Below are 127,135 nucleotides of genomic sequence, written 5' to 3'. Positions count from 1 at the left end.
AGTAGTAGAAATAATAAGAATAATAGACAAAATTAATATTCAAAGAAAATCAAAATTATAAAAAAGGGGGCGACATCTATACAGGACGTCTTGGGGGAATATATTGAAAAAAGATAGAACAAATGCTGTGCTCTGTGCTTTCATGTCAACCATGGAGGCGGAGCTTCGAACAATCTATAAAGTAAGAATGATGATTCAGCCAAACGGTGAGTCATAAAAGATGAAAGAGGGACACAAAAATGAGAGAGTGTACACTGTACAACCAAGCACAGTTCAAAAAAACAATTTTTCCACACAAGATTACTCGAGAAGAAGAGATTCAGAGACTTCGGCCAGCTGTTGTTCTTTCGGTGCAAGAGACTTGGCTGGCATGATTATGAGCAATCGCTGGAAATTCCATTACGGCAGGAAAATGTCTTTCTTCTCGGGGAGTTGATTCGCTTTTTCACTCACGTCATTTTGTGAGTGTAAAGTTCAAGAAAACGAGCAAGAGATGGAAGAAATGGGAGAGCACTATTTTCAAGATGAGATGTAATGAGCACTATTGAAGTATTTCTACATCTTAAAAAGTTTTAAAATTAGTAGTCTTTAGAGCATTTCAGATTCGTTTAAACAAAATGCAAACATAAACTTCAACAAAGTCACTGGTCAAAATGCGTGGGATCGTAGCGAGTCTATGAAAAAAGAAAAATGTTTTGAAAAATGGTTCAGTAGAATGTCTCCTACCTTCCCAGTGCAAAGTTATAATAAACTAAAAACAAAAAAAATTATCGACCGATACGATACATGACTGTGTCTTTTGGCTTCGAACTTTTAAGGAAATATATGTTCTGCACTTTGATTGAGTTTTCTGAAATTGAAAGCTTTTTCTCATTTCCAATATATGTTTTCCGTTTTGATTTTGGTTTTCTGTTGGTATTTTCTCATCTATCATCACGTCCTTCACACACCGGAATGAAGGACCAAATGTCAGTGTGGTATTTGGTTTACAACAATTATTCTGTATTCGGGAATGTTATCAAAAATCAAAGTCTGCGAATCCTTCAATACATCCGTTTTTTCTTCTTTCGAAACGGAGATCTCTGACAAAAACACAAGACGTTCCATTAGCGTATAGTTTTCTGAAAACGAAATTCTCAAAAACAATACTTCTAGACAGAACACCACTTTCCGCATTTTTACTCTGTATTTTAATTTCCCAGAAGACGAAAATAGTGATTTGGCAGCTATACAACCACATGACAATGGGCGGGGTTTACCAGGAAAGAAGATTCTCGAAAGTGGGCGGAGTGTCTGATAAGCACATATAAAAGCACAGCTTCAGCTTTTAATTTCAGTTTTATTTTTTTTCGATTTTTTAAAAATTTTATCGATTTACTTTTCTTTTCCTTCGTCCTTTTTCAGATGTCGTTTTTCTCTGACTTGCTGGTAACTACGACCACCTACAATGTCCACTCTGAATTCCTGTATTCAAAATTACTAGAATGTTGGGAAAATGTGAGTTATTACATATACAGAAGCCCAAAGTAGGCTATTTTTCAGAATGAGAACAAGATTTTCGATGTACATTAGTATGCACCACACTGGTTATTCTGGAACTCGAGGTCCTCAGTATTTCCGGGTTACCTTATTGTGCTCAATGCTTTTCCTGGTGCTATTTTATAACTACGGATTTATTTGTTGTTCTCAACTGCTAACTATATCATGCTCACATTATAACTACGGGTTATCAATTATCTTGCTCAATTTCAAACTGCTAAGTATTTTATTTTATTTTGCTCAATATATATATTTCCGGGTTCTTAACTGTGTTGCTCAATTTGGAATAGCGAGTGACTCCTATCTCGCTCGAAATATGACCACGGGATTTGAACTATGTCGTCTTGCTCAATTACTCCTTCTCCTCGTTTTGGTCCTTTTCGTAATCTTCTTTCAGCCTATCCGTTCCTGATATTGTTGCCGTCACAGTATTACAAAATATATATGATGCTATGTTTCGAAAATAATTAGCTTCTCATGTTCATTGTCTTGGTCGATATTATTGCTTGTTGTGGAGTATGATTTCACATTCATAAACTTCTATGACTTGAAAAGTGCTATATTATATTAATAAACATGAAAAATTTGAACCGTTGTCTATTTAATTCTTGAAAAATTAAATGAAAACCTCCAGGCAGCTGTTTTTCAGCAAAAAAAAAGAAAATTCGAAAAAAGCTACCGTTTGGATCTGTGTGACGTTGAGGCCTGTTTAAAAAATAAAAGACTTGTAGCATACTTGCAAAATATCGGTTCGGCCCAGCTCGGCCCGTCGGCCCGATAAAGAAAGTTGCCGGCCCGGCCCGGCCCGGTCGGCCCGGAGTCAAAAAATGAGCACTATTTTTTCACAAAATTTTTCGAAATTTTTTGAAATTTTCATCAAAAATAGTCAAAAATCCTATGTACACTTGATTTTTATCGATATGTAAAAACATAGTCGAAAATTCGACTTTTTTGCGAAAAAATCAAAAAAAAAATTTCAAAAAATTCAAATTTTCAAATTTTTGTACTGTGACCCGGCTCGTTGCAAGTATGACTTGTAGCACTTCAAAAAGTGTAAATGAAAAAAAGCAAATTCAAACAGTTTTGTTTATTGAATAACCATTTTATTATTAAAATTAATTAACAACAAGAATAACACGAAAAATCAACAATAAGAGATGATATACATGAAGTGAGTAAATAAAACTATGTCAATCTGAGCTAAGAAAATAATGCTAACATAAAAAAAAATTAAACTATATTAATTACTTCCAGGAAAATGATGCACACCTCCTGAAAACGAGTAACTGATTGACAAAGCAAGAAAGCAGATCGAAAACTCACTTTTCCTTCAATTCCAGCATCCTATTGTCCTTATATCCCTTTGCAACTTCCTGCTCTCTGAAAAAAGTTTTTAGTTATTCCTACATATCTTGATAGACCGAAATCAACCATGCATACTATTTTTATAGAACTCACTCCATCCTTTTCATATCCTTGGTTGGTGACTCCGTGTAGAGGAAAGAAGAAGAAGCAGAGTTTGCTTCCCGTCTGATCGGGATTTCTAAAAAACATGCCTATTTTTGAGACCTGTTACAGCTCAACATAAAAAAACTGATTGTCAGTTTTTAAAAGATTTTTAATGTCCACTCACCTTCTCCATTTTTTTTTAAATCCAAGGACTCCCGGAAGTTCCTTCTACCGATAATGGAACCGAAGATATAGAGGTGTTGAGTCCTGAAAATAAAATGAATGAGTTGTAGCTAATCCCAATATCATTATATTTAGTAAAATATTATTTACTGCTAAAACGTCTGAGAAAATATAATATAAGTTTTTTTTCATCAGTTACGACAAAAGTAAAGCTTGAAAGAAGTTATATCTCATGAAAATGAGCTCTTATGTGTATACTTTTTCATAATGTTCGTTGAATCAACTAACCCTCTAGACTTTTCTCGTTTTCAGCTTTCAGGGTTTTCGCAAACTCTTCCAGATGTCTTCTGCTGGGTGGAGTCTGTGAATCTAAAATTGTTATGAAATATGGGAATGATTAGAACCTGGGATATTTTGTCTAATGTTCTTGCATCTATGCATAAAACACAATGATTTCATCAGTGAAAATAGCTTCGACTTAGGACCAAACACAGAGAAAAACAGCGAATAACATGTATTTTGATGTTTTTGGTAGTTTATAAGTTTTTCATAATAAGGTTATTCATGAAATGTTTTTCCTTGTCATGAAAATGAGCAAAAATAAGTTTGAAAATTCATTTTTTGCCCATTTTTCTGTATTTCTCCTCCTTTTCAGACAGTTTTTCTACATAATCATGTCGATAATTGTAACGAAGGGAAAAAATGCTGATAGACCAACGCTAAGATGAGATTTCTAAAATCTAATTTATCGACGTTTGTGAATAATAAAAGATGTATCAAAATACACTTTCACATGCCGTAAATAACCCCATTAATATACAATAGTCATTATTCAAAACATACAGCCAGAATGACCTTATTTGCAAACTTTCAGACTTTACGACTGTCAAACAGAACTCACCTTTTTCCAAACTTTCAACAACGACAAATATACAAAAAATAATAGCAGAAACAATAATAAAAATAGATAAAATCAGTATTCAAAGAAAATCAAAATTATATACATGGGGGGGGGGGGGGCGACATCTATACAGGACGTCTTGGGGGAATAAAATGCAGACTGAAGTTCTCCAGTGGTCCGAACTCTCTAAACGAGAGAAAATTAGAGAAACAGAGAAACGTTGTGTAACAAACAAAAGGGATTTTCTCAAGAAAGTTTAATAGAAGAATACAGAGAAAAAAACATTGGGGGATGAGAGGTCCAGGCACTTCGACCAGATGTTGTTTCGCAGCGGCAGGGGACTTGGTTCGCTATCCCACACACTTCTCTATTGCTCTGCCGAAGAAAACAGAGAAAGGATTAAAGAGATGGAATAGCACTATCTTCAAAATAATGTGAAATAAACACTATTGAAGTTTTCTTTCTTAAAACAAGTTTTAAAATTAGTGGGGCTTAAAAAATTTCAGAATTATTCGAAAGTAATATATACGGTTTAGGTTAAAAATTGTTGAAACTTATGTTTATTTATTGAATGGGAATAAAACCATAAGTAAAGGAATCATGTATTAAATATTGGTAATTAACTATTAGGTTGAGTCATAAGTTTCTTTCTTTTTTTGGGGTTGAACTTTGACTTCCAGTTTCTAAGTACTATGATTGTTTATCGACCCAAACTTTTTTGCATAATAATGACTTTTTCAGTGGCTAACAAAAAATGTTTCAAGTTAGTGCACAGACTGTCCACTCGTGAAAACGACAGTTTTTTCTGTCTCTAATCAAATTCTTATTTTGAAAAGATTTTTGATTCTAGTCGGATTTATATCAAAATTCTGAAATTTTCATAAGGAAACGAGTGGTATTTATAAAGAAAGACTTTGTCTTGTTATAACAATTTAGTTTCGGATAAAACTCTCCAAGATAAAGATTTTATGATCAGACGACCGACAGGTATGAGAAAACAATGTTCTCCTGAGTTTAAGTCGATTACTAAAATTTTGGAGAGAGCATTTATGTCAAACTATTTGTAAAAGTTAGACAGTAACATAAGAAAGTTATGCAACAAAAACTGTATACCAAAGTCATTCGAATAAGTGATAAAACTTGGTTGATGTGATTGTTAAGATTTTCACATTTTTGAGAATATTAGTGAAGTAGACCTGAGTGAAGTCTGGATCTCTTTTCAACGATCACGAACAAGTCTGAAATATTCTGTTACAAGTAATCAACAGTAAATACATTACTCTAAAATTGTGCAAAAGATATAGTGGATTGATTCAAAAGTACGAGCAGAAGGCTTCATCAAACTCAAAAATCACGTGAATTTGATGATGTTAACTTTGGGCTTCTTGCGAAAAAAGACAAATGGTGTGAATATCCGAAACAAAGTAAATTTAAAAACATCAATGTCTACTCTATTCAATAATAAACATTTCCACTGATTTCCCTATCTAGCGTTAAAGAAAAATCGAAAATACTCGCACCTCTCTAAATTGCTTATGGTCACCTTTCTTTAAAGACCCGCATTAAACCATCGTTGTTTAGTTCAAATATCTTTATTAGTTTTTTATACATAGATGTTCTTGCTTGTTTTAATTCCGATTGACTCACACATTCTCGCCAAAATTTTATAGGAATAAAATGAAGTCGAAAAATTGTACCAAAAAAGGGTTCCTCAAGTGTTTTGACTTGTCTACGGCTGAGATTAAGCAGATGGCGGACGTCAAGTCACAGGTAGAATCACAATGAGTTATAAGTACTGAACAATTATATTTCTCATTATGTGAGTTATTAGCTTTCGAGAAATCGCGTGTCAAAAATCATCTCAAAAAATAAAGAAACTTATGACTCAGCCTAATATAACATCAAACAGTATTGAACCACTATCAAGAATGAGCAATAAGAAGAAACACCCAGAAAAAAACAACATAAAAGCAGTGAATATCACTCAGGGATTTGAGTTATGAACAAGGTGTTGGAAACAGAGTAAACCATACAGAACAGAGGTAGAGCTTCATTTTTGTAGTTGACAAAAAAGTTGTCAACTACAAAAATAAATCTCTACCTATATTCTGTATGGTTTACTTTTATTGTCCATTTGTCCTTGTTGACATCTTTCTTTTGCTTTCCGGCACATGTACTCCTCGCCTTTTCGAATACATGTGCCGTTTTTATCGGAGTGATCCTTCCAGGTATCCGGAATCCTTTTACAGACACCACAGTAGAGCTCAGCGAACTGAAAATAACAAGTTAAAAATATTGTCAAGAATTATGAGAAACTAACCATGCTTGCTTCCTCTTCGAAATGTAGTGCACACACTTTGTGCCACAAACTGCCACATTCCGGGCAATCCACCGTTTCTTCGAGGTATCTGGAATCCTCTTACAGACACCACAGGAGAGCTCGGCAATCTGAAAATAACAAGTTGAAAATATCGTCAAGAGCCACGAGAAACTAACCATGCTTGCTTCCTCTTTGAAATGTAGTGCACATACTTTGTGCCACGTGTCACCACATTCCGAGCAGTCCACCGTTTCATTTGCTACTCCTGTTCTCCGGATCTTTTTCCTTGTGCCAATGACGGAGCCAGTCTCGACGCAAGTTGTTGTTATGAGCAGCACACCATTCCCTTCTTGCCTCTGAAAATTTAACAATCTGGCTTTTGAGAAGTCAAACTTGACAACGCAACAAACATGGGAAAAAGCGCAGTCAAAGGGAATTCTTGGAAAAATCTGAGCAGAACTTTGGTTGTAATAAAAAACATTAATCAAATGAAATAAAAATCAAACATTTTCGAAAATCTTCATTAGAACAAGAAAAAACAGCGGTGAGAAATTCGTGGGCATTGGTAGCTCAACGACGCAACACAGCGACACATAGAGGTGGCTCTAGAAACTGAAATGAGAAAATTTGGCAAAGTAGAATGTGGTATTTTCTAATTAAGTTTATTTAGTAACATGTATTATACTGTAATTGAAAATTTCTTTTTAATACAAAATGCAATTCTGCAATTTCAGTTTTGGCTTTTATTTGAATATCCACTCAAATTATCCATCAATCGCAACCAACTCCCTCTGGTCCACTATAGGTCTCAAAGTTGCAACAAAAGTAGTTCGGTTATCAGTTATTGTTCTCATCCATAACATTTCTTTGACAGCATTTCGATAAGGGTGGTGAACCAATATCATAACAATTGTGTTGAATAATCCATTGCATCCAGCTGCTATCATCAATAAGTTGTTGTACACTGCAACAAAACAAGATAAATAAAAATTGATATGTTTGGTGTGTGCATGCCTTGATTGTAATAAAACAACCTCCATATCATATAATAACAAATAAGTGGGGCAAAAAAGAGAAGAGTTGGTATTGAAGCCTGCAATAACATGGCTACAAAAAACTTCTGCTGTATAGAACGAGTGTGTTTCGAAACGTTCTCCACTGCACTGAATAAGTGATAACTTGTATAAATAACAAAGTAAATCCCTTGTGTAAATATAACAAGAATCATTGTGCTTGATAGTGTTGGAATGATTGGAAGACGAGCATTCAAATGAATAAAAAATGGATTGTTGACTAAATGTGCTGGAATGCATGGCAGTGTCTGAAAAAAGTGAGTAACATTGTTAACTTAAAAGAGCCATACTTCGAAAATAACCTTTCTCCCTTCTTCAACGCTTGGCAAGCGCCAGAAAATGTAGGCCATGGTCAATTCGACGTAAACAACATTTGCTGCAAAATAAAGAATCCTGAATATATTCCGTTTGCAGGATCTCCCAATCTGGCCTATCACTATAACATCATAACGATTTTCGAAAAATGAGATGAATGACAATGCAACAGCTGAAAATTCGAAAAACTAATTAGGTTTCTTCTCCAAAAACAAGGAAGTACCTAGCATAGAGCTGAAAGCAAGAAATGTTTGACAAGTAGGGTTTATTCCTAGTGTTCTCATAAATCCTGTTGGATAACCACCTGGAGACGGCATAAATATATAGAAACTCAAAAGACTATTCATCATCAAATCCATGATCGAGCATAATATATGCAGTTGGAGAATGCTGTTTTTAGCAGATTTCATAGTTTTTGGTGTTTTGAATATGATAAGGTAAACACCAAACAAATGAATTGGAACTTCGATTGAAGTTAGTCCATGCAAAACGTAAGATAGGAATCTGTCGGATTCAAGAAATGTGTTTTCAAATACACAGGACATTTTGAATATGAATAACAAGTGAAAACTGCTAATGCTGTTTGCAATTTTCTAGCCAGGCAGATGTTTTTATGCAAAATCAGGAGAGAACGATTCTCAGAATTATATGTTCAGTTTATTATTTCTCTTAAATACTACAAATTACATTTTCATCAAGTTTTCACCATCATCAACAATTACGCTTCAGCCTTGCCATCTCCTTCTTTTCTTCATCCAAGTTCCTGTTCGACAAGTTATCCAAAACATGAATCGATGTAATCCGACAAAGTTTCAGGGATCTAGCTCTCGACAGCGCAGTGTAGGCATTCCGCTCTTCAAGTTCTCCAAAAATGACGACACCATCAACAGTGATTTCTTGACAATTATGGAAAGTGAATGCTTCTGCTAGTGCCAACGGGAACTGCTTCCAGCCATGTTGTAAGTGCAACCAGCCACATCTGGTCAGAGGGACGTGGCCAGTGGGGAATTTGACAGTGATAGTGTCATCTGTGAAACTAGTCACTTTTCCAACAGTTCCATAAGATAATGTTTTGTAGTTTGCTGTCAGCATTACTTGACATCCAATAGCTACTTCCAAATCTTTCTTATCATACTTCCCAATCAGATTATATGTAGAAGTTGAGCCACGCAAATTGCTCACACAGTCTTGGGCTTTGAACATTCTTCTGCTCCCAAGTTGACTGAGAATCTAAACAATTAAAACAATCAGAGAAAAAATTGTAATGAATTCTTCTTACCTTCTCATTGATTTTGTCAACATCGTTGTTTTTATTGGTAAGAACTGCAAAACTCTTGTCAGAATTGTTCAACTTCAAAGTTGTAACTTCTTGAATCACATCTTCCATAGTCTCTCCTTTCATTTCACACATAGACTTCAGTTTTTCAGACACAGCTTGAATAAGATACGGCGCCCCAACTCGTAAAACGTCCAGCATGTCCAAATCATCCTGATCCACCACTTTTTCATTCTTGGTCAGCTCTTCTAATTTCATCAGTCTCCATAATGAGTTAGCAGTGCTACCTGAGAATTTATAATATTCAGTAGGGAAGTTTTTAGAGATACGGCTTTCAAACAATCTACAAATCTGGTTTTAGGCAATTTCGACTACGTGGTGTCCATTTTTGCAGTCACAACCGGCTAAATGTCTCTGCGAGCAGAGCTATGAGCTCTCAAAAATTTTGTATGAATAATTTTTTCACATAGAATTTCAAATGGATTCCAAAGAATTCCAAACCGTTCAAGAAACACATATGGAACCGCTTGGTGCCGTATATGAAGCCGATTTGAAATTCCATGTGAAAAAGCTTACCCATATGAAAAGTTTGAGAGCTCATAACTTTGCTCGCTGAAAAATTTAGCCGGTTTTGATGGCAGAAATCAACTTCCCGTGGTCGATAGTACCTAGGGCCAAATTTATAAGTCGTTTGAAAACCGCGTCTCCGAAGGCTTCCATTGTAAGAGTCTAAATAGCTTGAGTTCAACTAACCTTTCCAGTTTGGGGATCCATTGATTGGTGTCATTTGATATAAGTCGCCAAACATTATGACAGACGCTCCACCAAATGGTTTTTGTCCGTTTAGAGCACTTCTCAGTTTTTGATCCATCGAATGAATTAGTGACGCATTGATAAAGTTGATACCGTCAACCAACACTATTTTAGCTTTTTTCAATTTGTTTTCGAAGCTTGAATTTTTCTGGGGAGATCCTATCCAATTATCATTTTTAGCATTCACCTGTAACAGGTATTATTTATTATTCTGAAGTCATTCAAAAAAGCTAACCGGAATTCTGAAAGTAGAATTAATAGTGGCTTCATCAATACTTCTAGCTCCTGTGAATGTGAATGCTGTTACAATGCAAGACTCTTCCTCCGAATGGAAGTGAGAGCGGGTAGCATCACGTAGAGCTTTCAGTAGCAGTGTTTTGCCTGCTCCTGAGGGTCCACTGACAAACATGTACACTGGATCTTGATCTTTCCTTAGATGGTTCATAACTTTGTTGAAAACTTTCAACTGTTCAGTGTTCAAAGAAAGCCCATCAACCTCAACAGATGTTTTATCATGGTTTCCAAATAACAGTGGTAAGTTGATAACGTCATTGGCATTTAGACCAGAGGCTTGACTGAAAATTACCGTAATGTTTCCAAAAATGTATCAATGGTCACTTACACAAACTTTTCAACAAAATCACTCAATGACATGCAACTTTCTCGAACTCTGAAAATAAAACTTGACAGACCTATGTACACATTTTAACAAACCTTATTATGTGGTCCCGTAGCGCCGCCACTGTAAGACCGTCCATAACTTGTTAATTGAACTCTGAACAGTAATCGATTAATTAAAAAGGAATACGAGTGGAGTTAAAGTGAATGAGTGAAAATGATAAGAGTTGAATGTGAAAATATTGTAAGAAAGTGGAAAAAGAGAGTTTTTTATCAGTGAATGTTTTTGGCTGTTTGACATTCGTCTTATTTGAACTAAATTAAAAAATGTATCAAAATGTAAATGTATCAAAATGAGGGATCAAAATAAACGGTGAAACTAAATACAAACAATCCCTCCGCTAAACTAGTAATGACGAAGGGTCAAGTAGATTATAAAACATGTACCAAGGACAGGACTATCATGGATTAAAAATAGTTTTTAAAAAAGAAGAGGTGCAAGGAAAAATAGGATGGTTTACAAACGGTTAATAAAATGAAATTAAAAATTTTGAAATGCAAGGAAATAAGCGAGATAAACTAAACATAAAACATATAGTAGGAGTTGGCGGCATAAAGTGAGAGAGATGTGTAAAATATAAACGTTCTAATTATTCAAACTGGTTATCTACAATATCAAAAATGTTATCAGTCGTCATGAGCAAAAAGTACTCATAGATGCTTGACCTCTTGTACATTATCAGAACAATATGCCTATCCACATTATCCATAGCCGCGCGTATTCTACTTTGTCCCTTGTGGCTAAAAAACTCTAATCTATGTTTGACGTAACAACAAAAATAAACTTACATAAGACTACCTTTGAACGCAGATTCAAAACAGCTCAGAGTTCCTGGAACGGTTGTAGAAAAATAAAATCTTCTACCAGTGCCAACATCGTTTTTGTTCCAATGAGTAGCAACTTTAGTGGCTGCATCTGACCGATTCAAGTAGTGTATAGTCCACTGTGTAGTAGATTTCAGCTGAAACAAGCTTTTTTTTAAATTAAGTCATGATTTTCTATATTTTTTTCTTACAGATGTGGTTTCCAGAATACTATCTAGTGCATCAGGTGATTTGTTATCTGCATTCATTTCAACTGATTCAATGAATATTGGGTCACAGAATCTGATGAATTCTACGCCCTGTTTGTAAACAGCATCACCAAAGTTAATACGTTTTATACGAAAAAGAATTGTAGGTTTCATATTAGCAAATAGTGTTGATGCGTAATCCGGAGTTCCTAGAATAATTTAAGTTGTTTTTTCGAAGAACTCATTGAAAATTTATACCTGATTTTCTATTTATCGAAAATTGATCAACTGCACCATTAGTAAGCACAAATAGCAGCATGGGAAGTGCAACTTTGAATAGAGTTTTCAAGTTGGTTGATTCAAAGACAACGACGTCTTTAGAACGTTTGTCCAGTATGACTGTTACACGAAATTGTCCATGGTCGGATTCAATTTCTAACTTGTCAACATTAAACCTCATTGATTCAACCAATGCTTTTTCAGTATGACTCGTGCTGCGGAGTCGGCACCTAAAACACATATTTAGTTTTTGCATTCACCTTTTTGGACAATATACTTCGATTTCAGATCCATATGGTTGATACAAATCATTTTGATTTCGTTTGGCAGGAGATTCCATTTCTCAAATTTTTGTTTTTGTCCGTTTTGGTTACTAGTAAAAGTTCTATAACTTGTAGGGTAAAATTAACGGTAATTGATCGAAAGCAACTCACGAAAACAACCGTTTTAAAGAAATCATGATGCGGTTAGAAAACTACTGACAGCTGGAAAAAAAAACTGAAAAAAAAAAATTGGCGGTGTTTACAATTAGATGACGTCATTTTTATTATCAATATGGCGTTTGAAGAAAAATACACTGATAGATGTCAAGTTGAAATATTAAACGTTTGAACTTTGATAATACCTGGCTAGTATAGCCATCGATTATTTGAAACTTTTTCTACTAAATAAAAACAACCAATTTATTACATTAAAACAATTCTGTTGTATACGGAGTAATTGTACAATTACCCAAGTCTTTAGCTTTTCCTAATGCCTTATTCATTGTTTTTGAATCATTAATCCCATCTGGCATCACAATGACTCCATCGAACATCAATCCCTCAACATCTTCCATCGTCAATGCAGCAGCTGGTTGAAGTGGGAACTGTTCCCAAATTGTTTGCAAGTTGTCCGCTGTCCAAAGTGCAGTCCTAACTTTGACAGATTTCTCAGAATGGAAACTGGAAACATATCTATTTTTTCATGAAGATTCTATGAGTCACTTACTCAACGGTAATGCTTCCATCGTGATTGTTAAAGGATGTCACTTTTCCTAGTTCTCCGAGTTTTACTTCTTTAAGATCGCAAGTAGAGATTACTGTAGATCCAACTCCGATTTCCAGACTGTCCACTACTTTTTTGACCTTTTGAACTTTGTCTTCACTTTTATTGGTAACCTGGTTGGAACGGAAAGTTTTCTTTTCATCTTTTAATTCGTTGAGCTCCTGAACAAAATTACTAATTAATTAATTAAGATAAATTACACTCACCATTTTATTGACCAATTCAATCAAATCTTTGTTATATGACAAAACTACTAGTTGAAGTTCCGGATTCTTCATTTTTCTTCTTTTCAGTTCATCAAAAGCACAAACTTCTGTCTTTTTTGTGTTGAAACTCTTTTTCTTATATAATCCCATATAATATTTTTCCAGTTTTGTTTCTTCATCCTCATCATTGTCTGGGGTAAGATTTGAAAGACTAATTACTTCGAAGTCTTTCAATATTTCTAAAAAAAACTGTTTCATTTTTATAATAAAATTTGACTGTGTAGACTGACCTGAAGTGAGTATTGAGTGACCAGCGATATCTCCAAAAGCGATAACTGATAGTCCTCCAAACGGTTGTTCTTTTTTGAAAATGATTCTCAAACGCTGGTCAATTCGCTTGAGAAAAATAGGGTTTATCAGATCGAACTTGTAAAATATAATAGTTTTGACTCCCAAAAGTAGTTTTCCCAGTTGTTTCTCAGTGTCGTTGTCCATCAGATTCATATTCTCATTGGAGAGATCCCCATCAAGCTGAAAACAAAAAACAATATAAAATTACCATTTTTTAAATAAAAATCCTACCTTCAACAAAAAAGTTGAGCATAAATGAGAACCATTTACATCGGCTGCATATGAATCGTTGGGCGCCGACACAGAACATGCTTCTTTTGATTTAAAATACTCTACAATAATTCCATTGAGCTTTTTGCACAACTCAGGCTGATTAGTGTCTTCAGATCCGAAGAGGTAGATGTAGAACGGTTTTTCCTGGAAATTCAAGGATATTCAAAAACTTTACTGTAAATAAATAACACAATAACCTACTTTAATTTTATGAAGCTTTTCTTTGATATACTCGCAAACTCCTTCTTGTTCTTCAACTGGTGTCCATAGGAATTGACGTCTGAAAATTTACAATGTTTTGTTTCGAAATGAATTTGCAACTAAAAAAACATACGTAAAGGTCACCGGGAGATTTTTGGCAGGTTCGTTGATTGCTTTGGATTTGGCGCCAAACATTATTGATTCTAGAATATGATAGTGCAATTAGTTTAAAAACTGACACAACTGATTGATGAATGAAAACTATAATAAATCAAACTGCTCTGTTTTTTATACCTATCCAAGTTGTGAAGACGTTACGTTTCGAAAAAGATTTCTTTCGCAAATCAAACAATGCTGATAAGAATCGCAGCGAGACACACTCACAAACATTGAGAGCAGAGACTGTTTTATGCAATGATTCATTCATATACTTGACGAAATGGTGACAAACTGAAGTTTCGCAGACGATTGGAAGAAAAAGTGGTTTCAAGATTTAAAATAATCAGAAAATCATCAAATAGAACTGATGAAAACGTGCATTGCTGTCTCTCGGAGTAGTTGACGGCTTTTTTGCTTGTTTGAGAAGAATGACTCATTGTTTTCGAAATTATTTGAAAATCATGTTATCACGGAAACAAGGGAATTGTGTTCTGAAAACGGTTTTATTATTCCTGAAACAGATTTTAGGGTCTTCTAACCATCTAAACTGAACACAAACCATATTTTCGCCCCAAGAAGTTATTCACAAACAAAAATAAACACGGATTGGTCGACAAAAGTTCTTCATTCTTTTTCAGAACATTGTGAAAATAGGGAAGTTGTTTTCTAGCAAAAGTTTAGTTTGACATTTCAATCCACATGTGTAAATGTGTACTATCGATAAGAGAACACGTTGACTTGTGTGCACACGGAATTCTTCATGGCAAATAGTGTATATAAACATTATTTTTATATGGAAAAGTCACTATGTATGAAATTGCTTGGAATTTTATTTCTTGTTCATTTTCATTTTTGATATGAGAAAAAATAACTTGTTCAAATTTAACAGGAAACAATGGATATGGAAATTGAGCCAATGGAAATAATAGATTGCAAAGTAGAAGTAGACGGGATCGAAATTGAGCTGAATTGTGAACAGGAGCAAGTTTTGGATTGCACGATGGAAAAAGTTAAATATATGGAGGTAAGGACAGTTAACATATTAATTTAGCTTGGAAAATTTCTCGCTTCCAGAACAACTCCTTTTTCTTATTGATTGGTGGTGCAGCGGGAACTGGCAAAAGTTTGCTTTTGAAAATTCTTCGTGATCAAATCTGTCAACTTCATGGTGAAAACAGTTGTCTTGTCACTGCTCCGACAGCAGCGTCAGCTGAAAAACTTAACGCCCGTACAATAGATTCTACATTTCTTTTTATGGTTAGAATACTCTTCTTATTTTTCTTTCAAATAGTCATTATAGAATTACGATCCATTTGAACCTTTGCCAAAAGAACAAAAAAAAGCTCTACACAGCATATGGAAAAAATGCAAAGTGCTCATGATTGATGATATCAATTATGTGAACTCGACGGTATTTGCTCGAATTGATCATCGTTCACAAGACGTTCTGAACACGAAACAACCATTCGGTGGTCTATCCGTAATAGTATTTGGAGATTTATTGCAACTGGGACCCGAAGAAAGAGCACCTGTTATATACAGAGGTAGTATCAGTTTTATTGTACTAGTTTTTTGTACGAGTTGTTTATTTTCAGACATCGAGAGATGTTATCGTGAACCACGCGATTTAACCACTCCGGATTCTCCAAAAATTCTTTGGAGTCTGTTTGAATTGTTCGAACTACAAGATAACATGAGAATGAGGTTTAATCCAGAAGAGGCTCAGATTCTTGAGAAAATTCGATCATCAGATAATGTTGCTTACGTTCAAAAAAAGTTGTTGGAAGTGTGCAAACTTGGAGAAGACTCTGAAATCGGTATAGGCGATGTTATGAAAGAATTGAAAACACTGCGAGAAGCTCATCCTCAGAAAAAGTTTGTGATACTGGTTCCAGATGAGCATATGGTGGAGCAAGTCAACCAGGTACATATTAGTTGTCACGAAATTCACTCAAAGTAGATTTGTTTCAGGTTCTCACTCAAGTTGGACCAGTTGGAGATTTCTCTCCACAAGAAGTCACAGTGAAACAAACGAATACCGTCTTAGTAGATGGTGCTGAGGAGGAAGATGACCTTAAAGTAACAAAAGGGTCTCAAGTTGTTTTGACCTGTAATATTGAAGAATATAATGTACATGCTGGAACGTTGGGCACGGTGATGGATTTTGAAAAGGATACGATAACAGTGGAGTGAGTATCATCTGAAAATATTTCAGTTCAAAATAAGACCATCCTGCCTCGAACGAAAAGATCTTATCCGCATACTTGTCAAAAATCGGGCCGGCCCGGCTCGGCCCGTCGGCCCGGGCTAAAATTTCTCTTGGCCCGGCCCGGCCCGGCGGCCCGGATTCAAAAATGGGTACCCATTTTTACCAATTTTTTTTGAACTTTTTCGAAAAAAAAACAGCAAAAATGCTTAAATTATCATACATATTCACATTTTGATTCAATTTTAAATGTTTATTCGAAAACTATACTTTTTGTCAAAAAATTTCAAAAAATTTCCAAAAATTTCCAAAAAAAGTTCAAAAACTCAAAATGTTTCAAAACGGGCCGAGCGGGCCGGGCCGGGCCACGGGCCGGCCCGTGACAAGTATGCTTATCCGTCTGCTTTACGACAGACCTGAAGTATTGAAAAAATGAATTATACATTTGAAAAATTAGGAGTGAGAATTACATTACTAGCCATCTGAATAAAAAACGCTCAAATTTCAATTGAAATTATATTTTTGATAGTGCGTCGCTCTGTTGACGAAAGTCCCATCTGAAAATTTTTATACATCGGTGTCCCATAAAAAGTTACAAGCCGAATGAGAAATTACTCACTTGAATAGACACCCGCTTGAATCGATGGCCCATAACCCATACCTATAATTCTCTGGGATTTCTCAATTAAAAAACAATTTAAACTACAAAACTCAACATTTTATTTTTTTATATATGAATTCCATTGAAAAAATATTTTGAGGGAATGTTAATGGCATCGGATCACACTGTTGCAAAATGTCATTTTATATTGAAACAGTGGAAGTACTGAACGTTTTGCTTTCATCTAATAATTTTTTCGTTCCAAACTATTAAAATCTGGAACATTCTAACAAAAATCATATATTTCAATGTTTCTTTAAAAAAACAAAAAATATTCTCCCCGGCCGGGAATTGAACCCGGGTCTCGCATGTGACAGACGCGGATACTCACCACTATACTACCGAGGACACATTGTGAAGAGGGCATGAGGAAGTTTATAACAGAGAGAAATGCGGCGGGAGAAGGAGAAAATAGAGATAGGAAAAGAGAGACTAGAGATAGTGGGAGGCGAAGGGGGTAGTGTTTGCGCTCGGCTAGTAAAAATAGGAATTCTGTTTTTCCAGTTTTGATGACGTTATTCTATGTAATTGCTTGCAGATTCCCATGTGGCACTGTAGATTTGGAACGTGTCTCTCTCGACCGAAGTAACTGGAAACAATTCCCAATTCGTCTTGCCGAAGTACTCACTATCCGAGAAAGTCAAGGAATGGAGTTTGACGGTGTTATCATAGTTGCTAAAGAGTCCTGGTTCACATGTGATATGACGATGTTAGAGCCAGGGCACATGTACACTGCACTATCTAGAGCGAAGTCCTTAGAACTGTGTCGTATCACACCACTCGACTGTTTTGGATGGAAAACGTCAAAAAGTGCTCTCACGGAATGGGAAAGATTGCAGAATAGAGAAGAGATGGATTCTAATAATGAGATGAATATAGTTCAGACTTATTTGTCTGAGAAAGTCGATAGAGAATATTGATTGAATGAAGATTGATACACTGTTGCAAATTATATGAAGATTTTTAGTTGTGACAAGAAAATGTCAAAATTTTATGTTTGCCATCAGTTTCAGGGTACTAGGAGCACATAATTTGCATTCTGTTGTGGTGTCCTGCTGGTTTTCATACTAATATAATAAAAAATGAAGCAAATTTCAAAAAAGTTGGACTACAAGAAGGTATCCGATAGACAATACTTCGATGAGGATGACAACTTCAAAACCTGAATATTTAAATTATTCTAGATACATTAAAATAGTTATGGTCGTGCCAACATTCTCCTTATTTTCTCATTTCCTTTCACCTCCACTTTTCACGGGGAGCTGGTTCTCATTATCACTAAACCTGTCAAAATTCGCGACGTAAATGCATTTATCAAATGGAATTACAGCTTTTGGCTAACTGATAAACGATGAAAAAAACTCTTTTCGGTTTCGAACAACCAGGACATTTTAATTGAAAGATAGTTTATAGACTTGCGTTTTGGTTTTTGGTATTAATTTTATTAGTATTTTTCTCATTTTCAGGATTACCGTTGCCAAAATGTCAGCCAACAAGGAGCCTGAATTTAAAAAAATGAACTGTGATCCACCCAACAAACCAGGGTAAGGGAGTTTTCTTTACAACTATAGCAAAATAATTAATACATTTAGAGTCGCGAATTCTTCGCCAGTAGTGCAAAACACTCTGGTTTCAAAAAGGAGAGAAGATTCCTCGAATGAATCGAATTCGAAGAAAAAGGTGAAATCCCAGATTGATGAGATTTTCACCGCACTCTTGTCAAAGGAAATTCTACCAGAAGCTCCTCTACTTCCGCCTACATCAAATGAGTTCCAAAGCATGTTCAAGTATTATTTCACCACCGATTTATCGAAAAACATGTTTCCCCCGCTGCCAAATATATTTGGATTAGGGAAATCCCGCGAGTCCCCACTCAACCCAAAGGACAAGAAGACCGAATGATTGATTTCCCTTTTTTTTACTAAATCGGCATGAATTTTCTTTCTATCCCTTCAAAATTTGTAACAGTGTTTTGTAATCAGATGTAAATGTTCGAATAAATCAAATTTAACCATACAGTAAATAGTGCTTCAGGTTTTATAGTTTCAAAATGAAAATAAGACGAGAATTTGTAGTCTACATTCGATGAAAAAACACATTTTATAATCAGAAATAGGCAGCACATCACTTTGACCACTGAACAGAATTGTCTCTCGACGGCAGACAGTGTAAAAAAATGGATAAGAAAAAACTACACTTATTTGTTTAGTATAATGCGGAACTAGTAGTATTCAAAATTCAGGAAAATTGCAGCAGGAAATCCTCCAAGATTTTCTTTCTCTTCCCAGATTACCCTTGACATCTAATTTTTACAAAAAAGTTTACACCTGTTTTCAATAAGCTTATTTTGTTCTTCTTTGTTTGCCTAATGCGTCATATGAAGCAAAAGACGATTACAAAAGGTGTAATTTTGTTGAAGAACTCGCGCTAACTCGTAATGGTGTCTTCTCAAAACAAAAACCGATTAGGCTTCTATAAACAAAAATCCATTATCTATGACACATGATTAGACCCTTTTCGAAAATAATCGAAACGACTCATTCATCCTCCGCCCCTTGGTTCCAATGTTCTTTCTTTTGTTAAGCGCCAATTGTCTCCATTTCTTATCTCCGTTTTTTTCATAAGCTAATTTTTGAATTTCAAATTTTTTTTCAAATGAAAATGTGCTCATTTTGAAACAAATAATGTTCTTCTGTTCTATTTTTGTACCAGAAACTATGTAGTCCCTGTTTTGTTCACCTTTTCTCATTATCCTTGTTTTATATTTTGCTTTTCTACTAGTTTTCTATATTACTCCTTCGCATTCTGTTCTTCTAGGTATACAATGCCATTGACTACACCTTCCGTACCTGTCATTGTTGACGGTCACAAGTTGTCTCCAGAACAATGCAAGATTTACTACTGGGTCATGAAAAAAATGGATAACAACAACGTGAGTTTCAAAAAATAGACAGAAACATTAAAAATACGATGAAGTCGGATTTGTGAATTCAAAATTGTTTCAGACCACTCCAATCTACACATTGGTTCATGGAGCCGCTGGATCTGGGAAATCTTTGCTTCTCAAAGCAATTCGAAATGGTCTTCAAGAGAAGTTGGGATTGGACAGCTGTATTTCGACAGCCCCAACTGCGATAGCGTCCCAACTGATCGGTTCCCGCACAATCCACTCTACATTTGTTTTGAAGGTGTGTAAATTTTCATCAGAGATGTGGTATTTTGATTTTAGCAAAGGCGATACTTTTATTCTGTTAAGCAGGGATAAAATGGGTTTTCGAAAATTCAAAGCTAACTTTCCATGTCCATTTTTTAAACGAAATGTTTTCTCTTCTAATGATTGCATTGATAAATTTTTGGAAAGTTTCCTGAGAAAAAACTGATTAAATTTGAAAATTTTATGCGTATAACCTTGCAAGTAAGAAACAGGCTCTATGATAGGACTCAGAGAACCACAATCTATTGAAGAAAATAAAACTTCTTCATTTTTCTATCAAACAAGGTTCTCAGCAACAAACATTCTTAAATAGAAAAATGAAAAAATAGTTAGAAATTAGTTCGTGTATGCAATAAAGAAAAACCTACAGTGGGGGAAACATCGACAGGGAGAGAACATCGACGTTGAAGATTTCCTGGACGAAATCCCAGACTACAAAATGAACATCCTCTCCCGGATGAGAAATTCTGAAGTTGTGTTAATCGATGTAATCAATTATGTTAGTAATGTTGACTTCGCGAGAATCGATCACTGCCTGCAGGAAGTTACCGGAGTTCGGAGACCATTCGGTGGTCTTTCAGTTATTGTCTTCGGAGATTTTCATCAATTACCTCCAAAAGGAGATTGGATATTCGAAGGTGACATAATTTGAATCATATATGTTACATCTGTTTTTGAACTTCCAGATCTTCCCGAGTCTTTCATCGAAAAGCAAATGAAAGTGATACCAAGCTCTTCGAAGTTGTGGAATCTTTTCAAAATTGTCGAGCTTCCAGAATTGAACTACCGGCTTACTGATGAAACTCAAAAAGACGTATCAATAGCTATGAGACATGGAGATAACCAGGAGGGATTGTACAACTATTTGAAAGATATCTGCTCCATTTGTTTGGACATACACCAAACAAAAGAAAAAATAGTAAAAGAATTCCAACTACTCAGCCTAAGAACAGGAAGCGAAAATATTGCAGTACTGGCGCCATCCAATGACATCGTAGACGACATCAATTTATCGGTTAGTTTTCTAAGCATCAATTATTCAAAAACACTATTAATTGTTATTACAGTTAGTATCGTCTGAACATAGCACAAGAAGATTTCCCCCTGTTTATTCGGCAGGCTTGGAAGACTGTAAAAACTGGAATTCTGCACAACAAGACGTATATGTGGCTCATGGTTCTCCGGTTGTGTGCACTGTGAACTATGACGAAAAAATCAAGAATGGAGCAATGGGGCATGTGGTGGATTTTAACGATGAAACCATTATTGTAACGTGAGTGTAATCAGATCAAATTTTAGAACTAGGAAGATTTTGAACTAACGGGAAAAAAACCCGGGCCGTGTTGGAGTACAGGTCAAGATATATATATATCACCTGAACGGAAATTTTGCGCTGAATTCAAATTGGTACAACGTAAACAATACAATCTATATTTGGAAATACACGTAGAACACAAAAAAATAGAAAAAATAATAAAAACATAAACTTTATGACCCTTGAAAATGCTCATTTTTGCACTGAAAATTCACAAAAACGGAAATAACTTTTTTCACGAGATCGTTTCGCAAAAACAGAATACAGATTTGAAATCAGCGCGAAATTTCCGCTCAAGTGAAAAAGGTGTCGACCTGTAACTAAAACTCGACCCGGAATCCTTCCCTAGTAATGCCAAATTAGAACTAAACCATTGCTGGAGTTTGAACTGGAATAAATTGAAAAAAATTCATATGATCCAGACTCAATTCAGCCATAAATGTAGACTTTACTATCGTTTTAATACTAGCGGTTTTGAAACGGGCTCAATTATAATTTATACGAGTTCTTATCCTAGCGGTGTAAAATTAGTTATCCCTTCATCAATATAAAATTTCCATATTTATAGATTCTCCACTGGTATCATTGATATCCATCGTCTTCCATTCAAAGAAGGAAACCAAATGTTCTTGCAATTTCCACTCCGATTGGGATACGCACATACCATCGAGAGAGCCCAAGGCGCCACTTTTGATGGAATCATTCTTGTTCGCAATGAGACTTGGGATCGAGAAGAAATCAACAGCTGGAGAGAACATCAAGACGGGTTTGGTGAGATCTACACGGCAATGTCAAGAGCTCGGGACTTCGAAAACTGTCGGATCACTCCGATGAGATTTTTGGGTTGGGATGTTTCTAAAAAAGTCGAGGAGGAAATTACCAGAATGAGGAGAGACTGCAGGGAACTTATGGACTGATTCAATATTTTTCTGAATTAATTTCTAATTATTTTAATTTGTTTTGTTTTCTATCACATTTCTATATTTTCAGGTTTTTGGTTTGTGTAGAACAGTTACTCGGATATCACTCATTTTTATTTACGATTGAAAAATAGTTCACAATGAATCAATCCTTTTCTCTTCCCAAACAATCTATTCCGATTTTCACTGATCGTTTGTTACAATAAGGACATTTTTGATCCTCTTCTCCTTTACCTTGAAAATGTCGAATAATGCACTGAAAACCATTTTTTTAGGTATATGAAAAACACATTTCATTGAAAGAAAACTCACTTTGTTGTGATAATTCTTTTTACAATTCTCCGTCAAGCACCTCGACAGAGGCAGCTGTTCGTAGCAAATGGAGCAGTCGTCTGGATCGTTTATACATTGAAGATGACTGTTTTCTTGTTGTAACTTTTGATTTCTTTCAGATGATTCTTTCAGCTGAGATTCAAGTTTGGTTATATGAGACTCCCAATTTGGTGAAGACGCTGGGAAATCCACTTTGTTTTTATAAAACATCATATCATCCCACAATCTGAAAACAATTATTCCTTCTTGAACTGAAACGTAAATTCAAAACTCACTGGTTTCTCTCAGTGCGGAAGTTTTTGAAAATTTCTTCTAACTTCATTGAATATTCTTCTTCATTTTTCCTGAAACAATAAAAAATTGGTTTATACACACGGTACTATAAGAATCTCAGTTACCTGGCAACATGCTTGTTCTCGTTTAACTGATCGGTAATATTCATCAGATTAGTGTTCAGTTCTTCATTTTTCTTTGTCAAATCTTCATTGTTATTCAACAGCAAGGCTTGTATTTGACGGGCACTGTTTAGAAATTTTAGATTGGTCGATTCGAAATATACTTTTGTAAACTCACTTCCCTAAATTGCCTTTCAAACGTTGAATTTCCGTCTCATAATAATCCACGTTATTCGCTGTATGTATTATATTCGATAGCTCGCTGTTTTTTACTTGAAGTTGTGATCTGAAAATTTTGAAAATGTTAAAAGAAGGAAATTGAGGATCTTGAAAACTTTGAGCCAAATTTACCTAGAAATTTCCAAATATTCTGTTAACTTATTGACTTCTCCCTGTTCCGCTTCCAATTTTTGTTCAGTTTCTTTCAAACAACTTTTAAGTGATCCGTAATCGTTTCTCATAGATTGGATGTTTTTCCCCAGCTGTATCTGTTGCTGCTGAGATCTGAGAAGTATTCAAAAATGAAATTCGAACCGAATATATCTGACACTCACTGCTCGAAGGCATATTTTAATTTTTGAATTTCAGATTGTTGGCTCTCCAAGTTGATTTCACAGCTTTTCTTTTCCTTCAGAAGTTGAGCATAGTCTACTTGACATTTCAATAGCTGTGATCTGGAGAACCGATACTAGTGTTAAAAAAATACTTTATGAAAAAAACGTACTTCAGCAGTCCGTCATCCTGTTTTTCCACCGCCATATTGCATATATACTTTTTATAATGATTCAGCTCTAACTCCATGTTTTGAACCATAAGTTTCAAACGAAAATAATAAAATTTTTGTTATATTGTATTACGTAAACGCACTTACCTGTCATTGTCGTCTGGAATATTAGTAAAATGCGAATTCATTTTGAAACAAGACAGCGAAAACGTGGAGAAATGAGATGTTTCACTTTTTTCACAACTATGAGCAAAATGAAACTAACAAAATGGTTTTTCTCATCTCTCTTTCTCTTTTTCTACCACAGTATTTTTGCAGTGTCAATTCTTATCAGTTGCCATGTTTTATTTACTCAAGAAAAACTTTCAGCGCGCATACTCGCTCATGCATTTAGGCTGACTCAAATTCACACGTTTGTTAACTCAATTAACCCGTCAAAAATAGCAGACTGTGTTGGTTTTTCCTTTTTTCAAAGTGCGTTTCACAATCAGATAGCAGCGATTACTGATCGACAAGTGCTTCAAAATGATGAAGAGAAAAAAAGTAAGAGCAAAATGGTGTCAGGAACAGGCTTCCGGTCAGAAGTTTCATTTGTGGGGAGGGGAAAAGAAGAAACTGAATTGGAATTGGAAAAAAGAGAAGAGGGAGAATGAAAATGGGAGAATCTATCAAGGTCAAGTTTTTTGGGTTCACTTTTCTTCTACTCTAAATTTGGCGAGCATGACGTGTTCTGAAGAGCTTTTTTTTCACGATATGAAATTAGATAATTTTACCATTTTTGCTCAAAACAGTTTCAATCATCATGATTAGGAATTCATATGAACTATGGAATAAGCACGAGTAAGGAAGTTTTACATTTTACCCTATTTTCACGTCATTGATAGGGAGAAACAGATCGAAGTGTTTGAGAAAATCAAAGTAATGTTAATAATTATGGTACCGTTCGCAATATTTCAGTTTTCGTGAATCGAGCTAGACTTTCGAACAAAAAATGAAATACCATCTGGAGATAAAATCAAATACCCATTATTAAAAAATTATTTAGAATATCTAATATCAAAGAGTGAAAATTTTTAAAGTCTATTTGTTCACCAAGATACAGTATAAAACATTTTGTTTCAAATTTCCTCTTGCTCTGGCAGTGTTTTATAGACACATGTGTGGAAATACCTTACCAAAATAAGATATACCTATCAGAATTCTCTAAATACCGCAATAACTAAACGACAAATCTACTTATCAGTTCCTCTCGTCCCTCAATATTTAACAACTAGTATCCCACAACAATTAGTATTTCCTACTATCAGTGGTCAATAATACATTTTTATGACTCGGACGTTCATTTGTTCCTCCACTATCTCTGATAATGTGCCGCATTCTTTGAGATAGTTTAATAATTGCACTCCTCCCTCATCCTCCTCCCTCTGAGCTAATGAACAAATCATTTGTCATTGTGTCGACTCGTTCTTCTTACAACGTTTTCTGCAACGTTCCGCCTAACAACTTGTATTATGAGTAGCAACTGTGAGATTTGGTTTTATGCTGGAAAAATGTGACTAATAGAGTTATCTTCTTATGAAGAAAACAAAACCAATCTAAGCTTTGTTTTTTTTTGCGAAAGTTGTAAAACGTGCCATTTTCTAATCAATCACTGAATCTTTTTTCGGTCTACGGCATCTTTTTTGGCCTCCTTGACAAGCGCGAGCGGGGAGGCAAATGGCCGCCCTCATTTTGCTTCTAAAGAGCAACGACAAGTTTTGTGAAAGTGGGGGAATAGAAATAACACCAAAAACCAATTGTCGCGCAGTTTTGTGTTAAAGCTCAGGAGAATAGAATGTTGAAGTGATATGTCCTTTGGAATAGATGGCTGAGTGTCCGAAATAGTTTCAAACTTTTGTTAGGAGAGGTTTTTGAAAGGGTAGGTTTTAGTTATTTTTTAAAAATTTTCTAATACATATTTTATATTTTGTCCCTTCTCGTTCATTTTTTTTCAAATCTACGGTTGATTTTTGTCCTCTATCATTTTCTTGAGAGCTTTTGAGAAGAACAAAGATTTTACGACCTGCATTCTGTTGTTTTGAGTGTGCCCTCTTACGCACTCGTCATTTCCATTCTCTATCCACTTTTCATTTAGGTAACCGTGATCAGTATTCTCAGAAACTGGTTTTTGCTCTTAAGTAGAACTCATTATTTAGATTGAGGGTCAGGACTACTGTAGAGGGATGGAATTAGATAGTAGGCTCAGTTTTTATTTCTCAGCGCTGATATTTCAGCAAAATTGTCACGGGCCGGCCCGGAATCGGAATTTTTTTGGGGCCTCTCGGAGTTTGAAATTCGAACATTGTTTGAACAAAAGTTGATTATTTATTTTAATTTTTCTGTTCCGAAATAGTCGAATTTTTTACTATTCTTGAGAATTCAATTAAAAGTTAGTTATGCATCAAGAAATTGGATTTTTTGGTGTAAAATAATTTAATTCAATTCAAAACATTTAGTCAAAAATAGGTCCCTTTTCTTGAAGCCGGACTGAAATTCGACAAGTTTGAATTTCAGGATTTTTTTTTTCATAATATTTCCGTATTAATTATGTTAATGAGTTGAATGTTCCAAAAGTCAAATTCTTATTCTTCCCGCAAATTTTTCTGTGGTGGTCAAGTGCATTTTCAAGTGATGCATTTTGATGGTGTAGATCAAAGTGTCAAGATAACAAAGACAAGTTCGTCGGGTCCGTCCATCCTGTTAGATATCCATGAAGAACGCGCAACAAGGCGTATGTCATTCGATTACGTCTTCCCTTCCAATTCTTCTAGATATCTGACGGCTTCATCTTAAAGGATAAGTCAAGAAGAGCCGGGAGACAAAAGAGTAACTTTTGGCATTTCTCCTATTCCTCACGACTTTTTTATGCATGTGTGTGTGTTTGATTTGCAAAAGGGGTGGGAGGAAGAGATTGGAAGAAAAAGGGGTGTATGTACTTGCTATCTGATTTTAGAAGTTTTGGATTAGAATAAGAAATCCAGAAGAAACTCCTGGGTTAAAATTTTAACGGTGTCTGCTTATAATTCTCTACAAATTCTGAGCTCTATGTGACCAATCTAACCACTCCAAACAGATCAAAATCTATTTCTGACCCAACTCTCATTTTTTCTGCAAAATTGGCTCTCTATGTTCCTTGCCCCCCGTTTTTTCCAATTGCATTTTATTCCGTGACAAATTACAAGTTTAATCATTCTTGCTGTCTAAAGAAAAAACCGCAAATGTCACTTTTTTGATGGCTACCCGTTGGTAGTAGTATTCGTGACATATGGAGATAGGTACTAGGTTTTAGAAGAGAAGTTTTTTGGATTTTGACCTTTTGACCTTTTTATTTTTAAATTTTTCTACGAACCCATTGTTTTTGCTCATCAGAATGCTAATTACTCGAGCATGTGGTCTCAAAATATTCGAATAGTTATTTTGGTTTTTACGACTTATTTGGCATCTTCCTCAGCATTCGTAACCTGAATTTTCTGAAAGTATTGAAATAAAAAAGTTTCAGATTTGTAATGAAATAATGCCATTTGGAGTCATGGGCAATCGTAAGAATTTGGTTCATCGGATTCTTACGCCAAGGTTATTAAGACGGAATGAAGAGAAGTACAGGGAAACTGAAGCTTTGGTCAAGAAGTATAAGCAGCAAAAAGAATGTGTGAGTTTGGTTTTTTACATGTGATTTGATTAGTTTGAAAATATCAAAACCACTGAATTCATGGTATTTTCAATATGGGCATTATGAATAATCACATAAATTAGAACTTAATTAATTATAATACGATTCTATCATAATAAAGTTCTTTAGCCTTATCAAACACATAAAGTGCTTAGACATGTTCAGTATCTAATTTACGAATATCACATTAATTTGTTCCGAGATTTTAGTTCGGTGCGAAAATTATAAACTAAAAGGTGTACACCGGCCACACAAAACGTCTCAGAATCCCAACAGCTTCATTTTTGTAGTTGACAACTTTTTATTACGGACACCCTCTTAGAAGTTATAAGTGATCGCAATGTTTTGAATTCAAATAGCGAAGACACTACTTTCACATACTGTAGCTATCTAGGAAGGGTTCTGACCAAAAACATGCCAACTAAGAAAATAAAGCTCTACATTTTATCTATCAGCATTACAAACGGCCAATATTATAGGAAACCCCGAAAGAGCGCAGTAAACCTTTGAATTTCGTAGATTACCATGTCCAGCGTAATGAGAATAGTGAATTACCCTTAAATAACTTCGACCCTCTCAACGGTAATTTATATCATTTGCTCTTGGAATTTATATCATTTGCTCAATATATTTTCTGCAAAATGTCATCTAATAATTCATTTTTTCTAATCTCAACATTTCCATTAATCTATCCCTAGGGACCCTTTTCCATCTTTTGTCTCATATCTCCCATTTTTTATTATTAATCTTTTTGTCTTATTTCAAAGACCTCCGCTTTTTTCTACGAGTGCATTCCTCCTCCCCGTCCAGCCATTCGTTTCCCGAGACCGAGTTGAAAAATGTTAGTCCCAAAAAAGATCGAAAAGGATATCTCTTTTGTTCTGATTTTTTCTGGGAAGTCGCTAGGGAAAAAAGTAGAAAAATGGAAAAACGGACAGTGGTGCGTTCAAAGTGCAATTCAGTTAGGTGCTGGTTGAATATAGGGTACGGCGGAATGGAAATGGACTAGACTGAATGGTCCCAAGGGGGTCAAAGTAGGAATGGGATATTCTGGAGTGAGGAAATGTTGAATTAAATTAGTTGACCAGTCGAACAGGGTTCCAAGTAGAAGGATAACAAATAATTTTAAAAATTACAACTCTCATGTTTTTTTTTTTCATTTGGTTTTATGTAACTTTTTGTTAGCAGAGTTACCTGACATTAAATATTCAAAATTTCTCAAAATTTCGTTATTTTATGTATTGATCAATATTCTGATAACGCTTCTTCCCCTAAGGAAAAGTATCTTTCACCACTTCATCTTCTTTTCGCAGTTCCATTCTTCAGGGAGACATTTTTCAAACACTTTTTTCACCCTCACTTTATTTTTAGGGTCGGTGAGTCGTTTTTTATAGCTCCTGACTGACTTCCGACGCTTTTTTGTGCAAGTTTCGCACGTCACTTTCATGATACGTGGGCGTTGGGTGATAAAGTTTTGGAGGTGATAATTAATGAGGAAACTGTTTTTGTCAGTAGTAAAAAAAGTGTTTTGCTTTTTTCGTTATCTTGCGAATAGGTCCTTACAGATTCAAATAAATTTTAGTATCTGTGGAATTCTGAAATAGTTTCTGAAGACTTTGTTTTATGTTACCATACTTAACCTACTTGAAATCCTCCAATAAAAAAATAATGACGTAAGAGCTATTTTTCCCTTGTCATCTTTCAAATCGCTTTCAATAGAAAAAAACACAATTTGATGAGTCAGATTGAAATACTTTCCTGCAGAAGATATTAGAAAAAAGAGCGCACAGTTGCAAGAGACTCCAACATTCTCCAGCAGAAAACGAAAACGAGTCCCTGGTGGGCAACAATTTTCATGGACCTTTCGACGCCTTCTCCCGTTTTTCTACCTAAAAGGGCTCCGGCGGCCAACACATTTATCCATGTCATTTCGGAAAGCACCACTGGGTGGTGGTGAAGATTCTGGATCTTTCGCCACTCGTCGCCACTCATTTTTGAGATATTGTTGCACTTTTTCTGGAGCTCTTGAGCTTCGGTTTTCTTCAGTTTTGAAAAGAAAAAAGTTTCTTGAATGCAAGAACTTTTATATGCGAAATGTTCTCGTGTGGTGCTCTGAAGCGGCGAATTTCAAGAACACCATACTCTATATTCAGTTTATCATCGGTATGTTTTTTGCCCCTAAATGGTTTGTAGGAGAATAGAAAGAAGCATGTTAAACTTACAAATTGCAGTAAAGTTTAGCAAGATTCAAAAAAATTTATACTGATATATTACGCAGTTTAAAAGAATACAACAGCATAGTTAAATTGAAAAGGTGTAAACTGACAACTTGTTCTCAGAATAAAACTAAATGATGTACTTCATGTTACCTCAAAAATTTAATCCTTCGAAAAAGTAGACAGTAATATTATGTTTGTGTAAATGACTCATTTCGAGAGTTTGTTACGGATAAACTAAGTTTAAAACTCTGTACTATATAGATAAAACCTAGGACTTCATTTTTGTAGTTGACAACATTTTTGTAAGGGTGATCTCCTCAAATTGCTAAAGTGGGACAAATGAAAAACGTTTTGAGTGTTATACATTGTTGGACAATGACTATCTGCACTGTATTCATATATAAAAATTTTCTACTACAAAAATGGAATTGTGCATTTATTTGACGACTTTTTCAAAAACTTCCAATATTAAAATTTGCGACACACTTTCAAATTTGAAGTTCTATAATTTTCATACAAATCTGTAACTGAACACAATTTTCGGAAAGTTTTTGAAGTTTAGGTCCTTGGAAAACTTTTAAAATCTGAATTGAGAAAGTATTTCACTAGGGAAATCCCACAAACGTGACATCAGCCGTTTCTAAAAAAACCCACACCAATCTCCTAATTGAACTCAAAAATTTCAGTGAAATCTCTGACCTGCTGGCGTGACCTAAGACCCACTTAAAGTCAGGCGCACTCCTATTTTTTTCATCTCTTCTTTTCTTGCCGCTTTCTTCCGTCACCCCTTTTTTCACTCCTTGAATTGATAGATTTGGTGAGAAGCCGTCGACAGACTGGCCCAAGACTCCGCCCACCCATCATCTGACACCAGGGGCCAAGAGAGTGTCTTTCCCTTTCTCTTTTTGAAAAAGAGTTTTTGTTTTTACGGAAAATCCGGAACACTTCATTTTTTGTGAACATTTGGAATTCCAAACTACTATTTTATAACTGTTTTTGTATTCTCTGCACTGAAATTTCGAAAACTATGCTCTAAATGGTATTGAGCATCAATCCCTCATGTGCTCCGCCAAACTACGAGCAAGCCCACAGTGCTCAAGACCTGCAATTACCAATTCCTGTGAAACGGAAAAGTTCCGTTTTGGCAGATGTGTCACGAACTTTTGCAAGAATGTCTAAGGTAAACTAATTCAGCAGAAAAATAAGAAAAGAAGGAAGGAAGAAGATGAAAAACTGAAACGTGTGAGAAATTGAGAAATTTTTGTGTGATGTGTTGTCTCTGGGGAGCTGTTAGTCAAAGCTCTTCTTTCATTCTTTCAACAAGTTCAAAATGGCAAAACTTTTTTTTTCATTTTCGGGTTCAGAACTTCTTCTGAAAAATTGTTTTTTGTTTGAAATGCACATAAACTCAAATATTTTCATTCTGAATCGAAAATCCGGGAATATATAGCAAATTTGATCTCTCACCCACTATTCGAATATTTATTTACAATGACCTGAATACTAAATGTGTCCATTTTTCTATTTTTCTTTGAACGCTTCTATTACTTTGTTTATAGAAAAATAGTATCTCAAAGATTTCGAGTACTGGTGACCCCAAGGGTGTTCGTAGAATAAAAAGAAACAGAAACAACATTATATTCTCATGAATAAAAAATAGAAATCGAGGAATTAGGTCATATATGACGAAAACAAACAAAAACAAGTCGGGTGGTTTGGAAACACGTCAGATTTGTTTCAGTGAGCAATTTTTCAAATTAAAAGATAAATTTTTGATTTATAGGATGTCGGAAAACCTTTTGCCGATGATTCACCTCGCAAGGAAGATGAGGAAGGTACCGGAGAGCAGATCCAACACTCCGTTCGAGTTTTCTGCGAGCAGACTACATTTCATGGAGTTAACATGGTATGTAGTATTGGCGAGGAAACAAATTTTCACAACTTCACTTTAGATCTTTACGACTGCTTTATATTGGGTACGTCTCCTCTGGATCATTGTCAGTTTTGCATGCATCGGACTGTGTTTGTACTCGTTTTCACATATCAAAGCGAAATATGACCGAAGAGAGAAAATTGTGAACGTAGAGGTCAGTTTGCTGAAGAATTCTCACATTGACTAATTTTTTTCAATTTTTTCAGCTCCAATTCGAGTCCGCGCCATTTCCAGCTATAACCGTCTGCAACTTGAATCCGTTCAAAAATCATCTCGCGAGAAGTGTTCCAGAAATTTCCGAAACGGTTAGTTCAAGAACCAAAGATCCATGTTCCTAGCGTCCAGGTAGTCGTAGAAATGGACAAATGAATAAGAAATGAGATATTGGTCTCGTGGAACTAACGGATTTGTGAGAAGCAGATGGACATGACTGAAGTTGTGTCAGAATATTGGAGTGGAAGGGTCAAAATGTTGCAGAAATTTAGATGAATTTGTTTTCCAAACAAATATTGAACTCTTTGATTCCCTCATTGACTATAATTCCAGCTCGACGCCTTCCACCAAGCCGTTGTCTATAGTAATGACGCAACCATGGACGAATTGAATGGTCGTGGCAAACGAAGCTTAAACGATGGCCGTAAGCATTCATTTTTCACTTTTTAGGCTTTCTGACAAAGGAAGGTCAATGAGTTCTGACAAATTGTGGAATGATGATGGCTCCTAGGGATTAGTTTGACGTTTTGAAAAAAGTGGTTAAAGGGGGGAGGGGGTTAGAATAGATTGGTTTGTGGTTTAGAATAAAGGGTGAAAAGAACGAAAACAAGATACATTTATATTGAAAAAAATCTATATATATATATATATATTCATATTTATATACAGTACTGGCGATAAAAAATGCGACACTTGCAGTTTTTAGTTGAATATGGTCAACTTTGTGAGTGTGAGACGGCCTCCCTGATTATCTCACAGTATCGGTTGTTTTTTGAATGTATAGGTCACAAACAAAGTTTTATTTTTGTAATTGACTCTTTTTTTGTACGGGCACATCCTAAAAAGTTATGAGACAGTCAATGTAAAAAGCTCGTCTCTTAAAAGTCTTATTTTTTGCACTGAAATGTTTTTGGTCTACTTGTGACGATTACACTCCATTAATCATCAATATTGTGATACAATCAGGGAGACCGTCTCACACTCACAAACTTGACCATTTTCAATTAAAAACTGCTTGAGACGCATTCTTCATGTCCAATACTATACATATTTATATATTTTTTAAATTATACAAATGCTTGAATTTTCATAAATTCGTGATTCATAATTCCATAATTTTCAGCGTCTTTCAAATATCTCCAATATGAACCAGTATACTCCGATTGTTTGTGTGTGGCCGAAAAACAGGAATGTATAGGTATTTATCATAACCTTCCAAATCATTTGCACCTATTATATTCTTTCAGCCCAAACCACTATACCGAAAAGTCTGGAGAACGCGTGTATATGTAATTACGACCGACAAGATGGCAGTGCGTGGCCCTGTTATAGTGCTCAGTATGTTCTCCCTTCCATTTTCTTCCCTTGGTTTCTAATCTCCCCGCCAGATTTAGAAGATTGTAATTTGTTTAGTGTCCCAGAATGTGTTGCTGCTAATCAAATAGTGAAAGTGTGAAACTTGTCATTACAGAACATGGGAAAAGTCGATATGTCCGGAATGCAATGATATTGGATTTTGTAATGTGCCGAACACAACGGGAAACGGGAACATTCCTTGTTATTGTCAATTGGTGGGTTTTGACAAGAAACTCAAAGAAAAAACTAGTTATACCTATTTTTAGGCTATGGGTTATTGTGTATTTATGCCGGAGAGTCGTGTTCGGAGAGTTTGGGAGTTTCAAGGAAATAAAATTCCGGAAAAAGGGAGTCCACTCCGACGGGAGTATTTGGAACAGCTCACACAACTGGGTTACGGTAATATGACGGATCAGGTGGCAATCACAACACAAGCCAAGGAAAAGTGAGGAATTCAAAATATAAATTCAAAAAAATAAAGGAAATTCAAAAAAAATAAAGAGAAAAACTGTAATTTTTAGAATGATACTAAAAATGTCGGGACTCCACCCTCAACGACGAGCTGCACTGGGTTATGGTAAATCGGAGCTGATAAAAATGTGTTCGTTTGATGGCCAACAGTGTAATATTGAAACTGAATTCAAGTAAGTTCTCGCTTTTTTCTTCGAATTTGACCTGACAATTCCATTTTTTTAGATTATTCATCGACTCATCATTTGGTAACTGCTATACCTTCAATTTTGACCCAAAGAAGAATCTGACGAGTAGCAGAGCTGGACCAAGTTATGGTACATAAGCAACATAGATTTTTTTCCTACCTACTCATATAACATGTTGTAGGACTCCGTCTTATGCTTTTCGTCAACACTTCTGACTATCTCCCCACTACGGAAGCCACTGGTGTCCGATTGGCAATACACGACAAAACGGAGTGCCCATTCCCTGACACGTTTGGTTACTCGGCACCTGTCGGAGCTATATCATCTTTTGGTATCTCTCTGAGAAAAGTGAATCGTCTGCCAGATGGGAATTGTTACAATGAAGACCGTCCGCCGCATAACTATATTTACAAAGAGTATAAATATGAACCAGAGGTATGGTATAGATTTTTAGATAACCTATTCTTGCTATTCAGGGTTGTCTACGTACATGTTACCAGCGTCGAATAATTCTGAGGTGTGGATGTGCGGACCCTCGTTTCCCAAATCCCTGGCGTCGTAGTCCTTGGTGCGATTCAAAAAATAGCACAATTTGTAAGTAGTCTGTCAACAAAATGTTGAGTTTTTTTTTTATTCTCAGTGACCTGTCTAACTGTCGAGGGCGCTAAACTTTCATCTTCCTTCAAACACCAATGCAAATGCAGTCATCCATGCCAACAGGATCAGTATACCACTACATATTCAGCTGCGAAATGGCCGAGTGGAAGTACACAAGCTCATTGTGACAATCAGTCGAAGGATTGTAATCGGTATTTACGGTAAGTATAATTTTTGGGGTTTTGGAAATGTTGAGTGTCATATTTTCATATTTTCAGGGAACATGCTGCTATGATTGAAATTTATTACGAACAAATGAGTTTTGAAGTTCTACGAGAGTCTGAGTCATACTCTTGGTTCAATCTTATGGCTGATATGGGTGGTCAAGCTGGACTGTTTTTAGGTGAGACAGCAATTACATAAGGTCTCGAATTTTTCGAATTACAGGAGCAAGCATTATGAGTGTGATTGAATTCCTGTTCTTTGCGGTTCGAACGTTGGGAATTGCGTGCAAATCGAGACGGTGGAAACAGAAAAATGAATTACTGCGTGCGGAGGAATTGAATGATGCTGAGAAGGGGACTAGCACGAATAATAACGCATGAGATCTCGGTTGACTTTTTCTGTATTGTGAAATTTTATTTTTTGGAATAAACTGGTTTGAATTAAGTAGAAAAATGAAACAATCCTACACATTGTATCCTATATTTCACTGGCAAGTTTTTATACTAATCCTTTTGTAAAAGTTGAAATTATCATAATGATTTCTCCGTTATATTGGCATTTTTATACAAAAGGATGAGGATTTGAAGCTGTACATATTGATATATTACAATTGTCCAGAGAGCGCCCGCCCTGAAAAGTTGTCAACTACAAAAGTGAAGTTTAGCATTTATCAGTTGTAACATATTTGCACTGTAAAATTATTTCAAAAATGTTCTAAATTTTAGTAAGCGCTGACCTTGAAATTGCTACTCGATCTGGTCAACCTCAATCTTGCTAAAAGCCAGTAAATAAAAGGTTCGCTCGATCTAATCGTGATTTGATCGGAGCAACCGCGTCCGTAATATGTTATATTACGAGCGCGTCCTCTTCGGCGAGTCGTCACCTCACGATGTTCTTCAACTACAACTTGTGCTCGATTTTCCAGCTTATACCGGTTCAATTCCCCAAGATTCATCGCCTCATTCAATAATCTCTAGCGGCCATGTGGCCGAGGAACCCAATTAGGAAACGCGCCCCATTCGACCGGTGCCAAAACATTATTCAAACCGGCGGCGCCAACTTTCACATCACCTTCCGGAGCTTTCTCTGGCCTAAACAATTATTTTTCAATCAACTCACTTTTTACTTTACTTTTCACTTTTCTACTTTCTTCATAAGAGGAGAGGTGAGTTCTCATCTCTCTCCAATAAGTTGCCCCCAGCTGTCGGCTCTCACCAATAGATGATTATTTCCTTACTTTTATTCATTCTCTACCACCACTGGACCACTTCACTACTTGCTCATCGTCCAAGATATTCTCTTCTCTCCACACCGATGCTCATCCTTACAATTAACCCGAAGAGGATTACAACCAAGACGAAAAGAAACGATTCCACACTCCATAGGCGGCGCGACAGATTGTTACTAATCACTGTTTTAGAACCATATTTCCTATACAGCAGCGAACTGCCCACACTTTTCCCTCCTAAAACCCAATATGGGAAATAAAGAGAGTTCCACCTCCACTGGGAGTAAGCCCCTTTTATATTCTTATATAAGTTGTTGCACAATCGGTGCCGCTCTCTCAAGTTCAGCCATTTTTATTGACCAACACTACATATAGTATGGGTCATTTTTTAGATTTGCCTTATACCGTGAAACCTGTAATAGAGGCGCACCTAACGGTGCTTGTTCGCAGCGTTTTATCTTGGTTCTCTCAAGAAATATTAAAAAGCTGATAACTGACAAAATCTAGACCATTTTCTCTGAGAGCTGTTGTTTCAAAGTTTGAACTTTAAAAAATACAGCTGTTCGAACACCTCAATTTTGCTTTCTTTTTTCATGATGTTCCTTTTTCTTGACTATGGTTCCAATTATTTTGTTATCAATTACTGTATTCGAGTCACTTCAAATTATTTTTTTTTCATTCCCTTTTAGAGTATCCGTAAACATAAACAATCTGACTTTGGACGTTTGAAATAGAGATTCTCATCAATCTATGTCTAATTTAGTATGCATCGCATTTTCTTCATTGTGTCGTCAACATAAAACTTGTGTCGTTCTTCCAATCTTCTCTTTTCAACAGAGCGAGAGCACATAATTCATATTTTTCTCCCTTAACTCTCTGTTTTACTCTTTCAATTTCACGTGACTCTCTTGACCGCCACAACTACTTTCGTACCGAGAATGTTTCATGTAGAAGTGTGAATCAAGAAGGCGCAGCTGTTCGAAAGCAATCCCTATTCTCTTTTTCTCTAGACACACGCTCTCTCACTCTCCGCTCGTTGCAGTGCCCATTGGTTCGCGTGGCCCACTGGCACTCTTCGACACCCTGACGCAATCGGCTGTGCTAGCTTCTCTGCGTCTCTATCATTACCAGAAAAAATAACATTCGATTTCTGAAGAGCAGGGACACACAGAATGCGGGAAGTGACACTCGCTCGAAAACCATCTTGCCTCTCCTTCTCTCTCTCTCTCAAGTTTGCATACGAATTCTTGGAGACACAGACATTGTCTTACCCTCTCTCTTCTCTGTCTCTCATTGTTTGCCTTTCGATAGTAATCTCCAGATGTTTCTTGTATTTAGCGCCCTTTGTGTCAATTTTCTCATCTTTTCTCTTTCTTTGCCATCGCGCACGTGAAGAAAGTGACCGCCACCGTCATTATTTTTGTTTCGCTATCTATCTCTCCATCTCTAGCAGTTTCTCGTTTTCTAAAGCGTTTGCAAATGTACCACGAAGCCATCAATTTTACGTCTTATCAGTAATTCGTCAAGTATATAGACATGCCCTTTTCTAGTATACCAAGTTTTTGTGTCAGTGCTTTTTGTAACCAGCGATAGTGAATAGGTGTTAGCTTATCTGACTATACTCTGACTGGTTCAACAAATGCTTCCGAACTAGTTACTTCCGTAATACACTTCTCTTATCAATATCATTGATAGCTTTACTTAAATTCTAGGTGAAACATTCGAAGCTCGAAAGCCCAAAAATTAATGGACGCTCGCCCAACAGCAACTTCTCAACCAACTCAAAAGGTTTATTATTCGAACAAGAAATGATAAACTTCCACAAGAAAATTAAATAAATCTCTTTAAAAAACTTTTTTACAGAAACCAAATGGTTATGACTTTTTGAGAGAGCTGCTCGAAGAAAACCAGGAAGACCAATCTAACGCCACTCTTCACCGTACACCACGAGCTGTAAGTTTTTATTACTTTCATTTGAGTTTTTATGAGGTTTTCTTCTGTAAATTAGAAGAAAAATGAGCTTTTTTGGCAAAACTAATCTAAAAGAAGACTTTTGGCGTATCTACGTTCTTGAATGTTTGAGTTTAAATTTGATCAGTGACTTTACTAAACTCTTGAATTTCAGGAAAACGTCGCCCGTCCAAATGCAACCGGACCTGCTAATCAAAATGACCCTTCGTCTCAGCCAGTATGTTTTTATTAAGATTTTTCTATAAAAAACCAAAAACCTTGATATTTATGACATTAAGGAGAGAAATCACAGGCTGAAAGTGGAAATACAGCGTGTTTTACATTTTATCGGATAGCTGAAAGCACACTGGTTTCTATGTCTACAAAACTTTTGACTCATTTACTCGAATCTCTAGTTTGGATGGAAAAACATTCAGATTTTTTCTAAAATCAAAATATTTTTATCTTTCCAACGTTATATAAAACACTCCTCACGGTCTATGACTTTTTTCTAATTAGTTATTAGTTGAGCCATTTACCTTTGTGACAAACCGGTTTTTGTTGTATTGTTTCCTCAATGGAAACAAGAACTCGATTTTCACTAAGATAACTTGCAGTGAAATGCAAAACAAGGCCAACCAATTGAAAACACGTCTAACTTGAAGTATTTGAAAAATTATGAAAGTTCTTTCTAATCATTACGCTTTTCGCAGAATCGAGCTGAAGCCCTCGCACTGAACCGCATTTTCTCATGGAGTGATGCAGGACCTGGTGCCCATCCTCGCAACGACCGGCCACCAATTGTGAGTTTTATTAGTGCCATTTCTCAATTTCAATCACTATTTTACAGGCTGCCGCTCCAATCAACCACTCCGCTCCGCTCAATCTGGCCAACCGACGCAATCGGACACGTCCGGTTAGTTTTTCGATTTTATCCAACAAATATTTTTATCAAGTATTTACAGTTCAACTTGACAGAAGCTCAAAAAGAGGACACTGCCGCCATGAAAAAATTGAGGAAAATGAACAAGGTTGATCCTCATCTTCATCAGAGTGGTCGTGGCGCTCGAAGCCGGTCTCGAAATGAGCCTTATTATGTAGGTTTCTTCACTATTTTTTCCTCCTCAAACTTCTTTTTTTGCAGCCAGAGGCCGATAAGCTCTTCCTTCCAGTTGGAAAAAATGGATTTGAGCAATACAACTATCTACAGTGGAATGTGAGTTTTTTTTTTTGATTCTCAAGAGCCGTTTGTCTTTTTTTTAGAAGAGACACGTGCTTCAATGGGCAAAGATGTTTATCACGGACAAAAAGCATCTCGCCTTTATCGAAGAGTCTCGAGTAAATGGGAAAAAAATTGAATATTTTCTGAATTCGAAGGATACTGAAGGACTGGACCAGGACCTTCGACAGACCCTCATGGAGCATTTAAACAAGGTGAGAAACACCTATCAAAAATCTTGCTCGTAATTCCAGCAAGTTTTTTTTGTGTATCCTCTTTTCTCTGTCATCTCTGTTCTGTTCTCACTTTGTCCCATGTTCTTCTGTTTTTTGTTCTCCGATCTTCTCCCACGTTTTCCCTGTTCTCCTGTTTTCTTTTCCCTGTTTTTTGGTAACTTTGTTCCTTGTTTTTTTTTCGATTTTCGATAGGATGATTTTACGATCTCCCCGTTCCTCCCCCTTTACAATTTCTTCTTTATCTGATTTTTTTTGTCTTGTTCTTTTAAACGAATTTTATTTTGTTCTGATATGTTTTGAAGCAAGATTTTTCTAGATTTGGTCTCAATTTTCCCTTATTCTCTTGTTTTCTCGTGTTTTTTTTAAATTTTAAGAAAATAACTTACCTCCTCTCTTTTTATACATTTTCTTGACGTTCTCTTACACTACGAAGTTTGAGTTGTATTTGTTTCAAATAATCATGCACTCTTTTTTGTTAAGTTTCGCTTGTCGCAATAAAATTTTTGTTTTACAACGTTTTTCGTCGTCTATATCTCTTCTCTAGTTTTTTCTCTTTTGTGTCTTCCAACTAAGTTTTTATTTTTAAAGTTCAAGACCCAATGTACTGGAAGAAATGGAGAAGGTGTATATATTTTATATTCTAGAGACAGATATAGCAGACTAACAGATGGAAATAGGATGAGAAACTCTGTTCTTCCGTACACTCAAATACAGGCACCATGAAAAGATAATTTCAGATAATTTCACAAATCCGTCCCCGCCGCATCCTGCCCTCCCTCATCCAAAGCCCAAAAATATATTCGTGGATGTTTCCCCCCTTAGTGTGTTCCTAGCTATTTCTAAGTTGCAGCTCAAAATAGGATATTCAACAGATAGGATCAACTTTTATATTATTAAGAAATGCGCAAACTCAATCTCCGTCCCGCTTTCGCTACTCTTCACTGAATCGTTGTCTGCCAGAAAATTTCCCGATTGCTGGAAAACTGCAACGGTTATTCCACTACACAAGAAGGGCAGTACCCTAGATCCATCTAACTACAGGCCCATCTCTCTTACACATCCTCTAGCCAGATTACTTGAGAGATTAATTCTGAAACCAATTAAATCAGAACTCGCTGCTCAGCTGTCCAAGAAAGAGTACGGATTCCTAAGCAATAGATCATGCCCACTGGCCCTCATCGATGCCACTTCTCAGTACCACCTAACCCTTTCGAAACAAAAAAAAGCTTGACGTTATCTCTGATTGGTGCGAAAAGTAGAAACTGCAGCTGGCTGAAAATTGAAGATACAAATAACTACAGTAAACTAAACGATTTATTTCAATATGAAATAGTATCAACAAATGGTTTTTTGTTGAACGAAAACTCGTTGGGAAAATGATCAGTTCTTAGTAACGCCGAGGCACGTTCGGAACATCCATACGACCCGAAAAGTGAGTATAAAGATACAAATAACTACAGGAAACTAAAAATTTATTTCAATATGAAATAGTATCAACAAATATTTTTTGTTGAATGAAAACTCGTTGGGAAGATGATCAGTTCTTAATAACGCCGAGGCACGTTCGGAACATCCATACGACCCGAAAAGTGAGTATGAAGATACAAATAACTACAGGAAACTAAAAATTTATTTCAATATGAAATAGTATCAACAAATATTTTTTGTTGAATGAAAACTCGTTGGGAAGATGATCAGTTCTTAGTAACGCCGAGGCACGTTCGGAACATCCATACGACCCGAAAAGTGAGTATGAAGATACAAATATCTACAGTAAACTAAACGATTTATTCAACAAATGGTTTTTTGTTGAACGAAAACTCGTTGGGAAGATGATCAGTTCTTAATAACGCCGAGGCACGTTCGGAACATCCATACGATCCGAAAAATGAGTATGAAGATACAAATAACTATAGTAAACTAAACGATTTATTCAACAAATGGTTTTTTGTTGAACGAAAACTCGTTGGGAAGATGATCAGTTCTTAATAACGCCGAGGCACGTTCGGAACATCCATACGACCCGAAAAATGAGTATGAAGATACAAATAACTATAGTAAACTAAACGATTTATTCAACAAATGGTTTTTTGTTGAACGAAAACTCGTTGGGAAGATGATCAGTTCTTAATAACGCCGAGGCACGTTCGGAACATCCATACGACCCGAAAAATGAGTATGAAGATACAAATAACTATAGTAAACTAAACGATTTATTCAACAAATGGTTTTTTGTTGAACGAAAACTCGTTGGGAAGATGATCAGTTCTTAATAACGCCGAGGCACGTTCGGAACATCCATACGATCCGAAAAATGAGTATGAAGATACAAATAACTATAGTAAACTAAACGATTTATTCAACAAATGGTTTTTTGTTGAACGAAAACTCGTTGGGAAGATGATCAGTTCTTAATAACGCCGAGGCACGTTCGGAACATCCATACGACCCGAAAAATGAGTATGAAGATACAAATAACTATAGTAAACTAAACGATTTATTCAACAAATGGTTTTTTGTTGAACGAAAACTCGTTGGGAAGATGATCAGTTCTTAATAACGCCGAGGCACGTTCGGAACATCCATACGACCCGAAAAATGAGTATGAAGATACAAATAACTATAGTAAACTAAACGATTTATTCAACAAATGGTTTTTTGTTGAACGAAAACTCGTTGGGAAGATGATCAGTTCTTAATAACGCCGAGGCACGTTCGGAACATCCATACGACCCGAAAAATGAGTATGAAGATACAAATAACTATAGTAAACTAAACGATTTATTCAACAAATGGTTTTTTGTTGAACGAAAACTCGTTGGGAAGATGATCAGTTCTTAATAACGCCGAGGCACGTTCGGAACATCCATACGACCCGAAAAATGAGTATGAAGATACAAATAACTATAGTAAACTAAACGATTTATTCAACAAATGGTTTTTTGTTGAACGAAAACTCGTTGGGAAGATGATCAGTTCTTAATAACGCCGAGGCACGTTCGGAACATCCATACGACCCGAAAAATGAGTATGAAGATACAAATAACTATAGTAAACTAAACGATTTATTCAACAAATGGTTTTTTGTTGAACGAAAACTCGTTGGGAAGATGATCAGTTCTTAATAACGCCGAGGCACGTTCGGAACATCTATACGACCCGAAAAATGAGTATGAAGATACAAATAACTATAGTAAACTAAACGATTTATTTCAATATGAAATAGTATCAACAAATGTTTTGTTGTCAAATGAAGAGTGAAAAGGGACAGTAGAGAATGTATGCGACCAACTCAACTCTGAGTAATTAATCGATATGGAATTATGGGAGAGGTCTGTTTGTCTTTATTGTCCTTGTGACCTTTCCGCTGATTGACAGTTTGATAACCAGGTGTGACAAGTTGGAACGTCATATGTGATGATGCTATCGGCAACTTTATAGAAATCTGTCCTATAAATAGTGTGAACGGATAACTCTGAACCCAGTTGACCTTTTTGTATGCCAGGGGTTGATTTTTTGATCTGCTGCGTCTGTTGACAAACACCTGCGAAAATCCGTTTTTGACTTGAAGAACAAAACACGTCTCGCCGATACTCTGTTGTTTGAGGTGGGGCGCAGTTGTAATAAAAAAATGCTCGGCTAATTGCCCCTGCAAACCAATTTAGATTGAAAAAGAAAACAGGTGCATTTATCACAATAAAATAGTTCCAAATTTTTTACAAACGCGCAAGACTCGCGCTGCTGATCTACTGGAACGCCCACTAATCATCAACATTTCTTGGGCGAGATCAGTTTTATTCGCATTGATTCCGTGAGTAAAAAAATTGAAAAAAACTGCTTTTTCATCAAATTTGATATATTTTTATTAAATTTCCGCATTTTCAGTTAAATTTCAAGAAAAATAGATCAAGTTTGATGAAAAAGTAGCTTTTTTTGAAAAACAATTTTTCCGCGAAGCCAATGTAAATATAACTGAAACCAGTTCCTTGATCATGCAGAAGAAAACCATTTTTTCAAAAATTTGAGCGCTGGACTCTTTGCGGGTCCTGTAGTTAATCTTACATATTTTTTCACCCCGTCTTGTTGTATGTTATTATAATTTTCGCCCGGTTCTTTTTTTCTTTCGCGCAACAAAAAAATGAATAAATTATTATTATTAAAACAAAAATAGAATAATGAGGTGAGTTTCTCGATAAAAAAAAGAAAGCTGTGAATTCAAAATCTATACGAATATCATTTAAATGACTAGTTTTACATGTGTAGATTTGTTCCTTCTGTTTGAGACTCTCTAAATTCAAATTCAACTATGTTACAGAGAAATTCCATCATGTTGACGACCGCTGACAGAACTTCGGTTAATATGTGCTATCGCATATAAAATAAGAATGGTCGTAAAGCCCGGTATGCCAATTTTTTGAATTTAAAACTAACATATGTACCCTGATGAAATTTCAGAAACGAATCTGATCTGTTTCTTCTCACATTCAGTTGTTGTTCAAATGTTGGAAAACGCCTCCGCTACGAGCAGTGAGATAAGAACATGCAAACCGGGCCCATACTCCAAGGGTACAACGAAATAGGGTACAACGAGGAAAAAGTTACTCTTAGGGTACCATGACTCAGAAGGTACTATACTTTTAGGGTACAACGAGTAAGTTGCTCTTAGGGTACAACAGATTGTTGACTCAAAGGGTATAACGAACTGAATACTCAAAGGGTACAACGAAATTTTTGATCACAACTGAGTTTTGTAAATTTTCCTTACTCAAAATGTATGATGTTCCACAGAAGAATAATCCCACTGTGGAACTGTTGTATCCTTTACTGAAGTGTGAGTCAGGCCGTGTTTCTTAGTTCGGAACTTTATTAGAACTGATTTCTATAGAGAAATGAATACAAGAATAATCGGGGCACGTGACTAGGGTTTCACGTTGAGATTTATATACAGGAACAGGAACGTTGGTCCAAAATTTATAAATTTCATAAAAAATAACAATCGAGTTTGGTTATTTAAGAGATATTATCTAACTGACTCGAGCACAAGCCACCATGTCATGTTACGTTTCAGTCTAAAAATGTACAAAAAATCCATTTTTGGAAACATTTTTCAATTTTTCATGTTTTTTAGATTTTTCGGCATTTTTTTGCCATAAAAATGCATTATTTTTGCGTTCGTGAATAGGCAAGTTATCTTCGTGGGTAGGTCCAAATGAGTTTCAACGTACCCAGTTCCATGGTAAAAATGACTAGGAAATTTCTTTATAAAGATGCTGTCTCATGCGCCAGAACATCTCGCCATCGTAACCCAGTGAAGCTTTCACGTACGAATAGAGGCCAAGTTTGGACAATATCACAGAAAAAATGTGTATTTTTTGAGTATGTTGCACTATGCTCCCAAAGTGTTTGAGTTTTTTTAGTCAAAATTGGGAAAGCTACGAGAGCTCTAACTGTATAACTCGAAAAAATGAAAGTAAATTTTCGTAGTGTCTGTAACCTACTGAAACATGGTCAGAACAGGCTGCAATGTCGCGTGAGTACTTTTCTAGCTCTGAATAACTCAAATCAAGAATATTTTTGATTTTCGTCAGCAAAGGGGACGGAGCCAATGGTGTATAGCATAAAGTTCTTAGAATACCCAGGGTGAAAACATATCAAAAAATCAGCCAGAACGGATTGTGCTCGAGTCAGTTAGATAATATCTCTTAAATATCCAAACTCGATTGTTATTTTTAATGAAATTTATAAATTTTGGATCAACGTTCCACAGTGGGACTATTATTCTGTGGAACATCATACATTTTGAGTAATGAAAATTTACAAAACTCAGTTGTGATCAAAAATTTCGTTGTACCCTTTGAGTCAACAATCTGTTATACCCTAAGAGCAACTTACTCGTTGTACCCTAAAAGTATAGTACCCTCTGAGTCATGGTACCCTAAGAGCCATTGTACCCTCAATCCGTTGTACCCTTGGAGTATGGGCCTGCAAAGGTTTGTGGAGATTAAAATTTGAAAAAAAAAATAAATGTAGAAATGTAATGTAGAAGTTTAGAAATATGTAGAAATATCGTGTTTACAAAGAATGTTCCTAATATTCACATCATTCGGTTCTTATCAGACGAGAAATGCACAATTTTCCTTTGCGATTTTTGATACTTCTTCCTCATAGAAAAATTTGTTTAAAAAGAGTGTTAATTTTTGTTTTAGTTCATATTCTTCTTCTTCTTGCATAGTTGTCCTTCCTTTCTGTTGAAAATGGACACTTTTGGAAAAATATTGAATTTTGTCCCTATTGTTGGAGTCTATAAAGGTAATTTACAGGTTTGTCGGGGGCCGAGCCAGACACGAAATCAAAATTATGCTCGTTTCGAACCAAATTGTAATTTTTTGAAATTTTTCTTGAAAAAAGTAATGTTTCCGACTAACAATTCGAAATTTAATCAAAAGATGAATATGTACAGTATCGATCAATAGGATATGAACTTTGGCAGTTTTCAAATGAAATTGTCTAACTTTGAGAGTGTTTTTTTGTCCCATTAAGTAGATTTTCAATTGATTATACAAATTGAAAGTAGAGCTTCATTTTTGTAGTTGACAACTTCTTTGTATGCATACTCACTATAGAGTTATGGTCATTTTTCGGGAACAACTCAAAAATCGCACTAATTTACACTAAAGTTGGTCGATTTGAGGGAGAAATTACTTTGTCGATATGTAACTTACTAGGAAGTATCCATACAAAAAAGTTATCACTTCAAAAATGGAGCTCTACTTTTGGTCTGTTCGATCCCATAAAAATTTTCTTCGTGGGACTATCAGTAATACCGTAACACCCTCTCAAAGTTGGACAATTTCAACTGAAAACAGCCAAAGCTCATATCCTATTGACCGGTACTGTATGATTATTTCAACACTATTACTCAAAATTTCCGGAACATTTTCAACAGAAAAATTTATAGGAATCGGTCACTTCATTGTTGGTGATAAGGAAGGAGGAGTACAAGCACTAAAGGATTCAGTAAAGATTGGAGCAGTTGCAGTTACAGTCATTGGAGGTAGGAGTGGTTATTTGCTAATTTGGATTTAATCAAATGGTTTAATTTCAGGAGCGGTTGGTGGAATGGTAATTACCTCAGGCGATGGGAAGTTCAACGCTAAAGAACGTGCAGACGCCGCCAAAGGAATTGGCCAGATAGTATCTGATATTTGGAATTGGTGATTCTTGACTTTTTTTTCGAAATTTTTTCACCAGTATTGTTCTTTTCTCCTGTTTGAGCTGATCAAGACGATATCACTTATTGTTGTTGTGTTAATCGAAATAAAAATGATATGATATATTTCTTAATCCCTTTTCATCCCTTTTCTCACTGTTCCAAATAGATACCGTACCTCCGAATTCACCATCTGGGACTAGGATGTTTGTATAGCAAACCCAATCAGTCAATGTCTAATTTCGTATGCATTTCGCCAATTTTTTCTTTGTGTGCGGTCAAATTTGCATTCCGTTGTTTCCCCAAATTGCTCGTTTCAACAGAGCAAGCACCTAATTCATCTTTTTTTCACTCGTTTCATGTCACCAATTTTCATGTGACAACCCTGACTGACTGATTGCTTTTCCCACGGAAATTGTTTTTGTATGTATAAAGTAAAAACTATGAAGGTGCAAAACTTTACGTTTTTAATCAGTATTCTATTTTTTTCTATACCACTATTTCCACCCTCCTACTTCAAATCTTGATCAAATCTCCAGTGTCTACTATTAATTTGTTTCTAGTTAGTAAGTAAGTAAGAAAATAAATAAATAAATAAGTGTTGCTGTGTGCATCGCGTAGCGTACTCTACTAGCGTGTTGTAAAATCCGCTGATTTCACAAGTCGTACACGAAACATAATAAAACCTAAACACCCAAACAGTTAAAGATCCAAACCCAAACAGTTAAAAGGAGCAAAGCTCCATCTTTCTAACCCCTTTTCAGATTCCACGTCGTCTTTTTCCCTGGAATAGCCTCCTTCTGTTTCCATCTTTACTGTCCTGCTGCATTCGCGCTTTGCTGGACATTTCTCTGCGTCGCGACTCGCTCCCGATGAGATGCGCGGTTGTCGACGGAGGCAATTTCGAATCAGTTGGAATGACGACGGACCCGTTTTCCTCTCCCTTTTTATCCTTTCCTTTTCTCTAATTTAAAATGTTTTCTCCCTTTAATTATCTTTAATTAATTAGTCTTATTTAACTGTAAATTCCCCCTGTTCCAGTAACAACCAAGAAAGTCCGGAACAAAGTGGCAAATGACTGGCCTTAAATTCCTTATAAAATAATTACATTCATAACGCAAATCACTAAGCGTTCTCTATTTAACCATAATAATAAACAATTATAATTACCACTAATTCTTCGTTCTCTCTCTCTCTTTTTTTTCAGGTTTCTCACATCTTTATACACTTAGGGCTTACTATCTCCGTCGTCTTTTCGTTTACTTCACTTCCTCTCCGTCATCTATCACTCTTCCTGTCTACCCTTCCTGGTTTGTGCTCCTAAAGGGAATAACCCTTCCTTTATGGGCACAACATAGCGTTCACTCGCTTGGCTGTCCAGTTCTCTGTGTCTCCATCTTTAGCTGACCAGTTGTCTGCGTCCCCATCTCTTTTTTAGCACGCAGAAAATGTCCTTCGTTCAAAAACGAGCTCGCCTTTCTCTCTCTCTCTCAATTTTTGCCCTCTTCTCGTAACGGCCTTAGCTATTTCATGAAGACCCAGACATCGTCCTCTCTTCTCCCTATTTTTTTTGTTGTCCTTTCGACAATGTTCTCCAGATGTTTCTTGTATTGATGACATTTGTAGGGGGAGTTTCGCACTCTCTGCCAACATCGTTCTTCCTCCTTTCTCTTTCTTCCCTGTGTGCACGCGGGCAGAGTGACCACCGGCCATTAATTTTGTTTCGCTGTCTGTCTCTCTTTCTCTTGCGATTTCTCTTCTTTTTTTTCTTTCGACAACAACTTTTTTCATGATATTTTTTATTGTGCAAGGAAGTTACTGATTTTCGCTCACAAAATTATTAATTTTTGAATGATACCGTATTTTGCAGCTTCGGCTTGTAGGTCTCTGATAATTTGAAACATTTTTCCTCGTTTGACGCCCTTCCTCTCACATGCAACGATAACTTCACTAAATATCCTAAATTCAGGTCGAATACATCAAATTTTGCAAAATCGAATAATGGACGAAGCCGCAATTCCACCAGTTCAAAAGGTATTTTTATTTTTCTTTGCTTAACTGTTTTTTGCAGTGAAAATTTTGAAAGTCACTAGCATAAAGAATTAGAACCGTACGAGCAGAAAAATTATTTATTTTTTCCTTCCAGCCATGTACCTTCAAGAAATAAAGTAGATTTTTACAGAACCCAGAAATCGCTGATCAAGGAGTCGCCCAAGAAGTCAAGGAAGGAGCTGAACTCCAAGCAGTAAGTGTCTTTTATACAAACAAGTAATGTTTAACACCAATATCAATTTTTCTCTAAAAAAATGGTATTTTTAACGAGATTTTTGAATTTCAGAGAGAACTTGTCGACGCCGATGCAGCTCCAGCTCCGGCACCACCTGCACCACAAAATGTATGTTTATGTGTCTTTTATACTCGTAGATGACCACCTTATTGACCACTTTATTGTCACATTTGCCTCTAGAAAAAAATTCCGTAGTAACACCCTTTCTGAGAAACGTCTACATTAAAAAAAAATACTGTAATCCGTTGCTTACAGAATCGAGAAGAAGAATTGGAGAGAATCTTGGAAGAGGTCTTCGGACATCTAAGAAATCGCAATCGGGAGGAATCTTCTCCTCCACGTCAAAACGTAAGTTGATCTAGTTTGAGTTCTTAATTTATTCACTATTCTGCAGCGTCCAAATGTTCCACGGGGGCGCAATGCTGTTCCACGCATTCCTGGAAGTGCTCCACGCGTCAATGTGGTTAGTTTGCTTTTTCCCAAAAATTAAACAAAATTTCTCAACGAATTTAATTCAGAGCCGTGGGAGAGCAAAGCGGGTGAATACTCGCGTTGCCAGAAAACGTCCCCAAAAGAAATAGGATGATAATCAACTAGTGGAAAATGGACTCTTCTCCCTTCTTCTTTTCCTGTTTGAACACTGACTCCAAATTGTGTCCCCCATTTTTCTCATCGTTTGTCCTCTCTCTCTCGCTCTCCCTCTCTCTCACTTCCATTCCTCCCCTCTCTATTAGCTCGGCACTGCTCTAACAACTGCGCTCCACAGAAATGCCTTTGAAAAGTTTTTTTTAAATCTGATTCTCTCAATTTCGCACACAGTTTTTTTCGGTTTCGGTATAGCGCGGTTGTAAGAAGCGTACTGTGCTAATACCTTCCTTCAATTTTTTCTCCATTGTAATATTGGTGTTCTTTGATATGTCTTATCTAACGGTAATCTTTTCCTACAGGAAAAAAGAAGAAAAAACCTTTTCCTATTTTCATTGATATTTTTGTTTCCATAGCATTAAAAAAATAGTTTCATTTAAAGAAAAATGAAACTATTTTTTTAACTAAACTCCCTCTATTTATTTCAAGTTCCCCCCCCCCCCCCCCCCCTATTGACATTTCCACGTACTTTCACGTACGTATTTTAAATAAATAAATAAATAAGAAGGTGTTCAATTTTTTACTCCGCCAGAAATATTTTTTACTGGTTGAGTTTATTGATGTACTTTTGAAAATAAAATTCAAAATTCCATATTACTATAAAGTTGATTGATACAAAGAACTTGTCAGCGGCAAAGTCAGCAAATATTCTTATCAATCAAATGTGATGACCGGTGCAGGGGGTATTGTGTAGTCTTCTTAAATTTTTCTAAAACTTTTTTGTTCGGTTTTATACATTAGGGGTGGAGTAGTATACATTAGGGGTCTCCCAAATTTGAATTTGGATTCAATCGCGCCATTTCTCTTCTCTTTCCCTCTACAAAAACTGCCGTTTCCTCCGTTTTTTTTCTCTCTGCTATCTTGAACCCTCCTCCTCCTCCCACCATCCATTTCTTTTTTTCTTACCCTAAGTCTCTTGGTGGCCCGCAGTCTTTTCTCGGGGTAGTCGCAAATGACACGACTACTCTCCGAATTGCACCCCCCTCACCCCGTCTCATCTATCTATTTCGCTGCTGCGTCTCTTTTTTCAATGTCTCCTCGTTTTCTCCTTCGTTTTTTTTTGGTTCTTTTGTATATGAACTGCTCCATTTTTCGTTTTCAGTATCTTACTCCGTCACTTTTCCACTTCTTCACTCGAAAATGAGCAACAACCAAGGAAACTCGGTCCTCGGGTACCCGAAAAACAATCGGGTAAGTTTTTTTGGTTCTATTTAGTAGCTAGGGCTAGGCTCCGAAAAAATATCTAAATGCGTACTCACTTCTAGCCCTCGAGGTCTGGTAGTCAAGAAAACGAGAACATGAAGTATTAGTACATTTACTTTTGACCATTTTCTCTCAAATACGTTTCCCTAGAGGCATAAAGTGAGTAGTTAGTGAAAACAAGTCTTTGCTCTCTGTGGTATGTGACGTTCCTTATTTTCTCGACCATTCTGTGACCCCTCCTTCCCAAAACACGAAAAAACCATTTTTGTCATTAGACGGGCGGGATTGTGAGAAAATTTGGCTGCCCCGATTAGCCCAGGTGGATTAAAAAAAATTTTTACGCCCGAAAAATAATTTTCGAGTATTTTTTTATAAGTAAATTCACTGTAGAACTGGTTAAATTTGTCAATTACATGAGTTATAGCTCAAAATGGTCCAAAAACTTTTTCCAAAATCACTACTGAAAAACCTTGTTTTTCGGACCGGGTACGTGAAAATATGGAAATCGGTCCTGTGCCCGGTATGTCTATATTTTTTGTTGAAAATAACAAACTTTGGGAGGTCTTACGGTATTATTGATTGTCCCACATAGCAAATGATGTATAAAGCGTACAGAACAAAGGTAGAGTTTCATTTTTGTAGTTTCATTTTTTTCATACAAGCATTCCCTAGCAAGTTACATATTGAAAAAGTAGTTTTTTTCTCAAATTGTCTTATTTCAGTGCAAAACATTGTGATTTTTGAGCTATCCTCTTAAAATGATCATAACTCTCTGTGGATTGCTTATACAAAAAAGTTGTCAACTACAAAAATGAAGTTCTACCTTTGCTCTGTATGGCTCAACTATAATTTACTTTGTGAGACAAGCAGTGACACCGTAACACCCTCTCAAAATTTGTGAAGTGCAAAAGTTTGAATGATTACTTACCAATAAGAGTTTTTCAAATTTTATACATAAAAAAGTCGCATAGCACAGTTAACACAGATTAATTTGGTTGTATGCTATGTGACAAAATCTAACAAAAAGCTTTTACTTCAACATTCCGTTTTCAGGGCAACTTGTCAGCTGCTATGAGCTCAATGAACGCAGGAGCCAATCCTCAGTTTCCTGCACTCCGCCATCTTCCTTGCTCGGATTTTCCTTTTTCAAGTTCCAGGCAGACCACTACGGTATGGACAGTCTTAAAACAAAACTATTACAAGCATTTCAAGTAGCAAGGTTCCAAAGTTTTGTGGCTGGGGTAGGCTATGTCGTCTGGAAGTAATGGTTTTGCACAGTGACCTAGGAAGAAAAAGTATAGAAGCGCTTGCTTGGAAAAAGTGAAAAACTATCAGATTGAACCTGCAGTGCCGGAAATCTTTTCGAAGAACGTTTTGATAGCGACAAAAAATGAGTTCCGTTTTCAGGTTCCCTCGGACGACGCGGACCTGCAACAGCTCTCCTCATATTGGGGCCGTGCTCTTGATCCTCCCCAAACTCAGCAGGTAAATTATTTTTTTTGAGTCTAGGGCCAGTAGGTGTATAGATATCACTTGCTATTAGATAATAACAATTTTAGTATACTCAAAATCATACAGAGAAATACTGATTTCTGTGAAATAATAGTTTCCGTCGTGCTGCGTTAGAAAAAAACGTATGAACTTGATTTCAGCCATCGACGTCGTCTTCCCAAGCACCAACCAAAGGTCAGCTGGTTAGAAAACGTGAAAGTAGTTCGTCTGGAGCCAACAGGCCAGCTCATCAAAGTGCCACCGAGCAGGTTCCGGTCGTGGTAAGTTGTGCTACTGCAAACTGACAGAGAACACAAAAAAAACAAACACAAAAACGAACACAATGATTTTCATGGCAATTTCTTCACCGACACAAAATGTATTCTGTTTTCAGGATTCCTCGGACAATGCCGCCCAACAACAGCCTTCCACCTCGAATCCGAGACAAGCTCTTGCTCCATTGGTAAATTATTTTTTTTAGTCTAGGGCTCGCGGGTGTCTGGATATCCTATTTATGTCCCATATAAATTGTACTCGCTATGAGAACCAGGGAATAACAGTTGCTCGTCTTTTCAAAATTATAGCGATATGTCAGAAATACCGATTGTTGCAAAACAATACTTCCCGCCGCACTGCACTGGACAAGACTCAGCCACGTGCGCGGTGTTGATGAAGCTCAACCAAATTTTGTTTGCTAAAAGTTTGATGCATTTAACTGCGGTTTGAAAAATCTCAATACAAAGTTGTTACATACATTTGGAGCTCTCTTACTAGATTTTTGTGACTGAGGTCAGGTTACATCTTCTAGAAGGAAAAGTCTTGGACAGTGAGCGGAGAAAAGGTAAAGGCGCGGTTGCTTGAAAAACGTAAAAAACTATCAGAATGAACCTGCAATACTGATTTTTCATGACCACTTCGGTACCGATGCAAAACTTTTTCGTGTTTCAGGACCTCCTAATGCTGCAAAGATTGGTGGAAAAGCACTCCACCTCCAACGCTCTCCATCAACAGGTTATTATTTTTATGAGTCTAGTGCTAGAAGATACTTCTATACTACATGGATATCCCAAAAGATGGTACCCGCTGCAAGTGCTAGGAAATAACAGTTTTCAGGTTCTTCAAATCATATCGAGATGTTAAACATACCAGTATTGTATAAAATGATTGTTTTTGCGAGACCGCGTTAGAAAACAACCAGACACAAAAATTTGACTAGCATTTCGACCTACATAGGTTACAATGTTCTAAAAGTTTGTAGCTGGGGTATCAAGCTATATCTTCTAGAAGAATAGGTGTAAGACACACACGACACGAATTGATTTCTCATAGCCATTTCTGTACCAAAACAAGATTTATCTCATTTTCAGATTGTGGTGGATGAAGAAGCCACAAGCCAACCCTCCACTTCGAGTGCCGGATCGTCTCAGCCACCTCAAGCTGCGGTAAATCATATTTTAAGTTTTAAGGAGTTCGAAGTTCTCTTCGTATCATTTGCCTATCCCAATCAGATGGCATTTTTCTTGAATTTGAGTTTCATACAGTGCTTACAAGAATAATTAGGTCTCTAGCCTTTTCAAGTCGAAATAGACAATTTTGAAATCTGCACAGAGATGTCAGACACAAGTATTTATTTCGAATAGTTTTGATAGAATCGGTAATAAAATTTTTCTGAATCAAAATTCCCGTTTCCAGGTGAACCGGAGAGCACAGACCATCCACTGCACAGAACTTGCTGCCGTCATACAAAGAGAAAACTGGAACAAGGTAATATTTTCTTTTATGAGGCATTTTCAAAACCCGAGAAATAGCTGATTGCCTGAATTTTACACATTTCTGTTTTTATCTACAATTTTTCGTGTTATACCATCTCTAAACTGAAATTGTTATACTACAAAACCAGCTGTGTGTTTTTCAAAAAATAAATGTGAATACGTTTCCAGGAAACTCCGATCTGTGAAATTCTTCATTCTTTGACTTCAGCTTCATCTTTGGAATACGGGTCGAGCTCATCGAACGGCTCCCCAGCTTCAACTCCTCAAGCAAGGGTCTGTTTTGAAATAATTTCTGTTTTTACGCATCTCATCATGTATCCCAGATCGTGAGAGCTATCATAAATACAATATGGGTCTAAATAGAATTCCTCATTGACAAGCATAAAACAAACTCAATAGATTCATCATTTTATCTGATGACAACTTTGGGTACCTGATATTTTAGTTTTTGACCCAGGATAACTATTTTTCTTAAGCTATTTAGTTTTCTGATCAAAACAGTCGGGGTTGGTCGAATCAAGTATACCTTTCCAGTAATTCAAACTGTATTTTTTCAGAGTAAAGTCGAAACAGACGCCAGAAGAGCTGTGGAAGACGTTTTGAAGGCCCTTGAAGAAGGGAGAAGAAGAAGTGAAACTCCACCAACTGCAGCTGAAGTAACTGCGGAGTCCACCCCACAGCCGACCCAGCAAAGTTCATCCAATACCGTAAGTTTATTGGTTTCCAATATTTTGTTTTGGTACACGGTATTCCGTCTAATAAAAACGCCCCTCCGATAAAAGCCGGACGCTAACTGAATGATTAAAGCGCAAACACCAAAGAAAGTGATATTAAATAGATTATCAGTTTTTCCGGCTCTATTACAGTTTAGATGTCCTTTGAAAACTTAAACGTCCCAAAAAACGCTTAGACGTCCTTTAAAACACTTAGACGTCCCTTGAAACACTTAGACGCCCTTTGAAACATTTAAACGTCCTTTCGGATCCCAAATATGTTCAAAAATGTTTAAACGTCCCACAAAACATTTAGACGTCCCAAAAAATGTTTAGACGTCCCATTAAATATTAAGACGTCCCTTGAAGTCTGAAAATTTGGTTTTAAATAATTAGACGTCCCAAAAAACATTTGGACGTCCCAAAAAACATTTAAACGTCCCAAAAAATGTTTAGACGTCCCTTCAACACTAAAAGCCACTGAAAGTGTTCAAGGGATGTCTAAACATTTTTTGGGACGTTTAAATGTTTTTTGGGACGTCCAAATGTTTTTTGGGACGTCTAAATGTTTTTTGGGACGTCTAAATCTTCAGAACTATATTTTGGGATTTCAAGGAACGTCTAAACATTTTATGGGACGTTTAAACGTTTTTTGGGACGTCTAAACTTTTGAAAGGACGTTGTAAAAAAATTAGAGTTTGAAAGGACGTTTAAGTGTTTCAAGGGACGTCTAAGTGTTTTAATGGACGTTTGAGTTTTTAAAGGACATCTAAACTGTAATAGAGCCGTTTTTCCTAGCAGTTTTCCATATCTTTGTACGTATTGTACAATGTTATCTGCAGATATACTCAGTTGAAAACTAGCAGCGCCTCTCTAAACAAAACGCACTGACGGTTGATTACTCGTGAAGCGTTTTATTTTTCAAAAAATTTGGTTCCAATGGGATCTTTATAACTTACCGTTTTATATCTTAACATGCACTAGGAAATAACAGTTTTTAGTCTCTTTAAAATCTTACCGAGATATCAAACATACCAGTTTTGAATAAAATAATTGTTTTCGCCAGACTGCGTTAGAAAACAACCAAAAGCAAAAATTAGACAAGCATTTCAACCTAGTTTACAAAGTTCTAAAATTTTGTAGCTGAAGTATCAAGCTATATCTTCTAGAAGAATAGGTGTAAGACACGAATTGGTTTCTCATAACCATTTCTGTACCAAAACAACATTCATCTCATTTTCAGATTGTGGTGGAGGAAGAAGCAACAAACCAACCCTCCACTTCGAGTGCCGAATCGTCTCAGCCACCTCGAGCTGCGGTAAATCATTTTTTAAGTTTTAAGGAGTTCGAAATTCTTTTCGTATCACTTGCCTATCCCAACCAAAAAACAACCAAAAATAAAAATTTGGCATGCATTTCGACCTAGATTACAAGATTGTTTTGTTGCTAGGATGTCAGGCTATATTATCCAGGAGGACATGTATTTGACAGAAATTAAGAATTTGGTTTTTTAAGCCATTTTTGTACCAACACAACATTTATATATAAATATATATATATATATATCATTTTCAGATCCCTGTGGTTGTGTTGGATAAGGATGCCACAGAGCAACCCTTTATCTCAAATGACGGAGCAGCTCAGCCCCCTCCACATACTCTACCGGTAAATGATTTTCTATGTGTAGGGTTAAAACTTTTCTGCGTATTACATGTCTATTCCAACTAGATAGTATTTGGTTCGATTTTGATTTTCATGCATCGCTAACAAGAATACTAATAAGGTATCTAGCCTTTTTAAGTAGAATTAGTCAATTCTGAAATTCACACAGAGGTGTCAGACATAATGGTATATTTTGAATAGTTTGAAGTGCGTTTTTGAAGTGTTTAAAATAATGTTGGTGCCTTTTTTGACATCTTTTTGTCTTAATAGACAACAGTGAAAAAAAACATCGATATCATCTTCTGATTTATGGTTTTTTTATTTCAGGCTCAAAAATCCAAAACTGATATTGAGAAAATTGATAAGGAGTTCGACGACCGCCGAAAACTAATTCTCCGCAAGTACAGAGACGCGGCATCGAAAACTTGGGAGTTGGTGTGTTTTCATTGGGTAATTCAGTGTTACGCATGATAATGTTACAGGAGTATGGCTTCCCGGAGTTCCCGGCCGGGGAAATCGCTGTCATCTATCAAATACTGGACTCTTCCTTCATGACATATAAGACCCTCGTGGGTGAGGTCTCAAAAATGCAGGGAGTGTCTGCAAAAATCAAGAAAGATAAGATGACTGAATTTTGTGATGAGGAAAGGAGAAAGGAAAACGAGTACCTCTGGCGAAAAGGAGGATTCTACCATACGGAATTCTTGAGGTTGAACCAAGGGCAGAGATGTCAGCTGCTCGACAAAAAGAACCTCACCAACCAAAACGGTGCGCAGTCTTTGGTGGAGCAAACCGGAATTCCGACGTACTTTGTGAGATTTTACAATATTTTGAAATTATATAAACTAGAAACTTTGCAGATGACGGAGGTGGTGGAAAAGTACAGAATCTTCGAGCAACAGTACATCCCAAGTGTATGTTTATGAACAATACTTACGTTTTTTTTTTATTTTCTCCTTTTTTAGGCTAGGAATCACACCGGAATGGTGGTGCAGACCAAGTTCGGAGACTTGGTCACGTTGCACTTGTCCCGAAAGGAAGAAGAAAATAAAAATGAAGTAAGTTTCTATTGTTTTAGAAAAAAGCTAAGGAAAACAATCAGAAAAAATATTATCAGTCCTGCCCGGGTCGGCCAGTTGTCAAAAAATGTGCACAATTTTTTTACAAACTTTTTCGAAATTTTATGAAATTTTAATCAAAAATAGTCAAAAATCCTGTATACTTGAGTTTTATAGATTTGTAAACCGCAAAAAGTAAAAATTTCGACTTTTTTGTGAAAAATCCAAATTTTCAAATTTTGGTACTTTCGAACCCGGGCCGGTCCGTTTCAGGTCCGACTAGATTGAAAAATACGTACTGGAACTTTTCAGGTCATCGATCAAAATGCAGATTCGAGAATGGGGGAGAGTGAGGAAAAAATTGAAATTTCAGTAAGTTTTCTGATTTCTGTGAAAGTGAAAGTGAGAACTAAAGAGGTTAATTTCAGATTGAGTCTGTTCGAGAACGAGTAAGATCTGGGGAGGCCGAGCAACGCTTCGGTGAATCCATCGATGAGTCCGGACAGGATGTCTCCGTCACAGAAGCGGCGCCGGTTGACGTACAGCCGTACACGGTTAGTTTAACATGTTGCAACGTGCAATCTATAATTTTTCTGTTTATCAGACTCTCCCCTCTCTTCAAAGGCTCAGACAGCCGCCAGCAGTTGGTCCTTCCCAATCTCTGCCGGTAAGTTTTGCTATTGCTCGAGTTTTACCCAACAAATATTATTATATCTGCTATCAAACCTACTTTTTTCAGTCTTCCACCACCCAGTCTCCTCAACCAAAACGGAAAGCTGGAAGTTCGCCAAAAAATGCTGCTCCAACGTCTTCAGTACCTCCCGGAAACGCGGCAGGACCATCGGTGAGTTACGTAATTAGAATAATTCGCAAAGTTCTAATCGGTGATAAGATTGTTTCCAAATTAAAATTGTTGTCTTTGTTCCAGACGTCTACAGCCAGACAGTCAATTCCTCCTCCAGATGATATGACATCAGATGTATGTTTGTTAAAAATAATTGTTATTTATTTTCAAATTATTCAGGACGATGGCGCGGTATCCAGTTATTCCGATGACGAGGCTAACTTTAAAAAATCTTATATACGTCGGAAGAAAATTGTAAGTATGATTTTTTTTATTTGTTGGGTGTGTTTTGGTAACTATTTGAATGCCAGATTACGAGTATGACTTTAGGCAACTCAGATAGAATAATGGTAAATCGGACCGCACAGTAGACGGTAGTAACGGTAGAGACCCGGTGGAATATAGCAAATGTCAGTAGTAAATTTAGGAACTAAAGCCTCACATTGAATATACATTTTCCATACAAATGTGATAAAATGAAAGAATGTATGTTTTAAAAATAATGTGTTATTCAGACTGTTCCTGTCGTCAGGCAATCAGGAGGTCGTCCCAGAAGGATTGTGGTATGTTTTTTTGTATAGAGTGTGACTTAGTGGTTTTTTTAGCCTGTCTCCAGACAACCTCCTCAGCAACCACGGAAAGCAGCTCCGTTGAACGGAAGACGTTCCATGCCTTCAACGAGTTCCGTAAATGCAGCTGGATCCTTGGTGAGTTTATTGAAACTTACATTGAACGGGTATTATTAAAGAGAAGGAGGAATAGAAAAAGAGAGAGAGATAACCAGAAAAGAAAAACCTTAAGATAAAGGAAAGAGATAATTTCAATTCCTCAAAACAAAATGCTTGAGGCAGGGCTAGAGTTGATAGCGAACTCGTCTACGGAAAATGCATATTCCCAACAAATCTGATAAAATTTAAGAATGTACTGTCTCCAATAATCCGTTATTTAGAATGCTGACAACATCCGAGTTTCCGCGAGGATTCAGGGAAATCAATGGCGTCAAATTTCAACTGAAAGACGCGCTCCAGACGTAAGTTTGCTTTTTAGTTGTCTGGTTTAGTTTGTCAATCTACAGTATGTTTTAGTATCTCATACTTGCCGGAGGCAAGTTTAAAAGGCTAAGCATCTAACACTTCTTCCAAAACTTCACTTTTTCATATCAACTTTGTACCCAATGAAAAAATAAAACATAAGTGACTTTCTATAATAATTTTTACAGAACAACCAACAAAGTCCACCAACTATTTCACCAACCGTTGCAGTCGTGCGAGGAGTTGGTCGTCCTAAAAGAATCAATGGAGCAAAATCAAATGCGGTATGTTTTTTAATAGAATGCGAATTTCGGGTTTATTGAGATTTTTTTCAGGCTGTCCCTGTTCCCTCACCTCAACTCTCACAGAGAAGATATCCATCAAGGAATGCTGCCTCCCCGCCTCCATTCGTTCCAGCAAATGCTTCAGGATCCTCGGTGAGTTTGTTAAAACAAATTTTTCCTCGTGTGATTCAATATAATCGGGTTTATTGGAATTTGTTCAGTCTCACGCCGTTCAAACTCCTCCACCACAACATAGGAGATCACCGTCAAGAGATGGAGTTTCCCCGCCTCCAATCGTTCCAAGAAATGCCGCTGGACCTTTGGTGAGTTGATTGAAACTGGTTATTTTTGTATCATATTAAAAAAAAACTACATTACAGCTCCCAAGACAGCTTGCAGCCGAACCAATTCTACGGGCGCCGGTTACATACCAACAGCGAAAACTCGAAGAGGTAAGAAAAGTTCATAGATATCTAAAAATGTACATGCTCTTCTTTGCAGGATCTCAAGGTGGAGAGATATGCTGATCCGGTGGGCAGAGCAGCCTGGTTGGCAGCCAGAGCAGCTGCAGCAAATGCAGAAGCAGTTCATGAAGGTCAGCGGGACAAAGAAATGCCTCGTAACGACGGAATGGGGGTCGCCGAGAAAGAGTCGAGAAAAAGAAGAATTGAAGAAGTAAGTCGTTCTATAGAATTTTGTGAATTAACCGAAATTTAACAAATTCAGGCCGAGAATGAGGATATAGATGAAGATGTTCAACCGTCGTCATCAAAGCGCCCAACCAAGCGAATGGATGATGATGTAAGTATTCTGAAATACAAAAATACAGTTTATCTGGTATTTATGTACTTGATTTCAGCAATCGACTTCTTCCATGGCACCAACCGATCATGAAGTGGTGAGAGGAGAACCAAGAAGCTGCTCTCAAGTTAACACGCCAGCTCAAGATCAAGAAGGAGAGCCGGCTCCAGAGGAAGAAGAGGCTCCAGTGGAAGAAGAGGCTCCAGTGGTAGAGGAGACTCCAACGGATGAAAATTTGGAGCGCTCCGTCTCACCGGTAAGTCCCAAAATTTCGAAACACTTTTGTACTCCCAAACTAACAAAAAAAGTTCACCTCGCAGTCCGGAATCGTTTCAGGAAATGATCGAACTATAACTTTTTCGATGTTCTCACTTTTAGCGGAGAACTCTAACACAACTGAACTAAGGAAGAATTCTAAAACAAAATTTCCATACCTGGGGCAAATTCTTAATTTCAGGCATCCACGTCTTTCCAGCCACCAACCGATGGTGAATTGGCTAGAGGAGGACCAAGAAGCTGTTCTCGAGCCAACACGCCAGCTCACCAAAATGTCACCGAGGAGGTTCCGGTCGTCGTGAGTTGTGCTACTGAAAACTGTCAGAGAACACAGAAATCAAACTTTCCGCTGTGTGTTCTTAGACTCACTTCATTTCAGAAAAAGGAAATTCACGACGACGAATATGAGACCACTCAGGTGGTATCGCCGAGCGATGCAAGCCCATCCACTTCGGTAAGTTCTAAAAACAGTTTTTTGCTCTCATTTCAAATTATTACTAGGAAATCTTTAAAACCCGCGCTTTCTTGAAATTCTTAGATTTTCACATTTTTGGTTTCAACATCACCTACTGTTCTTGATTCCAGGGACAGAGCTCTTCAACCGAAGTGAGAAGAGGCACGGGAAGATACTGGTGGTACCGTGAAGAGAACACCGCGGTGGATTTTCCAATTATTGTGAGTGGTGGGACAGAAAGCTAACAGATAACATAAAACAATATCTTCTGTTTCTATTCTTGGATTAACATTGTTGTTTTTAATTTCAGATGGTGCCACAACGCTCTACCTCCGCAAGACAGGCTATGATGAGTCCTGCCCAGTGCGCGACGGAGCGAGCTGTAAAAGTCGAGGAGCCAGATGAACTCGAAAACCAAGTGAGTAGTTTCAACTTTAATAAAAAAACGACTAAAAACTAGGAAATTCACAAACTAATCCAACAAAACCTTTTGCAGAATGAAGAGGCCGTCGCCCCACCTAATGAAGATTTCGAGCGCGCTGTCTCTCCGGTAAGTTTTAATATTTCTAAAAACTTTTGTACTCCCAAAGTAACAAAAAGTTCGCCTCGCTTTCCAAATACTTTTTGAAAATAAGCAATATCTGAAACTGAACTATAAAACTTGCACTTAGTGAGAACACAAGCTTATTGAGACAAAAACCAATAATAAACACAAAATTGGTGCAAAACACCCCGGGAAAATTCTAACACAACATTTCCATACCTGGGACAAATTCTTCTTCTAAGAATACTCAAGCTTTCAGAAAACATCTGAATTCTTCAAATTTCGTATTTTTACAGGAACCCGAAAGAGTGAGCAGCACTGACGCCAAAGCCATCCATGCTGTGGATGCAAAGGAAGAAGAGGCTCCAGAAAAAGAGGATCCTGAGGAAGATGATGTTGCAGAGGAAGAAGAGGCTTCGGAGGAAGTGCCCCAGTTGACTGAACTCCAAAGTCGAATACTGCAAGGAATTCTGGAGCAAACACATACTCCCTGTGATGCAACGGAGCTTAAAATTGCTGAAACTCTCCATCTAGATATTTCGACTGTTTCAAACTATTTTGAGAATGCCCGCCGTCGTCTTGGCGTGAGTCGATTGATGATGACGATGAGCAACATGTGAATTAGAGTTCGTTCTGGTTAAAATTAAATTAAATCTGTTTTTTTCTCAAATTTTTGTCCCGATCAATTTTTGTTTCAGTTTTTAAGTTAATCCCATTCGTTGTTAAAATATCTATTTACGATTGAATTGTACTTCTTTTTTCACAATTTGAAAATGCATGAATTACTATATGAATATCTTTTTTTAAATTAATGATAAATCGTTTTAATGTATAAAACCGATTTCCTTTTTTCCTCTTTCAGGTTTTTTTTCAGATTTCTTGCTATTTCGACTCTTGCTCACATAGTTAGCCTAGAAGGATCAATTCAGGTAATCATCCCATAATCCTCCCAAGTATTTTGCGTCCATGTTGCGCCACATATACCACTGTTTTACATATTTCAATTTTAAATTATGATTCCAAAGTTGTTATTCTGATTTCCAGCTTGGGTTTCATAAAATATTATTTCTTCTGCCATACTCGGTTTTTTAATAAAATTGAATGTAATAATTCGCAGATTTTTTCAGTACAACATGTACATTTACACACTCACACTTTTTAACACATTCTCTTTTTTATCATGAATATCAAAATCGAAAACATTCTCATAAATCACTTTCTGCGTTTCCTGCGGCCTTCCATCTGCAATAGTTAATAACATCATCGGCTTCTGAGTTCCTTTTAGATTTTATTCTACCCTGCTCTTTTCGTCGGTCCTTCAATAGCTACTGTGAGAAACACCATGGTGAAAGTCTAACGGAATTGTTTTATTGGTTTCTTTGGAATCTTCACCATTTATCTATTTCCCCATACATTTTTCTCATAACTGTAGACTACAAGGATCTGAAATAGGAAAACAGGGATAACCCTGACCCTCCTTGCTCAATATTTTTCCTCGAAACTTTCAACTTCATTATGGATTTGACGGATGGTTACATTTTCAAAAATTTTAAGATACTACATGATTAAGCACATACAGTAATAACCGTAATTTTAACAACTTTGGCCATTTTCAGTTGAAAATGTCTATCTTTAAGAGTGTGCTACGGTATTGCTGATTTTTGCACCAACTAAAGTTTTAATAAAGTTTTCAGATCAAAAATAGGTAGTAGCCCATTTTTGTGGTTGACACCTCTTTGTACAAGCACTCCCTGAAGAGTTATGGTCATTATAAGACGATAGCTAATAAATCTCAAATTTTGCACTGAAAATAGTCGATTTACTTTATTGACACGTAACTTGCTACGCAGTCCCTTACAAAAAAAAGCATTCAAATTTAAAAATTAAGTCCTACCCTTGATCTGTACGATCCATAAGGTTCCACTTGGTGGGACAATCAGTGATACCATGACAACCTCTCAAAGTAGGGTATTTTCCCATAAAACTGCGAAAGTTGTTGGACTTTTGGCCATTACTGTAGATTACTGTAGGAACGTTCAAATCCGATTAATGCCATGTACTCGTACCATGAATATAAAATGAAAAAGTACTTTCCCACAGCTAGAGAGGATATGGTGCCAAGTCGCGGTGGGCCATCGCCTTGGTCAAGCTTGGAAAGTCAATACGACGAATTTAATAGGTGTTTGAATGGTGGGTCGGCAACCCGGACAGAATCATGTACATAAAAACGTAAGAGGCACATTTCTATGCGACGATGACGTTATTTGACCGTTTAGAATAGTATTTAGATAGATATTCTTCTTTTCTTTTCTCCAATCACCAAAAATAATTTAAACGAAAAAATTTTGAGAAAAAACACGGGTTTGATAATTTCTCTATGGAATTTGAAGAGCCAGACTTAATCTAATTAGCATGTGATGAATTTAACCTACGTAATAGACTCGGATATTGAAAATATTTTGGAGATGTGTGAAAATTTTGTTTTTTTTTTATGAAAAGAGCCATTTATTCTCCGGTTGATATCTTTTGAATGTTGCAATGGATAAAAAGACAAAAAAATCACTGACTACTCTTTGTGTTCCTGATCAATAGGTTTCCTTTTGATATTTTTTTGAAACAATAGGAAATTTATAAAAACATATATAATTTTTGAACTAAAAAACTTTGAAATTCAAAATCACCATGGGCGAAAGTATCTGTATGAGTTCCAAAACTATTTTAAAAGGGCAAATTACCTCATCGTCGGTCTCTAGTAAGTTGTTACTCACGAGAATGTGTCTCATTCTTTTCTATGTGTGTCCCGGTCGCCGACCCATCATTTAAACACCCATTACTTTCCTCGTATTGACCTTTCCAGGCTCTGCCAAGACATGGCATCGTCCCCCTCTCTTTTCTCTTTTTGGGACTGCATCACAAGTGATTTGAAGATAAGTGATAGAAATAGGCGAATACTCAGATTTTTTTTATATGGTGGGTATCATTCAATCCGATTTTGATTATCACGCAATGATCGCACATTACTTTTTGTTGACTTTTTCAAACAAGCGACTGAATATCTTTCTTCCTTTTCAAAGGATAGAGGATATATAAAAGGTGGATTTAAAATTAAAAAATATATTTTAGCCAGTTTTGAAACGGGAAGAAGATACCCAGCTGGTTCCATATAATGTTTATAGTGCCAGTGTCCAAAGTTACCTAGAAAATAATTTCAGAATAAAAACTTTCACGAGATTCAGCTACGTCACTTCAACACGTTTTCTTCAAATATTTAAATCTAAGTCTGTTTAATTTTCCGAAACTCAATCACCACATGTGAAAGGGTCTGGCCTTATTCAAAATAACCATTTTGGAAGGCCGAGCTACGTCACTGTAGTCTTTTAGTAAGTTGTAAGTATGTCTCTCGTTTTGTTTTGTTTCATTCCGTCGCGTACCACCGGCCGACCTCCACTAGCCAAGGATCTATCACGTCGCGCCATTCCCCTTTTTTTCAACGACAAAGATCACGTGAAGATGATATGTGTGGCATATTTGCACTTAAAGCTCAAAGTACAAAAAATTATCCAATTGGTTAATGATAACTTCAATCCATATGATGTTTGGTGTCATTGAAATATGTTTTCGAAGAACTTTGAGGAGAAAAAAAGAAATAGAAAGAATCCTGGGAACCTGAAAAGAGCCGAAAAGAGATTTAACGTTAAGAATTATTCAAACTGCGAACATCTCGATTCAATGTGTTGCTTTTACAAAAAGAATGTCAAATTCGGAATCAGCGTGTTTGAAAGTTCTACAGGGCAAACAATCAGTTAGAATTTTCAAGTCAGTCGCTACGCAGTGGCTTTTTGCATTTGAATTTCTTTCCCTCCTTGCCCACCACCCAGGCGACCATCCCTACTTTTCTCGCGTTGACTTTTGCATGGAGTCTCTGGCAGCGGCGTGGGCCCACCGCGACTAAGCACAGCCTTTCCTTCTTCTGTGGCAGCCCAATCGATTAATTCTCGTGTTATGGTGATAATTCGCAGACGTTTTCATTGCGTTTCTCCGCTTCTTGTTTGAAATTAATGGTTATCTTCTTCATCTTATGATAGTTCTCGTAATTGATAACTACTGTTTGTAGTTTTGTTGTTATATATCAACTTATTTGACTGATATTCAAATTGTTTTTTCATTTCAGATTTTTGTTTCATTTAGTGATTCATCGACCAACAACAATGGCTAGACATACTGCTTTGAGAGAATCGGTATGTGATTTTGTTTAAAAACATTTGTTTTTCTTCTAGACTTTTTAGTTCAAAGTATATTTTTATTTTCGAGAGTTCCCAGAACTTGATATTTCCAGAGACCATAATTGCAACAAAAATTTAAATTGATTTCCGAATCAAAATCCTGAATTTATTAAAAAGTTTTATACTAATGTTTCGCAAAAAAGTCGAAATTCCCAAGTCATAGACCGGGCCAAGATTTCGCAAGAATAACTCTTGTTTTAAGTTCTTTTCGAAAATTCACAAACAAAATTTGCAAATCTAATTTTTGTATTCAATGACGTGCGTATAAGTGTGTGACCTTTTAAAGCAATGCGAGCAGAAGGGGGGAAGAGAGGTACATAATGTGAGTAACTAACAGGAAGGGGGGAGATCAGTGTACGTGTCTACATTTGTTTCGAATTATCAACATTCAAAGAGAAACACAATTGGGGTTATGTTTCTTTTCAGAATGTTTACAATTTTACAACACCGTAAGTATGAAGGACATATCCATTTTTCTGAATGAGACCAGTAGTTTGAATGGAATAAACATAGGAAATTTCGGGGAATAAGTAATTTTTAAAATGTTCGAAAAGTGTATAAGGTAAAATGTTAACTTTTGGCCATATCAAAGGAAATTATCATAATTTTGATATGTAAAAGTTACTCAAATTTTTCCAAATTTGGACTGATCGCCATATCAATGTTTTAATGACAAAACTGATGTGGCTATAACAATAAAAACTTGTAATGACAATTTGAGTTATTTACTTCTGATATACATACAGTGACTCTTAACAAAACGTCACTTTTTTCTTTCTCTAAGGGACATCACAAACTTGGGACGCGTGTTACGTTGTTGCTGATTAATTCATGCGGTCATTTTTGGAAGAATGCATAGATCATACCTAGTGCTTTGATTTTGTAGTTGATAACTTTTTAGTACGGGCGCCTCCTGAAGAGTTATAACCACTTAATTTGAAACGACTTTAACGTTTCGCTAACATGCAGTGAAAGTTTAGAAATTATGACTCTACTTCTCTAGTATCATTCCGTAGTAGTAAGCCATGAGCTTTTTTTGTTTCAAAAAATATATGCTTTATAGTATGAAAATGGAGAGTGTCGGGCCGTTTCGGGTCGTGGTGTGTACGTGTTGCAGCGACAGCCTGTGTGGAAAAGGGTGGTTGGCCAGTAGGTTGTGGATGGTTGGGGACAAGGCTGTGAAAAAGGCCGTGGGGCGATTTTATATCTCAGTTCCCAGCCATGGAAAATTTTCGCTTCTTCAGGCGGCCTTGTAGAGCACCGAAAGATTAGTCGATGTACAAAATTTCAGCCCATTTGGTTTATTCGCGGCCTCGACGGCCCTAAAAGCCGAGGACCGCGGCCGGCCGCGGCCGGCCGTACGACAGCCTTGGTTGGGGAGGTGAACAAACAAAACTGTGGAAAATAATATTACAAGATGAAATACTTCCAATGAAGATATGACAATGGTTTAAAGGGCGCAAGGAGAGGATCTGAATTTTTTATATTATCCCATGGAAAATCACAAGAATCACCGCTGTCATCACGTCACTATTCCCCAGAAAATTGAAAATATGGTTTTTTGGCATTTTGAAAGCTCATAATTTTTTCACACTAATTTTCTGACCCAGATCCAATAGATTTTTTCTCTTTTCTCTCGGATTTTGTTTCGATCCATAAAAAAATAAATCAAAAATTTCTAATCCACGCCTTTCAATAGAACCTGTCGAAAAAAATTGTATATGATTATAAATACGATCTGCAACAAAAATATGGTAACTCAATTTCAAATCATATATCTCGCGCATATTTGGTTAGGAAAACTACCAGTTAAGCACATTTTATACATCTTAGTTTCTCGACTTCGTATTTACAACTGAATCACTTTTGGAGTAAAATTCGTCTGCTAACAACACCTGATCAGACTTTTAAGACATTAATTTTTCAGAGTCAACGTGTCTCAAACTTAAAGCGAAGAAACAATGAAAAACAAAGAGATATGAGAAGCAGACATCGAGCGCTGGTGAATCACAGTCACAAATCGTTTAATAACTTTTAACGCTCAAAGTTTTAGAATGTTTCTGGAGCCGAAAACACGAGCGCAGTGAAGAGACAAGCTGCTCTTCGAGGACATCGGAACCCGGAAGAAGAAAATCGACCGATGGTAAGCTTTGCTGCGAGTCGTAGATTAGTGTTCCAATATTCTTATTTCAGGCTATGGGAGGTGATAATGATGACGCTCGACCAGTGCGCAGGCAGAATCTTATGAAGCAAGCAGCTATCCCAAATCATTCCGCTGTAAGTTTCAATCTGTAGGAGATCACAAAAGTTAAAGCTGATTTACTTCTTGCCCTAAACGTGGTAGATTGATCCTCCTGGAATACCTTCTCCAGCCAGTTTCTTCTTTCGAAGTGACAATTTCTTCTCTATTAGCCTCTTCCTGTGGTGGAGGAACCGCATTGCTGGTGGACGGAACATTCGGACTACTAATTGCACATATCGTGGTACCAGATTTTGAGCCATACGCTCTTTGGAGAGCTTTTGGACAACCAGAAGACGTTGTCGGCAGTTGACCATCATCTGACTCCTTTGCCAAAAATTCTATGCCATCAAGTTTATGTACACCCTCTGACGGCAAAGTTTTCGGCGGGGCACCAACAAATCGTTTCGGCTCTGGAGGCTTCTGTACAGAATTCTGTTTTACTGGTGGCGGCCTGGGTGGTGCAGCACTCGGCGTCGGTGGTTGAACGCCATCACGTAACGGAGCAATAGCTGGAGCAAATGGAGAAGGTTTACTTGTTGAAGTTGGTGCTTGATTTTCAGTAGCAGCCAGTTTTGCTCTTGTAGATGCGGCAGACGGAGTCCTCAGCACAGTTTTCTCAGTTGGTGGACCAATCTTACTCTTGAGTTCCGTCAGTTTACCAGAGAGACAGTGGAAAGACGGAAATTTTGGTTGGAAAGGAGAAGATAGGTTTTGACATTGTAGAAATGGAGATCTAAGATTCTAGAAATAGGTTTGATCTAAAGTTCGGCACGTGTCAGAAAAATCCACCTCTGAAAAAAGTTAAGTTAATCGAGCAGCTAGCGTCAGGTGGTTAACTAGAGTGACTCAAATAGTTTAAGTGACTGAGTTTTTTTGAAAAATGGTGAAATTGAAAATTGGTCGAAAAATAGTCGAAAACAGAGTGGTGACTAAAATCTCAAATGGTACGACCTTTTTATGAAAAGTGTCCAGGTGTTGGGGACCGACACGGGTACAGTTCAAATCTCCAGCTGGTTCAAACAAAAAAAGTACAAATTGGATTTCACAACTCTCAAAAACAATTTTTTTTGAACATCTGTCTATGGTAGAGGGGTCGGGTCAACTCTATGCAGCTGGCAACTTTATGCAGTCGAAATGACGTGAAGGTTAGTTAGTAATCGAGGATTTCAAGTTAAGTATTAACTGTGAATTTTGTATAAATACACACCCCACAAGTAGTCACGATAAAGAACCATAAGTGAGGCAGAGATACGTTCTTGATCAGTTTCCCCAAAAAGTTTCAACTTTTGATTGAAACCTATTCGATTCCTAGCTAGCCCATATTTTTTGAGAAAATTCGCAATAATTTTTCGTAGGCGTATTTCTGAAACATTGACTACGAGCCGAGGACAACAGATAAAGCATATCCGTAAATCTAGCGTTCAAAAAATGTCTTATTTTGGGAATAAACAAAACATTTACAGTTTTTGACTCCGTCATCTTCATCGTCATCTTCCAACTTGCAAAAGCGAGGTGTTGGACGTCCAAAAAATGTAAATAAGTTTTTTTCAGCCTTCAGTTTTTCAGAATTACAGCCACAAATATTCTAACTGTAATGTTCAAATTTTAGAAGATGACAGTGGATGGGGACAGCGGTGAGAACATGGGAACAGTGGATTCGGAGACTCCAACAAGCAGTGATGCACAAAGAAGAGGTCGAGGACGTCCAAAAAAGGTAAGGCAGTATAATTTCCACTTCAAAACAATCAATAGCTGAATTTCAGCCGGTGACGCCATCGGAAAATGCTCCAACTGCAGATGAGCCATCAACAAGTGAGGAAAATAATATGGTGAGTAACTTTTTCATGATATAGACAGAATTACCTGCGAATTTATCAATTCTTGTACCTTTTTCATGTGAGAAGAGTGAAATGAATGGGACCTGAATGGGACAATCGTGGATTAGTTTTCCAATTCTTTTATTTCAGGGAATGAGAGAGAATATTGATGACGCTGGAACGCTGCGCCCGCAGAATCATGGAGAACAAGCAGCTCCATTACAAATTCGGGAAAGAAGACGTCCAGCATGGCATTCAGAAATGGTAAAAAACTTTTTTCTATTTTTCTTGCTATTGAATGGAAAAAAAAACGAAGAGACTGTCATTGGCCTAAATTTGGTGGAATGATAGGAATACAAGCAACTTTGAAAGTGTGTCTCGGCGTCAATTTTTGCGTCAACTAGCCATTTTTTGTGGGAAGTATATTTCGAAACTAGAAAGTCATTTTTGTGGTTGATATCTTTATGTAATGAATCTTTCTAAAATGTTATAACCTGTTAATTCACACAAGTTCACACTTTTATTACTTTGAAAAAAAGATAACAATTCGATTGTAACTTATTTTGCTTATCTGTAACTTTTTGAAAAGGTTTTGTACTAAAAAACGGTAATAAAGTACAGAGTTCAAAATTTTTTGTATGAATCTACAGTATCGGTCATAGGTATATAACTTTGAGTGTTTTCAGTTAAAATTGTCCAACTTTGAAAGTGCTTCATAGTAATTCTCATTGTCACAGAGTGAATTGCACATATCCACAATTTTCTACCGGTAGTGTACATACCCCACAAGAATTTACGTTATATTACTACGTATAAATGAAGCTGATATACGTTCAAGGAATTAATCAGTTTTTATTGACTGCGACTTGCGCCGCAGATAAAGCTAGATCAAGCTTTCAAAAAATGACCTACGAACCCGGAGGTTACATTTTCTATTTTCTGAAAAAAAAAATTTTCAATTTCAGACTTCAACATCTTCATCGTCATCTTCATCTTCTATCTTGCTGAAGCGAAGTGTTGGACCTCCAAAACAGGTGCATACTTTTTTTTTGACCCCGTCATTTCTTGTGCTTTTACCTTAAAATTAAGCCGAGAGCTTTACGCATTTCAAAACAGTAAAGTCTTAATTTCAGAAGCGGATGTTGCCACAAGCTGTTGCAACTCCAGAAGAGCGCATTGAAACTGATGGAGAAACGATGGTAAGGGATTTTTTATAATTGAGTATGAGCCATAAGCTGAAAAAACTGATGAACACATTCAAAAACAACACATATTTTTTGTAGAGACACCACCACGAAAGTTACAGGTTGTCAAAGCCATTTCTGCCTGACTAATTACATGCGTATTTTTGGAGTTTTTCACTTTGACAGGTTGTAGCTTACTAGATAGTGTCCCTACAAAAGAACAATCAACTACAAGAATTGTGTGTTATTTTTGTACGGTTTAGCACATTCAAAATTGAGTTCGTCAGACAATCAGGTGATACCGAAATGCACTATCAAACTTAGTCATTTTCCACCGAAAACAGCCAAAGTTGATAACCATTTGAGCGGTACTGTAGGTCAAACTAGAAATAGTACTTACCTAACTAGGGAAGGATCCCGAGTCTCGATGTAGTTACGGGTCGAGATCTATGTGGTTGGAAAGGAAATCAATGGAGAAAGTAGAGCTCAAAATTGAAGCTGTGACCCTGTTCTTAATTAGTTTTGAGGTAGAAATTACTTTATCGATATGTAACTTGCTAGAAAATGACAATTAGAAAAAGCTGTCAACTACAAAAACGAAGATCTACCTTGGTTCTGTATGGTTTATATATAAATTAAATTGTCTCTCAAAGTTGGCCATTTTCAACTGAAGAAAGCCAAATTGTATTACTTACTGCACGGTATTGTATATTTTTTGGTTTTTCGTGAAAAATTACGTTTGATCCTCCTTTTTCGATCAATAAAAGTTCTTGAAAAAGCTTATTTCGTGAACTTGCGAGCAACTTTTCCCTGTTCCAACTATTCGAATGGTCAAAAACAAAGTCAGAGCATGAATTTTGAGCTCAATTTTTTCCATTCCTGAATAGGTTCAGCGAAATTTGAAAAGAGTTTTGGAAATCCCAGTCGATGTCCTTTCCAACCATATAAGGGATCATCGATTCATAACTCCATCTCGACTCGGGATCCTTCTGTAGTAAACATGTCCTCACAAAGTTACTCAGCCCAACTCAACAATGCCTTTTTCAGAATTCCGCAACTGTTTGCTGCGACGACCGAGATCTTCAGCACCACGCAGCAAGTTCGACGTGCTCAGGAAATGCATCCCATCGAATTGCTCCAGGACAGCCGTGTTGGAAGGCCAGGAATGGAGACATGTACTGGTACTGTCTCAAGTGTTTCAAGAGCTCCGGAGAAAACAAGGAGGAGTATTTCAAAACCGAGAACATTAATCAAGCCGTCGAGGAAATCCTAATGTGCTCCAGGTGCAGTGATAGATATCACAAGTGCTGCGCCTTTTTCTATGGAAGCGACAGCTCAAGGTTCGTATGTCACAACTGTGACAAAACTGCGATGGTGAAGAGGACAGTGAACGCCAAGCAGAAATGCGAATTAGCAAACTTCATCTCCAAGAAGTTGAATGATTTGTTGGAACAGCTTGTGGGAAAGGAGACGGCAAGCAGGCACCCCTTCCGGGTTGTTGGATTCTCTGTTAAGAAATCCACGCCAATCGAGGACTTCACCCCGAACCTTTTCAAGGAGGAATTCGAAAACTTGTTCACCAAAGTGCTCAAGTACCTTTCGAGGGCTCTCTATGTGTACCAAAGGATCGATGAAGTTGACGTCATCTCCTTCACATTGTTTTCTTTGGAGTGTGACCGGAATATGGATCGGAAACTCTGCCAAATCGATTATATCGACTCTGTTCCGTACTTCAAGGTTTTCCAAAACTTGAAGAGAGGAGCCATCCATGAAGTCATCATTCTCGCTTATTACGAGTATATGACTACAATTGGATACAAACATGCTCCTCTGTGGGCCGAACCAGCGACTCCGCACGATGACTACGCTTTCCACATACATCCGCTTGCCATGAAGTTCCTGAATGGAGATGAGTTAATTGGCTATTACCGCCGAAATCATGAAAGTGGAGTAAGAAAAGGAATCCTCCAGGAATTCAACAATTTCAAAGAGGAAAACAAAGACGGGAAGTTCGACAGCCCAGAGAAGATTCCGATTCTCCCAGGATCGCTTTGGTCCATAGTTATGAAAGAAATTGAGGAGGAAGTGATGAGAAACAAGAAGACAGACAATACGATTAAACTCAAGGAACAATTCTGGAGGAAACTCAAACAAAGATTCCCCCAACTTGCCGAAAACAACTTTTTTATCACTCTCCCAGTGCCAGCCGCAATTCAGGAAAGAGTCGAAGAAACCAACTCTCACGAGTTTCTGGATGATCGAATCAAATTTTTGGATAAGTGTGCAAAGGAAAATTGGGAGTTTGTCAATTTGCGGCGAGCCAAATACGCTTCAGTGGGGATCAGTCAGATGTTGCTAGAGCAAGAGGAAGATGAGGAGCAAGAAGAGGAAAATGAATAATTTCCGTAAATCATTTTATAGAAGCGTCTCTTTTCATATTAACCGCTGCATAGTTTCCATAATTATATGCCGCTAAGTTAACTGTTTAACTTTTGAGTACAGTTTCACCATCTTTTTCTAGTTTTTGAAAATTGTAAAGATCTACGCTTCTATTAAAGGAAATACGGTAATTCTGTGTTTTCTGTATTTTCATTGTTGCCATTGAATCTCTTGTTGAGTCTCCTTAATTGTACAGAACTTTCAAAATCATCTCATAGACACAGAATTTCAATTCCCATGCTCCACGCAAAAAATTGCCTCCGTTTCTGATGTTCCTCATTTTCCATTCCCAACTTTGATTCCCATGTTCCATGTCCTCAGGCACAGTTCGCTATTGGTTCCGGAGTGTTTTCAACAACATTTGTGTGAAAAAACTCTCATAATTACTGATAATTTTTTCTCCAGTTTTTAGCCTTGCTCCAAACAGTGTCAACGTACACAAGGATTCCTAAAACTATTGTCTACGTACCTCATGTTCTCATTTCTCAGCCAGTGTCACTATGCCTTTCCCCCATATTCTCCCTATACAATTGTTTCCATGTTCCATGTCCTGAATCTTAAAATAACGAAAGTTTTTTTGACTCCCTATCTCAGCCGAAATGCTCCATGTCCTCCATGCTTCAGACAGTGTCACCACACCTTAAATCAAATTCCATTGTCTCTATGCTCAAGTTCTCCCTTTTCCAGCTAGTGTTATTACACCAAATGATCCTTCCTACACCGTTGATAAAATGTCCCTATGCCCTAAATCTTTTTCATTCCATCCAATCACAAATGTGTGAAATCAAAATCAAAGATGCCAAAAACTTCTATCCGGTGCCACTATACCCCTGATCCTCCTCATACGATTCTGTTGGATCCTCATTTCCCTATGTTTCAGCTTTTGTGTCTCTGTATTTCTTATATTCTTCTCCATATCGTTGAAAATCCGTGCATATCGCGTGCCCCCCGACCAAAACTTCATCTTATCCACGAGTTCCCCACATATGGGTGAAATTTAACCAAATATATCATGTTTCAATACTTCCGCACTTGTTCCCATCATCGTTCCTCACATTTTACGGTTAACTCCTACAAAAGGGATCTTCTGTATTCTCGCTCAGTTTTGTACTTATTTTATCTATTTTCATTCTCTTTATCATGTAAACTTTATTCATTTATACAGTAAAACTGTTTTATAACCCAAAATTAGAGATTTGTGGAAACATTTTATATAAGAATTCTCAATCACTTCTGTTCAATAGAGATTGGAAACTTTGTGGATCCAAATAAAACATACAGTAACGGCCAAAATTATATCATATTTTGCTATTTTCAGTTGAAATTGTCGAACTTTGAGAGTATGTCATAGTAAAACTAACTGTCCCGCTAATAATCTTTTTATAGGTTCAAAGAGAACAAAAATAGAACTCCATTTTTGTAGTTGACAACTTTTCTGTACTGACACTCCACAGAGAATTATGAAAATTTTATGTGGACAGCTCAAAAATCGCGCTATTTTGCACTGAACTTTGTCGGTTTGAGCTATAACCCTATTTCACTCTCCCAGTTTTTAGGGTGTTTTTTTTACCTTAAATCATCAGTACGCCTGCAATACGCATTTGCCATAACATTCAAATGATTTCTTCCCAGGAAGACCAATACCTATTCACCATCTTCTTTTCTCTTGATCTCGAGGCCCACTTCGTCAATGTCATTTTCTGTCACCCGCGGTCTTTAAGACCTTGTAGATAGAGCACAGTATGAAAATGGTCAGACCTACCCGTAATGAGAATAGGTTCATCTGTTTTCCCGGAACCAGACAAACATTGAATACAATTATAATTGTGATCTATGAAGGGACCTTCAAATTAGATGCAGGGACTTTCCAAGTAGAAGTCTTCCAATAGAAGAGAACTACAAAATTTACTGGTAGAGGGTAATTCTGGAAATACTTTAGCAAAAATTGGAGTCAGAATCGTAGTCTGTTTCCTAAACTGAAATCATCAGTTCACCTATAATAAGCATGCAGAGCATATTCCAGAATGTTCTAATGATTTCTTCCCAGGAGCACCGATAGATCACCATCTTCTTCTCTTTTGTTCTGCTCTCACGGTCCACTTTGCCAATCATGTCATTTTCTCCCACCCGCGGTCTCTTACATTTAGACTTTGTAGGTGGAGAACACAATGCGAATGGTTTCATCTCTTTTCCCAGAGCCATACAAACAATAAATTCCACCATACAATTCCATTTGTACTGTATCAATGGACCGTTGCGGGGACTTTTCAGGTATAAGGCCTCCAATATAAGGGAAATACACGATTCACTGGGAGATTTTTGCAAAAATCGAACTTCGAGTTGGATAAATTAAAAAAGAAAAACTTGAAATGCAGAGAAAGTGTAAACGGTGAACGACAGTAAAAGAAATTTAGGTTGAAAACTACGCGCCCGGCTTGCTTCTCAAAATACAAAAAAATAAATACAAAAGAAGTTTTCAAAATCAAGAATAACGTGAACAAGTTGGCTGTAACATGAAATTATTTAGAAACAAATTCGGTTAATCTCGAACCGTTTTAAGTGCTCAAGTTTCAAAAAACTTCTGATTCAAATAATATCACTTCGCGATTCTGATATTTGGAAATGAATTCAAGAAAAAATTGCAACAAAGACTCAAAGCTTTGACAAAATAGACACCAATACTTATTTCTTGCTTGCGCAACAGCTTTTTTCCTTGATTGTCTAGCATTGCGATTTCTTTTAAGGGTGATCAGTTTCAAACAAAAAATTATTACGTCGCTACATTTTTCATGTGAACTGATTCTATTCAAGATGTTTCTATTATATGAAGCTGTTATTCTATATGAGCTTATTTCTAATCGTGGCGATGGTTTTAGTTACGTCTTGTAGTCGTCCAATTGAGATCACCAGGCTAATTTCCATCAATAATCAGACAACCTTTATTTTCCTTTTTCTATCATCTTCACAAAAGATCCCCCATACATTGCTAACTATACTTAACCTAGCAAATTTATATTTTTCATAGCCCTGCCCAGATTTGAACTCAAGTCTTTCAGATGTGTCATGTTTTTTAATCCTTATTTATGAATGATATTTCAAAGCGAAACTTTCTTATTTAAAAGTGTTTTATTGGTTATTCCACATTATTATTATAGTATTTCCCCACCGCTAGTTTCTCATTCTACTTTTTGTTGTTTTCTTCCTTATTGTAACCAATTAGGAGCTAGTACAGTACCTGTCTACTTGAAAGGGATTTCGGCAGGCCTTCTCTCTGCATCTCTCGAACGCTGACGCTATTTCTTAATTCGTTTTCCTAGAAGCCAATATCTCTTTATAATCCTTACAATAGCGTTAAAATGTTTGTTTCCCAGTTCATCACTTGTCAGCGGCTGTGTAGTATTTTCCGCCCCTTTGTATGCCTACATCGTTTTTATGGGGCGGGGAATCGGCAGCTCCTCCCTCTTACTCCCCTGGGCTCTGACCATTCACATTCATATTCATACCTTCTCCTCATTCTCCTTTCATTTGGTGTCTATTTTCTGAATCTCCCCTTCTGATCGACTCCTAATTTCTGCAATTTATTTTTTCATTGCAGAGTTCAATCACTACTGTTCTGAAAACAACAATGGCAAGACGAGGAAGCTGTAATGCTACCGCTCGCGGATCTCAACGAAAGACGGTACGTGGTATAATGTTGGTTTGCAGAATATACGATGTTATCACAAAAAAGACTCCGTAAAGGCTAGAACATTTTGATCACAATAATTTAGTATCTCACACTGGAATAAACCTAATACTACACAAGGCACTGTATACATCATCCCCATTAGTCCAAAACCGCATTCCTGGAAGCTGTATCATGACCTCTAGTAGAATTAGGTTGATTCTGTTTGCAGAAGTAGAAAAAATTACCCATCACCTAGATAGCCAAACCATGTTTTTCAGAGATCTCAACGCAACAATGTCACTGCCATCGACAATGGGAACGGGGATCTCCCAGCGGCTGTTCCACAACCAACCCCAGCCGCTTCCCGACGGTTTAATCCATACGTAAGTGTATGTACCTGTAAATATGTTAGTGAACCTGTAAGACGCGGTAAGAAAAAAATAAGCGAACCTCTCTTTGGGAAAACAACACTAGGACACATCTGGCGCGTAGTTTAGACGGCGCGTCTTACATGCAACACCTGCTACATAGAATAAGGGGATAACAATGGTCTTGGTATCTGATGCGAGAGACTGAAATACGCTTACCCAAACAAGTCCTGTAGAGCGACAAAAATTTGAGCTCTGGGAAAAACGACCGCGCATTTTGTAGACAAACCTTGCTATGCAGGCACGTCACCCAGGAGAAAGGAAGTAACAAAAATAACTTGCGAATTTCCGATTTCTGTGAGCACCGAGCCAGCAAAGTCGGGTTCAAGTAATAAAACGGTTCACATGACAAAACTGAAACAATCTCTAAACTGTCTTTGTAATTCGAAGAAGATAATCATTTTTGTAGTTGGCAACATTTTTTCTCTGCGCTCCTTACAAGAAAGTTTATTTCATCTAAAGCGTAGGAATAAGCAGGTTCGTGGTATTCTGGTACAATCGGGTCTGGCTAGGATCTTTGCTACACAGTTAAGAAACGTCTAGAATATAGCAGCTAAGACTTTGACTGTCCTCAAAAGAAGACACCATTATTCCAAAATTTAAGATTTTTTTGATATGAATGGATAAAGAAAACCAGGGAAAAAAGAAAATCGTCTTGGAGCTAGAACTGAAAATCAGTCTGAAGCTAGCTATGAGACCTAAAAGTGCCGAAAATCAGATTTTCCTTTAGAATTTTTAAAAGTGTTCTTTTCACGTGCAGACCAGAAGAATTTCTATGGAAATGTACTAAAAAGTGCACGACACGGAGCAATTTTTGGCACTTGAAGATCTCATTTCAGACCTAGCCTCAAGATAATTTCTTATTTTCTGTGGCTTTCTGAAACGATTTATATAAAAAATCTTGAGTTTCGGAATAATGGTGTGCTCCTTTAACCAGAACCAAAAATGCTTGATTACCAAATCATAGAGTCATTCCAAAACATTGAATGTAACGTTTTCTGAATTGTAGAAAATGTCAAGAAAACTATGTGAGATCATAGTATGAGCGGTTGCTACAAATTTAACCAAAACAATTATTTTTCACAAAAGTCAGCTCTGATTTTGCTCGGATCGGGATTTGACAACTATGAATGTTATGAATTCCATTATTATTGACTAGCGAACATTCTGAACATTTTCTAGTAAGATTTCTGTTCCTAGGAAGCTGAAAAACGTTGAAAAATGTGGAAATTTTTCCGAAATCACAATATCTCCGTTTCTGAAACTTATAACAGCAGAAAACATTTGCAATTTTTATGATGAGAATGAAGTCATATAAGAGTTTCTTCCAAGCGGTTTTTGAAAAAATGCACTATCAACTTGAAAAAAAGGTTGTAGATTGGTCCCAAGCTGAGCTGACTCTATTGAGCTGACTTTAGTGAGAAAATAATATTTTTGGTTAAATTTGAAGCAACCGTTTATTGTATGTTCTTACAACGTTCTCTGGACATATTCTACAACTCATAAATCGTTGAGTATGATTAAAATCGGTTTTGCAGAGGGCTCAGCGCGCTAATGTGGCCGCCAACGCGGCTGTTACCGACATGTCAGGTCAGCTCGCTCAACTCCGGTCTTTGGCGGAATCCCAGCAGGTAAGTCTACCGTTAGCATGCATAGAGAGAGTACGAACGAAGCGTGGCAAAGAAAGTATGAATGTGTATGAAAAAGGGGCGAAAGGTTTTTCCGAAAAATACATTGTCCTTTCTCCATGTTATATCCTGGAGAGTAGTTTAGACAGAGTATCCCACATATGACATCAACTTATCTAGCACCAGATAAATGGGACTTCCTATTAATGGACAAACGCACCAACATTGGCTTAGTTTGAATAAAAAATTCAAATGTTCGAACAACAACGTTTAAGGTTTTAAGATCCAGTATCACAACTTCTGCTTTGACTTAATGTTTCGGAAAAAACTTCAACTTGATACTTTGTTACTTTTAGGTGGGGTCAGAATGAATTTCGAGGTGTTAACTACTAAATTTCTGGCTTTCTGAGATGTTTACGTTTGAAAACTCATGTTTTCGAGAAGTTTCACTTACCGTTTGGCTTTGTTTCTCCAACTTTCAAAGGGCGACTAGCAATTTCGGTAGCTTTATGATATTTGCCGCTTTGGTGATATTTCCGTTTTAAAATGAGGTTTTTTCGCTCATGTGATGTGGTGTAAGGTTTTAAGAGTTTTGTGGTTATTGGGGACTCAAAATGTGTTCTCTATTAATATTGTTATCAGACAAAATGGTTACATAGTTTTGAAAAAAAATATAACCGAGAAATTTTGAATGGTTGGGTCTATTCCAAGACTCAGCGACTTTTACCCCATCCTACTCCCTTTTTATCCAATCACAAATGTAAGTTGGAAAAGCAAGGCCGAACGTAAAATATAAAAATCTTCTATTTTCTATCGCTAATAACAAAAGGGGTACATGACTATTTCAAAGGTTCGAAAGCAGTCTGAAACAAGTTATAAGACATCAATAATTTTCAAAAACTTACAAAAAAATAATTTGAAAAATGAGCATTCACATTCAAAAGATGCGAATTTCTATTAAAATGCACTGAAAAACTACAAGAAGAGAAGCGATTTTTGGTACCTTGATGTCTCATAACTCGTTTCAGACAGATTTTCTGATTTAGTTAAAAGAGGATTTTCTCTTTTCCCTGACTTTCTGAATCGATTCATATTAAAAACTCTTATATTTTGGAATAGTTGTGAGCCTCTTTAATATTACCGATAGTGCCTGATCAGCAAATAATAAAGCCATTTAGAGCTATTTCAACACATAGAATGAAATTAACTCCGTTGTTATTGATTAGGGAACCTTCTGAACAGTTTCTAATGAGCTTGCTGCTTCTAGAAAGCTAAAAAACGTTGAAAAACGTGAAAATTTGACATCGGTTTTGCAGAGGGCGCTGCGCGCCAACGTGCCTGCTTATGCTGATGCCAACATGGGCGTAACTAGATTGGAAGGTTGGCCGACATTCGCTCAACCAACGGCGTCTGCAGGACCCCTTCAAGTAAGCGTACCTTTAACATACACAAAGATAGTACAGACGAAACGTGGCAGAAAAAGTGTGAATGGGTAGGAAAAAACGAAAGGTTCAGTGCAATCGGTGCAAATTAGTGCGATTTTTGATCGGTCGTCTTAAAATGGCTATAACTCTCTAAGGAAAAAGTTGTCAACTACAAAAATGTTTGAAAAAACATTAAAATTTTCATGGTGTGACATTCAGAATTACTACGGCACACTCTCAAAGTTGGGCATTTTCCACTGAAAACAGCCAAAGTTGATACATTTTTGTCCGGTACTGTATGTTCGAGTTAAGCACTTACACCGTGGCAGGCTCTTAAAAATTCGATGTTTTTAGTCGATGAAAACAGTCTGTAAATAAATTTTCTTTCAGAGACAAATGCCAGCACCAAGAGGAAGAAGAGGAAGAGGAAGATCAGCCGGTCGTTCTTCTCAAGGAAGAAGACGCCTCTTGCCGGCTTCGATGGAGGTAATATTTGTTTTTTGATAATTCAAGAATTGTATTTATCTTACAATATTTTTTTTAGGAGCAAGAAAATCGAGGCGCACCGCTGGACCGTGGTCTGGACTCGGATGATGATTATGATGAGGAGGTTCGTGTTTTGAAAAATTTATAAATGGAAGAGACGTTTTCATCTAATTTTTTGCAGATGAGAAAAGCGTCATTGGAGAACAAAAAGGAGAGAGAGGAAAAGGAGAGAAAAGAAAGAGATAGACGAGTGCGAATCGGAGAAAGAGTGAGTTATGCCATTACGAAACGATTTTAATTAATAATGGAATCCCAGATGGCTCGCGAACGTTTTGAGGAGGAAGGAAGGCGAAGTGAAACAGAGAGCCTTGTGGATGTATACGAGCGCATAGGTCAGAGAGTAAGTGTTCAATGTTTTTGATACAAAATAACCGAGTGAGAATCACAACTTTCCAGCTGCAAGCTCGTGAAGCCAACCGCCTCCAGGAGACAGGCCAGGAAGAAAGAGCTGTGAGTTTTATGAATTTTCCAGAAATTAAGTGAAGTGTGAATATTGGAATTGTCATTCACAATAATTAATTTGAAATGAGCTAAACATTAGTTGTTATATTGAACGACAGTTTTTGATAAGGTTGCTGTAAAACTTTCAGTTAGGCGGAGTAAACTATCATTATGAAGGGGTGCATGATAAGAGAATTTATCTAGTGAAGCTTTTGTTGATATATTATATAATTGTTCTAACCTGGAAAGTTTTTGAGTTTTTGCAATATTAAAATTTTTGTTTCCATAGATCAAAAATTTATTGTGATTTTACAGGTTGTTCCAGGAGAAACGCTCTTTGCTCCACAGGTTTCCATGGAGCCCACTGTCACGGAGGCTGGACATTTCCCGGTATGTTAAATACAAGTCGGATTTTTTCTTATATATTTTTTCCACTTTACGCACCCAAAACCTCTAGAGAAATTGAGCAATAATTATAAACTTTGAAAACTAATATTTTAAGATAGCAACACTCAGTATTCATTTCACTTTCAAAAAAAGAATGTGATATTGCCTACTCTTATTTTATTTTTTCACATTAACATTAAATTGAGAACAAAATAAGTTCACAAAAGCACCACACAAAAGTTTATCAATAATAAAAAAAATAGATGTTTTGCAATTTTGTGCTTCTTTTTGGTAACTAATGTAGTAAAAGCGCTAGAGTTGTGCAATTTTATAACAACAAATAAGTTTATTTTTCTGAAGCTGATTTCTGAATCAAACCATGAATTTCAGGTTTCCCCTCAGGCCAGTTACCTTCCAGCAAATATTCCGCAGCTCCAACCACCGGTAAGTTTCAAATACCAGAGCTTATAGTAATTGCTAACTGAGAGAATATAGCTTAAAACTCATAAAATATTTCTACAGTAAAATAAATTCGCATATTTTAGAATACAACCAAGATAGGATAGTCGTAATTCTTACTGGCGGGTGCGCCTCTAGTACAGGTTTTGTAGAGATGAAAAAATGACCAAAGACGTTATTTAGCAACCTGAATGAGATAATGATTCTCAGTATTAATTTCATTTCCAAGAAGATAATGTAATATAGTCTACTATTCCTTGCTTCCTCACATTGGCATTAGTATCAAAAGTATAGCGATACAATCTTCCCTCCATTCCTCTTTTTTCTGTGCCCACCACCCAAAAATTAGTCAATAATAAGAAATAATAGATTTTTTGACCATTTTCTGCATTTTTTTGGTGAAAATGGTCGTTAGTTGAGGTGTTAGTGTTGTAAAACTTTATCAAAACCATATTTTGAAGCTAAGTCTGAATCAAACCATGAATTTTAGGTCCCACCTCCGAACAACTACTTGCCAGCCACGATCCCGATGCTCCAACAGCCGGTAAGTTTTAAGTACCAAAGTTTGTAGTTTCACAGAACCCCGTAGGCTTTTGTTACTTCCTATTTATAGCGAAGTGTCAAAAATGTGTACTCCTAAGCTGTTTAAGCCAAAAATTTACGTAAGTGAAATCTTTCAGACAAGTTGAAGATCTATAAAGTGATTTTTCTTGGGAACCGACTCATTATAGAGCGAAATTGTAATATTTTTAAGTTTTCGGTATCTAAGAATTGTCAAAGTAATCTAAAGATTAAGAGACGTGTAACAATTGACGTTTTTCATGAACTTAGTTTGGTCCCAACAAAAACAAATATTTCAATAAACTTACATGAAAATCAATATAATTTTTCAGACTCCTCCACTTCTTGTGAAAGAGGAGGAGCCGGACTGCCAAGAAATTGACATAACTAGACCATCCATCAAAATCGAGCATGGAAAGGAAAACTGGAAGAAGTGGACCGTATGTAATTCTAACATTATTGACTGTATAAATTTTCATTTCAGAGAAAGCAAGTCAGAGCCTTCATCCGGTCAATAGAGTACCGTGATGCAAAAGAGGCTGAGAAGCTGATCGATTTGAATTTGAATGGATTCGGATTGTATTATCATTGGGCAGACGAAAAGAACACGGTGAACCGTGGCATCAGTCTCGATTTTTGGTACGAATTCCACTATCATTTTGCAAAAATTGTGAAAGAATTGGAGAGATTGGAAAATGAGAATAAGACTAAAAAGTAAAAGAATGGAATAATGTTTTTGTACTATCGAACCATTCTTTTTTAATTTTTTTCAAGCCAGTTTCCATTTTTATTATTTTTAGTCTTATTCGAGCTTTCTCTTTTCTTCTATTCTTCTCCACCACCTCGTCCTCCTTTTTCTCTCCAACCACTCTCTGTTCACTCCTCTACCAACTTCCCTATCCCTCAAATCTGAACAACTCATTCTCTCTACTCCATTGTTCTATAGTAAATACTAAATTCCTCAACTTCCATCCCCCCCACCCTATTTTCCTTATCTTTATTTTCTAGTCTAGCAGCACCTCCCCACTTTTATGAAGTTTTTCAACTTTTTTCGTGTTTCCCCCCCCCCCCCCCCCCCCCCAATTTTTGCTTTTTCATGTATTTTTTTTAATAAATAAAAAAATAAATAATTCGAAATTGCAAAGCTGTAAAGTATCTTCAAGCCGGAAAGCGGATCCTCATCAAAACTAAAAACATTTCTGGTAAACTACTAATTTATAACATTGGGATAACAAAATACTTAAAGAACAGGACACGTTTAAAAAGGAAAAATTGAATTTGACAAAAAACCATTAAAGAACATTGAGGATCAAGTACTATGTACATATCATAACCGGCAGTTGAGTTTTGAAAACGACAAAATATATATAGTGAAGCAATAGAGAGCATAACGACGGCAACGATGAGTGGATTTGGTGGGCAGGCGATAGATGGACAGGAGCTTACTGCCTGAAAATCAAATTTTTGTGTGGATTGAAACAAGATGCTCAAATCCAGGCATGTGAAGTCACTAACATGTTGGACATGTTAGACACACCATAATTCACATTCAGTTTTTATTCTCCTGAACTCATATGCATACTTGCAAACAGGGCCGAAAACGGCCGGCACGGGGATTCGCTTAAAACTGAGTTTTATGAGCTGATAAATATACCAAAATGTAGATCTCCGCGAGTTCCATGTTTGTGACCTGCTACGGGCCGTATTGCTAGTCGTTAACATCCTGCGGGCCGAGAAAAAGTGCCAAAAACCTCGAAAACGGTCGAAAAATCCATTCTAGCTCGGCCCGCGGCACAATTACGATAGGGTTATAGAACTAGCCATGATCTACATTTTAAAAAATGTTTTTTAGCCTGTTAGATTTCTATTTTATATTCTGGTCTCATTCGAATTAAAACTTACGAGGACGGTCCTGGCTGGTGCATGATGGATTCAATCGTCTTGTACACCATCTTATTGCCATGATGCTCTAGCACAGGTCGATAGTGTTGTTCTCGGGCTCTGGCTTCAGCATTTCTGGAATGAAATATGGTTTATTTTTTGAAAACTAATTGTATTAACACTCACTTCTCCGAGAACTCTCTTCTGGGAATTTTCTGGAGAGATAGCGGTTCCACCACGTCACTGGTCCTCTTCATAATCCTTGCCTGAGTCTTCGGCGGGACATAGATCACGGGGCGGTTGTTCCGCTTCGACTCTTCCCGTTGTTTCACCAGGAATTCTTTGACAGTGACGTCCTCCGCTTCGCTTTTCATTTTAGCCAACACCTCTCGTTTTTCTCTCTCCAGCTGCTCTTCCAGTTCCCGTTCTTTTCTAGTGAGTAATAACGGTACTCGTTTGCGGTATACAAATGGTGGTGGCGTTTCTGGGATATCTCTCTCATAATTTGGAGGTTTGGGATCATGAGAGAGCGTCGGAATCGATACTTTTGGTTCTCTTTTTCCAGGCTTGATGTATGGCGGCGGCGGATGTCTGGCTGGAATAGGTGGGAGAGAAGTCGTGGATCCGTTGTTCTGACTACCATTGGTTGCAGATGTTTCTGATTCTTTCTTCGGCGTCACAAGAGAAGACGGAGAATTCAATGGACGTACACTCCGAATGTTGATCGGTTTTGGGTGGATCATCACACGTTTGCCAGGAGCCATTGTATTCTGATATTGATTAAACCGAATGGCTTCACTGGTAGTTTCCGATTTGATTGGTAGTTCTGAGGATGAGCTAGAAAGCATTTCGTCTACATTCGGTTTGACTTCTTCCTGTGGGACAAATCCTTGATCCAATAACTCCGGTTTCACTTCTCCCACTACTGAGCCTTCCAGGTGGATGTCTTCTGGCTTTTTCTCCTTGGTACTTGATGACTCGGGCTCCGGAGCACTTTGAGGCATATTCCTTTTCCTTTTGGGCTCTTTGGGTGTTTTCCATTCGATGAGCTCCTTTCCATACAAAGAAACAGCGGTGAGCATGAAGTGCGGTGAGCATAAAGCCGGGAGCGTATCGTTTTTCCTCATTGTTGAGAAGTTTTGTGTCATCCGACCAAAATCCGAAGAGCAATGTGCCTCTTGAGTCGCTGGCTTCACAATCTCTGCAACTTTGTTCCTGGGCGGTGCAAAGAGTGGTCCTTGGTACTGCGGTGGCACTTTTGTCGGCAATGGTGTTGGCCGTTTAGGTGGCCCTCTTGATTTCTTTGGTACCAACCGGATTATTTTAGTGATTTTCGGTACCAAGCGCGTTTCGGTACTGGAAGCTTGATTAAAGGCGCTTTGCGCCATAAATCGAGTGGGGTGGTAAGGGACCGGCGTTCTTGGAGCCAAATTAGCTAAGCTAATTGAAGCTGCTGAGCTCGGGAAAAGTTTATGAGCTAATTCGTTCGCAGAAAGACGTTTTTGAACGATAGGAGGAGTAGGTTGACTTGAAGTCGAGGAGCTTTGACCCGATGAAGTCGTTGCTGGTTGCGGTTGTCTTGGAGAGTAAATGGCCGGGGTAGAGCGTTTTACACCGGACCATGGTGGCGGTATCTGACTTGTAGTCGATCCACTTGGAGTTGAAGAGCTTTGAGCGACAGAGCATGAAGCCGGTGGACTTGGAGTCGAGTTGCTTGGAGCAGTACTGCTTTCGGCTGGAGATTGTTGAGAGCAATGACTTGGAGCCAATCTTTTTGGAGCCGGTTTTTTTGGAGGTGGTGTCTCTTCTCTGCTCTTCAACATTGATAGAAGTACGGATTCTTTCTTGCTTGGTATTCCAGAATTCAACAGCAAATCTTCCGGTTTTTTCTCCACTGGAAGTAACGCTCCACTACTTTCACCCAATTGCTCTGACTTCACATCAACAGTCAATTGTGACGTCTTCAGGAAGCCTACAGTAGGAAGCTCTTCCTTTTTGCCTTCAGTGGGAAGCTCTTCCTCTTCCACTAGCGGAACATGTGGGAGTTGCGGGAAACGTTTATGGTCTTCAAGAAGGAAATAACTCGAGGAGCCTTCTGGTTTTTTGTCAGTCACCAATTTTAGGCTGTTGACATCAAACTCCTCGTATGGTCTCTCTTTCCGTCCCACTTTGATGCCCTGTCCGACGGCACTCTGGATAGCTCCTACCGGAGTCAGTGTGACGGTGGCTATTTGTTCAAACTCAAATAGCACGTCTTCTTCGACAATCCGGGATAGAGAATAGTAGAGCTCTAGTTTGGATTTGACGTCACAAGAGAGGTACCTCATGTTCGGCATGAGGTCCTTGGTGAAGCTGAAATAAACCATTTTTCGAATTTTCCAGTTTTTAATGAATTTTAATGAAACTCACTGGTCACTCAATACTTGCCATGGTCGTTGCGATCCCACTTCCTCAATAAATTGTCTCCAGAATGCCCATCCATTCATCTTTACTTGAAACTTCTGGCCTTGGTTGAGCTTGCATTTATTCAGAATGTGCTCCCAGATTTGAGCATCTTCTTGCTCGGAGAACGCCTGAGCGGCGAGTGAATTCTGTGGTGCTTTGAGAAGTGATAGCCGGTTTTTGGACTTCAATCCAACAACACAATTTTGTTGGCAGATATGAAGAAAGATCCGGGCTGGGCACGTCGGGTAGACCATAATGCGGCCATCTTGACGAAGTACCACGTCGATCTCTCTTGTGAGCCTGCTAATGAAATTTATATTGAATATTGATGAAAAACGGGCGTAATTTAAGGAGAACAGTCGTCAGATACACCAGTTTTGGGACTTTTGGTGTGCGGGCTAATCTTTACTCACAAGTTTATCGATGGGAGGCTATTCCAGGATAATATACAGTACATTTTTTGCTTTTTTAGTTGCAAATATCCAACTTTGAGAGTGTGTAATAGTAAAACTAACTGGCCCACAAAATAGATTTTTAAAGGATCGAACAGACCAAGAGTAGAACTCCATTTTTGTTATTGACAACTTTTACGGACACTCCCCAGAGAGTTATGGTTATTTTAATTAGACAGTTAAACAATCGCACTGTTTTGCACGAAAATTGGTCAAATTGAAGGAGAAATTACTCTGTCGAAATGTAAAATTTTAGGCAGCGTCCGTAAAAAAACTGTTAACTACAAAAATAGATTTCTACTCTTGGTCGGTTCGACCACATAAAAAGTTATTTTGTGTTTTGTGATATAATATATTTTTGGCCGGTGATGTAGTTCTATATCACCAAAAAACTTCAACTCACTCTCTGATAAACTGCTCTGAAACCGGCTGCTTTGTATGGTAGTAGATCGCCGCTTTCGTTTCAAGCGACAATGGCATTTTGTGAATGTTGGGGAGAAGAACACGGAGATATCTGCAGAATCAAAATTTTAAAAAACCTGAAGAAATCCATGATAGTTACCTCAGACGATACGTGATTGGTGTTCGATCAGCGGATAGTCTCTTCTTATACAACTTTTTGAAATGCTCCCACACTTTCTTCATCGTCAGGTCTTTGCAGCCACTGTTGATCTTATCCACCACATACTGCATCATGAGCCCATCATCTTCCTCCGTGAAGCGAGTGTCGTTGGTTGACTGGCCAATAGTCACCCAACGAGTCGGTTGTCCATCCTCTTCGTCCTCTGGCTCGCTGTCTGGATGGACCACGTCCCAGTGGTGGAGCAACAGACTTCCGGTGATTATGCCTTCCTCATCGAACTCTACCTCGAACTTTCTCACAAGCTTTTCACGTATTGAGGGGTCTACGCGGATGTCGAGGGCATAATATATATCCACTTTGTCGTCCATTGACACTCCATTGTATTCATGAAGCTTGCGGAGCAAGTAGAAGAAGCTGAAATTAATAGGAAATGATTTTTTTTTGAAAATTTAATGGACAAAGTTTTATATTCTACTCAACTATCTTAAAACTATAGTATCTTTGTGCTAACAGGTCAAACACGACTATTTTTGCTTCTGAACTCATATTTCTGGAATTTTTTATCGAAATACTAATTTTAAATAAAAACTAATATGTAGTCACGTCTGGGCTAAGAGGCTTTGCAGCAAATATGGAAAAAGTCTCCAAGGTTCCGTCTTATTTGTCTTTCTCAAAAATTTATTGATTTTGTTGTTTTTAAAGCTTTTGCAACCTACTTGTCATTTGACCATTATTTTCAAGTACTTTTTATCCTTGAATTAACCGTAGAACTACTTAAATTTGTCAAATAACTCAAATGGTAGCTCAAAAACTCCATTTTCAGAAACATTAATGTTAAAAAATATGCTTTTCGGGAAAAATTCGCTATCTGGGGCCGGCCGGGCTAACCCGGGCCAGGAACAGGTGAAAACTTGGAAATCGGCAACTTGATTTTAATACAAATTTTATGAAAACTTACTGTGTGCGATATCCATGCACATCCCGATCAGCGCCAACAAATTCTCTACATTTCTCCCAGAAGACCATCGAATTCAGCTCCACTCTTCGCTTGGCAACTCTTCCTTCTCTGGCCGGGTTTTGACTCCGAATCCGGGAGAGCACAAACCGAAAGATAGCCAGACTATCTTTTTCGCTAAAGCACTCTGTCACTTTACGTGAGGTTGAGGCTTGTGGCAGTGATTTGTGGGGCTTTGATTCCTCGTTGGAACTTTGGTTTTCTTCTTTGGGAATGGAGAGCGGAGCATTGGAAGAGGAAGGGGAGTCTTGGTTCACAGTCGCTGCAAAAAATTAGTTCAAAGATAAAAAACAATATATTTTAATCACTTACGTGGTGTTTTTGGCTCCTTAATTGCATCTTCCAAGTGCACAGTCGTCAGAGACACTGGCTTTGGCACGCGAGTCGATCTTCGAAGCATCGCTGAAAAAAATAAGGGTTTTTACGATTTTCGGATGGAAATACGAGAAAAAAAGGGAAACAATTGAAATACTGAATAAATAGCCCTTGCCCTATGGCCCCAAATTGAACGGTTTTTTTTCTGTTACTTGAGATTTTCAAGAATTTATCTTTTTTAAACTGTATAGAAAAATATACAATGAAGAAAACAAGAAAATGCTAAAAAACAATAAAAAATCACTGAAAAAACTAACGGGGAACCGAAAAAATCGAGATGGCCTAGAAAACCCGCAACTCGTCCCCCGCAGAGAGAGACACTGTGCCGAGCGAGACGCAAAGAAAACGAGATGGTTCTAAACGGAGACTGTTGGAGGTCGGGAGAGAAGGGAGGAGGACAACAAACAACCGAATGTTTATTAGAGAGGAATGGACTGGTCAACTGGCGAAAAGAGAACGAAGAACGGGGAGATTTAGACAGCGAAAAAGGAATGATGAGCAAAAAAAAGAGGGCATCGGTGTAATGGGTAAAATATGTACGGTGTTGTGGCCCTTGATTGTTATTACGAGGAGTTCTCAGACTTGTTGTGAACACCTTTACATGTTTAATGCTGCCATTCAAGACAAAAATGATGATTTTAGGTGAAAATCGTCGCAGTTCCGAATTTAATGTTTTATTTCTTCGATAATATAAAAAAAACTGTACGAGAACTTTTTGAGACAGGTAAGATACAAATTCTCGGCAAAAAGTGGAAAATATGAATTGGAAAAAAAAGGAAATGAGGTTACGGGCTGTTTCAAAGGGACGAACGGGAAGTAAGCGGAAACTATCGGTTGGTGTAACCGAAAAAAACGGGTTGAGAGCAGAAAATATTACTTGAGAAGAAAGAATTCACAGGAAAACAAATTATGAGACATGGGAGACAGAGAATATGAAGAATTAGAGAACTGGTATACAATATGGTATACAATATTTGAAATTTTGGAAAACACTATTAAATTTGTAACATAGCAATTGAGAAAATCGAAGGGGTCGGTTGGAGAGCAGGGAAAACATGTGAGATTGTTGGTTACCAGAGAACGTTTGAAGATGAAATCGATGGAAGAACCGAATTATAAGCGGTGATTATTGGGAAAGAGTATTAATATTGAAAAAAAAGCTAAAGATGATGGTTATCGGTGTAAATGGGAACGGATGATGTCAGTTGAAGAACAATTTGACAGTTGACAATCAATCAGTGAGTTTGAAACCAGTCAATTCCAGTAATCTGAATGTTTCATATTATTAGAGTATATAACTTTTTTCTAAACTTACTGTTTCTTATCCATCTTCTGTCTATAAGAAGTCTTTCCGGACTGCGCACTGATAGTGGGTAATGTCTTGGACTTTGGCCTAGGTGCTTCCATCGGTTGTCTTTGAACAACCATCCTTTCAGGTCTGAAAATCATGGATCTAGTTGTGAAATATTTTAAAATATTGATTTTCCCTTTAAAAATTAGAAAAATTGAGGCAAAGTTCTTATTGTCAAAAAAAGGACGATGCGGGTAAACTGTTTGATAGATACCCTTCAATATACCGACCCACTTAAAAGGTTATCTTATCTTTTTGACCGTTCCTTTGTTCAAAGTTAAAAGCTCGATAGTTTTGCTAATATGCACTAAAATAAGTCGGTTTCAGGGATAAATAACTTTGAAAACCTGTAACTTTCAGGATAGTGTTCCTACATAAAAATGGTCACATACAAAAATGACGTTAATAACATTTTGTACTCTACGTCGAGTTATATCTAGTGAGCAAACTTCACACTTACGGTTGATATGGTTCCAGTTTTTGCCAAGTTTTCTTTGGAGCAACTTCTCTCGGAACACTCTGCTTCCCAACTGCTGTTTCTTGTTTGACAGCTTGTGAAGAAGAGCCTGATGCGGTATTGGAGATGCTGAAAATCAACAATAGTTTGAGAAATATCTTCACAATGACAGAAGGCTACCTTTGGACGTTGGCTGAGATTTCAAGAGCGTCTTCAGCATTTTTCACAAGCTCCAGCCCAGAGTTTGTCTCCTCTGAGTCTGGCTTCGGCTCAGATTCTAGCTCTGACTCTGGCTCTTTTCCTGCTTCTGCTTCAGGTTCACTCTCTCGCTCTTTTTCTGGATTTGAGCCTGAATCTAGCGTTGGCTCAGGTCTTGACTCCAGTTCTGGCTCCAGTTCTGGCTCTGGCTCTGGCTCTGGCTCAGATTTCAGTGAACTCATGGGACTTTGAATTGAAATCACTGGAGATTCATCCTCCTTTTGAGCCGATTCTTCGGAAGACTCAACGTACATCATTTCCCTCACCACTTTTGGGTGTGAAGTACTGTTGATTTTGGCATAAACAGCAGATGGTGAAGACTCCAAAACTTCACTGTACCTGTTTTCACAGTAGAATTCTTCCTGGGCATCTTCATAAATATCATCATCGGATTCCACTTTTTCCGTTGCTGAAGCCGCAACATTTTCTGTCGATGATGATTGTCTAGATCCCTTTATTTTTTTCCTGTTGAACCACCTTCTCCTCCCACCTCCAACTTTCATTTGTCTATTTTCCACATTCTCACTAACAGCGGGCACTTCAGGATTCTCAATGTTATCTGTTGGAGTATTTTCTTTAACTTCCACGGCTAGAGGTGCTTGCTGTCCGACTGGTTGTGAGACAGTGCTTGCATTAGTGGAACACTTGCTGTTGTTTCTTCGAACTGGGTTTCTGGCTCTCTGATTAGATTCGCCATTCCGAGAATCGTAGGAGTTATATCTGCTCTGTTGTCCGCCGTTTCTCTAAAATGCATAATCTTCAGAAAATGGAACCAAATAGAACGTTACTCACCGGATTTCTGGAATTTGTGTAAGTCGATGTTGACTGATCCACTGGCACACCGTATTTTTCCTGAAAACGAAAGTTTCAATTTCGTTATGTAAACTGAATTAGAAACCTACATAAAGATACATATAACTGTACCGCCCCTCGTAGAAATGTGCCGATGGAGTATTGGGGTATCTTGTTTCGAGATAATGTTCGAATGTTGTAGAATTCTGAAACATCTTTGTTACGCACAACTAACATGAGCTACACTAATTTCTAATTCACTAACCCACTGATTCATTCCGTATGGATCTTGCCAATTTGATGAAGAAGAAGGAAACGAATTGTACTGAAACACCATAGTTGTGAAAAATCAACTATGGATTTTTCTATTACCTGGTATCCCCTCCACGAATTCATATCATATGGGTTATCCGGGTACCACGACGCTCGCATTTGTGGAGTATTTGCCACACTGTACGTGGAACTAGACATTGGTGAGGTGAGAACGTCCTGAATGAAAAAATTTTACATTTCGAATTTTCATAACGATAACTAACAGTGTAGACGGGTTGCCCCTCAAAATACGCCGAGTTGTACGGCGTTCTCCATCCTGGTGGCGGCTGGCTGAACTGGTGGTGGATTGGGGGCGGACCAATAGCTGGCGGGCCATAAGCTGGTGCTCCGTATGCTGGTGGAGAGTAGGCTGGTGGGGCATAAGCTGGTGGTGGTTGGAGAGGGACATATGGTTCTAGCAGCGGGTAGTATGTCGTGGGTTGCGGATTGTACCGTTCCAGGTCGGGGCGAACTGGCTAAAATTCCAAGGTAAGATTTTATTATTGACTACTAGAATTTAACATACCCGTTGAACATGAAAAGCTGGTTGATAGTTTTGTGAGCTCGACCCGGCAAATTGAATTGCTCCAGTTTGATTTGACATCATTATTTGATTAGTCTGAAACCATTCATCATTGAAAAGACATGCAGTTAGTAATTAGTTCCCATAATTTTGGTTCTTACTTACCAGCGAGGTTTCTGAGGGCCTTTGTACCGATGATTCCGATGATTCTGAAGTCGGTGCCGTGTTTGGGCCGGACAGCACATTCTGCATATCTGTCGGGTGGGTTTCCTGGAATAACTTTCACGCGTTTAGGAAGCAAGATGAGATTTATAAGATGGAATTTACTGAAGCTAAGACTATCCCAACCACTATTCATGACGCTTTCTAGAATTAGAATTACCAGAAGTTTTTATAGTTTCCTCCTTTTTTCTAAGATTTTGCAAGTCACAGTTACCGTAAAATCTGTAATACAAGTGCTTGATCGCAGTGGTATATCTCGGTTCCGAAAGGAAATATCAAAAAACTGCTAACTGTCAAAATAACGCTTCATAAATATTTCTTCAGTTTAAAAAATTTGCATATCTTTATGATAGGATGCTTGAAATTTTTGCTAACGGATACGCTTCTATCACAGGTTACCCGTTATGTAGCGAGTTCAGTAATTTTCTAAACACTAGTTACTCACCTCATTTGATTTCGGAAAATCCGGGAAAGAGGTGTCAAGCTCTGGAAGTGCTCCTCCTGTGTTCTGGCCCACAGAAATGCAACCAGAAACGCCTCCATTCGACTGGGTAGCAGCGGCGAGGACCGAAACTAGAGACGGCGCTGTAGAAGATTCTGACGTTGGAACTGAATCGATTCCTTGAGCGGCAGAAACTTTTGGGATTGCAGCAGGAGGGTCAGAGCACAGTTCACGCTTGGATTCAAGACTTGAAGATTCTCTCATTTCTTGCATTTTCTGAAAGATCATCAGTTAGTATAGAAATAAGTTGAAGACTATCCCAATTACTATTCATTAGGCTTTCTAGAACTAGAATCAAAAAATAGCTATAGTTTTCACCTGTTTCTCGGATTTTCCAAATTACAGCTATTTAGTGAGTTCAGAAACTCCCTAAACCCTGCCACACTTACCCCGTTCAGTTTTGAAGAATCCGGGATAGAGGCTTCCACCACTGGGAGTGCTGCTTCTGCTTTCATATCTACAGAAATGCTACCAGAGACGTCTTCATTTTGTGACTTGGCGGAAACGACGGGTGCTGCAGAAGAAACTGCAGCTTCGATTTCTTGTGCGGCAGGAGAGTGAGAACCCTGTTCACTTTTGGATTCAAGAATCGGAGATTTTTCCATTTGTTCCATTCTCTGAACGTTCATCAGTTAGTATAGAAATACACTACTGGCCTAAAATCTATCATATTTTGCCTTTTTCAGTTGAAAATGCCCAACTTTGAAAGTGTGTCATAGTAAAACTAACTGGCCCACAAAATAACTTTTTACGTGATCAAACAGACCGATAGTAGAACTCTATTTTTATCGTTGACAACTTTTTTGTATGGGCACTCATTAGAGAGTTATGGTCATTTTAAGGTTGACTTTCGGTTGATTTGAAGGAGAAATTACTTTCTCGAGATCTAACTTGCTAGGGAGCACAAAAAATTGTCAACTACAAAAGTGGAGTTCTATTCTTGGTCTGTTTAATCCCATAAAAAGTTATTTTGTCTGACAATTTTTTTCAGGAGTTTCCGTTGTTTCCTATATTTTCCTCCGGATTATGCTAGAGAGCGTTAATGATTTTAGGAATTTCCTAAAACCCCCCTGACTCTCACCTCATCTGATTTTGTAGAATCTGGAATAGCGGTATCAACCACGGGGAGTGCTGCTTCTGCGTTCAGATAAACAGAAATGGTACCAAAATTGCATCCATTCCGTGACTGAGTGGAAATGACTGGCGCTGCAGAAAATTCTGATGCTGGAACTGCATCTTCGATTTCTTGAACTACACAGTCATTAATTATTGCGGCAGATGGGACAGAGTTCTGAAGATCTTCAGTTGGTATAAAAATAAGTAGGCTACATCTAAATTACTATTCTATAAGCTTTTAAGAATTAATTTCTCCACCTTCCAATCTATTATTTATTTACGATTATGCTAGTCATTGCTAGTTATTCAAGAATCCCCAAAAAATTAGTTACTCTCACCTTATCTGATGCTAAAGAAGCAACGTTGACTGGAAGTGCTGAGCAACTTTCTGAAATTTCAGAAGGTTCTGATTCTGGAACTGCATCTTTAATCCGTCGATTGTCTATTTCTGGAGAAACGGAACCGAAGGTTTCATCATCTGAAGTGGCGGATTCTGCTTCTTCTTGAGTTGTAGAAGAAGTTTCAGGAGATTCTAACACAGAAACACCATTTTCCATTTTTGGAGTGACTGAATCATCCAGTTTCAGAGCAGAAGTGTTGGAGCTCTGATCGTAATTCAGTGGAATTGAAATCGGTCCCACATCTGGTGAAGCTGAAGCAGTGGAACTTGCTTGTGGTTGTTGAGTTCCAGTTGAATCTTGATGAGTACCCTCCGGCAACTTTTCTGCATTGCAGGTTTTCTGAAAAAAAAATTAATTTTGCTTTGAAACCTATTAAAAAATCGACAGATGGTATCGACAGGTGGCTTAGTCTACAAAACTGACAAATCTTATGTGGGCGGAGTTTTAAATATACACATGTCATTTGTTGAACATCTGGCTCATCGATGTTCAAAAAAGGAGCATGCATTTCAAACAGGACCTCAGATGATGTCATTCAAAAAATTGTGTTTTTCTATGTATCTCAGGAATTTCTCACATGAAGAAAAAATCTGTGGTTCTAAGGAGACTATGATGTAAGACATTCAAGGCGAAGTAAGAAAGAGAGAGAGTGAGAGAGAGAAAAAGGGCGGAGTTTGGAGCATTTACAAAAAAGAATAGTCATTTCTGAACACCTGTGCAGCAAATCGATATTGGAATAGGAATATGTTGAAAATACAAACCCAAGGGATATCTTCTAATCAGAATCATGAAAAATCGGGACATACCTCATCCTCCACTGGAGGAGTCGACTGCGATGATTCTCCTGCTGTTACTGCAGTTGTCAGATCTTCAGCAGAAACATCAGAAGCTGCTGAAGCGGAATCAAGATTTGGAGTCTTGTCAGAATTAATATTTTCCGCGTTTCCAATGGCCTAAAATATACCAGTTGTCTCGTTTCAAAATACAAATCTACCGATTCCCAACTCACATTATCAGTCTGCATTGAATCCACATGACAACACAACTCAGACTTCTCCATCTTCATTCCTTGCTTGACAACTTCCGCGAATGACTTTTTTCCCGCCCAGGCGATATTCGTTTCGTCGTTTCCGGAGGACACGCTGTCCATTTCTCCGAAGTTTTCTGGAAATATTGTTTAATTTGCTTCAGAATCATAACTAATAGTCGCGGGAGAAGACATTAGCTGGGAAGGAGAAATAAAAATTAGGAGACTATTATATAAGACTTACATCTAGGATTTTCAGAAAACGGAAGTAGTGTAGTATCGTGCCAAGTGTAAGCAGAAGAAGAAAAAAGAAAAAAGACCGGCGAGAGAAATGAGATGTGGGCGTAGTTGTCTACAAAAGGGAGTAGCAATGAGTATGAATGTCACTTTTGAACAGATGGCGATTGGATGCTCAACAAAAAATACATGTGTTCTCTGTCGGGCCGCCTATGCATGATGTCACTGTAGACTCTTTAAAGTAGCACCGGCACAGAATGTTTTTATTATTTCAAAAAGACTATGCGAGGTACATCAGGATGCTCCCACACACAGACAGACACACCCTGTTACTATACCGAGACACAGAACTTGAATGAGTAGTCTCACTGTGTTTACGAAGAAGAGAAACGGATTTGACTGTTCTCATTATCTTAAAAATACAATGCGAAAGACATCCGGATGCTCCCACACACAGACAGATTCCGCTTGCAGTACCAGAACACAGAAGTTGAATATGTAGTCTCAGTGTGTTCACGAAAGGAAGGACAGAAGTGACTGCTCTCGTAATCTCAAATGTGCAATAAGAGAGACATCCGGATGCTGTTACACACGAACAGAGAGGGTCAATAGCGTCAGAGTAATACGACTTCTTTAAAAACCACGAATGTACCATTGGCGGGTAGAAAAACTTGTCACTTACGCGACCTGTGTTTCGTTAAACTAAAAATAAAATAAAAACAACGAGATGACCCGCCGTTTCAGAGCAAACTACTACTATCTAATAACACACATCTCCCACCAAATCAAGAGAAAGCAGAAGAGAGAGCAGAGAAGCAAAGAAGTGGGCGGAGAATACTCATATAGAAAAATTTATCGGATAGGCTCGACGTTTTTGTAGGAGCTGGGGTGTAGTTGGAAGTGAGAGGGAAAAAATGTTACATGGGTAGCAGACAGATGACATATGGAATCTACGAGCCGGTATGGTATCCAGTATGAAATGACATCAGTACAATATGAATTCACCTTTTAGAGCAAGAACTATAAAGATAATGATTTGTATGACACATCCCAGAGGGTTATTCAAAACGACGCAATTATTTGCTACAGTATGACAGTGTATCAATTTTAGGAGGCTCACACAAAATTTTGATTACATCATTCGATATGAATCACTCTCATTTTCAAAAATCACTTTGAGAGTTTCTGTAATTATGCTCCAACCTTTTCAAAAATTGTTTTGCAAAATCTGTTTCGAAATTAAAACATAATTGCATGTTCCAATATATATTTCATATGTAACTATGAATATATGTATTCATAGATATCAGAAGTTTATTTTTCATGTTTTATCCTTTATTCTTGACTCGTCACCTTTTTAAGGTTTTTTGGGACACACATCGGTTTAAAGTATTAGAAACAGAACCCAACAGCATCTGTTAAATTTTTTTCAGGTACAGCCAATGGCAACTTCTTGTAAATTGAAATAAAGTTTTTATGTAGCCGATCATGTTGTTTACGGGTGCGAGTATCGACTTCAAATGTCATCGGATACGGTTTACAACTGTTTATCGCGTTGGTGGAGCCTCGCATGTGGTACAAAGCCGCGAACTAAGCGCGGTCAATTATATGGCCGACGACTCGGGGCTCTAAAGCGCGAGAGACAGTGTTTTGCGTTTTATAAGCGAATTGGAACAAAACATGTGGGGAGTTGATTCAATCAGAATAATGTTGTGAAATAAGTTTGAAAAGTAGACAGCAATGGTGTATGACCTCACTCTAATCAAGGTTATATACGCATATACATTTGAGATGTGGTGAGAAGACGAGAAGCAAGTATCCAACATGAACTTGTTCCTGTATCTTTTACCAAATCACTTAATCGAAGCAACACAAACCGAAAAGAAAACAAGATTACAGAATGAGGGTGCTGAGATATGAGCTGGTTTTTAGTGTTGTATCTCGTGCTAATAGAGAAACAATGTATAATAATCACTCGTTTATTAGTGATTCGGAATACTAGAATGAGGGGGGACAAGGGGTACAATCCTTCACGGGTCACGTTCCGGATTCAGGTATCAAAACTACAACTGACTTTAGAACGAGAGGAAAAGGATGACATTTCCTCTTCGCGGGCAAACGGGGGAATACGAGGGAAAGCGGGTAGATCAAAAGTATAGATCAAAAATAATATAAATCTTTGTGACTAAATAACCAACGTCACAACACCTCCCTACGTAAAGATAAAACATACTGGTTAATCAGGTAACAACAATGATGGTATCAGGATAAGTAGAACAAAATAGAAAGTATCACAAATAAGAATTTAGCTGTGATCTGATGGATCGTACTTGACGACGTTCTTCCTGACACGGGTTGTCCTTCTTGGTTGAACTGGAGACGGAGCAAGTCGTTGTCCTTGAACTGCTGTAGTTGTTGACTGACTTGACGACGGTTGAGTAGATGCCCTTGACTGAACTTGTTGCGCTGGAGATGATGATGTCCCTTGACCTTGATGCACTCGTTGTGGTGAATCCATGACTGGTGTAGATGTCATATCCCTCTTCGCTTCATCGGTAGACTTCTTTGCTGACCAAACTGTCGGTAACTCGAACACGTCGAACATAGTGGTAGCCCACTCATGCTCCTTGCTTTGCTCCTGTGTTGACTCCTCCAATCGCATCTTCATTTGATTGGCATGTACAACACGCTCTCGTCCGTCATTCAGACCGATGACGTAGACGACTCGACCTTGTCGCTGGTTAACCTTTCCAGGCTTCCACGACCATGTATTCTTCTCGAATACCTTCACGAATACAGAATCACCTTTACGGTAACTTCTGGCTTTCACTCCGTGATGCTTATCAAACTGTTCTTTCATCGCAACCTGCTTTGAATCTACAGTTCTGTTCAACTGTGGTATCATCAAAGATAACCTTGTTCTCAGACGCCTTCCGAGATGAACCTCCGCTGGTGTCAAACCTCCAAGAGCATTTGACGGTGTTGAGCGATAGTGTAACAGAAATTGTGATAAAATCTCAGTGTTCACACTTCCCTCCCCTTTTAACTTTTTCAATCCTCTCTTCAATGTGTCAACAAATCTTTCTGCTTGACCGTTCGATTGAGGATGAAATGCTGGTGAGCGAACATGCTCAATTCCTGCCTCCTGGCACATCGTAGCAAATTCCTTTGACACGAACTGTGTACCATTATCAGAAACCAGAGTTTCAGGGTAACCGTGTTGACTGAACATGTCTTTCAATGTTCCGACGGTCGAAACTGCCGATATCGACTTCACTATCTTAACCTCTGCCCATTTTGATTTAGCATCAACTGCGACAAGATAGTATTGTCCGTTCTCTGGACCTGCATAGTCGATATGAACTCTTTGCCAAACACGCTCCGGTGTCTTCCATGGCTGTAATGGGATCTTCCTAGGGATCTTCCCACCTTGACTAATAGTGCACGACGACACTACTTTCTCCACGACCCTTGAAGCTCCCTGTACACTTGGACGCTTCCATCTGGAGACTGGTGTTGCATTCTCCTTTACTTTGAGAACTGCCTTCTTTTTAACACACCGTTTTAGTCCCTTCTTGAACACCTCCGGAAACTTTCCGTTCAATCCCCCATGGATTGCATCTGTGTTTGAATGCGTCAGCTCATTGACCATCATTCCCATGTGATAAGACATCTCTTTAGATCTTCCGATCCAGTCTAACCCCAACAGATTTCCGTGTTCTCGGACATACACATAACCAGTACCTACTGATTCTTTGAGTCTGAACTCCACTAGCGCCCTGCCTAGTATCTTCAACTCATTTCCACTTGCTGACTTCACTTTAGATCTACATCTCTCCAAGTCAGGCTTTCCTATTCTACTCCAATCTTCCCTTCCGATGAGAGTGATATCAGATCCAGTATCCAACTGAAACTCCACCGACTCACTATTCACATCTACTGACACATACTGACGGACAGAATTGACCTCAGCATCTTCCGAAGAAGTTCCACCAACTATGGCAACGTGCTGTGTCTTTCTAGATGACGATTCTTTTCTCGATCTGCAAAAACTGGACATATGTCCCTTCTTCTGACAATCGAAACATGTTGTGAGTGGTTTGGGACAATCTGGCTTTCTATGGCCACGTTTCCCACAGTTCCAACACTTTCCACCTTCAGAATTACCATCTTCTGATGTGTTCTTGTCTCTACTCTGATCCTGATTACTCGGCCTTCTAGCATACACTGCTCTCACTGCCGTATCACTTTTCTCCATCTCCGATACCGCACTAGTTTGACTCTGAATTTTCTGCCATTCTGTACACAACTCATTGATGTTTACTTTTTCTCCCAGTTCTGTCTTCTTCTCGACATATTTCAGAAAATATGCACGAGCCTTGGTATCCTGTGTTGGATCTAACCCTCTTAGCCAAAAGAACACCTTCCAGCCATCAGGGTCAATGTCTTTCAACATTGCCAATTCGCACAACGAATTCACCTTGTTTGTGTATTCAACTGGAGAGTCACCATCACGAGCAATATTGATGCACGCGAATCTATGCGAGAACAAACTCTTCTTTATATCGAACATTTCTTTCAAAATGTCGACGGTATCTTTGAAGTCCCCCTCATGGTGCAACTTGGGACAGATTCTTCTAGAATACTGTTCATATACCTCCTCTGACAATTTACTCACTAACAGAGCAACTCTGTTTTTGTCATCGAGACCCTTCCCTTCCTCAGTAAACGCCGTACTGTAACGCGCGTACCACTTTGAGAATGTTTTCTCGGTTTCCAAATCAAATTGGAACACCGAAATTCTACCACCAATGTCGTTCATCAACTGTGATTGTGACACGGTTAGTCCGCTTGATGTTCCCAAGGAACTATCAATTTGACTCTTTTCCGCCACGGCTTTTGTCAAGACAGCAATGGTTTCTTCATGCTTTTTGGCTTGTTCGGCCATTTGCTTTTGCATGAGTTCCATCATTTCGATGAACTTTCGGTTCATCTCTGCGTCTGACATTTTTCAATCAAACTTTAGATAAACTGGGTAACAACCAGTATCTTTAGCTTTGATCGCCTCAATCACCAGAAAAAATCGATATTCGCCGGATAAAAATCCAACCGAAAAACGAATACTTTTCGTTTTCGATTACGAAAAATCGATATTCCTCTGTGAAATTGAGTGTGCTTCCGGATCCACGTTTAGCAACACACAATTCTTTGAGCAGCGAAAACTGATTTGCTTTCCGGATCTACGTTTAAGCAAACAGAATTCTTAACACTAGAGACAGAGAAAACTGATTTGCTTTCCGGATCACGTTTAAGCAAACAGGATTCTTAATCAACTTGTTAGTCTTTCTTTCCGGATCACGTTCAAGAAAAGAGCTAACAAGTGATACGGTGGTCTTCTCACTCAAACTGAGCTCGAAATCTGATCGCCACTGTTGTATCTCGTGCTAATAGAGAAACAATGTATAATAATCACTCGTTTATTAGTGATTCGGAATACTAGAATGAGGGGGGACAAGGGGTACAATCCTTCACGGGTCACGTTCCGGATTCAGGTATCAAAACTACAACTGACTTTAGAACGAGAGGAAAAGGATGACATTTCCTCTTCGCGGGCAAACGGGGGAATACGAGGGAAAGCGGGTAGATCAAAAGTATAGATCAAAAATAATATAAATCTTTGTGACTAAATAACCAACGTCACAACACAGAATGAGGGTGCTGAGATATGAGCTGGTTTTTAGTGTTTTCTGGAGCATTTATAGTTATTTCTCACTACATCATTTGTTTCTATCCAAAAATATAATTCACGTCTAATCGTTCCACTAATTATCATCACTTTTTAACAGGAGCATATAAATACATGTTTCAAGTTATACAACACAAAATGACGAACATTTGGAACAGAAATATCTTTTCTAAAACTAGGTTTTGAGAAGCATGGCTCAAATCTTGAGTTTGATTACGACTATATAAACGGTATTAGTACTTTTTTCTACATTACAACAAAATATGATGAATCCTATTTTGTTGTTCTAGAAGCTAACCGGGTGTATACAAATGTCATTAGTCACATGGTGATAAATGGTAAAATTTTTAATTGACTTGTAACTTCAACAAAAACAGTGTTTTCTAACACGGTCAAAGTTGTTCACGATAGATATTCCGAATAATATCGGATAGGATTTCAACGACCTGTTCGCTAGTTTTGCAACTAATAAGAATGAATAGGCTAGATGATTGTTCTTATTAACCCTGACGTGCATGTGGGTACGACACCGTCCTATGTGCGGCGCGGTCGTAAATGTCGCTGGCCACCCAGGAGTTCGAAAGACAGCGCTCCCGACAGAAAAACTTCAACAGTTACTGAAAAGAGAAAGGAGAAACAAGTTGCACTCAGCAATATCGTGATTTAGTTTCTCTATAATTGTAATAAATCAAGTCAACCCATCATGAAACATTCGACCCGAAAAATGTAAGAATCAATGGTGTTTCAGTGCTTCGAATGAGATTATGACTACGAAAAAGATACATATAGTTTCACTCTCCTCATTCTTGTTATATGCATGACCTTTTTTCTGCAAGGTTGCTATGATAGAGTCCACAAGAAGTAAACAATGTTTGTAAAATCTCGTTTCGCAGTGTTTTGCTTTAAATTTAATCTTCAAAACAACACAATAATTGAAGACCTGTCAATGATTCCAGAGTAATACAATTTCTTAGAGGACTGCAGCGAGTTTGTCGAAAACAGTTTATGTAGAGCAGCTCAAGTTTTTTATGGTTACAGAAAGAAACTTCAAATGTCATCGAATACAATTTACATCCACCTAACCGATATCCACCGACTAATAGAAATGAGTTGGATGGATAATGACTTTGGTAGAGCCTAACTTATGCCCGAGGGCGTCTGGACACAACAACCACAATTTATGGGACGGCGACCACCTGTGTGTCCGACCATCCGAGAGTTTGAAAAGCTAGAGTGTATTCCGACCACAATGACTGTCATTGGATACAGTTTACAGTCACATACTCCCTGTTTTTCAGCTCATAAGGACAAGCCGGATAGATGGTACTTCTAAAAGGATTATGATTATAAAGAGAGATTTCTCTCACAAGAAAAACTAAATCAGATATACGAATAGTATAGTAGGATTAAAAGGAACAGACAGGAACACCACAAGTCAGAGCAGCTATAATATAAGACTTGAATTGTACTTTGAACAAACATAAGCGGCTTAGCTAAGATATGGGCGGAGTCAGTGCACCTGGAACATCACAGCTCGTAGGCTCGATTGCTCTTTTTTCGACCACCTGAAGTTATTTCAACGGTATCCAAAAAGTGTGTCCTTGGTGGTTATTGAAAAAAATAGAAATGAAAAATTTCAAAGGTCACCTACAAAAATAAAGATCTTAACTTTTATCCCACATTGGAAGCAGAACAGATTTGATTTCATCTTTTTTGAAACAGTGGCATTCATTAGAAAAAAGAATTGCCACGAATGTAATTCTGAACTATTTTTGATAAAATGGCTCAGAAAAATGGCTTGAATTAAAATCAATAGTTAATTGGATCTGATTCTTTCACAAAAACAGCCAACTGAATGTAAAAATTGAAGAATAACAGAAAATTCTAGAATTACGATTGATTAAACCATTATCATTACGAAATGGGGGAAATAGGACGAGGTGTTTTATTGTTTCGAAAATGATTATGGCCATGAAAAATTCATCATTCCCTTCTTTCCATTTTTCAGTATTGAAAAAAGAAGGAGCTCACCACGGTGTGTGAACAAAAAAGGGGTTTGTACTTTTCCAGTAACCTAGTGTTTTCGTTGTCCTGATAACTACTAGATATCTAAAACGGGAGTCAATCAATGGCACCATGATGATGAAGGATGTAGTGTCTTCTCAAGGGCACCCAAGTTATTGTCGGTCACGAAAAAAAAAGATTTTGAAAATGCCATCAAATTCTATTCATTAATTACACACTTAATATTGATGAGTTGGATAGATGGTTGCCTTGGTGAAGTCGTACAAGTGCACACGGGTATGAAAACGTCAAGCGCTTGCGATTGTGGTTGACCATCGGTGGCTTTGAATCGCAAGGACTCTGTTCCTCTGACTAGGGAATGTTTCTGACGTCGGCGATCCAATTTGACTCATATTCTATGTACTTTTCAACACGCTGTAACCCATTTTTGCAGAACTCTCCACTGCATCGAGTCAATTTTATTGCAAAAACTGCAATTTTCACTGGAAATGACTTAAAACGAATATATCTTGAATCAGTAAAGAGTTCTGCAAAAATGGATGACATATTCGAAATCAGCGCGATCAGCTGTACTGAATATAATTTAAGCCAATTTGAAAGACCGAGTTACGTCTGGAACATACCCTATTGAGGTCTCTAACAAATTTAGCAAATTCAGTAAAGAACCGAAACGAGTGTGTGTGTGTGCATCGAAGTTTCCACAGTTACGAGTGGTACGAAAGAGAAATGCTCGTAGTTTATAAAACATTACTTGAAAATCCGCTCTATTTGGAATTCAAGTTTTCTTTTGGAAGCGTGTACTGGAACTACAAGAACAAAAAGTTATGGATATATCCGTCAAAGCACCTCCCGTTTAGAATATTTGAATTGCCAACGTAAAACAAAGGGAAATCGATATAAACCAGCAAAAAGAAAGAAAAAAACGGGAGGATAAACGAATGCCGAGTCAAAAAAAGAGAGGAAGAGTGCTGAATGAAATGATAATGTATGCACTATTCGTACTCCACTCGCTTGATTCTTCTCACGATATATATTCGTTTGTTTTGTCGTCTCCGCTTTTCTGGAGCAAAATTTTATCGACGTCATTGCGGGTCGGGGCGATGATTTTATGATTACGATGATAGAAAGGTGAAGAGGGTGCGGATAGAGGTTTTTTTTCGAAAAAACATTTAAGGAGCGCCAGTGGGTATGTGCACTTTCTTTTCCGCTGGGGGCCTTGAGATTCTATGAATAGAAAGAAGGGAACAAAACACATTCTTTCTTTTTTCTCAATTTCCGCAGCTGGGGAGAGAGAGCCTCATAAATCTTGTGCTAAATCATTATTATATACCTGATTAGACGAAAACGCGTTTGTTTTTTGTTTTACATAGAAAAAACTTCAGGAACCTTCAGCCTGCAAACTGAAAGAAAAAAGGACTAACGAATATAGCAACGGAAACATGTTCGATGTCGCTGACGGACATTTATGAAAATGTCAAAAAGTGTAATAGATGGGTTTGGGCATACATTCGGATGTGTTTTGCACAAAACGTCGAACATGTTGCTACGCAGCCTGACAAATGGGAGTTCAGAGAGTCAAGCAAGGGATGGATACAAACATAGGATTTGTATCCATCCCGAAGGATTCATTAGTGTTGGAATAAGCTGAAATTATATTTTTACTACATTACAGTAGTCTTATACAATTTGTTATACATTGTGGTTGGATTAGACATTACATATTTTATAGGGCAAGTCAGAAGTCTTCAAATGAGTTTTTTGAAGGCGAACTTTGGTTACTTTTACTGAAAAAAGTATAGTGGGACACATTTAGCAGAAGAAGAAAAATGTATGATCTCCAGTAAACGCGTTTTTCTTCTTGATAATGTGAAAATCAAAACCTGAATTGTCCTAAAAGTTTAATTTTTCCTCGAACAGAATTTTTTGTCTGAAAAAGAGAACCCATAAATTAAAAAATATCATATTATTGAAATAATTAAAAAATCAAAAAAAAACTTGTGTACACATTTCCAAATTAAAAAACATTGGAGAATTACTAAAGTAAAGAAAAAGAACACATGTTGAAAATGAGAAGCAGGGAATTTGTTGAGGGAGGAAGAGTTTTGAAATTATTTTTTTATAAAAAAAGAATGACTAAAAAAAGGGATAAAATATACTGAACTCTATAGCTATAAAATATGAAGAAAAAACAAACAAAAAAGAAAATTACAGTGGGAAAAGTACTGAATAAAATGTTGTGGAGCATGCGGGGGGATGCAAACCCGATCAACGAGGCCAACCGTACAATTTGGTAGACGGCTACCAAATTGTACAGTGTCCATGAAAAAAAAAACATGAGAACTTGGTGAAAGGGTGAATGTTGGAAAAAAGCAGAAATACAAAAAGAAACAAACACAGAAATAAGAAAAAATGTGACAGGGACCAAAAAAAATAGGTTACATGAAAAAGATACACAAAGATAGGGCCGGTATATATTGCATCAACTTATTGATCGCACTGGGATGAACTTTTTAGGAAAAATATCACCAAAAAAAGGGGAGGGGGTGGGTACAAATAAATTTTATAAAAATTAGGTGGGTAAGGCTCTGGTGGCGATCATCGCCAGTTGCTCAGATGCAGATGCTGCAGGCTCGACTGGTGTTGCAACTCTGTAAGAAGCAGTGATTTAGAGAAAGTTTCCTGAGAAAAAATTCTTACTTCAATCTATCTGGTAATCGAGTGAAGTATCTGTGCTCCAATGCTTCACTCAGCCGCATTCTTCCTGTCGGCTCGTAATTCAGCATGGCTTCGATGATCTCGAAGAGTTCAACATGCTCCGGTTCGGTGCACGTTAATGCTCTCTGGAAAGAAGAAGTTATTGAAAGTCAACAGAGTGCTGTTATACAAATCACAGCCTGTTAGCTGGTCGGTGGGGTTGAAATAGCAGTATCATGCAGGGAGTCTTATATTTTGGGAAGGAAATACCATACCTCAGGCTTATCAAACTTGATAAAGGTCACTTTGTACATGCAGGGTTACATGCATAACACTTTTTCCTTTTCTCAGAAAGTTTTTGTCTTTCACATGCAGAGTTAGTCATGAAAATTGAAGACTTGTTAGAAAAACAGCAGTCTGGATACAATTTTCCTCGAGACTGTCATTCGTCGATTCCACGATAAACAACAGGAAGTAAACCTGATAAGGGTTACGCGAAGGGCGGGGAGGACACAAGTTAATAGAAGTAAAACTCACTCTAAGCCTCTTTTTTTTACTCACTCTCAACGGTTTGCAGTTGTCGCGAACGTACGCTGCGTCAGGAGAGGAGCTAACCCAGTCCAAGCGGCCGTTCACGAAGAATTTGGTTCTGAAATTGATTTGTGTCAGTATTTGTCGAAATATTAACAATTTTTGAAAACTTGAAAAACCTACTTTGTCTTTTTGGCCATTCGTGCCGGGACATCACCCAGCACACGTTCCATCATCGCCAAGTGCTCACGGTTTTCATGTGTTTGGAAGAGAGTGCCACCAGTGTAGAGCTCATAGAGAATACATCCAATTGACCAGACGTCGCACGGTTGTGCCCATCCGAGCTCTGAAAACTCAATTTTTCAGATAATTTTCTAGATTTTATAATGAAAAACTTACCGAGTATCACTTCCGGAGCTCTGTAGTGACGTGTTGACACAATAGTCGAATGATGCTCATGATCAAATGTCGCCGAGCCGAAATCGATTAGTCGGACGTGAGTATGTTGGAGTACACGCATTGGCTTCTTATCGACTATTTTTGTGGTGTAGCGACTATCAACGAACAAAATGTTCTCCGGCTTCAAGTCGGTATGCGTCAGTTTGTTGTCGTGTAAGAATTTGACAGCGTTGATGAGTTGCCAACCGATGTGCATTGTTTGTTCCATTGGGTACGGCCTGTAGTGGTTGGCTTTCTGGAAATAAGGAAAATTAGTAGGCTAGTTGCAGGAATAGCAAATGGTTCCGGGACATTTCACAACTAGACGTTTCATTACCAATTCTCGAAAAATTTCCAAAGCTTCATGGGGAAAACATATCAGTAGTTCGTGTGTGCTAATCAAGGTGTTATGTTTTTTCCCCATAAAGCTTCGGAAACCTTCCGAAAATTAGTGGCGAAACTGTGGCGAAATGACCGAAGCCTAAATTTCCTGGAGCCTAGTGAATAGAGTGAGCACTGACGCCAAAATATCAGTTTTTCAGTCTTCATTCGTTCTTTCAATGTAAAATCTTGTTACGAAATACAATCTGTACACTCAGACTCTTCAGCACACAATCTCCTTTCACATTTCTATCAAAAACTACAAAAACCTTACCAAGAAATCGAAAATCGATGGTCCCATCAAGTCGAACAACAAGCAGATATGGCCGTGATAGTCGAAGTAGGCACCCATGTGAATGACCCAGCTGAAAAAAACGTTAGATTTAGATTTTATGATTTCCATATTCCCTTTTCCTTATTTCCAGAATTGTCAAAATTGGGCTGGCCCGTGACAAGTCGGTTTATTCCCGTTTTCTACTAATAAATCCTCACTTTTCTTATATTATCGTGAAAAAGTGTAAGTGAAGGTGTAAGTGTGCACACATTTCTTGCTCAACAACCTTCTCTTCTCAGTGTAATACACGAAAAAATAATCGATTATCTTCTCTACAACATCTTTTCATGTTCTTTCGGGTGCTACGGAACATGACATTTCTTTTTTTTCCCACTTTTTCTTCATCACTTCTCCCTCACAATCATTTTTCCCTCTCTCTCTCTCTCTCTCTCGATTCTAGGACAGAAAAAGATATCAGAATTCATCTTCTCTTTTCTCTTCCTCACTCTAGCCCAGTCAAAGAGCGTTTCCAAGGATTCCCCCATTCTAAGTCTCCCCCCGACTCAACACGTGCGTCCACACTATTTCATGTGAACAGTTGTCATTTCGGAGGATGCTAAGGGAAGAGAGAAACCGCAGAAGAAACGAGAAGCATCCGGAGGCTAGCTAGGGGGGACAAATTTCGAAAATCACTATTTCTCTCTTTCTCTCCTTTTCCTACCCCTATTGATTGGTGATTCGTCAAGTATCAGAAATTTCGAGACACACTCATCCGTCATGTGAGTGTGTAAGTGTGTGTGAGTGTGTATAGAATCTAACACATTTGAAAATATTCGAGCATGAAACGAACGGCGGGGAGAAAGACTTTACACCGGGAGGTGTTGGTATTTGAACTTTTTGAAAAGTGCAATCGATAAAATTTCATGTGATTGGTAAAATTGGTGTCCTATGGGTTACGAGGTCATGAAAGTAATGTGAATGTGCGAACTTTTGATATGTGAACTTTCGGAGTCACAATTCAGAAATTCTGCGGAATGTTCTATTTTTGACGGGTATTATTAGCGTATTCATATTTTTGACATCTCATACTTTTCAAATTCAATTTTTGAAAAAAAACTCACTGTTTCTTCTCCGGATCTCTTTCAGCCAACTTCTGCAGCACTTTCACCTCCAACTTCGCAGCTTCCCGATACTTGCTCACGTTCTTGATTATTTTCAGAGCCATGAACGTATCCGTCAACGAATCCACCACACGCACAACTTTACCAAAGGTACCTTCTCCGAGTGTTTCATAAATTGTAACTGAAAAAAAAGAATTTTTTCAAAATCTAATAATTTTTGTGACTTACATCGATTAAGAATGAAGTCTCCTTTTGCATAGATCAAGTGACCATCCTTATCGTCTGCCAGTCGTTCTTTTGATGGATTCGTCTCTGCTACTGCTGGGTTTCGGTGTGGATGGGGAGCCTGAAAAATTGAAATATGAGAATAAATAAATACATTAGTGAAAAGTTAGTAGTCTCACACCGATGGTGTACCTGTAAACCAGCTCTAGACGGTTTCCGCGCCTTATCCCCACAAGCAATGATTTTATCAACTTTCGCCGATACAGAAGCGGGTAACTGTAGTTGGGAGATCAAACTTTGCACTGCTGCAGATTTTGGCTTTGCCGCACTTGATGGACTTTCTTTTGGAGTTATCGTTGCAGTTGTCGTATTCTCGTCGGTGACTGTTCCTGCTCCAGGACCTTGACCCTGACTAGATCCGCCTTGAGTGGAAAACGCTGCAGCCACCGCGTTCACCGTTTTCTTCGCTCTCTGCTCATCGGTTTGCTCTTTATTATTATTGTTGTTTATACTCAACCCAATTTCCACTCCTGACTTCGACCCGGTTAGCATTGATCCTCCTGGAATACCTTCTCCAGCCAGTTTCTTCTTTCGAAGTGACAATTTCTTCTCTATCAGCCTCTTCTCATCTTCCTGTGGTGGAGGAGCCGCATTGCTGGTGGACGGAACATTCGGACTACCAATTGCACATATCGTGGTACCAGATTTCGAGCCATACGCTCTTCGGAGAGCTTTTGGACCACCAGAAGACGTGGTTGGCAGCTGACCATCATCTGAATCCTTCGCCAAAAATTCTATGCCATCAATTTTATGTACACCCTCAGACGGCAAAGTTTTCGGCGGGGCACCAACGGATCGTTTCGGCTCTGGAGGCTTCTGTACAGAATTCTGTTTTACTGGTGGCGGCCTGGGTGGTGCAGCACTTGGCGTCGGTGGTTGGACGCCATCACGTAACGGAGCAATAGCTGGAGCAAATGGAGAAGGTTTACTTGTTGAAGTTGGTGCTTGATTTTCAGTAGCAGCCAGTTTTGCCCTTGTAGAAGCAGCAGAAGGAATCCTCAGCACAGTTTTCTCAGTTGGTGGACCATTCTTACTCTTGAGTTCCGTCAGTTTACCAGAGACTTGCTTGGAAATCGGAGATGGAGCAGGAACTTGATTGTTGCTTGAAGAGCTCTGAGCTTCCGGCTCGGCCAATGGTGCTACAGTAGCCACTGGAGCCTTCGATGCAGTTGGCTTGGATAATGGAGCTTTGGCAGGTAAAGCAGTTGGGAGAACAGCAGCTTTTGGTTTTTCTGGCTTTTCTAGAATTCCAGATTTGCCCAGTTTTTCTGACTTTTCAGGTTTTTCAGAAACGGCATGAGGGGATGGTAATTTGACCGGATTCTGAGTGGGCGCAGGGTTGGGGGTAAGCTTCTTGTGAGCTGGCACTGCAGGAGGTACTGGCAAAGGAGTCACAGTTTTCGGAGTAGGAGCTCCGGATTTTATGGGTGACATCGGCCTGGATAGCCCTTTCCAGTGGTTATAACTTTTGTAGATATTCGGATCAGAGACACATCTACGTAAGCTGGCGAGAAGTTGAGTATTCCGACGACGTGACACGTAATTCTTGTATTTCCGTTTACGAGGAATCACAACAAGTGGTAATCGACGGAGTGCCAAAGAGTTGGTAGCTGGAATGGCACCGCCGCCACCACTGCTTGCCACTTTTTGATGATAAGGAACAGGCATTTCTTGAGGAGGATCTACGACTAATATCGGTGGTAGTGGGTGGCTAGTGCTTTCTGTTGTCTTGAAGACAATAGCAGCTGACTGGATTGGTGGCGCGTTCGAAAGTACAGCTCGCTGAGGTAATCGATGCGAGATATAGTGACGACGTGAGGCTAAAGGTGATAAGAGATGTTGGTAGGCGGATGAACTGGTAGTAGTTGAAGGTTCACGAGATGATGGTGGATTTGGTGAAGAGCACGCGGTGAGACAGTACGGTGAGACGGATGGAGATGGGAATGCAAATGAGGATGACGTGGATGGGTCCACCGTCGTCGTTGGCACGGCCACTTTGGAGGTGGCCCTAGAGGAATGCAAAGGGACAGACACTGGAAAGACGGAAATTTTGGTTGGAAAGGAGAAAAGAACATTTTTAGTTGGAATAATGGAGGTCTAAGATTCTAGAAATAGGTTTGACCTAAAGTTCGACACGTGTCAGGAAAATTCGAAAAATCCATCTCAGATAAAAGTTAAGTTCATCGAGCAGCTAGCGTCAGGTGGTTAACTAGAGTGACTCAAAAAGTTTAGTTCTTGAGAAAAATTGAAAATTGGTCGAAAAATCGTCGAAAATAGAGTGGTGACTAAAATCTCAAATGGTACGGCCTTTTTATGAAAAGTGTCCAGGTGTTGGAGATCGACACGGGTATAGTTCAAATCTCCAGCTGGTTCAAACGAAAAAAAAACACAAATAGGATTTCACAACTCTTAAAAACAATTTTTTTGAACATCTGTCTATGGTAGAGGGGTCGGGTCAACTCCATGCAGCTGGCAAATTCATGCAGTCGAAATGACGTGAAGGTTAGTTAGTAATCGAGGATTTCAAGACTAGGATCATGGGGGACGAGCCCTTGTGACAATTCTATGGAGATGGAGACACCTGACCTACAAAACGGGGGATCCTTAGATTTTAAAAATTCGGAAGTAATTTTGATTTCCCTGGTTTATCAAAAAAAGGTTATCAGAAAAAAACTGAGATTGATGTTTTTGTTCGTTGTTCGATAGGCCACATTCAACTAGTCGCAAAAGCAGGAAAAGAGAAAAAGAAAAGGAAAAAGGGGTTCGTAAAAAGAGATAGATAGATACACATACACAAAAATAATAGGTACTCTGTGTTGGGCTTGAAGGGTCCCGGGAAGAAGCAGAAAAAAGCAGCGGGGAAAGAAAAAGAATATCCAGGATTCTCGCCATCCACTTTCCCTGAAAGACACGACGGGATCCCGAAGAGACACAGAGCCGCCCACCACTGAGTTGTTAGATGGAGAGAGAGACGGAGCAGGAGATGATGCTCCCATATCTCTATCTGTCTCCCCTCTTCATTTCACTTTACAACCATGTCTTTCCTCTCTTAGTCTTCCGTTTCCCGGCGGGAAGCGCAGAAGAAGAGGAGCCCCGAAGAATGAGTAGATGAAGAAACAGAGCTCGTCGAGCAGCAATTTTAAACTATTTTTCCCTCGTCTTGGATCCCAGTGTCAATGTCCTCTTTCTCTCTATCTTCCGAATAGTGTGGAAGGATCCGATCAGTCTTGAAACCTCTCTCCTTCGAAATATATACACGTCACTAAGTGTCGGGGGTTTTTCTTTGTTTCGAAGGAGCAGTGCGGGATGGGAGAACAGGAATCGGAAGGGTCCATGAATTGAGGAGCGAGAAAGGGGGGGGGGAGATGATGAATTAAATCGAAATCAATCAATATGTACAGGGTTCCGAAATCATTGATGAAAGAGGATTTTGATATTGATAAAGTTTCGGAATTCCAAAATTACAGAAGATAAAGTGCACAAATAGCTAATGTAGGATCTTGGTTTATACCAAATACCGAATTTTAGTAACAATACCCACCGAACCACCTCGACGAGTATATCCAGAATCCTTAGTCGAGTTGTTGGCCGCATACTGAAACAAAGCAAAAACTCAAAAAAAGTCCATTTAAGAATTTCTTGATAGTACGAACACCAAGGAACAAACAATAACAAATCGTAGAGCTGGTTTACAGATTTTTTGTTGTTAATAATTAGAAAAAAATAACTTACAAGAAGTGGTATTGGAGTTCTCGTGTAGGAAGACTGTGTCGCTTGGTGCTTGACGATTTTGATTCTGAAAAAAAATGGAAGAATAATGCTTTGAATACTTTTCGATTTTAACTTTGTTTGCTAGTTTGCTACTGTGACACCTATTAGTCATACATTTTTCAATTTAGACAAAAAGAAAGGTTGTTTACTGTACGATCTTCATTTTTGAATACATTTTTCTGTTTCTTTGCTGTTTTTCTTGTTTTGAAACTCACTTTCTCGTTTTCTTGAAAAACCACAACACTACACGGTTCACTGGCATCTTTGATCAAAAAACGAAAATCAGAATAATAAGAAACTTCGAAAAAAGAAAATACTACAAAAAGCTGGTGGGAACTCTTCTTTATTTTCAGCTCTCTTTTCTTCTCGTCTACTCAAATGTCACCTTCTGACTGACTGACTAAAAAACAGCGACAGCCACCAGTAGTAGTGTAGACAGTTATTATATCTAAACAGACAGAAAGAGGAAAAGAAGTGAAATTTTTTTTCTGATTGACTAAAATCTCAAAAAAGCATTGAGGCGCCTAACACACCTACGCAGCAAGTGTGTGGTGAATCATATTCTTAGAATTAGAAGCAGAACGTTCTGGTAATAAGAAAACTATACAATTTCCTGTGTTTTCTGATAGGAAATGAGAAAAAAGAGATATTTTTCTCATTTCTTTTTTAGATTTATTACAAAACTCAATTTTTTAGTAAAACTCACACTTCAATTGATGAAGACGAACGTTGTCGTTTCCGTTTTTCGTGTTGCTCTGTCCTTTTTGATGAAGCTGGCGCGTTTTGTTCCTTGACCACCTCTCTTCTTGGTTTCACATGTGACCTCGGACTATTCAGTTTGTTATTTCTGGGAGACCGTGCAGGCCCTGGTTTCCTCCATCTTGAACTTTTAGAATCCCGTCGTAACTCCGGTGTCTTCAGTTTCTGCCTTTTGGGAGACGCTTGTGGCGGAGGCGGCGGCGGCGGTGGAGGTGGAGGTGGTGGCGGCGCTGGTCGTGGAGCAACTTTTTTTCTTGGTGGCGGTGGAGGTGGCGGCGGCGGTGGTGTATGCTCACTATCACTGCTCAAAGTGACAACCCACAGTGGCGTTTTGGACTTTTTCTTTGGTTGAGGTGGAGGAGTTGGCGTTTTCGGAAATATTGGGTTTATAGGTTCATTCAAAAGAATTGGCAGTGGTAATGCACGAGGTCCTGGTTCAGTAAGATATGTGTTGATAGTGTGTTTCATACCATCGTAAACTCTTGTAATTTCCGGAGGTGTTTTTGGTCGAGGAGGATAATTTGCAGCAAGCCTTGCTTTTGCTGCTTCAATTTCTTCCTTTGTATGCTTTTTTCGAGGAATTTCCGGAGAGGAGGAGGAGGAATCTCTTGGAGAGCGAGGACGAGGATTCCTTTTTTCCATATCTATATAGTAAGAAAGCGGTCTTGGTGGAATTTTGGGTGGCGGTGGTTTTCTCCGTACTCGAGCAAGCCTCTCTTTCTCCCGCTGTTCTTCCTCTCTAAAAAATTACATGATTGCTTCTTTCAAAGTAAATTTATGTAGTTTAATTTTATCTGTTGAAGGTTCCAACAAACAAAAAAACGAAAGTGTTTGCATTCCCCAGTTCTCAATTTTTTTTCTCTTTTGCTTCGACAGCTCCATTTTCTAATTCTTTTTTTTGATATGACTGCAAGTCGGGTTACCATAGCAGCCAAAATAAAAACAAACAAAAAAGCTACACCAGTTGTCAACGTGAGACCAACACCAGGTATCAGAAGAAAAACAAGTTGCAGGAGGTAGAAACTCAAAACTTAAAAAACGAATGGTCACGCTGGTGTTGCTGGACCCATGACCAGCCGTGCGGTGGTAAAAAATCCTAACCGACTGTGCCACGGGAGTGAGAAGGCCGTTGACATGAGGTTGTGATAAACGAGGGAGTCTCTCAATCACGATGTTCATCACAATTGGATGTCAAGAATAAGAAATTTCTTTAAAATCTAGTGCATTTCATGTTAGATTTTTTGTTAAGAATTAAACAAAATATTTTAGTTTAAAAGAAAAACTCACCTAAACTTCTGTCTCATCCTTGCGTATCGCGGTGGCCTGTTCAGTGGACCAATGAATGGAGCGTTTGCAAGAGCTTCTTCCGTTTCCTTTTCTAGAACTAACTCTGCATGTGAAAATGTCGCTGGCAGGTCTTCTTTTGAGTTCACTGAGACGGGTTTTCCATTTTTCTCCGGAGCATTCTCAGCAGGTTTTTGTGAAGGTGGGTCCGCTGGAGCTGTCTTCCCATTTTTCTCCGGAGCTTTGACTGGGGCACTTTCTTTATTTTTCTCTGGTGCTTTCTCCTTTACTTTCTCTGCAGCAGAACTTGCTGTTACTCGCCTCTTTGTCCTTGCATTGCTGGTATTGGTTTTAGTTTCCCGCTGTTGTCCCCGAGCCGACCGGGTACTGACCATACCTGGAAATAAATTATTATTTATAAATTATGAATATAGAATCAGAATTTTGAAAAAAAACAGAGGACTTTGTTCTGAACCCTTAGGTAAATATGAAGTGTGACATAACGTTTTTGAAATAAAACTTGGAAAGGAGGTAGGAAAAATAAAACAGGCAGAGATCATAGCAACACCGGAAGTTTCTACAAAGTGTTATCTTGGACAGAAATTCGGTGAAGAAGCTATTACTATGTCTGATGTTTTCAAATAATGATTTTAAAAGAAAAAGAAAGAATCAGCTTATTCCAATTCACATGGAAAATGTTTGGAGTAGATAATTACGCAATTTCTGAAAACCTCCGAAATTGTTCAGGCGGTTTAAGAGATTCTTTTAAAAACTATTAGAATAGAGTCGCTACTCAAAACCAAGTTATGATGTCTTAAAGTGCAGAAATTTCGACATTTATGACAGCCCTTTTTGAGAAATAAATTATAGTTAAATATTTCGTAAAATTTTTGATAATGATAAAAAATCAAGTTTTTAAAAAATAAAACATTTATATTCTTTGTCACTTTCTTTCTATACCTTAATTTTATGGACCTATTCACAAGGTAGCAAAAAAAGCAAAAACCTATTTTTTGCTAGTAGTAAAAAATAGTTTTTTGCTTTTTTTGCTACCTTGCGAATAGGTCGAGAATAGGTCCATCAGAAAACCATGAATATCAGAAGTCGATAAAAAAATGTTGTCTCAAAACTTTTAGAGCGATACCTGCCAATGCAAAACTTTTGCACAAAATAGTAAAGAATATTTTAAAAAATAATAAAATCGGAGCCAAAATAGTTATTTATAGTTTACTTTCTAGCACTGAGTACCTGAATTATTTTAATTCATAACTGATTATTTTAAGTGTCAAGCTTTTTCAAAAAATTGTTTAAATAATTTTTGGACCATGCTAAGCTAAAGACTGGGTGATGTTCTGAATAGTTCCTAAATTTCCTCTGGACAGAAAAAGAAAACTTTAAGAAACAAAAATTTGAATGAATAAACTAAACTAAAAACATGCTGATTTTCTAAAGTAATTAGTAAGAAAAACAAAAGATAAGGAAAAAAAGAAAGTTTTTTTGAGTCACAAAAATATTTCATCACTAAATCCAAAGCACTGTCCAAAGAAAACACCAAAAACCTGTCAAATATCATCTGTTTTTTTTACCAAGCAAACGAAGGGAACTATATAGGCCAAACAAAAAGAAAAAGGGTCACCTCCAAGGACATATACGGTCTTTTCGACGAGGAAACGGAGGAGAGCAGTATGGTGCGGAGAATCCTTATACTAATTATGCGTGTTATGCAATAGCAAAATGCAAAAGCTAAGAGAAAACGAAAAAGAATTTAAAAACCGATGTACAGGATTTGATTCATTCTAGAATGACGGGGAAGATATAAACAAAAATAAATCATAACACAACTTTTGCAAAATTTTAAAAGAAACAATGTCAAATTTGTGTTTCGTTTGGTCGGAAAAGGTTTAAAGGAGTTCGTGAATTTATTATTTTATTTAGTTTTGACCCCAGATTCTCAAGTTCTAAGTTTGTTATTGAAAATTTCTAAAAAGCAAAAATTTCTAGCCGCCTAGGTACCAAATTATTACCGCATTAATGACGTCACTTCAAGTGTCATAAAACAGCAGTATTCCCTTCCCAGAGAGTGCAATTAGCTATGGGACCTACCTCTTTGAGATATTGCCGCCCACGAGTCTCCAAAAATTGCTGCGTTAAACAAACAAAAGGGGGAAGGTGTAGGTCCCCAGAGGACCTCTCGGAATCTTAGCTGGCTCTTTTTGTCTCTACAATCCAATGGTCATTCAATCAATAAATTGGTTGGAGAGAGGCGAACGAAAGAAACGAGGAGACACCGCCAACCGACCGAAGGGGGACAACAACAGAGAGAGAGGGAGAGAAGCAGAGAAAGGCTGTACAGAGTAAAGAGGCGACGAACTACGTGCGGGGCAGCTGTGTACGTAGTAGATGAGTCAGAGAGCGCAACGCTGAGACTCGCGTAGCGGTCGCCTTGTCTCTCAGACACATCCTCCTCGTCGGCGGAGAAAAAAGCGAAAGCAAGGACCTTGGTTCTCCCCTTTTTTTTTTCCCTCATCTGCTCCCTCTCTAGTCATCTTTTTTTCTTGCTACTTGGACGAAATCTTCTTCACGACAACACAAAACTTTTGTTGAGAAGAGGACAACGTCTTTCATCCGAATACTCCGAATACTTTTTGAAACAGTTGCGTTCTTGGTGAGGGAGAGAACAGAGAAAAAAGAGCTGATCAGATAGTTGGCCAAAAATAATGACAGGTGGTTTCGAGTTGAGACTCATTTCTTTCCGATAACACCGTTTTTTTCATGGACATTTGGAAATTGTCAGAGTAGTAGAAGGGGAAGGGAAGGAGAGCAAACAAAATCGTGTTGCGTGTAGAAATTATGTACGTAATGTCACAATGTATACATTTGGTGTGATTATTAATGTGATAGAACGTTTTGTGAATCATTAGAGATGTTTCACATGTTACACTTATTCAAATTTTAAAAAAACACTTTTCCTTTGTAACGTATTTGCCAATGACAATTTTGATACTTTTTGACGCATTGTAAGGAGAACAGAAAAAAACTGACATATAACTTATATAGTCATTTGGTAATTGTAAAACTTGAAGCTATACCGTGCTATCAGAAGTGGATTGTTTACAAAAAATTAAAAATTAGGTCAGTTCAGTATTCTACTCTTTTTAAAGCTCACATTATAAGGTTATGAAACTGAATAAGATTTATTTTATTAACTTTCCCATTGAACACATTTATAGCTATAAATCCACTCACGTAGTATTCGATTCACAAAACAAAAACACAACCATACCACTAAATCATTATGAAAAACACGAGGCGAGGTAAAATAAGGGAAAATAGTTGTTTTGAATACTGTTATTTGAAATTCAGCATACTGATACAATGTCAAATGTTCACAGAATGAAGAAAAATGTCACAACTTGTAAGTTGGGGGGAAATAGAACAAATTTGATTTCTGATATAAAATTGAATTTAGCAGGTGTTACCCACTAAAGCATAAGAAAAATATATTAACAACATGTTTTGGTTACCGGGGAAATGAGAAGAAATATATGGAAATGAAGCCAGACAGATATTTTCAAAAACGAGGAATTTTATGAAAAAGAAAAATAAAGACAGAGCTGGAAAGATTCAGATAGTTCCATAATTCAATTAGAATTTAAATATACTGTAGATGAAAAAAACAAAATATAAGTGATCACAATATTCTTTTTGAAAAGCAACGGAGATTCTCATTAGCTTCCAAATTCCAAATTAGTCTCCAAATTTTCCCATAGAAAAGTTTGTTTCCCATTCTTTGTTCAGCAAAAGAAGAGAAAAACTAAAGCCACCGAAGCCGAAAGAAGAAAATCTTCTCATTTGCCTCGGAAAAAATGTGCCAAAGCTTTTCAGTTCAGAAGTTTTCTCTTTTTCTCGTTTCTCTGGCTCCTCGACACTTTTTCTATGGGCGACTTCAATTCATCTGCTCGACGTGAATATCAGATTAACTGATGGAGAGGGACATGAAAAGGAAAAAGAAAAAAGAAAGCACCGGAAATTAGGTGGATAGAAAAAAATGGAGAAGACGATGAGCTGGGAATGAAGGGATGAAGTGAGGGATTCACATTTTAACATGAAGGAGGGATTATCATCAGATCAGAATTTTACAGGATTATTTTCAGAGCACTTCACATATTGGATAAGCCATTAAAAAAAGAAAAACACTTACCAAAATGAACTTTCTTACTCTGCATTTTTACTACTTTCTTGTCATGATACATCACGACGACAGACCTGAAATGGAAAAAAAAGTAAAATTGCTTTTTGACAACTTACAGCATGTAATTGGATGAATTCCTAATTAGGGTCCTTTTTCTTTTGCGGGGGATTCTACCGCCAACGTCTCAGCTTCCTGTGATGTCTCCTTATTCGAGAGCATGGTGTCAAATTGACCGTAGTTGACGTAACATGGAAAGAAGTGAACTTGAGCCATTATGTACCCTGAAAATCATTATTTTTTAGAAGAGTGCTTTGAATAAAAAACAAGACATGGAGAAACAACATATGAAATCAGGAAATCATGTTTTAATCATCATTAAGTTACCACAGTGAACTACTCGAAATCTGCAACCAATAACACATTTAAATGAAAAAAAAATTGAAGAAAGGAAGTTACAACGTTTCTTTTTCTATCCAACGCGCTATACGCTCACACTTACTAAACATGTGATATGAAAAGCGCGAGGACTTTAGATTATAATCAACCACACAATTATATCTCTTTTTCTCTCAAACTTTTGCAAAAAAGGTGTGGTCAAAGGAAAACGTAGTATGATCTGTCGAAATAGAAAGTTTTCAGTTTTAATATGCAAGGAATTGCAACAAAACATCTAAAAATCTGAAGTCACAGTTTTTTTCTATGTGTAATCTTATTAGTATGTACGAGTCTGAAACTTCTGCAAACCAGAACCAAGGTTCGATCAGGTAGCTTATCCTGTCGTAATGACGCATTTCCAATTTTCAAAGCATAACATATAGACGCGAACTCTTTAATTTAAAAATGTTTTTTGGATGAAAAACGTATTGTTTTTCCTAAATTACAATGTTTAGAAATTTCAAAAAGTCTCGACACACTCTGTGGGTTAGAAACATAATGTCAAATTCAAAAATTGAATAAAAAATTTCATTTAAAACTGGTTATATCCGGTAATCACTCAAAATGACCAGAATAACTATTTTTTGTGGAAGGAACATCAAAACGGGTGGATACAAACGTCGAGCTTAAGCAAAATGAGGTGTAAGCTTCCATATGCTAGGCAGGTGACACAATGAGTAGAGACGAATAAGAAGAGTGCGCATTTGAAATGTCAGACAGTGAGAATGATTTCAAAGGGCAGTCTACTAGTCAAAAGATTAAAGGAGTAAAGGATTTGGTTCAGGCTTGGGAAAAAAGTTGCAAAAAATCCTTTCAAAAGTTCTGACTTACCGAGAATAAAACGAAATTCTCTTCAAGATTTTTTAGAAAGTTTTCAAAAAAAGTTGTATGTGAAAAAATAACATACCAAATTCTCAACTAGGGAAGTTTTTCGACAAGTTTATGTTTGAAAAAGTTTTTCTTCAACAGAAAGCATCCAAGTTTTTCAAATTATGGGTTGAAAGCCTGAATTATTGTTTCTGTTTGACTTGACTACTCAAAGTGGCAGGAGACGTTTCAAAACGCACGGTTAACATGTTAACCTTAAGAAAAAAGCAACAATCCAATTATTTTTCGTAAAAATGTCATACACCAATTCCTCCTGTTATTTGTGTTATCACAATGGCACCATGTGTCCACAATCCCTCCAATTTGATACCTTTGTACTCTCTTACCCACCCCACTCTTCGATTTGTAATTCACTATCGTCTGCTATCTTTTCCTCTTGAACCAGATTTTAAACAAAGTTCAAAACAGACTTGGTTAGTCGTCTTATTATTTCATTTCTGGATAGTGATCTTCCTTCTCCTTCTTTCTAAGATACACATCTTTATACCAGGTTGACACTGTTGAGATTCAACCACTTCATAGTTCGATACCATCAAAAAATCGGAACATGAGTAATGAGAGAACGATTGTTGGCCTTGGCGGCGGGCGTTGTCTGCTATTGAAGAAGGTGTCAGACGACAACAAGGAGAGGAATAGAATTTAGAAAATGAGAAGGGGGTGTTGAGTAAAAGGAAAGGCACATAGAACATACTCCTGCTGTTTTAGGAAAAAGCCTCACAGAGAAACTTCTGTAACATGATTCTTGGTTTTTGAAATCCGTACTGACATTTCGAATGTGAATTTTTGGGGGGAAACATCAATTGTTTGTTTTCTATACATTTCCCTGACTTATTCTGACTGATATAATTTTGTAGTTGATACAATTTGTTTCTTTCTCTGAATGTAGTTGTTGTCAAGTAAACATTATCCCACCAAACCTTGAAAACTTCAACCTTGAAAAAGTGTTCGCTTGTGTTTCGATCATGTTCTTTTTTTTTGAAAAATATTTTTTATTCGACAAACATTGTGTTACACTAAAAGAAGAAAAAAGAGAATACGAGGTAGAGCTTGAGAAAACATGAGATTGGTAAAATTGTGACGAAGTTTTCTGGACGGGTTGCGATTTTATGGAATGGGTTGAGACTTCTGGGTGGATTGAGATTTCAAGACTAGAAGGATAAACTGGTAGACATGAGTATAATGGTAGATCAAATGTATTACACATGAAATTTAGTTATGGTTCATTTTCCGCGGGGATGGATTTAATAAAGTGCCAGAGGATAGATATCGTTGGTATAAACGACAGGATAACACAGATATATTACCATGAAGTGTTGGAGAAGAAATCCACGATTTTAGAATGAGCGGCAGACATATTACCAGGTAAAACCGCACCACTTTGCGTCACACCAGAAGTGAGCTCCGATGATGGCGCTGGCTCCAACGATTCCAAGACCAAAGAGAACCATGAACATTTGCTAAAATAAATATATGATTGGTATCATAAAAGTGAGAATACAAAAAAGCTGAATAACAACACACTTTTGGACTTTGAAATAGGTGAAAGCGCACCTTTTTTTTTAATTGAAAAATAAAAGATAGTTAGCCTTACTTCATTAAGCCATCCGCTTACTTTTTTCTTCCACTTTTTCGTGGGAGCAGCCAGCTCATTGCGATTGACGAATACCTTCTCTTCTTTCTTTTGCACAATTTCAGATACCGTTGGTACTGTACGCCGAGGTGCCGGTGGTATTCTGTGGTCGAAGAGAGTGAACGGAGCAACAACGGCTTTGCTGGCAGGCGGCCTCATGCTGACAAGAGAAGAGAACTGAAGTGAATGAAATGGAAGCGAATATCGCGGGTAGACCGTCTTGGGAGCGTCCCATGAGTTGTTATCTTCTTCACTGTCTAAGAGCCTGGTGACACATTCGCTAGTGGGCGGAGTCTACCGGATACCATGTTTAGTTCCTTTCTTCCATTGAGATTCCATTTGAAGGGATATGAATGTGATCTTTGAGAAAAATGAAACTTTGAAAAGGATTTTTAGATGAAAAGAAAGGATTTTTGATAATAATAGAATACAGTGGATCATTGGAACTGCACCAGACTTGCAGCGAGAGACTTTTCACGGGCCCGGCCCGGTCCTTCGAAAAATTTGTGAAAACACTTTATTCAACTGCAAGTATTTCTGCATCACGGATTAAAAACACTGGATTTTGTTACGTTGTGTGAATTTCTCCTTGCCGTGCTGATATCTCGAATTCACATAATTCTCGGTATTCAGAGTTTGTGATAAGCTCTAACCGAGAAAACAAATGGGGACGGTTAACTGAAAACATCATCCAAAGATGAACGAAAACGTCACCACAATTTAAATGGGCACGTTTACCGTTTCTTCGTGAATAATAATGTTCGTCCTGGGAATCAGATCGTGTTCAGATTTTCAAAGAACCGATAACGGAAGTAGTATTTATCTTTATTATGAAACAAAAACAAAAACGAGACAGTCAATCGTATAGTAGAAACCACTTGGGAATCCCACATTTGCCTTGACTGAAACTGAATCTCGTATACTTAAATAATACAACAGAGATCTGCTTCTAAGAGCAGTAATACTCAAGTGAAGTAATGGGACAATAAAGAAACAAAAAACAAAAATGGAATGAAACAGTGTTTAAAAATTGGGATGGAAGAGTGAAAAGTGACAAAAATTAGTTTTGAAAGTGATGACTTTTAAGAAATCATAACTTAAATAAATAGAAAGATGGAAGGGAAAAATCGATGGTGAATTTGGAAAGATTGTTGTGAGATAAAGATATCATATTACAGAGAAAGATGGTGGGATGTGAAAGATGTGTAAAGCAATAACAGTTTTCTTCGATATTCAAAATACCTCTCATTCGGCTCCCACCTCAATGTATTCGTCAATGGAAAATTCTAAAAACTAATTGAGACTTTGTGTTACAAAACGGAATTTCTAAAACCCTACCGTTTATGATGGGGAAGACACCGATCCGATTTCTTTGCTGGTAAGAAAAATACTTCTTCCTCCCCGAGCTGGTTGGGTATATGTAACAGCAAAAGTAGAAAAAACCCCAATACTTCCTTCTGCCACTCCAACCTAAAAAAAAACACCCAATAAACCTTGTAAAAACTCTTAAAACCTACATTCTGGGTTCCCGGGGGTGCTGTTCCTTCTTCCGAACGGGAGTCCAGATTCCAGACAGTTCCAGACTGAAAAGACACTAATTTAAGACTTGTGTTTAAGTTTTACAAACTTACAGTCTGAGGAGCCTCTGAAGTTCTTTCTTCAGATTCATGTTCTGGAAGGTTGTATGCTGGAAGAGGATTTTGAATGCTTGGCATCGAAAGAGCATTCCTATATTCCTCCTCATCTTGAATCTAAATAAAACTAATGGAGACTTTGTGGTACAAAACGGCACTTCTGAAAACCTACCGCTCGTGGTGGAGACACCGATCTAATTCTGCCTTCAGAACGTGGTGTATTGGACTGGATCTCTTCCCGGGAAGGTCGACGGACAAAAAGAGATTCTCCTCCCCGAACAGCTGGTTCGGTGTATTCTCCGACAAAAGTAGAAGGAATTCCAATAGTTCTTTCTACCACCCCAACCTAAAAAAGACACCTATAAACGTTGTAATAATTACTAAAAACTTACAGCCTGGGCCCAAGGAATAACCGATTGTGCTTCTTCTGTTGGACGAGGGGCTAAGTCTATACCGGCGTTGTCAAATTCCACGTCTCTCGCAGTGGCAGTAGTTTCCGGATGCACCACCGAGCTGCCATCTTCAATTGGAGCCTGAAAAAGAATTATTAAAGTTTTTAATGCATATTTTTAAAATCCTACATTCTGGGCTGCTGGGGCTGCCGGGGCACCTGGGGCTCCTTCTTCGGAACAAATTTCCGGATTTGGTGGGATATCGAGGTCAACATCATCATGTTCCATCTGGCCAGTATTTTCAGAGTTTGAATTTCGGCTAGGTGGACGAGAACCCTGAAAAAAAACCCAATTAAGTTTTTATACTTAATTTTGAAAACCTACATTCTGGGCTGCCGGGGCTCCTGGGGCTCCTTCTTCGAAACGAGTTTCCGGATTTGGTGGGATATCGAAGTCGATATCTTCATGTTCCATGTGGCGAGTATTCTCTGCGTTCGAGTTTCGGCTTGGTGACCGAGAATCCTGAAAAAAAAACACAATTAAGTCTTTAATGCATATTTTTTGAAAACCTACGTTCTGCGCTGCCGGAGCTGCTGGTCCTTCCTGAGTACCAGCATCCAAATTTGGTGTGATGGGATCCAAGTCCAAATCTTCATCAGTTTGCACCGGCAAAGATTGAGTAGCCTTCTTCTTAGTTGGAGGGGAAGAGACATCGTGGTTGAAATTAGACGAGGACGCAGTTTGTGGAGAATCCATTGTATCGTTGTCAACAGTCGGGTTCGGGAGAAGAGACTGAGCAGTCCTCTTTCGGTTTCTAAGAATTCGAGTCGAACCATTGTTTGTCGGTGTCGACTTCTTTGTTTGGACGTGGCGACGGGTCTTCGGAGTCGTGGGAGTGGTCTTGGAAAGTTTTCTGGGTCCTTTCCTATTGCGCGGGACTCCATTTCGTTCCAGTACTTTCAAAATTGTTCTCTTATGAAATTTCAATTTCAATTTGATCCTGATATCCTCGGAACTCAGGTTGTCGTCCTCCCGTGCTGCTGCACAAATCTCCGCCTCAACCGACTCGGGAACATGATTGTTTTCTCCATACGTTTCTCTATTCTTATCATATTTCCTAATCGTTGAGTGGCTCCGGTTTAATTCTCTGGCGATTTGGCGGTAGTGTGATCCAGCAGCACGAAGTTCGTCAACCTTCTCCTTCTCCTCTGCGGATAGTGGTTTTCCACAAACAATCTGAAATGAAAACAAAATAAAAGAAACATGTATAACAACCATTCTTACTATTTTCCAAGCTTTATTATTTAGTTATTTGTTTGAGAAGCAAGCGCTTCCCTCTAATCTAATTAGATTATTTTAAGATTGTTTTGAAAAATGAAAGCACATATTCTAATTGAAGCGCACCCCTACTTTCAGCTCATTTTTCTCGAATTTTCGAAAGTTCTCAGTTTTTGGCAGAAAATGTAAGTAAGTTTGCCTATGAAAAGGTGATAGTGAAATGCATAATGTAATTAGCACTAAACTGAAATGTTGAACA

At 37.8% G+C, this 127,135-nt stretch overlaps 17 protein-coding genes across 17 annotated transcripts; 11 read left to right on the top strand and 6 right to left on the bottom strand.

Moving 5' to 3' along the window:
• Positions 1-11,137: 11,137 nt before the first annotated feature.
• On the bottom strand, positions 11,138-14,112 carry GCK72_025934 (uncharacterized protein; the record flags this gene model as incomplete). The annotated part of the gene is made up of 10 exons (XM_003099952.2): positions 11,138-11,288; positions 11,337-11,509; positions 11,564-11,769; positions 12,572-12,783; positions 12,830-13,047; positions 13,093-13,331; positions 13,383-13,623; positions 13,675-13,860; positions 13,918-13,996; positions 14,051-14,112. The coding sequence occupies 10 exons, from the start codon at positions 14,110-14,112 to the stop codon at positions 11,138-11,140; spliced, it is 1,767 nt and encodes a 588-aa protein (XP_003100000.2).
• An 859-nt stretch (positions 14,113-14,971) lies between these two features.
• GCK72_025933 (uncharacterized protein) lies at positions 14,972-17,863 on the top strand (the record flags this gene model as incomplete). Its single annotated transcript, XM_053736563.1, has 6 exons — positions 14,972-15,100; positions 15,151-15,333; positions 15,377-15,620; positions 15,672-16,000; positions 16,048-16,265; positions 17,482-17,863. The coding sequence occupies 6 exons, from the start codon at positions 14,972-14,974 to the stop codon at positions 17,861-17,863; spliced, it is 1,485 nt and encodes a 494-aa protein (XP_053580129.1).
• Positions 17,864-18,425: 562 nt separating this feature from the next.
• GCK72_025932 (uncharacterized protein) lies at positions 18,426-18,845 on the top strand (the record flags this gene model as incomplete). Its single annotated transcript, XM_053736562.1, has 2 exons — positions 18,426-18,487; positions 18,536-18,845. The coding sequence occupies 2 exons, from the start codon at positions 18,426-18,428 to the stop codon at positions 18,843-18,845; spliced, it is 372 nt and encodes a 123-aa protein (XP_053580128.1).
• A 922-nt stretch (positions 18,846-19,767) lies between these two features.
• Positions 19,768-22,389, top strand: GCK72_025931 (uncharacterized protein; the record flags this gene model as incomplete). Its single annotated transcript, XM_053736561.1, has 6 exons — positions 19,768-19,875; positions 19,949-20,131; positions 20,528-20,795; positions 20,844-21,172; positions 21,225-21,430; positions 22,041-22,389. The coding sequence occupies 6 exons, from the start codon at positions 19,768-19,770 to the stop codon at positions 22,387-22,389; spliced, it is 1,443 nt and encodes a 480-aa protein (XP_053580127.1).
• Positions 22,390-22,537: 148 nt separating this feature from the next.
• On the bottom strand, positions 22,538-23,921 carry GCK72_025930 (uncharacterized protein; the record flags this gene model as incomplete). The annotated part of the gene is made up of 8 exons (XM_053736560.1): positions 22,538-22,648; positions 22,705-22,951; positions 23,001-23,069; positions 23,124-23,246; positions 23,299-23,406; positions 23,472-23,624; positions 23,675-23,794; positions 23,845-23,921. The coding sequence occupies 8 exons, from the start codon at positions 23,919-23,921 to the stop codon at positions 22,538-22,540; spliced, it is 1,008 nt and encodes a 335-aa protein (XP_053580126.1).
• A 6,887-nt stretch (positions 23,922-30,808) lies between these two features.
• On the top strand, positions 30,809-35,135 carry GCK72_025929 (uncharacterized protein; the record flags this gene model as incomplete). Its single annotated transcript, XM_053736559.1, has 15 exons — positions 30,809-30,952; positions 31,556-31,678; positions 31,725-31,859; positions 31,912-32,010; positions 32,252-32,342; positions 33,042-33,116; positions 33,166-33,256; positions 33,390-33,489; positions 33,541-33,719; positions 33,796-33,918; positions 33,971-34,062; positions 34,115-34,373; positions 34,638-34,751; positions 34,809-34,933; positions 34,978-35,135. The coding sequence occupies 15 exons, from the start codon at positions 30,809-30,811 to the stop codon at positions 35,133-35,135; spliced, it is 1,908 nt and encodes a 635-aa protein (XP_053580125.1).
• A 2,594-nt stretch (positions 35,136-37,729) lies between these two features.
• On the top strand, positions 37,730-39,400 carry GCK72_025928 (uncharacterized protein; the record flags this gene model as incomplete). The annotated part of the gene is made up of 8 exons (XM_003099955.2): positions 37,730-37,771; positions 37,847-37,936; positions 38,109-38,171; positions 38,647-38,736; positions 38,784-38,849; positions 38,899-39,030; positions 39,078-39,149; positions 39,197-39,400. 8 exons carry the CDS (start codon positions 37,730-37,732, stop codon positions 39,398-39,400), a joined length of 759 nt encoding a protein of 252 aa, XP_003100003.2.
• A 6,885-nt stretch (positions 39,401-46,285) lies between these two features.
• Positions 46,286-46,606, top strand: GCK72_025927 (uncharacterized protein; the record flags this gene model as incomplete). Its single annotated transcript, XM_053736558.1, has 2 exons — positions 46,286-46,442; positions 46,494-46,606. 2 exons carry the CDS (start codon positions 46,286-46,288, stop codon positions 46,604-46,606), a joined length of 270 nt encoding a protein of 89 aa, XP_053580124.1.
• A 1,993-nt stretch (positions 46,607-48,599) lies between these two features.
• On the top strand, positions 48,600-49,466 carry GCK72_025926 (uncharacterized protein; the record flags this gene model as incomplete). The annotated part of the gene is made up of 6 exons (XM_003099949.2): positions 48,600-48,632; positions 48,781-48,843; positions 48,937-48,993; positions 49,141-49,233; positions 49,280-49,348; positions 49,404-49,466. 6 exons carry the CDS (start codon positions 48,600-48,602, stop codon positions 49,464-49,466), a joined length of 378 nt encoding a protein of 125 aa, XP_003099997.2.
• Positions 49,467-51,804: 2,338 nt separating this feature from the next.
• GCK72_025925 (uncharacterized protein) lies at positions 51,805-62,283 on the top strand (the record flags this gene model as incomplete). The annotated part of the gene is made up of 37 exons (XM_053736557.1): positions 51,805-51,903; positions 52,141-52,218; positions 52,386-52,505; positions 52,619-52,687; positions 53,173-53,235; positions 53,592-53,666; positions 53,917-53,988; positions 54,165-54,269; positions 54,554-54,703; positions 55,953-56,027; positions 56,285-56,374; positions 56,699-56,806; positions 56,854-57,183; positions 57,232-57,285; positions 57,337-57,429; positions 57,742-57,801; positions 57,858-57,983; positions 58,034-58,096; positions 58,169-58,273; positions 58,358-58,408; positions 58,454-58,528; positions 58,789-58,836; positions 58,879-58,980; positions 59,223-59,303; positions 59,493-59,588; positions 59,640-59,741; positions 59,810-59,911; positions 59,969-60,040; positions 60,090-60,263; positions 60,315-60,389; positions 60,448-60,645; positions 60,847-60,963; positions 61,045-61,119; positions 61,251-61,340; positions 61,430-61,537; positions 61,616-61,669; positions 61,960-62,283. 37 exons carry the CDS (start codon positions 51,805-51,807, stop codon positions 62,281-62,283), a joined length of 3,879 nt encoding a protein of 1,292 aa, XP_053580123.1.
• Positions 62,284-67,924: 5,641 nt separating this feature from the next.
• On the top strand, positions 67,925-68,241 carry GCK72_025924 (uncharacterized protein; the record flags this gene model as incomplete). Its single annotated transcript, XM_053736556.1, has 3 exons — positions 67,925-67,948; positions 68,000-68,089; positions 68,140-68,241. 3 exons carry the CDS (start codon positions 67,925-67,927, stop codon positions 68,239-68,241), a joined length of 216 nt encoding a protein of 71 aa, XP_053580122.1.
• A 13-nt stretch (positions 68,242-68,254) lies between these two features.
• GCK72_025923 (uncharacterized protein) lies at positions 68,255-69,679 on the bottom strand (the record flags this gene model as incomplete). The annotated part of the gene is made up of 2 exons (XM_053736555.1): positions 68,255-68,929; positions 69,650-69,679. The coding sequence occupies 2 exons, from the start codon at positions 69,677-69,679 to the stop codon at positions 68,255-68,257; spliced, it is 705 nt and encodes a 234-aa protein (XP_053580121.1).
• A 121-nt stretch (positions 69,680-69,800) lies between these two features.
• GCK72_025922 (uncharacterized protein) lies at positions 69,801-73,589 on the top strand (the record flags this gene model as incomplete). Its single annotated transcript, XM_053736554.1, has 6 exons — positions 69,801-69,902; positions 69,952-70,017; positions 70,156-70,269; positions 70,971-71,039; positions 71,139-71,204; positions 72,237-73,589. The coding sequence occupies 6 exons, from the start codon at positions 69,801-69,803 to the stop codon at positions 73,587-73,589; spliced, it is 1,770 nt and encodes a 589-aa protein (XP_053580120.1).
• Positions 73,590-77,253: 3,664 nt separating this feature from the next.
• Positions 77,254-83,887, top strand: GCK72_025921 (uncharacterized protein; the record flags this gene model as incomplete). The annotated part of the gene is made up of 14 exons (XM_053736553.1): positions 77,254-77,307; positions 77,574-77,678; positions 79,262-79,354; positions 80,668-80,778; positions 81,166-81,261; positions 81,320-81,385; positions 81,443-81,529; positions 81,578-81,661; positions 81,718-81,771; positions 82,078-82,152; positions 82,540-82,593; positions 83,099-83,152; positions 83,502-83,609; positions 83,654-83,887. 14 exons carry the CDS (start codon positions 77,254-77,256, stop codon positions 83,885-83,887), a joined length of 1,275 nt encoding a protein of 424 aa, XP_053580119.1.
• Positions 83,888-85,067: 1,180 nt separating this feature from the next.
• Positions 85,068-89,945, bottom strand: GCK72_025920 (uncharacterized protein; the record flags this gene model as incomplete). Its single annotated transcript, XM_003099954.2, has 7 exons — positions 85,068-85,185; positions 85,237-87,402; positions 87,460-87,795; positions 88,351-88,461; positions 88,510-88,944; positions 89,489-89,807; positions 89,858-89,945. The coding sequence occupies 7 exons, from the start codon at positions 89,943-89,945 to the stop codon at positions 85,068-85,070; spliced, it is 3,573 nt and encodes a 1,190-aa protein (XP_003100002.2).
• A 1,206-nt stretch (positions 89,946-91,151) lies between these two features.
• On the bottom strand, positions 91,152-97,004 carry GCK72_025919 (uncharacterized protein; the record flags this gene model as incomplete). The annotated part of the gene is made up of 17 exons (XM_003099973.2): positions 91,152-91,188; positions 91,236-91,358; positions 91,732-91,857; positions 91,909-92,729; positions 92,779-92,838; positions 92,889-92,984; positions 93,044-93,103; positions 93,151-93,267; positions 93,315-93,566; positions 93,617-93,709; positions 93,779-93,883; positions 94,281-94,553; positions 94,727-94,954; positions 95,419-95,628; positions 95,792-96,193; positions 96,661-96,807; positions 96,864-97,004. 17 exons carry the CDS (start codon positions 97,002-97,004, stop codon positions 91,152-91,154), a joined length of 3,291 nt encoding a protein of 1,096 aa, XP_003100021.2.
• Positions 97,005-107,458: 10,454 nt separating this feature from the next.
• Positions 107,459-116,822, bottom strand: GCK72_025918 (uncharacterized protein; the record flags this gene model as incomplete). The annotated part of the gene is made up of 13 exons (XM_053736552.1): positions 107,459-107,537; positions 107,587-107,729; positions 108,145-108,232; positions 108,298-108,460; positions 108,514-108,808; positions 109,208-109,298; positions 110,329-110,509; positions 110,557-110,674; positions 110,746-112,621; positions 114,132-114,208; positions 114,346-114,409; positions 115,091-115,882; positions 116,431-116,822. 13 exons carry the CDS (start codon positions 116,820-116,822, stop codon positions 107,459-107,461), a joined length of 4,359 nt encoding a protein of 1,452 aa, XP_053580118.1.
• Between the last annotated feature and the right edge of the window lie 10,313 nt (positions 116,823-127,135).

The sequence above is a fragment of the Caenorhabditis remanei genome, chromosome X, assembly GCF_010183535.1.
Source record: "Caenorhabditis remanei strain PX506 chromosome X, whole genome shotgun sequence".
NCBI lineage: Eukaryota > Metazoa > Nematoda > Chromadorea > Rhabditida > Rhabditidae > Caenorhabditis > Caenorhabditis remanei.
Note: the sequence above shows the minus strand (reverse complement) of the source record. Positions and strands in the feature narration are given on the sequence as shown.